General features: G+C 32.8%; 2 protein-coding genes, 1 long non-coding RNA gene and 1 pseudogene across 5 annotated transcripts; 1 reads left to right on the top strand and 3 right to left on the bottom strand.

The window, feature by feature from the left end:
* Nucleotides 1–25219: 25219 nt before the first annotated feature.
* Nucleotides 25220–111818, bottom strand: LOC123220381 (zinc finger BED domain-containing protein RICESLEEPER 1-like). 3 transcript variants are annotated; one of them, XM_044642592.1, is made up of 4 exons: nt 111677–111818; nt 111475–111600; nt 68569–68646; nt 25220–26969 (listed from the first exon to the last, which is right to left on the bottom strand). In XM_044642592.1, exons 1-4 carry the CDS (start codon nt 111719–111721, stop codon nt 25233–25235), a joined length of 1986 nt encoding a protein of 661 aa, XP_044498527.1. In that variant the 5' UTR covers nt 111722–111818; the 3' UTR covers nt 25220–25232. The 3 variants fall into 3 exon arrangements, with proteins under 3 accessions (XP_044498527.1, XP_044498526.1, XP_044498528.1); XM_044642591.1 differs by lacking the exons at nt 68569–68646; nt 111475–111600; nt 111677–111818 and adding exons at nt 27221–27298; nt 30016–30141; nt 30218–30480; XM_044642593.1 differs by lacking the exons at nt 111475–111600; nt 111677–111818 and adding an exon at nt 70168–70215.
* LOC123220383 lies at nt 42352–43855 on the bottom strand (annotated as a pseudogene).
* LOC123220387 lies at nt 62028–67054 on the top strand. The gene is made up of 2 exons (XR_006503040.1): nt 62028–62093; nt 66773–67054. It is a non-coding gene; the product is annotated as an uncharacterized LOC123220387 (long non-coding RNA).
* Nucleotides 79927–81621, bottom strand: LOC123220385 (cell division cycle 20.1, cofactor of APC complex-like). Its single transcript, XM_044642596.1, has 4 exons — nt 81146–81621; nt 80805–81074; nt 80483–80720; nt 79927–80280 (listed from the first exon to the last, which is right to left on the bottom strand). Exons 1-3 carry the CDS (start codon nt 81191–81193, stop codon nt 80568–80570), a joined length of 471 nt encoding a protein of 156 aa, XP_044498531.1. The 5' UTR covers nt 81194–81621; the 3' UTR covers nt 79927–80280; nt 80483–80567.
* Nucleotides 111819–118531: the final 6713 nt, after the last annotated feature.

Genomic DNA, 118531 nt, shown 5'->3' with positions numbered 1-118531 from the left:
ATATACACACACATATATTTATACATATATTTATTTATTAGACAAGTTAAAAAACATAAATATTTTCAATATAATAATATTTGTGCGTAATCAACATGACAGTTTAATCAAACTGACTCAATAGTTGAACCAACTCTAATGCAAAGGCTAAAATGAGCTTTAGCTTTAACCGAGATAAGAGTAACCATCGGGTCTTGGTTAGATCGGCTTAAAAAAACTATATAGGTCCCTTGATTAATTTAGGGTAAATGACTATTTCCCAGCTAAGGTTTGATGAAATACCAATTTTTCACTTTTAAGTTTGAAATGTCATTTTTTTTACCTATTTGTTAAATTTGTTGAAAAAATCTATTAATTATTTTAAAATTGTTGTAAAGCCAAAAATCCTTTAAGCTAAATAACACAATGCCCCTAATATTTTATTAAATAATCTCTTTACTCCTAATTTATATTATTTTTAATTAAAATAATAAAAAAATTACTAATACAAGTATAAATATGAGTGTCAATGATGTATAATTGTATGTTTTGGGGAAACTATAATTTTTAAAAGTGTTAGGGGTGTTAATGAAATTTTTAAAGGGGTTTAAACTTTAAAAATTCAAAAAAGTTGGGAGTGTTTTTTTAATTTTTATATTTCAATACACCCTTTGGTAGTTACAAAAATGACAATCACACACCCAAAAAATTGGACAAAATGCAACACATTTGGGGTGTAAATTTTATATTACAAACTATTAGGGCCATCGTATCTTTTAAAATGGATATGATTATTTTTTGAAATAAGACAAAGGAAAATATCTAATTTCTCCAATAAATTTTGAAAAATGACATCTACAACCCATATACTATACATAGTTTAATCTGACAATGATGTTATTGTAATATTTTAAATCTTAGGGATATAATAACAATTATTTCTTCTTATTATAATATTTAGGCAAAATAACTTAAATAGCCTTTGACTATTAAAAACTAATAGTTAACATTGACAGATAGGTAGGAAAATCATTTTTCTCAAATATAGAGGTGGGAATTGTCATTTTGTCAAACCTTGGGTGGAAAATAGTGTTCACCATTAAGTTATCATATTTACTTATATTTTCAAATCATTAAACTGAATTGATCATTTAACATAATTATGTCTCAAAAATTTCTATTTTATACTGTATCATTTGCTTTGACGCAAAAAACTTTAACTCCTAATGATTTTGTTACAAAATAGGATAAATCAAGCTTGTACATATTTTCTTTAGGGAACAATATTAGGCTTTAATACCAAATGGTAGAGATAAAATAGATTTATTAGACAATTATAAATCAAGTTCAAATTTTCTTTACAACCAAAATAATGAAAGCTAAAATATGTCATTGCAATATTATTTTAGTGTAAACATGATAAAGTAATAGGTCTCTTACCTTAATTGGATTTCTAATGTGAATTGTTGTTTCCAAGTATCAATAAATTGGAATATAAAATGACGAGTCGATGGTGAGAAATAAAAATAAAAAAGAAAAACAATATATGATTGGAAGAGATTTTCAATTTTGAAATAAAAGGAACGTAACTTGTCACTGTTTATATTGAGTTTTATATATTTTACATAAAATAATGTTATTTTGTGTCTTATAAAATGACATTGCTTTATTTTTTGTCAAAGAAAAAAATTAAAAAATATGATAACATATAATACAAATGTTTAAGAAGAGTTTAATATGATAAATATATAAAATACACATTTTATATGTTTTACGTTCAAAGGTACAACTAAATGTGTTTAAAACAATAAAATACAACAAATACATATAATACGCGAATTTACTAACTAGACTATAAGACATGATGGACACAAGTTTCTTTGTCTAGCTATTGTGTAGGGGGCTTGTTTCCCAATGAGTTGGTGGGAGATAGGGGCAACACCTTTGAACTTATAAACAGTTTGAACTTAACATATGAAGAATCAATTTAGGATTTCTCTTAAAAATAAAAATTCTAATAGAGTTTCTTTTGTCTAAACATATTATTCTCTGGTATGAATGATATAATCATTCATTATTTGACTGATTGATTACACGAACTCTCTAATTTGATCAATTTTTTATCAGTTGGCCCGGTTATGATTTGGTCTGGCACTTTCTATATAATTTGTAATGTATGCAATTTTTGTAACACAACATCAACTATTTAGTATAATACCTCTTTGGGATTAGAATGTATTAGATAATTTATGTGCTTATTTATTTTTAATTAAAAATCATTCAAATACATAATAACACATCGTATGGATATTTAATTAAATATTAAAAATTATTTACACATATTTTTATTGAATATTATTTATTAACAAAACAATAATTTTTCTTTGTGACTTAATGCTTATAGTCGAAAATAAAAAATGAAAAATTTCTGACTAATAGTTTGAAACATGGGGTCGGATATCCGGGTCTGGACACAGTTTAATTTTTCTTTTCACTTGGGTCAATTTTTGTTGATGACTTGCGATGCTTCTTCGCCAACAAGCACAGAAAGTGAGAAGCCAATTTCGGACTCCGATCGAATATCGGAACATTCGATCTGTGAGTAAGCCTCTGTCAGTTTCTTCTTCAACGTACCAACTTATCAAAAGTAGAAGAAATTAAATAAAGCCACTCTGTCTTTTATCGAATTCAATATCCGACTATTCGAATCCTCATGCTCATTTAGTCAAAAATCCTCTCTCAATTTTCCTTTCTTTCTCTCCAGCTTAACGGATATAAAATATTCGATATCCGACAATTAAGCTTTATAAATCATATGTTAACCCCAAATTCTCACACACTCCAAGAAACAATGGCCTTCTCAGAAACTATCAAAGCATTTTTCTCTTGGATTGCCAGCTTCATAATCCCCAAAATCTCCCAAATCCGTCAGAGAATGTACCCGCCTCCATCGTCACAGGCAGTTGTTGTTCCTCAACAAAATTACAACAACTTTCCGCACCAGTGGAAAACTGTTGTCATGGCATTTTGCTTCGAAGCAGCTTTTCAAATTGCTCTGCTGTCTGCCCAAACCCAACTCGCCGTTTCTTTTCATGTCCTCTCTTTCGCTATTTTGCTCATCTTCCTTTCTCTGTTTGTTTCAAGCTTCATGGGCAGCAACTTGACTTCACGAGCCCAAGTGTAAACCCATTGTAAATCCAGGTTGAATAGAATGATAGATTCCCTTTTCCTACCCACTTAGAGGAGTCACTAGACCCTACTGAAATTGTAAAATTTTAAAAATTTTACCCTCATTAAAATTTATCAACTTAAATCTTTTAATCCCACTGATTAGAATATTACAAATGGATATGTCTTAATTTGATTTTGACGATTTAAGTGTTATGTCAATACTCCTGAAATAGCTCTCTTGTCTGCAGAAATTTAATCCTAACTCCCCTAATTCTTTCATGTGCTTTATCTTACTTATATATCATTTAATGCTTCTTCCAAGCTTTATCAGCCACCTTTTTTGTTTTAAAGCTCAAGTTTTTGAGTTAGCAGCAGGCTTCCTTGTTGGTACAATCGTGGTTTCTTGGTTTGGTGAAAGCTTCATCAAATGATATTCTTTTTCTATATAACATCACAGCTCGTGGCGAAATACTGTAGGAGATGCTTAAAAAATGATGAGTTTCATGCATGTACTTGATGGGGTTGAACTGCATCCACCAGTATCTGATGTTTCCTGCAATGGTCTTGCTGCCAGGGTATACTTCTATGCTTATCCTGTTATTTCTTTGAGATCATTGTTTGTTAGATTTGACTAATTTGATAACTAATGGGAATAAATCATGGGTTTTATTGTGTCTATGCATATGCTAGTCTGATATGGCTGTTACAGCTTGAAAAGTGCAGGATGTTAATTGAAATTGCTGGAAATTACTTAGATGAAAGGGGGAATCCATTTCATGGGGTTGAGGTGTGCAATAAAGTTTTGAAAGGGCATGGTAGTGAAATTGGATCCATGCTGAGGCATGAATGTCTTTGCACAAGTGCTGCCTTGTTGCTTAAGGTTCTTTAAAAACTGTTGCTAAGATAAATGCTTGTTATCTCTTTATTTTGATTGAAATCTGTTTCTAACAAGTCATTAGCTACTTCTTTTAACATGGCAAATAAAAGTAATGATATGTGTGGACCTAGTTTTGAGTACTAAATTGGATACTCAGAAAATGATGCAGGGAGGCAGGCCAAGGAGCCCAGTAGTGGATTCAGTTAACAACAGAATTTCTGGGGACATTTTGGGAAGTGCTGCAATTGGTTTAGAGTCGGTTGAGACTATGCTTCCAGAGACCATACGCAGCAGCGTTTGAAGATGTAGGGGCCACCTATTTGTTAAGAAAACATTCAGCATATATAGGAGTGCAGTGGAGAGAAGGGAATCAGAGAAGATTTGTGATAAGTTGTTATTGTAAACAATTATCTAGCTTTTGGAGAGAAATGGCTCACGAATACCAGTGTTATTTCTTATTTTCTGTGGTTTTCCATTTTACATTACAGACTGCAACTTCTATGGCTATTGTATTGACAGTTGTTATTGAGCAATGTTGAAATGCAATATGTCATACTTCTTTCTTCTTCATAAATTTTTGTGGAGAATTTGCTCACTTTTAAACACTTCACTGTCGATTTATTCACTTATTCTTTCTCTCTGTTTATTGTGTTGCTGCCAGTTTGCTGTGACTAGAGGAGGAGTTGAGCCTGGAACCACTGAAAGGAGCTGTGTAATTGCTGCTAGAACCCATCAGAATTGGGGGTTCGATTGCTAACCTAACTAGGTTCTCATCAAAGTAACATAAGTTTCTTTTCAGCATGGTTAACCTGGTGCTATTGTGGTGGACCTTCAACTTGTAGATATGGCTGTCTCCAACGAATATAAACAGAAAATACACAAAATTACTTATCTATAGCCATCCATTTGACAGTTGCAATTCCAATTAAAGTCGAGAATAACAAGAAGAGACAAACAAAGATAAAGACATTTTCAACTACAGTGATAGAATCTCAAGTCCTCTTTTTTAATCAAACTTCATGTCTCTCAATTACAGGAAATGTTTAGGTTGTTAAACTCTCCAAACGCATCATTTATTTAAAGCACAAACAATTTGAGCTATCAGCTCATATGATTTCAACTCTACTTCGGTTAAATCTGATCCCTGGAGGCCCAATTGAGGGGATGTTTTATGCTCCTTTCTCCACCTTTGGCTTGGTTAAAGGGAGATAATAACACTGCTAGCACTTCACATGAAACCAATGTCAAGCTTTCTCCAATGAAGGAGGCTATTCTAGATGATCTTACTCTTTATAGACTACAAGTTAGAAGTTTTATCTATTGAACTACAACTTGATTAGATTTAACATATGTTGTTCATATTGTTATTCAATTCATGGTCATTCTTTATATGATTCACTTTGTGGGAGTGCTTCATATCCTTCAATATGTCAAAAGTACCTTGTTTTATTGTCTTTATTATTTTGTCAAATACTTACTTATATTATGTGTATATTTTGATGATGACTAGGTAGAGGATCCCATAGATAAACGTTCCACCATGAATTATTTATTCTTTCTAGTAGATTCTCTCATCTTTAAGCATATAAGAAACAAATAGTCATTTCTTGTATAAGTATAAAAGTAGAGTATATATAGAACACTTATAAACACTACTTTTAAGCTTTTTTGGCTTCGATGGTTGTCATAGGATATGAAAGTTTCTCAAACCAAAGTCCCAATCATATACTATGATAATAAAAAAGAATTTCTCCTCCCTCATTCATAATACTTCAAGAAATTGTTTCCTCTTCCAATTGAGAGCCATACTGCAAAAATCGCCTTGTCATGGAAAAATAGTTTTCCTCCCTCAGTATAAAGCCAAAACACACTACAAAAATAAACATTTGTGAATATCTCTTTCAACTAGAAGATTATTCCTTCCTCAAATTATTTTTACTCAAACACAAAGTTTGTTGTTCAGATGAGTCTATTTGAAATTGTTTTTTTGAATTTTTTCTTTAAGACTTCAATTAATTATACATATTGTCGATATAAGTTTGTTTGTATTAATGATAAAGTAACACATTAATCACATAATAATAAATCATTATTGATAATTAATTTGACAACATATAATATTGTCATTAAAATAAAAATTTGGTAAATATTTATTTCATAATCATCTTGTAAGTTCTAATTTTTTGGTAACAAAATTGAGATTTTTCAAAGAATTTTTTATCTTAAAAAAATGAATTTTTATGGGCTTTTTTTAAAGGCCCACTAGCCATATATAAAAGGCCACAAGACTGTGCTTAGGCTAAGTAAGGTTTGATGGATCACAGTTTAGTGAAAACTTGACAGTGTGATGGTATGATCACTTGAATTTCATTAGAATATACTTATCGTAAAACTAATATTATTTTTAATAAATATACTACACACTGGCGTAATCAAATTATACTTAGAGGGATCACTTGACCTTAAAATTTTAGAAAGATATATATTTTTTATAGTAATTAAATATTTTGAACTCATTAAACTTATAAACTTAAATCTTTTTACCCCACTGATTAGAATATTAGAAATCTTGGCTAAACCTTTGATACTAAAAATTGATATGTTGTAATTTGATTTTGATGGTTTAAGAGTTATGTCAATACTCTTGATATAGCTCTCTTGTTTGCGCAAATTCAATTCCAACTTCCCTTATCCTTTCCTATCCTTCTCTATTGCTATATTACTTTGTTTACCATTTTTTTTCCAGCTTTATAGACCGCCATTTTTCTTCTAAAGCACAAGTTTTGGAGTTAGCAGCAGCCTTCCTTGTTGCTACAATCGTGGTTTTAATCATTACAATTCCATTTCCTCCAAGTGTCAAGTGTGTACTTGAGCTCTATATGCATTTCTCTGTTAGTTATTTTGTTCTTCTGAAGTCCTTGTTGCTATAACTGCGCTCTTGTGAGTTGAAAGGAGATAGGGGCAAACACCCCTGAACCTATAAATAGTTTGGGTTTAGTTTATGAAGAATCATTTTAGGATTTGTCTTAGAAATAAAAATCCTAATAGACCTCAAACACATTATTTTCTTATATGAGTAATATAATGATTTATTAGTAAATACATTTATTACAATAAGAAAGATGAGTAAATATTAATATAATATTAACTATTGTAGACGTCAACATGTTTTGGGTGAATCATGACTATTGTTTTGGGTATCATTATTTGTTTATTGATTATACGAACTTTCTGAATTGATCATTTTTTATTAGTTGCCCTGTTACAATTTGGCATTTTCTATATAATTTGTAACGTATGCACTTCTTGTAACACAAGATCAACTAATTAAAGCAAAACCTCTTTAGCAAATAAAATGTATTGGATAATATTTGAGCAATATCATATGCACTTAGTTTTGAGTACTAAATTAAATACTTAGATTAATATTAATTTATTCTTAATCAAAACTCATTCAACTAATACATCATCTAAATATATAATTAAATATTTAAAATTGTGTATATATAGTTTTTTGATAATATTTTCACGATGAAACAATAATATTTCTTTGTGACTTAATGAATTAATGCTTATAGTCAGAAATTAAATAAAGAAATAAAAAAAAATTTGTTTTCAAATGGTCAATCTTTGTTCATTGTAAACAAGCACAGAAACTGGAAAGCTAATTTTCGGACACAGATCGAATATCCGACCATTCAATATGAAGCTCATGCGAGTTTGCCTCACTTTCCTTATATTTTAATGTGATAATGACATTTGGAGGGATCAAACCCTTTTTTTTTTTTTAAAAAAAGGAATCAAATTTTGTTTTTTTATTAAAATGATTAAATTTTTAAATTCTTTTATTGTTAAAAATATTAAATTTTTATAGTTCAATATGGTAATGGTTAAAAAATATATATATTATTGGATATCTGCAGGTGCTGGAATCCTTAATATTTTTATTTATTCATTTTCTTCTTCCACGTGTGAACTTCTCAGAAGCAGAGGAAATTGAAAGAAGCCAATTTATTTTTTATTTTCGAATTCAATATCCGACTATTGGAATCCTCATATAGTCAAACTCCTCTTTCAATTGTCTTTCTTTCTTTCTTTCCGGAACTCCAGCTTAACGGATATCAGATATCCGATATCCGGCAATGAGCTTTATAAATAAACGTTAACTTCAAATCTTCTCTCACACAACCAAACAATGGCCATTTCAGAGAATATCAAAGCATTTTTTTCTTGGATTATCAGCTTTATAATCTCCAAAATCTCCCAAATCCGTCAGAGAATGTACCCGCCTCCATCGTTACAGGCAGTTGTTGTTCCTCAAAGAAATTACAACAGCTTTCTGCACCAGTGGAAAACTGTTGTCATGGCGTTTTGCTTCGAAGCAGCTTTTCAAATTGCTCTGCTGTCTGCCCAAACCCAACTCGCCGTTTCTTTTCACATTCTCTCTTTCACTATCTTGTTAATCTTTCTTTCTCTCTTTGTTTCAAGTTTCATCAGCAGCAATTTTACTTCAGGTGCTCTAGTTTTTGAGCTAGCATTAGGCCTCCTGGTTGTCACCACTGTGGTTTTCGCCATTACAGTTCCATTTCCTCTAAGCCTTAAGTGCGTTACATGGACTCTGTTTGCAATCTCCCTCATCACTGTTTTGATATGCAGAGCCTCAAGTTTTCGTTCTGTTCCTACTCATTGATGAAATCAAACCGCCTTCTGGTTGTTTTAAAGGTTCTGTACTTGTCTAGTTTCCTTCCTTTTTTGTATTTGTAATAAGATGGTGTAACATTTCTCAGGTTTTGTGTTTTGTGTCTTATGTCCTCTGTTTTTGTTTTTGTATCAAATTTTAGTCATAATGTACAACTCGAGTTTGAGCTCATACACGTTGAAGTTGGTGCATAATGTTATTCAAGGACTTTTGACAAGATGAACAATATCATTGACAGGATAAAGTATGTCATTGTTGCTCTTGAACCAAGTTGTCAAACAGTGTCTGTCTAATTTGTTTTGTTTTTTTGTATTTGTGATAAGATGGTGCAACATTTATCTGGTTTTATGGTTGTCATAGTGTAATATTTATTTATGCACGTAACACTAATCTTGACGAAGACCTTAGCAATACTATGCGAAGACCCAACGTTTGAAGTAGAAAATAACCTAGGATTGAATCAAGATTTTGAAATTTGGATGGACCTTGACCCAATTGATGTGAAAACAATCAAACCTTGGTATAATTAAGAGATTGAATGCCACAAGAACAAATTCTTGATAAGTTCCTTGAAGATTGAATCAAGAATGATGAAATCTTGAATCAAGGCAGCAAACACACAATTTTTGGTGTAAAAACGTCATTTATCCTTCGCTATGAGAAAAATATATTTATATAGTAAGCAATCATAACTCTAAAAGGACTAACCTAACCCATTACCTAATGGACTTCTGTATTTCCAAAGCGCATTACTTATTTAATTACCCAAAAACTCTAATTAAAATTAATATAACAATTGGGCTTGTAACAAATATTAATTTAGCCTATTAAACACACATAACCAAACTAATAAGGTTTGAGTTTTAATAACAATTCTAGCCCAATACAAATTATCGTAAAATAACATAACATTAAGTCTACTTAAGCAGTCTTGTATGCCACCGGTGAAACTTCTTTGGGTCAAAATTATAAGTACTCTTGGACTTGGGCTTGAATTAGATTAACCTCTTTTTTAGATCCTTCAAGTTTTTAAACAAACTTGTCTAGACCTTCAAGTCTTCAATAAGCCCAATTAAGGCCCGTTGTATCTTCTTAGTTTTTGACCTTGTGATTGGTCCAATCAGAATGTGCAAAGGATCCCTATGGGATTTGTTCGATTCCTGATGTCTATTCCAACCTCTTGGATGTGGTAGTTGCTCCACCTTGTTGCTATCATATATATATATATATATATATATATATATATATATATATATTTATTTATTGGACAAGTTAAAAAACATAAAAATTTTCAATATAATGATATTTGTGCCTAATCAACATAACAGTTTAATCGAATTAACTCAATAGTTGAACCAGCTTTAATACAACAGCTAAAATGAGCTTCAACTTTAACCTAGATAAGAGTAACCACTAGGTCTTGGTTGGATCAACTTAAGAAACTCTACAGGTCCTTTGATTAATTTAGGCCAAATGACTATTTCCCACCCAAGGTGTGATGAAATACCAAATTTTCATTTTTTAAGTTTGGAATGTCATTTTTTTACCTATTTGTTAAATTTGTTGAAAAAATCTATTAATTATTTTTAAATTGTTGTAAAGCCAAAAATCCTTTAAGCTAAATGACACAATGCCCCTAATATTTTATTAAATAATCTCTTTACTCCTAATGTATATTAATTTTAATTAAAATAATAAAAAAATTACCAATACAAGTATAAATATGTGTCAATGATGCATAATTGTATGTTTAGGGGAAACTATAATTTTTAAAATTGTTAGGGGTGTTAATGGAATTTTAAAAGGGGTTTGCACTTTAAAAATTCAAAAAGGTTTGGAGTGTTTTTTTAGTTTTTATATTTCAATATACCCTTTGGTAGTTTCAAAAATGACAATCACACACCCAAAAAATTGGACAAAATGCAACACATTTGGGGTGTAAATTTTATATTAGAAACTACTAGGGCCATCATATATTTTAAAATTATGTGGGGCGGATATGATTATTTTTTGAAATAAGATAAAGAAAAATATCTATTTTCCCCAATAAAGTTTGAAAAATGACATTTACAACCCCACAATACTAGTACATAGTTCAATCTAACAATGATGTTATTGTAATATTTAAAATCTTAGGGATATAATAACAATTATTATAATGTTCAGATAAAATAGCTTAAATAGCCTTTGACTATTAAAAGCTAATAGCTGACATTGACAAATAGTAGGGTTGGATTCAAGCCGAGCCAGCTCAAGCTCGGCTCGGTCGAGCCTGAAACGAGCCGGCTTTAGCCGAGCTTGGTCGAGCCCAAAATGAGCCGGCCTTAGCCGTGCTCGATCGAGCTGGAGCTACTCATCAGATTTTCTAATTAAAATTTTTGATGCAAAACGACATCGTTTTGACAAATATATATTAAAACGATGTCGTTTTGATAACGAAAAATGAGTCGAGCCGAATTCTAGCCCAAAATGAGCCGGCGTTAGCTGAGCTTGGTCGAGCTTGAGCTCGAACTAGAGCCAACTATATATACACAGAGCTGAGCTCAAGTTTGGCTCGGTTCGAATCTAGCCCTAACAAATAGGTAGGAAAATGATTTTTCTCAAATATAAAGGTGGGAATATGTTGTTTTATCAAACCTTGTGTGGAATAGTATTCACCATTAAGTTATCATATTTACTTATATTTTCAAATCATTAAACTAAATTGGTCGTTTAACATAATCATATCTCAAAAAATTTTATCTTGTACTGTATCATTTGCTTTAACAGCGAAAAACTTTAACTCCCAGTGATTTTGTTACAAAATAGGACAAATTAGGATTGTATATATTTTCTTTATGGAACAATATTAGGCTCTAATAATAAATGATAGAGATAAAATAGATTTATTAGACAATTATCAATCAAATTCAAATTTTTTTTACAACCAAAATAATGAAAGCTAAAATATGTCATTGCAATATTATTTTAGTGTAAATATAACAAAGTAATAGGTCTATTACCTTAATCAAATTTCCAATGTAAATTGTTGTTTCCAAGTATCAATAAATTGGAAGATAAAATGACGAGTCAATGGTGAGAAATAAAAATAAAAAAAAACAATATATAATTGTAAGATATTTTCGATTTTGAAATAATAGGAACGCAACTTGTCACTGTTTGTGTTGGGTTTTATATATTTTACGTAAAACAATGTTATTTTGTGTCTTATAAAATAATATTATTTTATTTTTTGTCAAAGAAAAAAATTAAAAAATATGATAACGTATAATACAAATGTTTAATAAGAGTTTAATGCGGTAAATATATAAAATACGCATTTTATACATTTTATGTTCAAAGGTATGCTAAATGTGTTTAAAACAATAAAATACAACAAATATGTATAATACGTGAATTTACTAACTAGGCTATAAGACATGACGGACACAAGTTTCCTTATCTAGCTAGTGTGTAGGGGGCTTGTTTCACAATGAGTTAGTGGGAGATAGGGGCAACACCCTTGGACCTGTAAACAGTTTGAACTTAACCCATAAAGAATCGATTTAGGATTTCTCTTAAAAATAAAAATTCTAATAGAGTTTCTCTTATCTAAACATATTATTCTTTTGTATGAATGATATAATCATTTATTATTTGTTTAATTAATTACACAAACTCTCTAATTTGATCATTTTTTTATCAATTGGCCCGCTTATGATTTGGCCTAGCACTTTCTATATAATTGTAATGTATGCAATTTTTATAACACAACATCAACTATTTAGTGTAATACCTCTTTGGGATTAGAATGTATCAAATAATATATGTATTCATTTATCTTTAATTAAAAATCATTCAATCATATAATAATACATCGTATAAATTTTAACTAAATATTAAAAACTATATACACATAATTTTATTGAATATAATTTATTAACGAAACAATAATTTTTCTTTGTGACTTACTGCTTACAGTAAAAAAAAATAAAAAATAAAAAATTTCTAATTAATAGTTTGAAACATTGGGTCGGATATCCGAGCTGGACCCTGTTTAATATTTGTTTTCAATTGGTCAATTTTTGTTGATGACTTGCGATGCTTCTTCGCCAACAAGCACAGAAAGCGAGAAGCCAATTTCGGATTCCGATCGAATATCGGAACATTCAGTCTGAGTAAGCATTTTTCTCTTATCAAAAGTAGAAGAAATTAAATAAAGCCACTTTGTCTTTTATCGAATTCAATATCCGACTATTCGAATCCTCATGCTCATTTAGTCAAGAATCCTCTTTCAATTTTCCTTTCTTTCTCTCCAGCTTAACGGATATCAAATATTCGATATCCGACAGTTAAGCTTTATAAATCATGTGTTACCTCAAATCTTCACAGACTCCATAAAATAATGGCCTTTTCAGAAACTATCAAAGCATTTTTCTCTTGGATTGTCAGCTTCATCATCTCCAAAATCTCCCAAATCTGTCAGAGAATGTACCCGCCTCCATCGTCACAGCCACCGTCTTCCTCTTCTACTGACACAGAATCTCATGTAGTTGTTCCTCAACAAAATTGCAACCACTTTCTGCACCAATCGAAACATGTTGTCATGGCATTTTGCTTTGAATCAGCTTTTAAAATAGCTCTGGTATCTGCCCAAATCCAATCCCAACTCCCTGTTTCTTTTCATATCCTCTCTTTCGCTATCTTGTTCATCTTTCTTTCTCTGTTTGTTTCAAGCTTCATGGGCAGCAACTTGACTTCACGAGGTCCAGTTTTTGAGCTAGCATTAGTCCTCCTGGTTACCACCACTGTGGTTTTCGCCATTACAATTCCATTTCCTCTGAGCCTCAAGTGCGTTACATGGGCTCTGTTTGCAATCCCCCTCATCACCATTTTGATATGCAGAGCCTCAAGTTTTCGATCTGTTCCTACTCATTAGCGAAATTAAACTGCGTTCTTGCTGTTTTACATGTTCTGTACTAGTCTAATTTCCTCTGTTTTTTGTATTTGTAATAAGATGCTGTAACATTTCTCTGGTATTATGTTTGTCATGTTTCCCCTGTTTTTGTTTTTGTATTGGGCACTCTTTGTTATCTCCTCGCTCTCTATTGTCATATCTTCAAGTTCTTCACAATCAGTTGCTTGTAGCAGGAAACAGAAAGCGGACATCCGTGTCCGAATGTGAAATCAAGTGATGAGTCAAAGTTTAAGATCATGAATGGAAAATTAGATTACTTTTAAAGTCGGATATCCGTATGGAATTTTGACATTACATGTACCGAAAAAAAAAAAATAGTTAAAACAATTGTAACATGTGACAGACAAACAGAGATCTTGGAGCAAATATTATCATAAATAGGAAATTATTGTTATTGGAAAAAAAGTGCAAAATAACATTTTGAGTCCGTACTTCCTAAATTCGGATAATCTCTTACGAAATTCAGGTCATAGTATACAACACAAAACATGTAGGAAAAAGAGTGATTTGAAGTCTGCTACAATTCGGATATCCATAAATGAGTTATTTATATGACTTCTCTCCGAGGATGTATCCATGGAGTATTGTTGACGAATTTATGTGGAGGACCTGAAAATGCAAGGAAATATGTTGTAGATTATAATTGAATTTTATAGGATAGCCTATTAAGAATTGGAAAAGGAGCCCAAGTCTAAACCCATTGTAAATCCAGGTTGAATAGAACGATAGATTCCCTTTTCCTACCCACTTAGAGGGGTCACTTGACCCCACTGAAATTCTAAAATTCATAAAATTTTAAAAATTTTACCCTCATTAAAATTTATCAACTTAAATCTTTTAACCCCACTGATTAGAATATTACAAATGGATCTGTCTTAATTTGATTTTGATGATTTAAGTGTTATGTCAATACTCTTGAAATAGCTCTCTTGTCTGCAGAAATTTAATCCTAACTCCCCTAATTCTTTCATGTGCTTTATCTTACTTATATATCATTTAATGCTTCTTCCAAGCTTTATCAGCCACCATTTTTGTTTCAAAGCTCAAGTTTTTGAGTTAGCAGCAGGCTTCCTTGTTGGCACAATCGTGGTTTCTTGGTTTGGTGAAAGCTTCATCAAATGATGGTCTTTTTCTATATAACTTCACAGCTCGTGGCGAAATACTGTAGGAGATGCTTAAAAAATGATGAGTTTCATGCATGTACTTGACGGGGTTTAGCTGCATCCACCAGTATCTGATGTTTCCTGCAATGGTCTTGCTGCCAGGGTATACTTCTATGCTTATCCTGTTATTTCTTTGAGATCATTGTTTGTTGAATTTGGTAATTTGATCACTAATGGGAATAAATCATGGGTGTTATTATGTCTATGCATATGCTAGTCTGACATGGCTGTTACAGCTTGAAAAGTGCAGGATGTTAATTGAAATTGCTGGAAATTACTTAGATGAAGGGGGGAATCCTTTCCATGGGGTTGAGGCGTGCAATGAAGTTTTGGAAGGGCATGGTAGTGAAATTGGATCTATGTTGAGGCATGAATGTCTTTGCACACGTGCTGCCTTATTGATTAAGGTTCTTTAAAAACTGTTGCTAAGATAAATGCTTGTAATCTCTTTATTTTGATTGAAATCTATTTCTTACAAATCATTAGCTACTTCTTTTAACATGTCAAATAGAAGTAATGATATGTTCTTTGCACATTTGGAGATTGCTATTGTTGGAGATGATTGTGCATTGCCTCCACCTCAAGGCATAGCTGGACGACGAGGTTTGGGAGGCCCTACTCTTGTTCACAAGGTTCTCTGTCTCTTCCTTTTCCTCCTTACATATATGCATGTAGGGGCCTTTCCTGCATATGCAAACACATACTCACGCTTTAGACCTTTTCTACTATTACTTTTTCCAGTGAAAATTTATCCTCATATTGGTTGATTTAATTTTTTATGTCTTTATCCTTTCATATATGTCTGAAATGCTCTTACACTAAATTTAGTTCTGATTATGCATGTGGAGTTGAAAAGTCAGGTTGCTGGAGCTGTTACTGCTGGCCTTTCTCTTTCTGAAGTTACTTTGTTACTGCACATTAATGTGGTCAAGTATTGTTGTGGATCTTTTACAGGGCCACTGTTTATATTTAGTTCCTAGACATGTAAAAATGTGCTTCCTTGTTGACAAAATAAATTGAAGTATGATGGAGGCCTAATAACCAAAGTCTGCCATCGCAGACCCAAGAAAATAATGCAGGGAGGCAGACCAAGGAGCCCAGCAGTGGATTCAGTTAACAACAGAATTTCTGGGGACATTTTGGGAAGTGCCGCAATTTGTTTAGAGTCGGTTGAGACTATGCTTCCAGAGAGAGACCACACGCAGCAGCGTTTGAAGATATAGGGGCCACCTATTTGTTAAGAAAACATTCAGCATATATAGGAGCGCAGTGGACAGAAGGGAATCAGAGAAGATTCGTGATAAGTTGTTATTGCAAACAGTTATCTAGCTTTTGGAGAGAACCGACTCAGGAAAACCAGTGTTATTTCTCCTTTTCGGTGGTTTTCCCTTTTACATTACAGACTGCAACTTTTATGGCTATTGCATTGACAGTTGTTATTGAGCAATGTTGCTTGTAAAAATGGTTGATGATTATGAATCAAGTGATGAGTGGATTACTTCTGTCAAAGTTTAAGATCATAAATAGACAATTATATTACTTTTGCTCTCTATTTTGTAAGTGAAATGCAGAAGGCCATCAGAGGAAATGCAGTGGCCATTAATTTTTAGTCGAGATGAGAGCTTAGGTAGACAGCAAAAGCCGTTAAGCTTTGTTGATTGATATATACAAAACTTATAATGACCATATGATGCTTTCGAATATCCGACTCCGAATCAGAAATTGCAGTTGCCACGTATGTCACATCCATCAAATTCCTCTTTCAAAAACTCAAAGGAGATCTGAAATCCGAAATCCCTTTTTATTTAAGGAGAAAAATTAATTAATCTATGGCATAATTAAAATAATTATATACTTTTATTACAAATACAAAAAACAGAGAAAATTAAACAAAAACGCTGTTTAACAGTTCAGTTCGAGATCGATTATAATATTGTTTATTATGCTGATTATATTGCTTAACACTTCAATGATATTGTGCATCTCACCAACTGCCCTTCAATGAAATTATACATTTACTCAAACAAGTTGGAGTTCCCAATGCTAATGGAGAGGGAGTAGATAACAAAGAGTGCCCATTTAATAAATACAAAAACATAAACAAAGGACATACGACAAAATTTGAGTCATCAATATACAACATTGAACATGAAGAAAAAAGAGTGATTGGAAGTCTACTACAATTCGGATATCCATATATGAGTCATTTAAATAATTTGACTCCTCTCCAAGGAAGTATCCATAGCGTATTGTTGACGAATTCATTTGAAGGATCTGAAAATGCAAGGAAATATATTATAAATTATAATTGAATTTTAGAATATAGCCTACTAAGAATTGGGTCCGAATTGGGGTTGCAAAAAATAAATTCTCAACCTTTTAATTTACTGTTTGTATTAGTTTGAGTATCCTTTGTTTTATTGATTCTACGTAATTTCTAATTAGTCCAATCTTTGTTGATGACTTGCAATGCTTCTCTCTTTGTCAAAAGCACAAAAAGAGGAAACCATTTTTTCAAACTCGAATCAAATATTGGAGCTTTCAATGGTGAATAAGCCTATCATTTTCAGTAAGGTTTAGGTTTTAAAAAAATTGAGTGGATCACTCATGTCAAAGTTTATGATCATAAATATATTATTCCTAATAGATATATAGTATTTAGTTTTCAAATACAAGTTGCTTGTGAGGTCATATGACACATTTATAAGTATGAAACGTACTACTATATGAGATTTTTGTGACTAAGTATTTGACTCGAGTCTTCCATCATGTGTGAGTGGGAGATATTGGATCTGGGTCCACTTATGATTCGTTGACCCGACCCGATTTTCTTACCTACCAAAGGATAGTTATTGAGGGTTAATAATTTTCAGTTGGATTCTTATTTAAAGTTTAAACTGCCTCCCCAAAAGAGAATAACACTATTTTTATTAGAAAAAAATACTCTTATAGAAACCAATGCACAGATCTTGTTTCTCTAATAAAAATGCAATACGTGAAGCAAAATAGGTTGTGGAAATCGACTAACGTCAATACATCGCACCATATTTGAAGAGGTTTCATCAAAAATTGAATCTAGGTATGTAAATTTCTATTTATAGAATTTGATTCTAATATGTTTGATTATTCTCAATAGAAAGATAAGTAGATGTTGGAATAATATTGACTATTGTGGACATTGGCATGTAATTTTGGGTGAACCATGATAAATTGTAAGTTTTTTCTTTTTGTTGTTCACATTAGTTTGAGTATCATTGTTTGTTTTATTGATTATACAAACTTTTTGATTTGATCATTTTCTATATAATTTGTAATGTATGCACATCAACTAATTAAAGTAAACCTCTTTAGGAATACAATGTATTGGATAATATTTGAGCAATGTAATGTGGACATAGTTTTGAGTACTAAATTGAATACCTAAATAATACTATCATTAACAACCCAGATCTTATAAGCCAAAAGCAGCCTCTCAATTGTTATGCTAAAACGAGAAAGGAGCTTGTCTATATATCTACGAGATTTACACTTCTCTTGTTCGTAAACAACAAGAATATCATCCTTGATACAAACAATGAGTACAAACTTAAGTATAATTGATGATATGTTATCATGTGATTGAATAATTTTAAATTAGAAAAAAAAATAACACCCAATCATGAAGAATATTTTAATAAGAGGACAACTAAAAATAATTTTAATATATCATTACATGAAGAATATTTTAGAAAATACACAAAGAAAATGTTCTATCATAAGGCATATTAGTTTAAACCAAAAACACCCAGTAATTATATATATATTTATTAGGAAAATCTAAAATATTTAAAGTGAAAAAGAAAAAAAAATCACTGTAAAGGCTTGAAAACATGTTGAATTTAAGCAAACCAAAAAAAGAATTTTAGTCATGGATTCTACATTGGTTAACCTTAATTTCTTGAATTCAAACAATAATTTCTTGAAAAACAAAAAGAAAAGTGAAGAGTAGTAAACAAGTTAGTATGTAAGATTACCTGTAGATCTCGTTGAAGAGATTGAAGATAGTCTGTGATTGCATCTCTCATTTCTGGGATACTGTTGTTTTACTGAACAAAATCTTTCGAATACTTGATTTCATCACTGATATTTAACTTTAGCAGCTATGAAAATTACACAAATATTAGAAAGAGAAAACAGGGGATCATTGAAATTGATTTAACATAAAAGATAAAACTATTAGTGTGAATATATTTATATGTCAATTACTTATCATATATTGTCGAGATAAGTCTTAATGAATTAATAATAAAATAACATATTAATCACATAATAATAAATCATTATTAATAACTAATTTGACAGCATATAAAATTGCCATTAAAATAAAAATTTGGCAAATATTTCTTTCATAATCATCATGTAAGTTCTATAGTTGGATAACAAAATTGAGATTTAAAAAAAAAAAATTTATCATAAAAAAATGGATTTTTTTGGACTTTTCTTTAAAGCCCATTAGATCATATATAATAACAAAACATGTGCTTAGAGTAAATAAAGTTTGACGGATCAGTGTTTAGTGGAAACATAACAGTATAACAGTATAATCACTTGAGTCTCATTGAAATATACCTATTTCAAAACTAATATTATTTTTTAATAAATATACTATATTATGGCGTAGTCAAAGTATGTTTAGAAGATCACTTGACCATATATTTTTGTTTTTAAATGGTCAATCTTGTTGATGACCTGCAATGCTTCTTTCTTTGTCAACAAGCACAGAAAATTGGATGCTAATTTTCGGACTCGGATCGAATATTCGAACATTGAATCATTGTGTAAGACACTGTCATTTTCCAGGAGATGAAGGTGAGGCAGGTTTGGCTTTCTTTCATAGTATTTTTATTTATTCATTTTCTTCTTCCACGTGCCAACTTCTCAGAAGCAGAGGAAACTGAAAGAAGCCAATTTATCTATAATCAAATTCAATATCCCACTATTCCAATCCTCATGCTCATATGCTCAAAATTCCTCTTTTTCCATTGTTCTTCTTTCTTTTTTTCTGTATCTCCAGCTTAACGGATTTCAGATATCCGACAATGAACTTATATAAATAAATGTTAACGTCGACTCTTCATCTTTACTCACACCGACAAACCATGGCCTTTTCAGAGAGCATCAAAGCATTTTTCTCTTGGATTATCAGCGTCATAATCTCCAAAATATCCCAAATCCGTCGGAGAATGTACCCGCCTCCATCGTCACTACCACCGTCTTCCTCTTTACTGACACCAGTGGAAAAACGTTGTAATGGCATTTTGCTTCGAAGCTGCTCTTGAAATAGCTTTGGCGTCTGCCCAAATCCAATCGCAACTCCCTCTTTCTATTCATATCCTCTCTTTCGCTATCTTGTTCACCTTTCTTTCTCTGTTTGTTTCAAGTTTTATGGGCGACAATTTTACTTCACGAGTTCCAGTTTTTGAGCTAGCATTAGGCCTCCTGGTTACCACCACTGTGGTTTTCGCCATTGCAATTCCATATTCTCTGAGCCTCAAGTGCGTTACATGGGCTCTGCTTGCAATCTCCCTTGTCACCATTTTGATATGCAGTGCCTCAAGTTTTTGTTCTGTTCCTACTCATTTAAAAAATTAAACTGCCTTCTTGCTGTTTTACATGTTCTGTACTTGTCTAATTTCCTCTGTTTTTGGTATTTGTAATAAGATGCTGTACCATTTCTCTGGTTTTATGTTTGTCATATGTACTCAGTTTTTGTTTTTGTATTGGGCACTCTTTGTTATCTCCTCGCTTTCCATTGTCATATCTTCAAGTTCATCGCAATCGATTGTAGCAGGAAACAGAAAGCGGATATCTGGGTCCAAATATGAAATCAAGTGATGAGTGGAGATTACTCATGTCAAAGGTTGTGTACTTGTCTATTTTCCTCTGTTTTGTATTTGTAATAAGATGGTGTAACTTTTCTCTGGTTTTATGTTTGTCTTGTTTCTGGAAAAGCTCAAAACGTGCTGACATCAAATTGCCTCATACCCATTAAAAAAGACTCCCATACAGGCTATTAAGAATTGGATCCGAATTGGGGTTGCCAAAAAGGAGCCCAAGTGTAAACCCATTGCAAAGTAGATGAATTAGTTATGCTAAACCGTGGTTTCCTTGTTGCTACAACCGTGGTTTTTTTATCATTGCAATTCCATTTCCTCTAAGTCTCAAGTGTGTACCTGGGCTCTGTATGCAATCTCTCTGTTAATTATTTTGCTCTTCTAAACTTAGTTTTAATTACTTTGAACTGATTAATCTTAGTCTTGTTGTTGTAATTTCTCTGTGTCTTCTTTAAGGTTGTTATAATTAATGTCAAAGTTCCTTTTATTCTTTTCCATTTTATGTCTGTCAAAGATTCTGTCGACATTAATAAACAAAAAATTTTGGATCAACTATTTAAAGTAATACCTCTTTAGAAATAGAGTGTATTGGATCATATTTTGTTAATTTATTTTAATTCAAAAGTATTCAATTATATTATAACATGCTTTTGAGTATCTAATTAAAAACATAATTTTTATTTTATTAATGAAACAATAATTTTGAAACATTTGGTTGGATATACGGGTCTGGACACTGTTTAATTTTGTATTAAATTGGTCAATCTTCTTTAAGGTTGCTCTGCTGTCTGCCCAAATCCAAATCCAACTCCCTGTTTCTTCTCATGTCCTCTCTTTCGGTATTTTGCTCATCTTTCTTTCTCTGTTTGTTTCAAGCTTCATGGGCAGCAATTTTACTTCACGAAATCCAGTTTTTGAGTTAGCATTGGGTCTTCTGGTTACCACCACTGTGGTTTTCGCCATTACAATTCCATTTCCTCCGAGGCTCAAGTGCGTTACATGGGCTCTGTTTGCGATCTCCCTCATCACTATTTTGATATGCAGAGCCTCAAGTTCTCGTTCTGTTCCTACTCTTTAATATAATTAAACCGGCTTCTTCCTGTTATAAAGGTTCTGTACCTGTCCATTTTCCTCCGTTTTTGCTTTTCTTTGTTATCTCCTCCCTCTTCCTTAGGGGTGGGTTCAATACAATTCGAATTGAGTCTGGGGCCAGCATGAGCCCAATACAACATTGAGTTGGACCTTATTCACGTTATTACATAATGGCATTAATGGGTTGTTGATGGGAAGAACAGTTTGTCGGAGCAGTAAACAGTATCATAGGCAAGAATACAGTGTCATAGTCGATCTCGAACTAAGCTGCCGAATAGTGTTATTGTCTAATTTCCTCTGTGTTTTTATTTGTAATACGATGGTGTAACATTTCTCTGGTTTTATGTTTGCCATATTTCCTCTGTTTTTGTTTTGAATTGGGCACTCTTTGTTATCTCCTCGCTCTCCACTTTCTCTTCAAGTCCTACACAATCGATTGCTTATAAAAATGGTTGATGATTATTTTAAATGTAGCAGGAAAGAGAAAGCAGATACCTTAGTTTGCATTTGAAATCAAGTGATGAATAGGTCAATGTTTTGATATGAGGGTTGAGCTCGTTAAGAGTTTAGTTGATTTGTCTAATTAGTCGGTTGAATTGGTAATATCAACATGACATTAATGATTATTAAAATTATTGATATTAATTAAATTTCTTGAACAAATTTAAATATAAATGTTTCAAATTTAGCGATATTTGTGGCTAATTAACATGCATTTAACTGAATTGACTTGATAGTTAAACTAGCTCTAATCCAATGATTAAAACAAGTTTTACCTTTAACCAAGATAAGACTAACTACTAGGTCCCAGTTGGATTTTTAGGTTTTAAAAAATCGAGCAGATCACTCATGTCAAAGTTTATGATCATAAATAAACAATAGAATTTCTTTTGAAGTCGGACATCGGGATGGAATTTGGCATGACATATACCAAAAATAAATATATAAATAAAACAAGCTTAACATGTGACAAACTGAGATTCTGTTACTTCACATTAAGAAATAATTTCTGCTCAACAACTGTTTGAAGAGAACAGAAAATTCTTGAGATTCCTCAGATTTCATTTTACTTCATCGGAATTTTCAGTTCTTTTACTCTGTGGTCATCTCCCAACACCATGGCGAACTGTGCGGCCTTCATCGGAATTTTCAGTTCTTCCACGAGTTTCTCCGAGATGAAGTTATGAGTCGCTCTGCTGTCGATCAGAACTAACACCTTCCTACCCTTCAACTCCCCCACCATTTTCATTGTTTTTGGAGAGCCAATACCAACCACCGAACTCACTTTCAAACTCACCATCATCTCTTTATTCATTTTCTTGTTCCACGTGCCAACTTCTAAGAAGCAGAGGAAACTGAACACTTCATATACTTATTGTTTTAAGTGTTCTATACTTGTCTAATTTCCTCTGTTTTTGTATTTGTACTAAGATGGTTAACATACGTCTGGTTTTATTTTTGTCACATGTCCTCTGTTTTTGTTTTTTTATTTAATACATGGGAACTCTTTGTAATCTCCTCGCACTCCATTAACAATCAGTTGCTCGTAAAATAGTGATTGATGATGATTATTATTATACATGTTGCTGGACAAAGAAAACTGATATCTGATCCGAATGTGAAATCAAGTGATGAATATGTTAGATATATTTATTGGACAAGTTATAAAACATATATATTTTCAGTCTAATGAATTTTGAACCAGCTCCAATGTAAAGGTTTTAGCTTTAACTTATATTAGACTAACCATTGGATCTCGGTTGGATCAATTGATATGGTTTAGATTTTAAAACAATGGAATAGATTACTCATGACAAAGCTAAAGAAAGAACTAGATTTTTTGAAGTCAAATGGAATTTTGCCATTAGTTATACTAAAAATAAATAACTAAAACAAGTCCAACATGTGACAAATTGAGATCTTGAATTAATTCACTAATATTTAATTGCAACTGATGATGGCCTCAAAAATTAATTTGGCAAAACAGGTGAGTTACTTGCGGAACCTATGGGTAAACCATATAAAAACGAATATGCGAGATAAATTTTCTTTCCTTCACACAATATTTATGTGCTTAAAGAGAAAAATATTGAAAATTAAAAAATGAATACATTAAAATAATAAAAACAAAAGAGAAATAGTGAGAAATTAATATTAGTGATTAACTCATTGTTTTAGATATTCGTATATAATTTCTTATTCGTAGAGCCGGATACGAGTTTTAGATATATTTTCTTATATAACTTAACTTTTTTTCGATCCGCACTCGTATTGACTTGACTAATCTGCCCATTCGCTAGGTCTACTTAAAAACTCTACAGGTTCCTCGACTAATTTAAGCCAAATGACTATTTCTAAACCAAGGTTTAATTAAATAATATTTTCCATTCTTTAAGTTTAAAAAAGTCATTTTCCCAATTGATCAGTTAAATTTTTTATAAAATTGTTTGAAAAAGCAAAAAAAAAAACCCTCAAGCTAAATAGCACTTTACCCTTCAAATTTATATTAATTTCAATTAAAAATAATAAAAAAATTACTAATAAAAGTATAAATATGAGTGTTAATGATGTATAATAATATATTTGTGGGAAAACTATAATTTTTTAAAATGTTAGGGTTGTGAATAAATTTTTTTCAAGGGTTTTGGAAAGTTGAAAAAAGTTTGGAGTTTTTGTTTGTAATAAACTTTTTAAAACGACATTTACAACCCCACAATACTATACATTGTTCAATCAGATAGAGATATTGTTGTAATATTTTAAATCTCTAGAAAAAAATGACAATTATTACACACATATTGTAATATTTGGACAAATTGATATGAATAGTTATTTACTATTAATAACGAATAACTAACTTTGATAAAAGAGTAAAATGATATAAGCAATATTATGTGTACATATTTTTAAGTACCCAATTACATATAATATGTTATCATATGATTTGATACAACTTTATCTTTAATTTAAAGTCAGTTAATCATATGTTTTTGCAATGTGCTTTCGCAAAAGAAAATAATTAGATTAGTAATGTGCTTTTGCAAAATAGGTTTGAATAAATACACAAAGTAAAAAAAATGTCAGCCAGACTTTCATAAATAATGAAAAAAAATAGAAAGAATTATATATATATTTTTTGTGTATATTTTCGGTTAAATTATTTAAATTTTGATGTAGCATTTCGAAGGGATGTAGAAGTGAATAAAAAAAAAGAAAAAAATGAGAGACAATTTTCATTATCATGTAAAATTTTCATATTAGTTTGAGAAGATTAGATGAACAACAATCAAAATGTAAACATCACGTGGCAATTGACAATAAAGCTTGAGAAGTATAATATTTTGTCAATTTTTATACAACAAAATGTTAATTCATTATGTATTAAAAGGATAAAAAACATATCACACATTCAACAACTTAATTAATTACTTTCAAAAAAGTTCAACCAATATTTTGTATATGCCAATTTTAATACGAAGTCATCATCAAGATCATTACAAGCATAGATATCTTGAATTCCATCCTTGAAGTAAGGAGGTACATAAGGAAGTTCACTGGGCATCGATAAGAAATCACGTGCCATCTTAGCTAGTGTTGGATAAACTGGAGATTTGTCACGCCACCATTGTAGAATATCAAACATTTCATCTTGAGGAAACTCGTCTCTCAAATAGCAGTCAAGTTCTGATTTTGAAGTAATATTATAGTCATGGCTTGAAGAGGATGATGACATGCCCTTTACATATTCATTGAAAATATTTGTAACATCATCAATCGCTTTTTGAAGGTGTATCTCAGAATCATTATCATAAATCATTTTATAGATATTTTCTACCATCTTCAATTTACATCGTGGATCCAAAATGACCCCGACTTCTAAAATCGACCTAGAATTCTTCCAATATTCTGCAAGACGTTTTTTGATAAGTGATGCAATGTGGCAAATGTAATAATTATCACTTTTTCTCAACTGAACTAATTTGAAAAAAATGTCACGGATGAATTTGAAATTCACAGTTTCAGTTTTATATTCAGAATCTCTCAACTTAAGAATTTCTTTTTTGTAATCACCTAGCACTTGCCAACCACTATAGAGTAATTTTGCGTCATCCCAATCCTCTTTTGTAAAATTGATAAACTTGAAATCAGGATCTATATGCTCCAGTTCATTAAATGCTTCTTTACATCCCATTACCCACTTAAACACTCTAATGCTATTACCCCAACGAGGAGGAACACTTTGGGAAGTTACTATTTTGCCCATGGACAAAGCTTGATGTACTGCACATCCAAACTTTTGACCATTGGATGGTGTGCAAACGTAGTCCCTAAGCTTAGACGCTTTAGCAATAATATTATTTGGTGAAATTTCTTTCAAATCATTGAAAAATTCCCAATAAAATATATTATATAAAGCATAACTCGGAAAATCTGTCCCAATAAACGGAAGTGAACCTCCTTCGTTGAACCAGTTGTTCAAATTCTGGGTAACTTCCTCATATGGTTCTCCATGACAGATAAACATAGAAAACATTTTTGTGTGTATGTTCCAATCCACTAGCAAAGACTTAAAAATTTCATAGCCATCATCTTCATCCTCATCTTCACAATTTGCCACAAATATAATCATGTTTCTCAATTCCCAACTATCATCAACAAACCAGATATTCATGAACCAAAAACCATTCCAGCACCACCTATCAAATGTTACGCTAACACGAGAAGGAAGCTTATCTATATATCCATGAAATTTGCACTTCACTTGTTCATAAACAACAAGAATATCATCCTTGATGCCATTTAGCCCATACTTAATAATCCTTTGCACAAAGTCAGAGCCATTCAAATTTGTACCAATCATACTTTTCTCTTTTACTTTATCTGCAACTGCACTTGGATTTCTCAAACCAAGGCAACTTTGTAAATGATTTTTGAGATGTGTGGTTCCACTCTTACTTGATCCTACAAACTCTTTCTTACAATGTTTACACTTAGCCCATTCCTTTCCATCTTGGCCTATATACTTTGTGAAGTCCTCCCAAACCTTTGACCACCTTTTTCGTTTAGAACATGATAAACTTTGTGCATTTGGACCCATCACCACATCATTCTCTTGATTTAGAGTAGGTCCAAAATAGACATTTTGTTGAGTGATCTCCTGTTAACACACAAACAACTCTATCACCTAATAAACTACAAAAGCCAAATAAAAATTGAGCCCAAGGAAAGAAATTGAATCTCTGAAACATATTTAAGGCAACCAAGTCAATTTGTATAGTTTGCTAGCAAGCACGTAGACATTGGCTAAGAATTCTAAAGATTACTGAATATATATTTTTCTTTATTAATTGAGGAATTTCTTACTTTAATTTATTTCAAATATATAATATAAAGAGAGAGAAAAGGAACCTGTCCATGGTACTGATATATTCCATTGACGTTGAAAGATACAGGCTGTTTTCCATGTTGCATCGAAGATTCAATATCCTTCTCATTTCCAATGGAAAAAATAAAATAAGAAACAGTCATTTTGCATTGGACAAACATGCTTTTATAATCTTTTTCTTTTGGGAAAAAGGCTGTTTAATGATATTCAATTCAGTAGAACATTTTAAACTATTATTGGAATGAATTTTTTTTCCTAGTAGAATATTCCAAATTGTTTTCTATTTGAATGATGGTTGAATTTTGTCTAATTTTTTTTCTCAAATAAAAGCAAAAAAGGATATTCCATTCCCTTCTGTTAAATCTTCTGCTAAAAATTTCATATTTGTTATCATAAATTTGAAAGCTTGGCCAACAAATTTGTTATCATAAATTTGAAAGCTTGGCTAAAAGACTTTTATATTTTATCATAAATTTGAAAGCTTGGCCAACAAATTTGTTATCATAAATTTGAAAGCTTGGCTAAAAGACTTTTATATTTTCTTATTAATAAAATTTCATTACTCTTTATTAACTTTCAAATGTTAATTTACGAACCTTGAGGTAACTTGGTCACTTGTCAATTTCACTCTTTTAGTCACAAAAATCTTGATCAATTAATGAAATAAATTGAATGGTTAACAACTTGTCATCCTTCAATCTATTAATATCTTGTTTAAATTACAAAAATGTTAATAATTGAGTCTTGCATTTAAAGAATAAAAATATTAATAGCCAAATCATTTACTAAAAGACAAAGAAGGAAAATAATTTAGTAATACAATATACATCTTAAACAATATAATTTTATATTTAAGTTTTGTTTTGATTGGAAAAATGTTAATAATAGACTCTGGAGTTTAAAAAGTGAAAGTGTCAAATATTTTATTAAAAGATATAAAAAGAAATCAATATAACAATACATATCTAGACATATAATCTATATAAAATCTTCTTATTTAAATTAAAAAAATGTTAAATTAAGAAAGTATTAATAGTTAAGTTTTTTTATTACAAAACAAAAAAAGAAAATGCCATAATAATACAAATCTTAGACAATATAATCTTTTAATAATCAAATTTTTTATTACACCACATAAAAAGAAAATGATATCACAATAATAACATTAGACAATATAATCTTTTAGAGCAATGCTATGAGTAACCATTTTTGATACATAATTCATATACACAGTGATGTGTCATCATGTAATTAGGTGATTTTAAAACATGTGTCATTATATAATAAAGAAACATCAAATCACATGATAACACCTCATCTGTGTACACAAATTGTGTATCAAAAATGGGTATATATAGTTTTATTGAATCTTTTAATGGTTAAGTCTTTTACTTCTTGACAAAAAAGAAAAATAATATAACAATACAAATCTTAGAAAAATAAATAAAATGATAAGATTATACAAAAGCAAGTACTCCTTGATTAGAAAAACTATAGGTCCCAATGTTTTTCTCTTTTTTTTTTAATTTTTTCCAGGATTCCTATAAGCTGGTTTCTTTTATAGGATAATTCTATGGATTTTTATTAATTGGAAAAAAAAATCATATACTTGGATTAGAAGACAGATTTTTTTTCTTTAAATGGAAAGGAGATTCTAACTATAACAAAGTAAAAAATATAAGTAATATAAATGATACTAGAGTACCTTTTAAGTTATGTTTTATACAAGAAAAAATTATTTTGATAAAATATGAGAGAGTTTCAGATCTATATAAAAACAATTATGAATTACATTTTATAGATAAAAAATCAATAAAATTATGTATGTAAACAATGAACACAAACTTAAGTGTAACTAATAACATGTTATCATGTGATTGGATGATTTTGTATTATAAAAAAGTAACATCCAATTACATAGTAATATATTATTATTTGTACTCAAGTTTGCACCGATTATTTATAAACATAATATAGTGCTACTCTAAAAATAATTATTTTTTCCAGGTATAGATATGTGATATATAAAGAAGTATGTAAAAGAATATGATTTTGTTGATATATATTAAATTTTATATTATTAAATAATTACATAATTTTGTTCAAAATTAGTTATCTTACCTAAAGTGTAACTTGATAAAACAAAGAAAATTTATGGGGCCTTTGGTTTAGGATGGGATAATTTTGTTTAACCCTCGTAATTTGTCATTTATTTCTGTCATTACCATATTTGATTTGTCAACTATTAAATTACTCTACTAATCTTTGATTATAAATGGTGATGTGATAGATAATATAGTAGTAAATTTGATTACCATTTTTACGATATGTATTAAAAGATTACCATGATAATGTTTTACACTTATAAGATTCTTTGGTCAAATATACCCTAAATTTTCAATTAAAATAACAAATAATATAGAAAATATTTAAAAAATTTTAATAATAAGAAGACAAGTAAAAATAATTTAATTTATTTATTTTATAATTTGACAACATTAAAAAATTTTAATATATCATTACATGAAGAATATTTTAGAAAATTAACAAAGAAAAGATTCTAACATAAGGCATTTTAGAATATATAAGGCATATATATATATATATATAGGAAACACAAAAATATATTTAACTTAGGAAAATCTAAAATATTTAAAGTGAAAAAGAAAAAACAAATCACTGTAAAACCTTGAAAACACGTTGAATTCAAACAAAAAAATAAGAATTTTAGTCATCAATTCTACGTCGGTTAATCTTAATTTCTTGAAAAACAAAATGAAAAGTAAAGAGCAATAAACATGTAAGTATGTAAAATTACCTGTAGATCCTGTCGAAGAGATTGAAGATAATCCATGATGTCATCTCTCATTTCTGGGATACTGTTATACTGATGTACAAAATCTTTCAAACATTTTATTTCTTCACTGATTTTAAACTTTCGTAACTACATAAATTACATAGACATAAGAAAGAGAAAACATTGAAATTGATAAAACATGAAAAAGAAAACTATTTCTTACTTGTAAATACTCTCGAGGACTCACTTGAATGTTTCTTAGATCCATCTCTTCCTTTGCAAATGAGCCTAAATTATTTGATATATGTAAGCTTTTGAATGAGAGAAACTGATGAAGCTTGCAATGTATAAATAGAAATTAGGGTCATCATTAGTGGTGGCTTCTTTGCCCTTTCATTGTTTGTCTCTATCTTCTTTTTGTCAAAGGGAAAAACGGAGTGGTTGGCAAAGTCTTAAATTAATTCTAAAAAATTACTTTTTATATTTAATCAACAACCATCTTGCCCTTGACAATAAGACGATTGGTGGGTGGGTCTAATTCTGTCATTTTCCTTCACATTAAGAAATAATTTCTGCTCAACAACTGTTTGAACAGAACATAAAATTCTGGAAATTCCTCAAATTTCATTTTGAGTTACATGAATCTATTTATAGAAGTAATCGTTGCCATGTTGGCAATCTCCGGCAAATTACATCTCAAACCATTCAATAAAAGCAGAAGAAGCACAAAATTACTTATCTGTAGCCGTCCATTTGACAGAAGCATTTCCAGTTGACTACATCAATAAGCTAACTACTGCCGGGTGTCTTCTTCCCTCCCCACTCTCTTTTCCTGCACGTGGTATAGTATGTATGTGAGTTCTAACAGACTACTACATCAATAAGCAAATTTCATAAACTGCAATTCATAAGATTTCATCTTATTCCATCCAATTAATCATTTATCATAGAAACAAGTTGTTTAGATTTAAAAATGAATATAATAATAAACTCCATCCTGCTCTTTCATTGTTTGCCTTACTCTTCTTGCAGTCAAGAAGAAAAGAGTAGTGGTGGTTAAGTTATTGACAACCATCCTGCATTTACAACATTGTTATTGATAAATTCATTATTTGCATATATTTATGTCATGATTTGCTTAGCTTTTGTTGTGAATTTGTTAGCTTATCAGTATTATTTTCTATGGTTAATCAGAAAGCAGGTTGTAATTTGAGCAGATTTGGAGCAAAACTGAAGATATTTTGAGCAAAATCAAAGATTATGATTGGATATATCTTAAGATACTAATCAAGGCAAGAAGGTCAAATTGAAAAATCTTATCAAGTGATTACACTTTGGCCAATCAAAGAAGAGCCTACTTACAATCCAATTTGGAAAAGAAGTTCGTAGAATTAGGGAGGGAATCTGTCAAATAATTGAACTCCTATTTTTTAGCCTTGATATCCTATCATTATGATGTGCTTTACGTTAAATAGAGAGAAAAGGGGAGGCAGCTTTTATGTTATGTATTGTTTTTTTTCTCTCTACAATTTCTTAGTAGAAAATGAACGGCTAGTTTTATAGTTCGGTTCAAGGGGACGACTCTATCTCCATCATCGGTTGTGAGAAGTAAAGTTGTGATTCGTAATTCTTTTGTATTCAAGTATTTATTTCTTCCTGAATTCGATTTTATGCAATTAATTACTATTTCTCGCTTGTTGAATTGGTTTGAGCTTGCATATATTGTAACATCTCTGGTCCAATAACCCGACCCACTATCAAGATATTGTTCACTTTAGACACACAGTCCATCATGGTTTTGTTTCTAGGCTTTGCAACCCAAAACACGTCTTAACAGTTAAGGAGCTTACAGACTATTTAACCAGTCAAATTCTCCCACCATTAACCAATGTGAGATACATAGATAAACTCAGCATCTCTTTCATGCTTTGTTGATGTGGGATTCGCCTAAGGATATCACATACAACCCCCTTACGGGACTCAGCGTTTTCGCTGAGGTTTACTCTACCATTATTCAAGAGGACACGCGGAGCTGCTCTGATACCATTTGTAACATCTCTGATCCAGTAACCCGACCTACTGTCAAGATGTTATCCACTTTGGACACACAGTCCATCATGGTTTTGCTTCTGGGCTTTGCAAACCAAAACACATCTTAACAGTTAAGGAGCTCATAGTCTATTTAGCCAGTCAAATTCTCCTACCACTAACCAATGTGGGATACATAGATAGACCCAACATCTCTCTCGTGCTTTGTCGATGTGGGATTCGCCTAAGGGTATCACATATATGCTTTCTAGTTCATCTCAATCTGTAATTGTTGTTAGGAATTAGAATAAGAGGCAAAGTGAATTAACTAGATACCTTCCTTTTTCATGTTAATTTACTAGGAAGAAATGAAACAAGTTGAATCGTTTAAGCTTTTGAATGGTTGCTTGGAATAAATTTACATTCTTTGTTTTTACGACTTTTATTGAATGAATGAGAATTTTTTTTTTTCAATATTGAAATTGTTTGATAATAAGGAATTGATTGGAAGCTTTTTCCAGTTAATTTTATTATTGAATGTCTTGGTTTCTTTTAGCTTTAAAGGAAATCAAATTTATTTGCTTGAATTAAAGATGATTATTTCATTTCTATGATCAATCAAATTTATGGAATGAATGTTTAACCCTTGAACTGGATTACTTTAATTGGATTGGTTTTCTTATTTATTTATTATTTATTATTATTTTTTCAAAACTCTTAATTAGAAAAAATATATATATATATATAAAAACCTCACTCTCAATATTGGTTTTCTTTTGTAGGAAGTTTATAGTAAAATTTCCCTTGGGATTCGACTTGGTTTTCACTGTCACACTACAATAAAAATTTTGTTGATAGTAAAAATTAGTATTATTTTTGGAGGTTTCAACGGACCACCAAAAATTTGGCGTCATTGCCAGGGATCGAACCCGGGTCACCCACATGACAAACGGGAATAATCATTTATCATAGAAACAAGTTGTTTAGATTTAAAAATGAAAATAATAATAAACTCCATCCTACTATTTCATTGTTTGCCTTACTCTTCTTGCAGTCAAGAAGAAAAGAGTAGTGGTGGTTAAGTTATTGACAACCATCCTGCATTTACAACATTGTTATCATATAATATATGAACTTTAATTGTAAGTGGTATGAATAAGGGCAAACTTCCTACGCTGCTTCACCCAACCTTGAATCCACTATGGAACAAGATCGGGAATTTTCTCTTCCATGGTAATAGTTCCTATATTTAATCCTAGTTATAATAGCAAATTCCAAACATTCACTTTTGATGATATTCCTATTCATCAATACAAGAATCGTATTCATGAAATGACTAGATGGATTAATAAAGAGCTTCAGAAGCCTAGCGGTACCATTAACCAGGTGCTGACCAGTTTTGTTTCACATTTCACTGGTGATCTACGAGAATGGTGGATAGTTCTTGCTCAATACCATCAAATCCAACTCCTTAATGTTGATTAATTCATATATAACATTTATATGGAATTCTTAGGCAGCCCCACTCATCTTGAAGATTAAGTATAAGAAGAGTTCTTTAAATTAAATTGTTGCTATTTCAATTCGAAGCATTTAGAGCAATATTTTAAGAAAGTACGTGCACGATTCTATATTCTCAAAGGTGTTGATGATCCAAATCTCAAACAAGCATATTTGAATCAACTTCCCAAGCCTTTGGGAAATGAAACTCTCAAATATTTGAAGTTTCAAGATAGATCTTTAGCACAAACTATTCTTGGAGATCTATACCAGACGGTGTTAGCTTAACTCCAACTTCTTTGCAATAAGTCTAGATTCCTCTCTAATATTGAACACTTGGGAAAAACATTAGGGAAGACTTGTGACTGACTCGACTTGAAGATTAAATGTTCTCACAAAAGTGACTAGTGCTACTACAAAACTTCAAAGAAAAAGCATTATCGTAGATTTAATCCCAAGTATGGGCGTAGATACTTCCCACCAATCAAGAAGTCTCGTTGCAAATTTTTCAAAAAGAAGCACACTCGAGTCAAACATGATTGATGCTAAATATGTCATAAGTGAGGCCATTTTTCCAAAGATTGTCCAAAAAAGAAGGGGGAAAAACTTGTTTCACAAATCTCTTAGTTCATTAGTCTCCAAGATTATGATGTTGAATCTCTCTTTTCAGAAACTGCATCTGAACATTCGAACTTAGATTTTATTATTCAAGAATCAAATACAGATACTTTCAAGGATGAAATTCTTGACTCTTGTATTGTCTCTTTAATGCTAGTATAATAGTCTCCTCTTCAGCCATTGGACGAAATTCGACTCCTTCTCCACAAATATGTCAAACCCTTTAAGATAATTGCTCTTATGGACATTAGTGTTGTTTCTTCAATCCTTAAACCCAATATGTTGCCATCTTTTTTTTGGACACCCCATCAACAACATTTCAAAGTTGCTAATAGCCAAATCTTCTCAACTAATTTTATTAGCAAAACCATCATTTTGTAACCTTTCCATTCAATCAATATTTTCCATAAATTCCTCTCTTCAGACCTCCCTAATAGAGATGCTATCCTTGGTTTAGATATTATTGAAAAACTTTTTGCAAAGAAAGTTTTTATATCCACCCACGACTTACAACATTATCAATAACTTTTGCCATAGAGTACTACCACTTAATTATTTCACCATTTCACCCTTGTCTACACTTCAATAAGAAATTATTAAATTTTCATGTGCAAATAGTCACTCATAATTCTTACTCAAATGTGCACACCTTTCTTGACAGAATCCAGACTTCTTTGTTACTTTTCCTTTCAAGAACATTGAATATGTTAACTACACCAAAACTAGTCACAAGGGTATGAATCCCGATAATCTCCTCCATGCCTAAGAAAAATGCACTGAACTCTAGAAAGAAGGTCCCATTGAACCTACACAATCTCCATGGGCATGTGAAGCTTTTTATTTTAACAAAAAAACAGAACAAGTTCGAGGAAAAATGAGATTGGTAATCAATTATAAACCTCTCAATGATTTCTTCCAAGATGATAAATTCCCCATACAGAACAAATAACTTTTTTTTTTGCCAACCTTGCTACTGTAACCATTCTTTCCAAGTTTGATTTAAAAATAGATTTTTGGCAACTTGACATTCATCCTTTTGATAAATCAAAGACAACTTTCACTATCCTAGGCCAACATTTTTAATGGACAGTCATGCTTTTTGGCTTGAAAATAGCTCATTCTCTTTTCCAGAAAGTTATGACCAAGATCTTTACTCCTTTGGGCAAACAAGCTCTTGTGTATATTGATGACATTATTTTGTTCTCAAAAACTGAAGCTAAACATGTCAAGCTCCTCTAACAGTTCCACCAAATTGTCCAAAACTATGGAATTATGCTTTTAGAAAAGAAAATGTTGATTGGGAAAAAATCCATTGAATTTCTCGATACGAAGATCTCTAATGGTACTTATGTTCCACAATCTCATATCGTCATCCATTTAGCAGATTTTCTAGATTAAAATTTGACCACAAAGCAAGTTCAATAGTTTCTTGGCATAGTCAATTATGTTTCAGAATTTGTTCCAAAGCTCAGTTAGATTACAAAGCCTTTATGGTTAATGCTCAAAAAACATCCTCCCAGTTAAGCTAAGGCCAAATAAAAGCAGTCCAAACCCTCAAACAACTTATCCCAACTTTGTCATTCTTATCCATTCCCTCTAAAGGAAAAAGAATCTTACAGACTGATGCAAGTAATGAATTTTGGTCTGCCATTCTTCTTGAAGACTAAGATGGGAAAAGAAATATTTGTGGTTATAAAAATGGCCAATTTTCACCCATTGAGAGCAATTATCATTCCATATTTAAAGAGATCCTAGTCGTCAAACGAGGAATTGAAAAAATTAAATTTCATCTAGCTGGACACCACTTTACTATTGAGATTGATATGACTTCTTTTCTAGCTATGGTTATCCCAAAAACCAAACGACTTACAAATCCTCAACTAATCCAATGGAGTTAATGGTTCTCTCAATACTCTTTTGACGAAAGGTATGTCAAGGAAAAATACAACATTCTTCCCAATTTTTTTACTCTACCTTCTCACCAAAAGACCTTTATAATCTCATCCAATCCCCTTATTATTCACCCTCACTTTCTTATCCCAATTCTCTACATCATGGATCCCATTCCCATAATTGTGCAATCTTTATCTCCAGGTATCCCTAACTTACCCTTAGAATTTTTTGATCTCTTTCATCATCTACCTCCAAATGACACTAAAACCCTTCACCAAATGATGCTCACTTACTAAACCTTACCCATTCAGGAAACTGGCATTCACACTCTTGGTAATCTTGGCGTACATCTTGATTTTCCTTATTTTACCCTCTTTTCCATTTCTGATGTATCCAAAACCTTCACTTGGAACACACTTTGGTTCTTATGGTATATTTTAGCCTGTTACACAATTGCTATTGAGTTCCCTATTTCTACCATGCTAAAATGGCCCAAAGATCTCAAGCATGGCTTTTACAACTCTAAATTTACCCCTTTATAGATTTTTCTCCAATGGTTTTACCATATCCCTCGGTGGACATGTACTATCACCTAGTATCATCTTGAACATCAAAGTTTTCATAGGAGTTCACAAGATTAATACTTTATCATTTTCCTTACTCGAAAAGCCTAGATCCTCAAATACCACAAAAAAGTATTATTTGGGACCAATATACGAAAATATGCACATCTTCCGTATAGCCTTTGAAAATACCATAAACATTATACCCATGATTATTAGAATTTTGAAAGAATGATTTTTAAAGCCAACTCAATCACCCCCATCAGATATGGCCCATTCTAGAAGATGACGTACCATGGGAATAGTTTTCCATTGAGTACAACTGTTAGATCAATCATCCAAAAGAAAAGTTTTTTGAAAAGACCAATGTCTAACACAAGAACACCTAACAAACATCTTTACAGTCATTTGATCACAATGACGACATGGACATCTTCCCAATCCTATCTCCTATCAACTAGAGATATGGTCCTCCTTTTCCATACTATCTAGAAAAGGTCACATCCTTATATCCTGCAAATGATTTGATATAAAGAAGAAATTCAATGAATTTTCTTTTTAATCAGTATTCTTTTTTCTAAAAACATAATTCCATATTTTTGGACAATCAGATGGAATTGTTAGAGGAACTTGACATGTTTAACTTTAGTTTCTAAGAACAAAAGAATGTCATCAATATACACAAGAGCTTGTTTGCCTAGAAGAGCAAAGATCTTGGTCATAGCTTTCTAGAAAAGAAAATGAGTTGTTTTCAAGCCAAAAGGCACGACTGTCCATTGAAAATATTGGCTTGGGATAGTGAAAGCTATCTTCGGTCTATCAACAAGATGAATGCCAAGTTACCACAAACGTGTTTTTAAATCAAACTTGGGGAGAATTGTTGTAGAAGTAAGGTTGGCAAAAAAAAATCTGTTTGTTCGGGATGAGGAATTTATCATCTTAGAGGAAATCATTAAGAGGTTAAAATTGATTATCAATCTTATTTTTCCTTGAACTTATTCTGCTCTTTTGTTAACATAAAAAGCTTCACATACCCATTGGGACTGTGTGGGTTTAATGAGACTTTCTTTTTGGAGTTCGATAAGTTCTTTTTGGTCTTGAAGGAGATGTTCGGGATTCATACCCTTGTGATTAGCTTTGGTAGGGTTAACATGTTTAGTGTTCTTGAAGGAAAAGTAACCAAAAAGTCTAGATTCTACCAAAGAGAGTGTGCACATTTGAGCAAGAATTTTGAGTGACTATTTGCATATGAAAGGTTAATAATTTCTGTTGAAGTAAAGATAAGGATGAAATGGTGAAATAATTGGCAAAAGTTGTTGATAATATTATAGGTTGTAGATGGATATAAAAACTTTTTTTGGAAAAAGTTTTTGAATAATATCGAACCCAAGGATAACATCTTTACCAAGGAGGTCTGAAGAGAAGAATTTATGGGAATTATTGACTAAAGGGAAGGCTTGCAAAATGATGTTTTACTGATAAAATTAGTTAAGATTTAGCTATTGACAGCTCTAAAATGTTATTGATAAGATTTCCAAAAAGAGGATGGCAACACATTTGGTTTGAGGATTGAAGAAACAACACTAGTGTCCACAAGAGCAATTATCATAAACGGTTTGGCATATTTGTAAAGAAGGAGTTGAACTTCGGCTAATGGTTGAGAAGGAGACTGTTGTATTGACATCAAAGAGACTGTAAGAGTCGAGAATTTCATCCTCAAAAGTATCTGTATTTGATTATTGAATAATAAAATATAAGTCCAAATATTCAAATACAGTTTCTGAAAATAGAGATTCAACATCATGATCTTAGAGGCTAGTGACCCGAGAGATTTGTGAAACAAGCTTTTTTTCCCTTCTTTTTTGAACAATGTTTGGAAAAATGGCCTCACTTATGACATATAAAACATCGATCATGTTTGACTTGGGTGCATTTTTTTCTTGAAAAATCTGCAACGAGACTACTTGATTAGTAAAAATTGTCTATGCCTATACTTGGGATTAAATTTGCGATGATGCTTTTTCTTTGAAGTTTTGCAATAGCATTGGTCAATTTTGTGAGAACATTTAATCTTCAAGTAGGGTCAATCACAAGTTTTCCCTAATGTTTTTCCCAATTGTTCAACATTAGAGAGGAATTTAGACTTATTTTAAAGAAGTTGAAGTAGAGCTAACACCATTTGGTATAAATCTCCAAAAGTAGTTTGTGCTAAAGATCTACCCTAAAACTCCAAATATTTAAGAGTTTCATTTCCTAAAGACTCAAAAAGTTGATTCAGATATCCCTATTTGAGATTTGGATCATCAGTACCTTTGAGAATATAAAATCTTGCATATACTTTCTTAAAATGTTGCTCTAAATATTTCTGATTGAAAGAACAACATTTTAATTTAAAGAACTCTTCTTGTGCTTAATCTTCAAGATGAGTAGGGCTGCCTAAGAATTCCATATAAATGTTGTACATGAATTGATCAACATCAGTGAGTTGTAATAGTTGGATTTGATGGTATTGAGCAAGAGTTATCCATCATTCCCCTAGATCATTAGTGAAATGTGAAACAAAATTGGTCAACACTTGGTTAATAGTAGTGCCAGGTTTTTTAAGCTTTGAATTAATCCATTCAGTCATTTCACGAATACGATTCCTGTATTAATGAACAGGAATATCAACAAAAGTAAATATTTGGAATTTGCCATTATGACTAGGATTAAATACAAGGACTTGTTGTCGTGGAAGAGAAAATTCTAGATCTTGGTCCATAGTGGATTCAAGGTTGAGTGCAATAACATGGGAAGTTTGACCTTGTTCATATTCAAAAACATAAGGATTGCCACCAACTTCACTATGATAAGAAGAACTTGTATTTGAGTTGGATGAATTTGATGACAAGCTTGATTGTGTTTTAGATATCAAGTAATGCTAAATAAGATTGTTAATCATTGATTGTAGAGGTACATCTTCACTAACGAAAATGTCTATTATTACGACAAGTATGCCAGTGGTTATAATGACTTTGCCCTTATCTTTGGAAGGAGTTGAGGGTGTTGGGGCTGGAACTATTATAGATTGGTAAGTATGAATGAGTGTTGAATCTCCAACAAAACTTTTGTATTTTTTGAATCATTGTTGGTATCGATTTGTATGCACCTATTGGGACTCTTTAGGCAACAAAGAAGGTGATGTACTGCTGTAAGGTCATATTTTCCATGTGAGCAAGTTGAGCTTTTAAGGAATTCATCTCTTGTTGTTACAAATGGAAAGGAACTCGTTAGTCAATGCAAATCATGATATCAGCATGGACTTATTGAATTTTCATTCTCAATGCATCAACGGGCTTCATCATTGTATGAGTGTGAGTATCAATTTTATGTTCAATACAAAGAATGGTTTGTCAAATGTCCATTAAAACTTTGTTTTGGATAGTTGCATTTTGAGATTGCTAATTTAATACGGATTCTACAAGGCTGACTTGTTTCATACTACCATCAGGCTTGATAGTCTAGGGATTCTTGACTTTCTAGGAATAAGTAATTTGATGAGCTACATCATTGGTTTTCTCAAGAGGAGGAAAATCACTAAGTTCAAACATTTAGATTATAGGTAAAGGGTCAACTGTGGTTATAACTTTTTTGGGTTTCCACTAAAAAAGCCTTTTAGGTTTCTAGATCAAAGGATTGGAGCGTGAATGTTTGGCTGAGTGTTTATAATGGGCAACTTTGATAACTAGAATGCGTTTTTTGGGTTGTGGGATAGGATAGGGAGGAGAGGATGAAGGATTATGATCAAAATTAGTGTCTGAGTCTTTGGAGTCATCTGAGAAAGACTAGCCTATTAGTGGCAATTCATGAGTAGGAGTAAGAGGATCTCCTTTTCTATAATAAACCACATAATCAAATTTGCCAGAGGGATCACTAAGTAGATCATATTCAGGAACACCATCTTTGTATAGTTGCCAAAAAATATCCTAGAAGGAAGATTTCCTTGGTAAAACTTCTTGTGGTTGAGAATGACGCCGAGATAATTGAGCTCGATTTCGTGGATGATATGGATCAAATCATTCCACACAAGAGACATAACTACAATCTAGAAGAGTAGGATCATGAGGTTGTAATAAATAGATGGTTTGGCCCTTAAGGGTGAAACCATATACTTCAGGTTAATTATCATCCTGAATTTCTTCATAGGAAAACTAAATAGGAAAACACAAAGATACTATGCTACTATTGGCCACTTGTGACGAAGCGGAAGAGATAGACAATCATCCATTTGATAAAAGATAAAAAGTTGGATCAGTAGACGGTACAAGAGTAATTGCAGCCGCACTATAAGACTGGAGTTGTTCATATGCAGTATACCACTTTTTTGGAATAAGTTCTTCTAATTTTTCTTTTGGCATCTATTTGGGGACCAAAGTGCAATAAGGGTTTTGATCTGTATCACATTAAGAATATGACATCATGAGTGTTTTCAGGTGTAGTAATATACAGAGAATGATTTTGGATTCGATATGTCATCTAATAATGAATGGTAGCAATAAGAGTATGTCCTTAAGGAATGGCACCAGTAACTTGTACTTGAAACTCGAGAGCCAAGCAAACCAGAGGATCTTGTAATGACATGCAAAATACATGTTATGAAAATGTGGTTCTCCACTAAAGGCAATATAGGGTCAAGTACAGTATCTAGAAATATTGAAAATTATGAAATGAATATGTTAAAATAATAAAAACAAAAGAGAAATTGTGAAAAATTAATATTAGCAGGTAACCCACACAAGGTCAATTGACCCTACAAAAGTAAAGTCGTCCCAATCATTTGAACACCTTTTTTTGTTTAGAACGCTTAGGTTTTTTCATTATCACAATATTCCAAAGAAAAATAATAATTAAAAAAATTAAAAAAACAAAATAAAAACTACATCAAAAAGCAAATTTCATAAACTGCAATTCATAAGATTTTATCTTATTCCAATTAATCATTTATCATAGGAACAAGTTGTTTAGATTAAAAAATAATAATAATACTAAAAAACTCCAACTTATAAGAGTAATTAGCATATATATTAATGGCCTAAAAACCTGAATAAAAACCAAGAATGACGGTGCAGTGCAACAACCAAGAATGCATGCTCATCTTAAAAATCAGTCTCCAAGAAAAGAAATGAAAACGTAAATAGTTTTCATATTCAAAGTCAGTCAGATTTTAGAAACCAAAATGTAAAATTGATCTTTGAATAAACGGACAATGACGGTGCATGCTCATCTTAAAAGTCCTCACTTCCCTTTTTAAGCCATAGACAGTAACGTGAGCTTATGAAAGCTTTGTCTTGATCAGTCAAGCCATAGACACTAACAAAAAGGATAAGGAGTTGAACCTTTTTCCTGAGAGGAACTTTAGCGTCAAACAGTTTGGCTGCCAATGTAGCTGATTTACGATTATTTCCATTTTTCACAGGTTTTACGACCTCAGTGGAACTCAAAACCAGCTTTTCAGCAGTGGATGTCAAAACCTGCTTTTTGGCAGTAGATGTCAAGACCAGCTTCCCAGCACTAGATGTCAAAGCACCAACCAAGGAATTTGCCCTGAGAAAAACATAAAACATTCAAAAATCAACAAGACATAATATCCAGAACCCACACAAGCACAAAAGAAAAAAAAAAAGATGAATAACATCATAGACCCTCCGTCTATTTCATTATACCTAACATCTCCAACATCTTAAATATGTATATTAGTGTGAAACAAAGGTTTCTAGTTTGAATAATTTCTTCCACACATTATACCTTGGGACACAATCAGATGCATATACAATACAAATCGTCAGGGAATTTTTTTTCTGGAAATCCGTGTGAGCTAGGTAGCTCTCTCTCATTCTTGTTCCACAGCAAGGCACAAACTTGAGAGCCGGTGTCTACTGAATTCAAACGAGCACCCGTGTGAGTATTCCAGAGCTTAATGCACCTGTCCTCTTCACTTGCCCTGGAATGGGTCCCAGGCAAGGTCTGCGACTGGAGAAGCGTGCTGCTCCAGCCTGTGCAGCCACTGCAAGGGTGAATTTGAAGAAGCCATCGACCTGTCCCATATGTGGAGAAGATTATCATTGCGCCCACTTGCTAATTGCTGCCCTGATTGTGACCATTTCGGGCCACAAACCTCTTGATTGTGACCTCTATAAGTCTCAACGATGTGATCTCTAATTCTCACATCATTGTTAATAATCTGAAAATCCATTCCTCCGGTTGTCAGAATATGATCGTTCCAAGCCAATGATCCAACTCTTGATCTGTGGCCACCCCTCATTGTTCTTAGCAGTCTGTTGGAAGCAGAATCCCACAGCCGTACTTCAGAGTTTGTCAACCCAACTGCAAAATGTGGTGCCGGACACTTGTGACACGGCCATTTTCCTCATCAACTGTGACAAGTTCTGAGGTTGAACCATCCAAAGCATCCCACAAATACACAGTGCTTCCAAGAGCTATTGCAAGAACATTGCCGCTTGCCCAATCCAATAAGTTCAAGTAGTAATCATCCAAAAGATCAGGACCATACAATGTCCTCTCAGAAGTCTGTATGATCAAATCAATCAAGGTCAAAACAAAATTGAAATTTGAAAATTCAATTATCAAATAGACCCTAAAATTCAGACCCACCTGAGGGATATGCCTGCCGGGTTTAGCCAATTTAGTCTGTTGAACAGAAGCGGTGGAGTGTTCCGTAGGAATGAGTTCAACTGGCATTGGTGCCTTGTTCTTGAAGGCAAGAATTCTACTTCTATTCATGTTGAATATCTCTGCAAGCTTCTTCCTGTAAGGGGAAGGTGAACTGACAGCCGGATTCTCCTTGCCTTTTAAGCCCTCTGTGAGCATAAAATGGGCATAATCAAAGTCCATTGCCGATCGGTTGGGGAAGCATCTGTCCAACTTGCAGCAACAAAACAAGATCAGAAGATATAAAGAAGAAAAGGACGGTTCAAAAGATTGAAGATTTTTACATTTTCTTTAGATTTTCTTCTGTGAAGAAACTGTTCTTGAAGTGGCATTTGGGTCGTGCCTTCAATTGGAAGATGAATTCATTGAACCTGCATCACGTTGTGCCTTCAGTTTGGACGATGAATTCATTGAACCTGCATCCATAACCTTGACAACAAAGAAATTACAAACGAGAAAACACAAATTAAACCCGCAAAAAGAAAATAAAGGTAGAGAAATCCTGGAAACAGATAATGAAATCAAAGAAAGCAAGAACAGATGACATATGAAAGTAAATTCACAAAAAGAGAGCTAGAGAAGAAAATGTTTCTAAGAGCTTGTTGTTCTGAGGTTGAACCAGCCGAAGCATTCCAAAATACACAGTGCTTCCAATAGTCATTGCAAGAACATTGCCGCTTCCCCAATCCAATAAGTTCAAGTAGCAATCATCCACAAGATCAGGAGCATCCAATGTCCTCTCAGAAGTCTGTATAATCAAATAAATCAAGGTTGAGCGGAGATTGGAGTTGCCGAATCAAGAACCAAGATCAAGAATTGGAGAGAAAATATTCAAGAAAATTTTGAACACAAAAGAGAGACAAAAATGCACAGTGAATGTATTTTCATTACTTCAGTTCAGTTAACAACTAAACTAACTTGTAGTTGAGTTACATAAACATTCATCATTGTATTATAAGCCACGTGTTGCACATGGCAATTTACATCTTTGCCTTAACTTATTACATCTATACCGACATCCCCCTAAACATGACACAGGCCATGAAATATGTATCTCTCTCTTTCTCATACACCACATGCCATGGAAACCTTATAAAAAACACCATCATCAAGGCAACAACCTTAAGCCATCTCACCAAAACATCATCATGCAAACAAAATTCTTCAATCTGTAACCAAAACAAAAAATTAGTTTTGTTATATTCTTGAACTAATATTCAAACCGATTTTTTAAATAGTTTATTTTTTAATTTAATTTTCGGTTTATATACAAATCTGATTCAATTATTAAGTAATTTTAAACACCTTCTGCACAGGATGATGCATGCAAGTGTGTGCAATAGAGTGCGGACAATGTGAAATATTGAGCAAACACAATGACAATAAAGACAAGGATGATCTGGGTATGTCAAGAGGGTAGACTGAATTGATTATATTAGTAAAAATCATAGTCATTCTAGTGTCATGGATGAAAACAACCCAACCAAGTGTGTGGTGACTACTAAAAAACATCGAGACAATAGTAAGCAACAATCTTATCCCCATTGAGAAGATGAACAAACCCCCTGTTTGTCTAAAAACAATAAGTAATTAATTTGAATTATTTTATTCTTCTAACATTAATATTCTAAATTTTCATATTCATCTTTTTCCTCTATCTATATTTCAATTTCAATCTAAATCTACCAATTCAATCAAATTACAGATATAACCCACAAATTACCGTAATAGGTAACATTGAAGAAGACCCAAACAAGCCCTTACCCCTCTAAGGTCCTTCTTCGCCATCTTAGTCTTGTCTCAATGCAATGAATGAGAAAGAGACAGAGGATGATATCATCCATTCAATAGCAATTACTCAACCAAAAGCACAATAATAAAGGTCAAAACAGATTGTCGTTTGCTTGGGCAATTTCTTGCTGTTCTAGACATACATATATATAAAATCATAACTCTGTATTAGAACATTTATATTTATTATGCATAAATATTTGAAAAAATAATTTAAAGGACTATTTTTCTTTCTATCTCTGATGTGCCATTAATTTTTAAAGAAGAAATTTAACATACTAAAATATTCAGATAGTAAATCTAACTATAAATAACACAACTCTAATTCAAAATTTAGCCTACTTAGACTCATTGGCAGAGCCAACCCATATAGCGCATATTGTAATCACAAAGCCCATGTAACGCACTCGAGGCTCAGAGGAAATGGAACTGTAATGGCGAAAACCAGAGTGGTGGTAACCAGGAGGCCTAATGCTAGCTCAAAAACTGGAGCTTCTGAAGTAAATTGACTGCCCATAAAACTTGAAACAAACAGAGAAAGAAAGATAAACAAGGTAGCCAAAGAGAGGATATGAAAAGAAACGGGGAGTTGAGCAGATGTTAGAGCAATTTGAAATCACTACGATATATATTCAATTTGGAGACGAAATATTTAAGGATGGTTTTAATTTCTTTCCAAAATGTCACTTTTAAGAACAAAATTAAAATTTCTTCTTATAATGTTATTTTTAAGGATGAAATTTTAATTTTGTCTTAAAACAATTATTTTAAGAAACAAAATTTTAATTTTGTCCCTTAAGATTCATTTTTAGGAATGAAATTATATTTTTGTCCTAGAATGTTACTTATAGGAACGAAATTTTAATTTCATTGTAAAATAATTATTTTGAGAAACAAAATTTTAATTTCGTCCTTTAAAACTTATGATTCATTTTTAAGGACAAAATTTCACTTCCATCCCTGAATTATAATTTTATGGGATGAAATTAAAATTTCGTTCTCTAAAATTTAGGATTTCATTTTAGCAATTTTTTTAGTTTTTTCCTAGAATAATAATTTTAGGGATGATTTTATTTTTTGTCCTAAAATAATAATTTTTGGGGATGAAATTAAATAAAATTTGGCTCAATTTCGAATCAAACTTAGGTCGTCATTTTCTTGGTTTGACAAGTTCAAACTTCCATTCGAACCCATATAAAATTCCATCTAGCCAAGTTTGAGTTAAATACTACTCAATTCAATTCAACTTGATTGCACCCGTAATCATTCATAAATTTACTAGCTAAATTTACACTCTAGTTAAGGTATTCTCAAGCCGTTATATAATGATGGGTTAGATAACAAATATGAATTTATTATTTCATCCTTTTGTTTTGATTTTGGAAAGAATTTTTTTTTAATCATAAAAGAAAATGGATTTTTCTGGGCTTTTCTTTAAAGCCCATTAGACCATATATAAATACCCATAAGACATGTGCAAGTATGGTAATATGACAGTATGATCACTTGAGCTTCATTAAAATATATCTATCCCAAAACTAATATTATTTTTTTAATAAATATACTATAATGTAGTCAAAGTATACTTAGAGGGATGAGTTGACACTAAAATTTAAAAATATATATATAGATTTTTATAGTAATTAAAAACTTTGAACTCATCAAACTTATCGACTTAAATCTTTTAACCTCACTGATAAAAATATTAGAAATCTTGACTATGGCCTTGATACCACATATACAAATATTATATACAAATTCATATTCTATAATTTTATTTTGATGATTTAAGAATTATATAAATGCTCTTGATATAACTGTTTTGTCTCCACAAATTCAATCCCAACTTCCCTTATCCTTTTCTATTATTATTTTACTTCGTTTACTATTTCTTTCGAGCTTTATCGACCGTCATTTCTTTTCTAAAGCTCAAATTTTGGAGTTGTAAGCAGCAGGCCTCCTTGCTGCTACAGCAGGCCTAGCACTTGTAAAGTACTTAAAGGGGTGAATCATGACTATTGTAATGTAAAAAAATAATTTGTAATGTATGCACTTGTAAATAGAATGTATTAGACAATATTTGAGTAATGTTATATATACCTAATTTTGAATATTAAATTAGATATCTAAATTATACTTACAATTAATATTAATTTATTTTTAATTAAAAAATTACTAAATTAATATTTTTTTATAAATATATAATTAAGTATTTAAAATTATATACATATAATTTCATTGATAATATTTTATCGGTGAAACAATAATATTCCTTTGTGACTTAATGGATTAATGCTGACAGTCAGAAATTAAATAAAGAAATAAAAAAATTCTGACTCATAGTTTGAAACATTGGGTCGGATATCCGAGTCCGGACACAGCAAATTTGTTTTCAAATGGTCAATATTTGTTCATTGTCAACAAGCACTGAAACTGGAAAGCCAATTTTCAGACACGGATCGAATATCCGACCATTCAATTTGAAGCTCATGCAAGTTTGCCTCACTTTCCTTATACATTAATGTGATAATGACTTTTGCAGGGATCAAACCCCTTTTTTTTTTTTTTTCTCTTAAGGAATCAAATTTTATTTTTTTAATCGAAACAGTTGAATTTTAAATTTTTTTATTGTTGAAAATATTAAATTTTCATTATTTTTTGTAACAAAAATCAAATTAAACACCATGTTTTTTTAAAAAAAAACTTTAATTGTGTTTATTGGGTCTAGTAAAATCTGAAAGAGTAATGTTGGAATCCTTAATGGTAAAAAAAAAAATTTATTGGATATCTGCAGGTGCTGGAATCCTTAATATTTTTATTTATTCATTTTCTTCTTCCAGATGTGAACTTCTCATAAGCAGAGGAAATTGAAAGACGCCAATTTATGTTTTTTATTTTCGAATTCAATATCCGACTATTGGAATCCTCATGTAGTCAAAAGTCCTTTTTCGATTGTCTTTCTTTCTTTTTGGAACTCCAGCTTAACGGATATCACATATCCGATATCCGGCAATGAACTTTGTAAATGAACTTTATAAATATCCAATACAAATCTTCTCTTACACCACCAAACAATGGCTTTTCCAGAGACTATCAAAGCATTTTTCTCTAGCATTATCCTCTCTTTCGCATTTTGGGTAATCTCCAAAATCTCCCAAATCCGTGAGAGAATGAACTCACCTCCATCTTCACAGGCAGTTGTTGTTCCTCAACAAAATTACAACCACTTTCAGGACCAGTGGAAAACTGTTGTCATGGCGTTTTGCTTCGAAGCAGCTTTTCAAATTGCTCTGCTGTCTGCCCAAACCCAACTCGCCGTTTCCTTTCATATCCTCTCTTTCGCTATCTTGTTAATCTTTCTTGCTCTGTTTGTTTCAAGCTTCATCGGCACCAATTTTACTTCAGGGGCTCCAGTTTTTGAGCTAGCATTAGGGATCCTGGTTATCACCACTGTGGTTTTCGCCATTACAGTTCCATTTCCTCTGAGCCTCAAGTGCGTTACATGGGCTCTGTTTGCAATCTCCCTCATCACTATTTTGATATGCAGAGCCTCAAGTTTTCGTTCTGTTCGTGCTCGTTGATGAAATTAAACTGCCTTCTGGTTGTTTTAAAGGTTCTGTACTTGTCTAGTTTCCTCTGTTTTTGTATCTGTAATAAGATGCTGTAAGATTTCTCTGGTTTTATGTTTGTCATGTTTCCTCTGGTTTTTGTTTTTGTATTGGGTACTCTTTGTTATCTTCTGGCTTTCCATTGTCATATTTTCAAGTTCATCCCAATCAGTTGCTTGTAAAAATGGTTGATTATTATTATTCATGTAGCAGGAAACAGAAAGCGGATATCTGAGTCCGAATATGAAATCAAGTGATGACTGGATTACTCATGTCAAAGTTTAAGACCACAAATAGACAATTATATAACATTTAAAGTCGGATATCCGAATGGAATAAATAGATAAAACAAGTGTAACATGCGACAGACAAACTGAGATCTTGGAGCAAATGTTATTGTTATAATACAAGAACTGAAATCCCATAAATAAGAAATTATTGTTGTAAAAAAATCTGAAAATATATGAACTGACATCAACATGTTTGGGTGAATCATGACAAACTGCAAGTTTTTTTCTATTTTTTGTTCACATTGGTTTGAGTATTATTGTTCATTTTATTGATTATACGAACCCTTTGATTTGATTATTTTTACATTAGTTGACACGGTTATGGTTTGGCACAGTTATGATTTGTAATGTATTCACTTCTTTTAACACCTCTTTAGGAATAGAATGTATTGGAGAATATTTGGATAATGTAATGTGTACCCCATTTTGAGTACTAAATTAGATACCCAGATAATACTTAGTAGAGCAATACTATGTGTATCTACTTTTGATACACAAATATATATAAATTTATATATGTCATCATATGATTGAGTGTGTTTTATCTTTAATTTAAAATCATCTAATTACAAGATGAAATACACAAGTGTGTATATATTTATATATTTAAAGTAGGTATACATAGTTTTATTATACTTATTGTTAATTTTATTTTATCCTTTAATTGACAATTACTTAATCAACACATTATCTAAATATACAATTAAGTATTCAAAATTGTGTGCATATACTTTTTTGGCTTAACGGATTAATGCTTACAGTCAGAAATTAAATAAAGAAATAAAAAAATTCAGACTCATATTTCTAAACATTGGGTTGGATATCCGAGTCCGGACACACAAAATTTGTGAGTACTCAAGACATTGGGTTTGTTGATGACTTGCAATGCTTCTTTGTTCTTTGTCAACAAGCACAGAAAGTGGGAACCCAGTTTTCGAACTCGGATCGAATATCGGAACATTCAATCTGGGAGTAAGCCTCTTATCATTTTTCAGGACATGAAGCTTAAGCCTCTGTCATTTTCTTCTTCAACGTACCAACTAACTTATCAAAAGTAGTAGAAGAAATTATATAAAGCCAGTTTGTCTTTTATCGAATTCAATATCCGACTATTCGAATCCTAATGCTTATTTTGTCAAAAATCCTCTTTCAATTTTCCTTTCTTTTTTTCTTTCTGGAACTCCAGCTTAACGGATATCAAATATCCGATTCCCGACAATGAAGTTTATCTATATAAATGTTAACCTCAAATCTTCACTCACACCAACGGACAATGGCCTTTTACTTCATAATCTCCAAAATCTCCCAAATCCACCGGAGAATGTACCCGCCTCCATCGGCACAACCACCATCTTCCTCTTCTACTGACATAGAATCTCAAGCAGTTGTTGCTCCTCAACAAAATTGCAACCGCTTTCTGCACCAGTGGAAACATGTTGTCATGGCATTTTGCTTTAACTCAGCTCTGAAAATAGCTCTGGTGTCTGCCCAAATCCAATCCCAACTCCCTGTTTCTTTTCATGTCCTCTCTTTCGCTATTTTGCTCATCTTCCTTTCTCTGTTTGTTTCAAGCTTCATGGGCAGCAACTTGACTTCACGAGCTCCACTTTTTGAGCTAGCATTAGGCCTCTTGGTGACCACCACAGTGGTTTTTGCCATTACAATTCCATATCCTCTGAGCCTCAAGTGCGTTACATGGGCTCTGTTTGCAGTCTCCCTCGTCACCATTGTGATATGCAAGGCCTCAAGTTTTCGTTCTGTTCCTACTCATTAACGAAACGATACTTCCTTATTGTTGTTTCAAAGGTTGTGTACTTGTCTATTTTCCTCTGTTTTGTATTTGTAATAAGATGGTGTAACATTTCCCTGGTTTTATGTTTGTCGTGTTTCCTCTGTTTTGTTTTTTGTATTGGGCACTCTTTGTTATCTCCTGGCTTTCCATTGTCATATCTTCAAGTTCATCACAATCAGTTGCTTGTAAAGATGGTTGATGATTATGAATCAAGTGATGAGTGGATTACTTCTGTCAAAGTTTAAGATCATAAATAGACAATTATATTACTTTTGCTCTCTATTTTGTAAGTGAAATGCAGAAGGCCATTAGAAGAAATGCAGTGGCCATTAATTTTTAGTAAAGATGAGAGCTTAGGTAGACAGCAAAAGCCGTTAAGCTTTGTTCATTAATGTAAACAAATCTTATAAAGACCATATGATGCTTTCGAATATCCGACTCCGAATCAGAAATTGCAGTTGCCACGTATGTCACATCCATCAAATTCCTCTATCAAAAACTCAAAGGAGATCTGAAGTCCGAAATCCCTTTTTATTTAAGGAGAAAAATTAATTAATCTATGGCATAATTAAAATAATTATATACTTTTATTACAAATACAAAAAACAGAGAAAATTAAACAAAAACACTGTTTAACAGTTCAGTTCGAGATCGATTATAATACTGTTTATTATGCTGATGATATTGCTTAACACTTTAATGATATTGTGCATCTCACCAACCGCCCTTCAATGAAATTATACATTTACTCAAACAAGTTGGAGTTTCCAATGCTAATGGAGAGGGAGTAGATAACAAAGAGTGCCCATTTAATAAATACAAAAACAAAAACAAAGGACATACGACAAAATTTGAGTCATCAGTATACAACATTGAACATGAAGAAAAAAGAGTGATTGGAAGTCTACTACAATTCGGATATCCATATATGAGTCATTTAAATAATTTGACTCCTCTCCAAGGAAGTATCCATAGCGTATTGTTGACGAATTCATTTGAAGGATCTGAAAATGCAAGGAAATATATTATAGATTATAATTGAATTTTAGAATATAGCCTACTAAGAATTGGGTCCGAATTGGGGTTGCAAAAAATAAATTCTCAACCTTTTAATTTACTGTTTGTATTAGTTTGAGTATCCTTTGTTTTATTGATTCTACGTAATTTCTAATTTGTCCAATCTTTGTTGATGACTTGCAATGCTTCTCTCTTTGTCAAAAAGCACAAAAAGAGGGAACCAGTTTTTCAAACTCGAATCAAATATTGGAGCTTTCAATGGTGAATAAGCCTATCATTTTCAGTAAGGTCTAGGTTTTAAAAAAATTGAGTGGATCACTCATGTCAAAGTTTATGATCATAAATATATTATTCCTAACAGATGTATAGTATTTAGTTCTCAAATATAAGTTGCTCGTGAGGTCATATGACACATTTATAAGTATGAAACGTACTACTATATGAATTTTTGTGGCTAAGTATTTGACTCGGGTCTTCTATCATGTGTAAGTGAGAGATATTGGATCTGGGTCCACCTATGATTCGTTGACCCGACCCGGTTTTCTTACCTACCAAAGGACAGTTATTGGGGGTTAATAATTTTCAGTTGGACTCTTATTTAAAGTTTAAACTGCCTCCCCAAAAGAGAATAACACCATTTTTATCATAAAAAAAATACTCTTGTAGAAACCAATGCACAGATCTTGTTTCCCTAATAAAAATGCAATACGTGAAGCAAAATAGGTTGTGGAAATCGACTAACGTCAATACATCGCACCATATTCGAAGAGGTTTCGTCAAAAATTGAATCTAGGTATGTAAATTTCTATTTACAGAATTTGATTCTAATATGTTTGATTATTCTCAATAGAAAGATAAGTAGATGTTGGAATAATATTGACTATTGTGGACATTGGCATGTAATTTTGGGTGAACCATGATAAATTGCAAGTTTTTTCTTTTTGTTGTTCACATTAGTTTGAGTATCATTATTTGTTTTATTGATTATACGAACTTTTTGATTTGATCATTTTCTATATAATTTGTAATGTATGCACATCAACTAATTAAAGTAAACCTCTTTAGGAATACAATGTATTGGATAATATTCGAGCAATGTCATGTGGACATAGTTTTGAGTACTAAATTGAATACCTAAATAATACTATCATCAACAACCCAGATCTTATAAGCCAAAGGCAGCCTCTCAATTGTTATGCTAAAACGAGAAGGGAGCTTGTCTATATATCTACGAGATTTACACTTCTCTTGTTCGTAAACAACAAGAATATCATCCTTGATGCAAACAATGAGTGCAAACTTAAGTATAATTGATGATATGTTATCATGTGATTGAATAATTTTAAATTAGAAAAAAAAATAACACTCAATCATACGGTGATATATCATTCTTTGTACTCAAGTTTGTATCTATTGTTTGTACATATAGTACTACGCCAACAAAAATATTTTTTCCAAGTATAGATGTGTGATTTATAAAGAAGTATGTAAAAGAATATAATTTTGTTAATATATATTAAATTTTATATTATTTAATAATTACATAATTTTGTTCAAAATTAGTTATCTTACCTAAGTGCAACTTGATAAAACAAAGAAACTTTATGGGGCCTTTGATTTAGGTTGTGATAATTTATTTTTATCCAATAATCTATCATTTATTATTTTCATTATCATATTTAGTTTGTCAATTAATAAATTATTCTACTAATATTATAGATAATATGGTAATTGATTTGATTACTATCTTTACGATAATTAATCAAAGGTTACCAAGATTTGGACAAATATATCCTAAATTTTCAATTAAAATAATAAATAATATAAAAAATATTTAAAATTTAATAATAAGAGGACAACTAAAAATAATTTTAATATATCATTACATGAAGAATATTTTAAAAAATACACAAAGAAAATGTTCTATCATAAGGCATATTAGTTTAAACCAAAAACACCCAATAATTATACATATATTTATTAGGAAAATCTAAAATATTTAAAGTGAAAAAGAAAAAAAAATCACTGTAAAGGCTTAAAAATGTGTTGAATTCAAGCAAATATATATATATATGAATTTTAGTCACGGATTCTGCATTGGTTAACCTTAATTTCTTGAATTCAAACAATAATTTCTTAAAAAACAAAAAGAAAAGTGAAGAGTAATAAACAAGTTAGTATATAAGATTACCTATAGATCTCACTGAAGAGATTGAAGATAGTCTATGATTGCATCCCTCATTTCTGGGATACTGTTGTTTTACTGAACAAAATCTTTCAAATACTTGATTTCATCACTGATATTTATCTTTAGCAGCTACGTAAATTACACAGATATCAGAAAGAGAAAACAGGAGATCATTGAAATTGATTTAACATAAAAGATAAAACTGTTAGTGTGAATATATTTATGTCAATTACTTATCATATATTGCTAAGATAAATTTGTATGAATTAATAATAAAATAACCCATTAGACCATATATAATAGCCCACAAGACATGTGTTTAGGCCCAATAAGGTTTGTCGGATCACAATTTAGTGGAAACATGACAGTATAACAGTATGATCACTTGAGTCTCAGTGAAATATACCTATCTCAAAACTAATATTATTTTTTAATAAATATACTGTATACTGGCATGGTCAAAGTATATTTAGAAGATCTCTTGACCCTAAAATTTTAGAAAAACATATATTTTTTATAGCAATTAAAAATTTTGATCTCATTAAAATTTATCAACTCAAATCTTTTAACCCCATTTATTAGAATATTAAAAATCCTGACTATGCCTTTGATACCACATTTATATATATATTTTTAATACATATTGATATTTTTTTTTTAATTTTAACTATTTAAGAGTTATGTTAATATTCTTAAGAATTAAATATTAATGTATAACCCTCCTTAAGGTAGTGTTTAGGACCATGGATTTAAAAATTATATTGATTCGGCTGGCGAGATCGGTCCGGCCGAAATTGGGGGCAAGCCTTGTGGCTAATGACAACAAATAATTTCTGACAAGTTGAGAGACTGCTAGACACCCTGGGGAGGCCTTGAACATCTTCAAATTCAGAACTTGTTCTCTATTTGGACAAGCCTAAAATTCCTTCAGTTGAAGAATTTGGTTAATTTAGTTCAATTCAATGCGTGTAATTTTGGGTGAACCATTATAAATTAAATAATATTGCTTTGTTACTAATGGCTTAACGCTTGTAGTCAGAAATTAAATAAAGAAATAAAAAAATTTCTGACTCATAGTTTGAAAAATTGGGTTGGATATCCGAGTCCGAACCCTGTTTAATTTTTGTTTTTAAATGGTCAATCTTGTTGATGACCTGTAATGCTTCTTTCTTTGTCAACAAGCACAGAAAATGGGAAGCTAATTTTCGGACTCCGATCGAATATTCGAACATTGAATCATTGTGTAAGACACTGTCATTTTCCAGGAGATGAAGGTGAGGCAGGTTTGGCTTTCTTTTATAATAGTTTTAGTTATTCATTTTCTTCTTCCACGTGACGTGCCAACTTCTCAGAAGCAGAGGAAACTGAAAGAAGCCAATTCATCTACAATCAAATTCAATATCCCACTGTTCCAATCAACTCCTCATGCTCATATGCTCAAAATTCCTCTTTTTCCGTTGTTCTTTCTTATTTTCTGCATCTCCAGCTTAACGGATTTCAGATATCCGCTATCCCACAATGAACTTATATAAATGAACGTTAATCTTGACTCTTCATCTTCACTCACACGAACAAACCATGGCCTTTTCAGAGAGCATCAAGGCATTTTTCTCTTGGATTATCAGCTTCATAATCTCCGAAATATCCCAAATCCGTCGGAGAATGTACCCGCCTCCATCGTCACAACCACCGTCTTCCTCTTCTACTGACACCAGTGGAAAAATGTTGTAATGGCATTTTGCTTCGAAACTGCTCTTGAAATAGCTTTGGCGTCTGCCCAAATCCAATCGCAACTCCCTCTTTCTATTCATATCCTCTCTTTCGCTATCTTGTTCACCTTTCTTTCTCTGTTCGTTTCAAGTTTTGGGGCGACAATTTTACTTCACGAGTTCCAGTTTTTGAGCTAGCATTAGGCCTTCTCGTTACCACCACTGTGGTTTTCGCCATTGCAATTCCATTTCCGCTGAGCCTCAAGTGGGTTACATGGGCTCTGTTTGCAATCTCCCTCGTCACCATTTTGATATGCAGTGCCTCAAGTTTTTGTTCTGTTCCTACTCATTTAAAAAATTAAACTGCCTTCTTGCTGTTTTACATGTTATGTACTTGTCTAAGTTCCTCTGTTTTTGGTATTTGTAATAAGTTGCTGTACCATTTCTCTGGTATTACGTTTGTCATATGTACTCTGTTTTTGTTTTTGTATTGGGCACTCTTTGTTACCTCCTCGCTTTCCATTGTCATATCTTCAAGTTCGTCACAATCGGTTGTAGCAGGAAACAGAAAGCAGATATCTGAGTCCGAATATGAAATCAAGTGATGAGTGGAGATTACTCATGTCAAAGGTTGTGTATTTGTCTATTTTCCTCTGTTTTGTATTTGTAATCAGATGGTATAACTTTTCTCTGGTTTGATGTTTGTCTTGTTTCTGGAAAAGCTCAAAACGTGCTGACATCATAGAACTAGCACAGCACTGTATTTCAAGTATGTCTACACCATCAAATTGCCTCATAGCCATTAAAAAAGACTCCCATACAGCCTATTAAGAATTGGATCCGAATTGGGGTTGCAAAAAAGGAGCCCAAGTGTAAACCCATTGCAAATCAGATGAATTAGTTATGCTAAACCGTGGTTTCCTTGTTGCTACAACCGTGGTTTTTTTATCATTGCAATTCCATTTCCTCTAAAGTCTCAAGTGTGTAACTGGGCTCTGTATGCAATCTCTCTGTTAATTTATTTTTAATTTAAAAGTATTCAATTATATTATAACATGTATTTAGTATCTAATTAAAAACTCATGCGTACATAATTTGTATTTTATTAATGAAACAATAATTTTGAAACATTGGGTTGGATATACGAGTCTGACACTGTTTAATTTTGTATTAAATTGGTCAATCTTTGTCGATGACTTGCAATGCTTCTTTCTTTGTTAACAAGCACAGAAAGTGGGAAACAATTTTTCGGACTCGAATCGAATATCGGAGCATTCAATTGGTGAATAAGCCTCTCATTTTCGGTCATTTTCTACAATATTTCTAGCAACCAAACGAAGCTCTTTTAATTGTTCTTTCTTTCTGCAACTCCAGCTTAACGGATATCAAATATCCGATATCCCACAATGAACTTTATAAATAAATGGGCAGCAATTTTACTTCACGAGCTCCAGTTTTTGAGCTACCATTAGGTCTCCTGGTTACCACAACTGTAGTTTTCGCCATTACAATTCCATTTCCTCTGAGCCTCAAGTGCGTTACATGGGCTCTGTTTGCAATCTCCCTCTTCACTATTTTGATATGCAGAGGCTCAAGTTCTCGTTCTGTTCCTACTCTTTAATATACTTAAACCGGCTTCTTCCTGTTATAAAGGTTCTGTACTCGTCTATTTTCCTCTGTTTTTGCATTTCTTTGTTATCTCCTCCCTCTTCCTTAGGGGTGGGTTCAATACAACTCGAATTGTGTCTGGGGCCAGCATGAAGCCAATTTAACATTGAGTTGGACCTTATTCACGTTAGTACATAATGGCTTTAATGGGTGGTTGATGGGAAGAACAGTTTGTCGGAGCAGTAAACAGTATCATAGGCCAGAATACAGTGTCATAGTCGATCTCGAACTAAGCTGCCGAATGGTGTTATTGTCTAATTTCCTCTGTGTTTTTATTTGTAATACGACGGTGTAACATTTCTCTGGTTTTATGTTTGCCATATTTCCTCTGTTTTTGTTTTGAATTGGGCACTGTCTGTTATCTCCTCGCTCTCCACTCTCTTCAAGTCCTACACAACTGATTGCTTATAAAAATGGTTGATGATTATTATAAATGCAGCAGGAAAGAGAAAGCGGATACCTTAGTTCGCATTTGAAATCAAGTGATGAGTAGATCAATGTTTTGATCCGAGGGTTGAGCTCGTTAAGAGTTTAGTTGATTTGTTTAATTAGTTGGTTGAATTGGTGATATCAACTTGACGTTAATGATTAATAAAATTATTGATATTAATTAAATTTCTTGAACAAATTTAAATATAAATGTTTCAAATTTAGCGATATTTGTGGTTAATTAACATGCATTTAATTGAATTGACTTGATAATTGAACTAGCTCCTATCCAACGATTAAAACAAGTTTTATCTTTAACCAAGATAAGACTAACTACTAGGTCCCAGTTGGATTTTTAGGTTTTAAAAAATGGAGCGGATCACTCATGTCAAAGTTTATGATCATAAATCAACAATAGAATTTCTTTTACTCTGTGGTCATCTCCCAACACCATGGCGAACTGTGCGGCCTTCATCGGAATTTTCAGTTCTTCCACGAGTTTCTCCGAGAGGAAGTTATGAGTCGCTCTACTGTCGATCAGAACTAACACCTTCCTACCCTTCAACTCCCCCACCATTTTCATTGTTTTTGGAGAGCCAATACCAACCACCGAACTCACTTTCAAACTCACCATCATCTCTTTATTATTTTTCTTGTTCCACGTGCCAACTTCTAAGAAGCAGAGGAAATTGAACACTTCATATACTTATTGTTTTAAGTGTTCTATACTTGTCTAATTTCCTCTGTTTTTGTATTTGTAATAAGATGGTTAACATACGTCTGGTTTTATTTTTGTCACATGTCCTCTGTTTTTGTTTTTGTATTTAATACATGGGAACTCTTTGTAAGCTCCTTGCACTCCATTAACAATCAGTTGCTTGTAAAATAGTGATTGATGATGATTATTATTATACATGTTGCTGGAAAAAGAAAACTGATATCTGATCCAAATGTGAAATCAAGTGATGAATATGTTAGATATATTTAGGCCAAACGACTATTTCCCACCCAAGGTTTGATGATTTCTCAAAAGTCCCCCCTTTAACTATGGAAACACCAAACACCCACCCATGGTCGGTTAGATTTAACCAAACCCTAACGGTGATAGGGGTAAAATAGTCATTTTTGCTATAATATTAAAAATAAACTTAAATAGAATTTATTTTGCCCTCTTAAACTTTAAAAACTAAAACTTTCCCCCAGCCTAAGTTTTAAAAAATCGCAATTTCACCCTAGGGTTTCTTTTAGAAATCTTCGGTGACATTTCCGGCTCCATTGCCGACGGTCTCTCCCTCCCGAAGCATCCTCTCCTTTCGGCGATCTCTTTTGTTCCATTTGGACCCCCCATCGGAGTCGGAGAAGTTGTGGAAGACGAAGAACTTCATCGGGGAAGACGAAGTTCTTCGTCTTCCCAGTTGTCATCGTCTTTCCAGTCGTCGTCGTCGTCTTCATCTTCCAACTACGATCGGGCTTAGTCTTCGTCTTCATCTTCCAACTGCGATCGTCGTCGTCAGATAAGTTGTCTGGGAAGACGATTTCTCTTCCCAGACGACTTATCTTGGCGTCGGATGAGTAGTGCAAGAGTTTAGGGAGGCCGTCGGTGGAAGAGAAACCGTCGGGAGGGGAAGACGGCCGGTGATGGCACCGGAGAGATAAACCCTAGGGGGGAAATGTGATATTTTCAAATCCTGGGGGGGGGGGATGAGATATTTTCAAACTTAGCTTAGGGAAAAAATGTTAGTTTTTAAACTTTTAGGGGGCAAAATGAGATTAAATTTACCACCGTTAGGGTTTGGTTAAATCTAACTGGCCATGAGTGGGTGTTTGGTGTTTCTATAGTAAAGGGGGGACTTTTGAGAAATCATCAAACCTTGGGTGGGAAATAGTCGTTTGGCCATATATTTATTGGACAAGTTATAAAACATATATATTTTCAGTCTAATGAATTTTGAACCAGCTCCAATGTAAAGGTTAAAATGAGTTTTAGCTTTAATTTATATCAGACTAACCATTGGATCTTGGTTGGATCAATTGATACGGTTTAGATTTTAAAACAATGCAATGGATTACTCATGACAAAGCTAAAGAAAGAACTAGATTTTTTGAAGTCAAATGGAATTTTGCCATTAGTTACACTGAAAATAAATAAATAAAACAAGTACAACATGTGACAAATTGAGATCTTGAACTAATTCACTAATATTTAATTGCAACTGATGATGGCCTCAAAAATTAATTTGGCAAAACAGGTGAGTTACTTGTAGAATCCATGGGTAAACCATCTAAAAACGAATATGCGAGATAAATTTTCTTTCCTTCACACAATATTTATGTGCTTAAAGAGAAAATGATTGAAAATTAAAAAATAAATATATTAAAATAATAAAAAGCAAAAGAGAAATAATGAGAAATTAATATTAGTGAGTAACTCATGGGTTGACCTATATTCATAAAGCCAGATACGAGTTTTAGATATAAACTTTTATATAACTTAACGTTTTTTCGATCTGCACCTGTATTGACCTGATTAATCTGCCCATTCGCCAAGTCTATTTAAAAACTCTACAGGTTCTTTGACTAATTTAAGCCAAATGACTATTTCTAAACCAAGGTTTAATGAAATAATATTTTCCACTCTTTAAGTTTAAAAAAATCATTTTTCCAATTGATCAGTTAAATTTTTTATAAAATTGTTTGACAAAGCAAAAAAAAAAAACCCCTCAAGCTAAATAGCACTTTACCCTTCAAATTTATATTAATTTCAATTAAAAATAATAAAAAAATTACTAATAAAAGTGTAAATATGAGTGTTAATGATGTATAATAATATATTTGTGGGAAAACTATAATTTTTTAAAATGTTAGGGTTGTGAATAAATTTTTTTCAAGGGTTTTGGAAAGTTGAAAAAAGTTTGGAGTTTTTGTTTGTAATAAATTTTTTAAAATGACATTTACAACCCTACAATACTATACATAGTTCAATCAGATAGAGATATTATTGTAATATTTTAAATCTCTAGGAAAAAATGACAATTATCACACACATATTGTAATATTTGGACAAATTGACATGAATAGCTCTTTACTATTAATAACAAATAACTAACTTTGACAAAAGAGTGAAATGATATGAGCAATATTATGTGTACATATTTTTAAGTACCCAATTATATATAATATGTTATCATATGATTTGATACAACTTTATCTTTAATTTAAAGTCAGTTAAACATATGCTTTTGCAATGTGCTTTGGCAAAAGAAAATAATTAGATTAGTAATGTGCTTTTGCAAAATAGGTTTGAATAAATACACAAAGTAAAGAAAATGTCAGCCAGACTTTCATAAATAATGAAAAAAAAAGTAGAAAGAATTATATTTTTTTTTGTATATTTTCGATTAAATTATTTAAATTTTGATGTAGCATTTCGACGGGATGTAGAAGTGAATAAAAAAAAGAAAAAAATGAGAGACAATTTTCATTATCATGTAAAATTTTCATATTAGTTTGAGAAGATTAGATGAACAACAACCAAGATGTAAACATCACATGGCAATTGACGACAAAGCTTGAGAAGTATAATATTTTGTCAATTTTTATACAACAAAATGTTAATCCTTTCTGTATTAAAAGGATAAAAAACATATCACACATTCAACAACTTAATTAATTATTTTCAATAAAGTTCAACCAATATTTTGTAAATGCCAATTTTAATTCGAAGTCATCATCAAGATCATTACAATCATAAATATCTTGAATTTCATCCACAAACAAAGAAGGAAAAGAAGGAATTTCACCTGGCATTGATAAGAAATCACGTGCCATCCTAGCTACTGTTGGATAAATTGGAGATTTGTCACGCCACCATTGCAGAATATCAAATATTTCATCTTGAGGAAACTCGTCTCTCAAATAGTGGTCAAGTTCTGATCTTGAAGTAACATTGTAGTCATGGTTTGAAGAGGACGATGACATGCCCTTTACATATTCATTGAAAATATTTGTAACATCATCAGTCGCTTTTTGAAGGTGTATCTCATAATCATTATCATAAATCATTTTGTAGATATTTGCTAGCATCTCCAATTTATACCGTGGATCCAAAATGACCATGACTTCTAAAACCGACTGAGAATTCTTCCAATATTTTGCAAGATGTTTTATGATCAGTGATGCAAAGTGGCAAATGTAATAATTATCACTTTTCCTCAACTGAAACAATTGCAAAAGTGCCAAAATCTGAGAAGCAGAGTTGGTTCAATGCGGCGAACCAGAGAAGCTCAAGGAAAAAAGAGTAAAAGAATTCTGATTTTATTTCTTGTATACTAATCTTTACATGCAATGGCTTTATATATTGTAAACTACAATGTATTTTCGGTAACATAATATTATACAATCAATATAAACATGATTCTAGGGGTGTGATTGCTGGTTCTCTGGGATATGATATGCTTGATCTTCTGGATATGATTTGCATGATTTCCAGGGATATGGATTTGATTCTGACTTCCAATACTCCCCCTCAAGCTGGTGGTTTGTAGATGTCATAAACTCCAAGCTTGTGTAAGAGATAAAAATGTTGTTTTGATCCTAGAGGTTTGGTGAATATGTCAGCCAACTGTTCTGTGGTTCGAATGTGATAAGGTTTAATTAAGCCTTCCTGTATTTTGTCTCTTACAAAGTGACAGTCGATCTCTATATGCTTAGTTCTTTCATGGAAGACTGGGTTGGTAGAGATATCCTTTGCTGCCTTATTGTCACAATAGAGTTCAACTGGTTCTGAGATTATCACGCCCAGATCTTCTAATAGACCACGAATCCATATTATTTCACAAGTAGTTTTTGCCATTGCACGATATTCTGCTTCAGCTGAAGAAAGAGAGACGGTAGGTTGCTTCTTTGTTTTCCATGAGATAAGAGAATCCCCAAGTTTTACACAGAAACCTGTCAATGATTTCCTTGTCATGGGACATGTACCCCAGTCTGAGTCGCAGTAAGCCGTTAGTTTCAGGTTTTTATTGCGAGGGAATAATAACCCTAGACCTGGACATCCTTTTAGGTATTTGATCACTTTTAAGGCTGCATCCATGTGGGACTGTTTTGGTGCATGCATGAATTGGCTGAGGATCTGAACTGCATAACTAATGTCTGGTCTGGTCATTGTGAGATAGATTAGTCGTCCCACTAGTCGTTGATATTCGAGATGATCCTGTAGTGGTGAGTCATCTGCTGTTTCACGATCGTATTCTTGACTAGTGAGTTTGACATTTTGTTCTACTGGAATTATACTTGGTTTGCAAGCAGATAATCCAGTGTCTGCTATTAACTCCAAAGCATATTTCCTTTGGCTGAGGACGATTCCATCTGCAGATCGAGCAATTTCAATCCCCAAAAAATATTTTGGAGATCCCAAATCTTTAATCCTGAATGACTTATGGAGGTGACTTTTCAGCTCTTCTATGGCGATCGTATCATTTCCAGTTATGAGGATATCATCTACATAAACTACCAAACATATGAATGATTTTCCTTGTCCTTTTGTGAATAAGGCATAATCATGTTTTGACTGTTTGAAACCCAACGTGATCAATGCTTCAGTAATTTTGGTGTTCCATTGTCGAGACGCTTGTTTCAGGCCATACAGAGATTTTCGCAGTCGACATACCAGATTATCCTCCCCCTGTCTGCGAATCCCTGGTGGAACTTCCATATAGATCTCTTCATCTAAGTCCCCATGAAGAAAAGCATTGTGAACGTCCATCTGATGAATAGTCCAATCATAAGAGGCTGCGATGGCGAGAAGTGTGCGAACTGTAACATGTTTGATGACAGGCGAAAAAGTCTCTTGGTAATCAAGTCCTTCCTGTTGGGTGAACCCTTTTGCAACCAATCGAGCTTTATACCGTTCAATGGAGCCATCAGCCCGGTGCTTGATCTTGAAGACCCATTTGCAACCGATGGGTTTTCTATGAGATGGTCGTGGTACTAAGTCCCAGGTTTTATTGAGATATAGAGCTTCTAACTCTTCTGCCATTGCTTGTTGCCACTGAGGTAATTGAACTGCTTCCGAATATGAATTAGGTTCTCGATATGCAGAGATGTGACTGATGGAGACTCTATGCTCTGGAGATAACCTGTCATAGTTAATATATTGAGAGATAGCATAAGGTTCAGATGAAACAGTACAAACATAGTCAGTGCTCCAAATAGGAGGTTTGATGGTTCGTGATGATCGTCTCAAAGGAGCTTGTGCAGGATCATCAAGGGTAACGGGAACGTCCATGGATGGTGAAGTTGAATCTTGAGTAGGTGAAGATGGGACAACACCTTGTTCAGAGCCTGTTGATAGACCGCCAGTGTTGCGAGGCAATGGGATAGCTTCATATCTTTCTTCAAGGAACTCATTGTGTGTCGTCGGTGGTGAACCAATGGGTGTCGTGTCTGTGATCTCATTAACAAAAGGAAAAACATCTTCATGAAATGTGACGTCTCTACTGATGAAGAATTTATCTGCTGCCATATCATAAAGACGATATCCCTTTTGTAGTGGGGGATATCCCATGAAGACACAACGAGTGGCTCTAGTGTCAAATTTGTCTATTTGCTGAAGTTTGGTGGAGTAGCAGAGACACCCAAATACTTTTAAATTTCTGATGTCTGGTTTTTTGCCAAAGAGAAGTTCATAAGGTGTTTTATCACCCAGAACCTTGGTTGGCATTCTATTGATCAGATAGGCTGCCGTGACCACACAATCTCCCCAGAATTTAGGTGGTATTTTGGATTGGTGTTTAAGAGCACGGGCTACTTCTAATAGATGCCTATGTTTTCGTTCCACAGTACCATTTTGTTGGGGTGTGTAAGGGCAGAAACTCTCATGTAAAATTCCTTGAGAATTAAGGTAAGTAGTGGTGGTATGGTTAAAGAATTCTTTGGCATTATCTGTTCGGATTCGTTGGATTTTTGTGTGGAATTGAGTTTGGACCATGGATACGAATTTCAAGAAAAAGGTATGTGTTTGGGCTTTTGAGTTCATGAGGTATAACCATGTGGCACGTGAAAAGTCATCCACTATGGTAAGGAAGTATTTGGATCCATCATAATTAGGAGTATTATAAGGTCCCCAAATATCCAAATGTATTAATTGGAATGGTTTTGTGGTTGAAGTAATGCTTGTGGGAAAGGTAGTGCGAGTTTGCTTAGCAAGAGGGCAAATGGGACATTTTGGATATGGAATAGTACTTGAATGTCCTAATCTTTGATGGGAAATAAATGACATTTTATTAATTTGATTTGTATTACAGTAGGGAGAAGTAATACAAGTTTTATTTAATAAAGAAAATGTCTTGGGGTTCGGTGTCCAGTAGTATAGTCCATGTTGTTCTTTACCCAAGCCCATCAGATTGCCAGTCGAATGGTCCTGAAATGTGCATATAGTAGGTAGAAAGGTTACTACACATTTGTTGTCTATGCATAGTTTGGAAACGGAGATGAGGTTAAAGCGGAATGTAGGTATACAAAGGGCATTTTTAAGTGTGAGTTTACCTAATTGGACATCTCCTATTTGGGTGGCTTGAGTTGTGGTCCCATTTGGTAATTTGACGGGTGTTGGAGGAGATAGGTATTTTTTGTTGGTACAAAATTTTGGGGAACATATTATATGGTCACTAGCCCCTGAATCTATTATCCAAACATCCGAAGAAATAAAAGTATTAAAACACGAAACCGTACCTGCGTATGGAGTGGAGATGTCATTGCCTTTTGGTATCTGATTCAGAAGTTGGATCAGTTGATCATATTGTTCAGACGAAAGACTAGTTGTAGCTCCCATACTTGTTGAAGCCGTTTGATTTGCAGTGGGCCCTTCTACCTTTGTTTTGCTGAATCCAGGACGACCATGCAGCTTCCAACAAGTGTCTTTGGTGTGGTTACGTCGTTTGCAATAATCACAATATAGCTTTCCCTTTTGTTTGGGTGGCTGATTGGAATTATTAAAATTGCTTGGGACTTGACGAAAATTGTTAAAAGCTTGGGTGCCAAACTGATTTTGTGCTGTGGACGAATATGGGCCGTTGGATCTCTTGACTCCATCCTGGCCGTTGATCTTGCTATTAAAACTTTGAGCTTGCCCTATTTCACCATCTTCTCCAGACGTCTCCCTTCTTTGATAAGCAGCCAAAGCCGCCATGCCCTTTTCTTCATGGTGACCAAGACTCCTCTGGCTTTCATCTTGGACGGCAAGGTGGTACGCACGTCGGAGCGACGGTGCTTCCGCAAAAGTGAGGATATGGGTTCTGAAAGCCGCAAATCCTTCATTCAGCCCCATCAGAAAGCGCGTCAATCTCTCCCGTTCCTTCGCGCGTTGGAGCTGTCGGAGAACCTCCGGTGGTGCAACGATCGACTCCTCAACAGCATCTAATTCGTTCCAAGCGGCAGAAAGCTTGTTGAAGTAGTTCGTGACGGGCAGATTTTCTTGTCGGATCTCCGCAAGAATCTGTCGAACGCTGTAGATTTTTGCAAGGTCTAAAGCTCCATACATGTCTTTGATGAATCCCCAAAGCTCGCCTGCATCTTCTGTAGGTGGTAGACCAGCCGCGATCTCTTCAGTCAGACAATTGCTAATCCAGGCACGGACAAGAGTGTTACATCTCATCCAAAATCGGACAAGATCGGGTTCCGTCGGCATGGGAACAGTGCCATCGATGAATCCAATCTTGTCTTTTGCGATGAGGGCTCTTCTGAAATCCCTAGCCCACTGTGCATAATTATCGGCTCCGGTCAGCGTCTGTTTTATTAACACGAGTTCTGGTCCATCCGATGGTGAAGCATAAAGAACATCTCCAGGCTCCGGTTTATTTTTGTTTGAGTGAACCAGCCGAAACGCTGGCATTTGTGATGTTTCGGTGGTGCATTCGGGTGATGTTTCGGTGGTTGCTTTGATTGGTTCCATCTAATCCAATCTTTGTCTTTGTGCAGATTGATGGAATGCGAGAGTGTTGGAACTGAAGGCCAAGAAAAAAAAATTCGGAAGATCACAGGAGCAATTCGGAACGTTGCTCTGATACCATGCCAAAATCTGAGAAGCAGAGTTGGTTCAATGCGGCGAACCAGAGAAGCTCAAGGAAAAAAGAGTAAAAGAATTCTGATTTTATTTCTTGTATACTAATCTTTACATGCAATGGCTTTATATATTGTAAACTACAATGTATTTTCGGTAACATAATATTATACAATCAATATAAACATGATTCTAGGGGTGTGATTGCTGGTTCTCTGGGATATGATATGCTTGATCTTCTGGATATGATTTGCATGATTTCCAGGGATGTGGATTTGATTCTGACTTCCAATAAAAAGGATACCACGAACTACTTTAGAATCAACAATTTGATTGATAGAATATGGGAACTTGGAAACTTTTTTTTTGAAATCAAGTACCACTTGCCAACCACTATAGAGTAAAGTTGCATCATCCCAATCCTCTTTTGTAAAATTGATAAACTTAAAATCAGGATCTATATGCTCCAGCTCATTAAATGCTTCTTTACATCCCATTACCCACTCAAGCACTCTAATGTCCTTATCCCAACAAGGTGGAACACTTTGGGAAGTTACTATTTTGCCTATGGATAGAGCTTGATGTACTGCACATCCAAACTTTTGACCATTGGATGGTATGCAAACGTAGTCCCTAAGCTTAGACGCTTTAGCAATAATATTATTTAGTGAAATTTTTTTGAAATCATCAAAAAAATCCCAATAAATTATATTTACAAAAGTGCAATCCCAAACAATTGTCCCAATAAAAGGAAGTGAACCTCTTTCATTGAACCAGTTGTTGAAATTCTTGGTAACTTCCTCGCATCTTTTACCATCGTTAATAACCATAAAACATATTTTCCTGTGTAAGTTCCACTCCACAAGCAAAGACTTCAAATTTTCATAGTAATCTTTTTCACCCTCATCTTCACATTTTGCCACAAAAATAAACATGTTTCTCAATTCCCAACTACCATCAACAAATGAGATTCTAATAGGCCAAAAACCTTTCCAATGTTGCATCTCAATTATTACGCTAAAACGAGAAGGGAGTTTATCTATATATCCACGAAATTTACACTTCTCTTGTTCGTAGACAACAAGAATATCATCCTTGAAGCCGTTTAGCCCATACTTAATAATCTTTCGCACAAAATCAAAGCCATTTGAATCTGGACCAATTATACTTTTCTCTTTTACTTTATCTGCAACTGCACTTAGATTTCTTAAACCAGGGCAACTTTGTAAATGATTTTTGAGATGTGTGGTTCCACTCTTACTTGATCCTACAAACTCTTTCTTACAATGTTGACATTTAGCCCATTCCTTTCCATCTTGGCCTACATGCTTTCTGAAGTCCTCCCAAACCTTTGACCACTTTTTTCGTTTTGAACATGATAAACTTTGTGCATTTGGACCCATCACGACATCACTTTCTTGATTTAGAATAGGCCCAAAATAAACATTTTGTTGAGTGATCCCCTGTTAATACACAAACAACTCTATCATCTAATAAACCATAGAAACCGAACAAAAATTGAGTTTAAGGAGAGAAACTGAATCTTTGAAACAAATTTAAGACAACCAAGCCAATTTGTATAGTTTGCCAGCAAATACATAGACATTGGCTAAAAATTCCAAAGATGACTGAATATATATTTTTCTTTATTAATTGAGGCATTTATGACTTTAATTTCTTTCAAATATATGATATAAAGAGAGAGAAAATGAACCTGTCCATGGTGCTGATCTGTTCCATTGATGTTGGAAGATAGAGGTGGCTCTTCACATTGCACTGAAGATTCAATATCCTTCCCATTTTCAATGACAATAATAAAATAAGAAACTTTATCATTTTGGATTGGATAATCATGCTCTTGTATAAAATATAAATTTTGTTTTTGAAAAAAAGGCTATTTAATGTTATTAAACTAAATAGAAATTTTAAACTATTCTTGGTATGAATTTTTTTTCTATTAGAATGAAAGTTGAATTTTGTGTAATTTGTTTTTTCTCTGAAATACTCTAAAAGCGAAAACCAATTCATTCCCTTCTATTAAAATTTCTCCTTTTCAAATTTTCAATACTATAAATAAAATTATACAAAAGCAAGTATTCCTTGAATCGAAAAGTTATAGGACCGAATTTTTTTTTTTAAAGATTGGTTCAATAATTGGATTTTTGTTAATTGAAAAAAGAATCATATACTTCTATTACAAGACAATTTTTCCTTTACATGAAAAAGAGATTCTAGTTATAACATAGTAAAAAATATATGTAATATAAAAATGTCAGTAAAGCACCTTTCAACTTTTGTTCTATAAAAGATAAAATTATTTCAATGAAATGAGAGAGTTTTAGTGACCATTTTTCTGCCATAACTTCTTTTTCATGTCAAACTCTATGCAATCAATAAAGTTTCATGAAGTAATTATAGAAAGTGATCCATAACTGCACTCATCCTTCAGTTTTATCCTTGATGGAAGGATGTAGATAAGGATGTGCATAATTCAATTAAAACCATAAAATTAAACCGAATCACTTAAAAATTATAGTTTAATATAGTTTAGATTGTAAAATGATTTAGTTTGTGTTGAAAATTTTTGAAGCTATTTTTTTCAGCTTAGGTTATGTTTTGGGCAATTTTCAAATTAAATCAAACCATATTTTCTTTAAAATAAATATATATAACTATATTTTGACAGAATTTTCAACAAACAATCAGGTGTACAACTTTTTTTTTTATATTTATTTTGTCATTTTCTTTACATCTATATTGTATATATATATTTCATACTTATTTTACATTTTATATTATGTTCTAGAAAGCTATAGTTTGATTAAATTTATTAAATAATATGCATTTAGAAGTAAATTATTTTAATAGGTTTACACTGTAATCCAAACCATATTTTTTTAATTTGATTTAGTTTGGTGTGAAACTTAAAATGGTTTGAGTACATTTGAAAATTTTTTAAATTATTTTTTTCAATTTGGTTAGATAAATCTCTTAAACCCGACCATGCATACTCCTAGATATAGAAAATGTTTACGCGTTAAGGTCCTTAGGTAATCAATTTTTAAAAAATTAAATATACCATTGTTTTGCAAAATTGGAGCTCCTAGAAGGTTTTACATTTAACAAAGTTTTCTCATCTTGCAATGGCTGGAGATCAGTCCTAATATTACACAAATTTTATATCATATTATATTATATGTAATTTCAATTTATGCAGAGAAATATAGACACTTATTTATTTCTCTAACATTCAGATCTATAAATATATATTTATTTAAAAAACTTTTAACTTAGGAATATTATGTAAGGTTACCTGTAGATCTCCCCGAAGAAATTGAAGATAGACCATGATTTTATTCTTCATTTCTGTGACACTTTTGTATTGTTGTACAAAATCTTTCAATAGGTTGATTTCTTCACTTATTTTTTACTTTCGTAGCTACATATATTATATAGAGACATCAGAAAGATAAAACACGAAAACATTGAACTTTATTTAACATGAAAGATAAAAGTACTACTTACTAGAAAATAATCTTCAGGACTAAGTTGAGTGGTTATAAGAGCCATCTCTTTCCTTACAAATGAGCCTAAATTATTTGATATACGTAAGCTTTTGAATGAGAGAAACTGATGAAGCTTGCAATGTATAAATAGAAATTAGGGTCATCATCAGTGGTGGCTTCTTTGCCCTTTCATTGTTTGTCTCTATCTTCTTTTTGTCAAAGGGAAAAACGGAGTGGTTGGCAAAGTCTTAAATAAATTCTAAAAAATTACTTTTTATATTTAATCAACAGTCATCCTGCCCTTGACAATAAGACGATTGGTGGGTGGGTCTAATTCTGTCATTTTCCTTCACATTAAGAAATAATTTCTGCTCAACAACTGTTTGAACAGAACATAAAATTCTGGAAATTCCTCAAATTTCATTTTGAGTTACATGAATCTATTTATAGAAGTAATCATTGCCATGTTGGCAATCTCCGCCAAATTACATATCAAACCATTCAATAAAAGCAGAAGAAACACAAAATTACTTATCTGTAGCCGTCCATTTGACAGAAGCATTTCCAGTTGACTACATCAATAAGCTAACTACTGCCTGGTGTCTTCTTCCGTCCCCACTCTCTTTTCCTGCACGTGGTATAGTTCTAACAGACTACTGCATCAATAAGCAAATTTCATAAACTGCAATTCTTAAGATTTCATCTTATTCCATCCAATTAATCATTTATCATAGAAACAAGTTGTTTAGATTTTAAAATGATAATAATAATAAACTGCATCCTGCTCTTTCATTGTTTGCCTTACTCTTCGTGCAGTCAAGAAGAAAAGAGTAGTGGTGGTTAAGTTATTGACAACCATCCTGCATTTACAACATTGTTATCATATAATATATGAACTTTAATTGTAAGTGGTATGAACAAGGGCAAACTTCCCATGCTGCTTCACCCGACCTTGAATCCACTATGGACCAAGATCGGGAATTTTCTCTTCCACGGCAACAGGTCCCTGTATTTAATCCTAGTCATAATAGCAAATTCCAAACATTCACTTTTGATGATATTCTTGTTTACCAATACAGGAATCGTATTCATGAAATAACTGGATGGATTAATACAGAGCTTCAAAAGCTTGGTGCTACCATTAACCAGGTGCTGACCAATTTTGTTTCACATTTCACTAGTGATCTACGGGAATGGTGGATAGCTCTTTCTTAATACCGTCAAATCCAACTGTTACAACTCCCTAATGTTAACCAATTTATATACAACATTTATATGGAATTCTTAGGCAGCCCCACTCATCTTGAAGATCAAGCACGAGAAGAGTTCTTTAAATTAAAATGTTGTTCTTTCAATCCGAAGCATTTAGAGCAATATTTTAAGAAAGTACGTGCAAGATTCTATATTCTCAAAGGTGTTGATGATCCAAATCTCAAACAGATATATCTAAATCAACTTCCCGAGCCTTTGGGAAATGAAACTCTCAAATATTTGGAGTTTCAAGGTAGATCTTTAGCACAAACTACTCTTGGAGATCTATACCAGATGGTGTCAGCTTAACTCCAACTTCTTTGTAATAAGTATGAATTCCTTTCTAATGTTGAACAATTGGGAAAAACATTGGGGAAGACTTGTGACCGACCCGACTTGAAGATTAAATGTTCACACAAAAGTGACTAGAGCTACTACAAAACTTCAAAGAAAAAGCATCATCGCAGATTTATTCCCAAATATAGGCGTAGACACTTCCCACCAATCAAGAAGTCTCGTCGTAGATTTTTCAGAAGGAAGCACACCTGAGTCAAACATGATCAATGTTTTGTGTCATAAGTGAGGCCATTTTCCCAAAAATTGTCCAAAAAAGAAAGGGAAAAAGCCTGTTTCACAAATCTCGCAGGTCACTAGCCTCCAAGATTATGATGTTCAATCTCTCTTTTCAGAAACTGCATTTGAACATTTGAACTTAGATTTTATTATTAAAGAATCAAATATAGATACTTCCGAGGATGAAATTCTCAACTCTTGTAGTGTCTCTCTGATGCCAGTATAATAGTCTCCTTCTCAGCCATTGGCCAAAGTTCGACTCTTTTTTTACAAATATGTCAAACCCTTTAAGATAATTGCTCCTATTGACACTGGTGTTGTTTCTTCCATCCTCAAACCTAATATGTTGCCATCCTCTTTTTGGACACCCTATCAATAACATTTCAAAGCTGCCAATAGCCAAATCTTCTCAACTAATTTTATCAGCAAAACCATCATTTTGCAACCCTTCCTTTTAGTCAATATTTTCCATAAATTCCTCTCTTCAGACCTCCCTGGTAGAGATGCTATCCTTAGCTTTAGTCATGCCTTTTGGCTTGAAAACAACTCTTTCTCTTTTCCATAAAGCTATGACCAAAATCTTTACTCCTCTAGGCAAACAAGCTCTTGTGTATATTGATGACATTATTTTGTTCTCAGAAATTGAAGCTAAACACGTCAAACTCCTCCAATAGTTCCACCAGAATGTCTAAAAGTATGGAATTATGCTTTTATAAAAGAATATGTTGATTGGGAAAAAATTGATTGAATTTCTTAGTATGAAGATCGCTAATGGTACTTATGTTCCACAGTCTCACATCGTTGTCTATTTAGTAGATTTTCTGATCAAAATTTGATCACAAAGCAAGTTCAACAATTCTTTGGCATAGTAAATTATGTTTCAAAATTTGTTCCAAAGCTCATTCAGATTACAAAGCCTTTATGCTTAATGCTCAAAAAGCAGCCTTCCAATTGGGCTGAGGCCAAATAAAAATGGTCTAAACCCTCAAACAACTTATCCCCACTTTGCCACTCTTATCCATTCCCTATAAAGGAAAAAGAATCTTACAGATTGATGCAAGTAATCAATTTTGGTTTGTCATTCTTCTTGAAGACCGAGATAGGAAAAGAAATATTTATGGTTATAAAAGCGGCCAATTTTCACCCATTGAGAACAATTATCATTCCGTATTCAAAGAGATCCTAGCCGTCAAACAAGGAATTAAAAAAATTGAATTTCATCTAGTTGGACACCACTTCACTATTGAGATTTATATGACTTCTTTTCCAGCCATGGTTATCCCAAAACCTAAAAGACTTCCAAATCCCCAGCTAATTCGATGGAGTTAATGGTTCTCTCAATACTCTTTTGACGTAAGGCATGTCAAGGAAAAAGACAACATTCTTCCCAATTTTTTCACTCGACTTCTTCACCAAAAGACCTTTATAATCTCATCTAGTCCCCTTATTATTCACCCTTACCTTCCTATCCCAATTCTTTGCATCATGGATCCCATTCCCACAATTATGTAATCTTTATCTCTAGGTATCCTTGACTTACCCCTAGAATTTCCTAATCTCTTTTGTCATCTACCTCCAGATAACATTAAAACCCTTCACCAAATGATCTCACTTACCAAACCTTACCCATTCAAGAAATTGGCATTCACACTCTTGGTAATCTTGGCGTACATCCTGATTTTCCTTATTTTACCCTATTTTCCATTTCTAATGTACCTAAAACCTTCACTAAGAACGCACTTTGGTTCTTATGGTATTTTTTAGCCTGTTACACAATTGCTATTGAGTTCCCTGTTTTTACCATGCTAAAATGGCTCAAAGATCTCGAGCATGGCTCTTACAACCCTAAATTTACCCTTTCTGGATTTTTCTTCAATGGTTTTACCATATCCCTAGGTGGACATGTACTTTCACCTAGTATCATTTTGAACATCAAAGTTTTTGTAGGAGTTCACATGATCAATACTCCATCCTTTTCCTCACTTGAAAGGCCCAAATCCTCAAATACCACAAAAAGGTATTATTTGAGACCAATATACAAAAGTATGCACATCTTCCGTATAGCCTTCGAAAATACCACAAACATTATACCTATGAATATTAGAATTTTGAAAGAATAATTTTTGAAGCCAACTCAATCATCCCCCATCAGATATGACCTGTTCCAGAAAAGGACACACCATAGGAATAGTTTTGTATTGAGTACATCTATCAGATCAATCAAGCAAAAGAAATTTTTTTTGAAAAGACCAATGCCCTACTTAAGAACATTTGGCAAGCATCTTTATAGTCATTTGATCATAATGACGACATAGACATCTCCCCAATCCTATCTTTTAACAGCTGGAGATGTGGTTCCCCTTTTCCATACTATCTAGAAAAGGTCACATCCTCATATTCTGTAGATGATTCGATATAAAGAAGAAATTCAATAGATTTTTTTTTCAATCAGTATTTTCTTTTCTGAAAGCATAATTCCACATTTTTGGACAATTTGATGGAACTGTTGGAGGAGTTTGACGTGTTCAACTTTAGTTTCTGAGAACAAAAGAATGTCATTAATATACACAAGAGCTTGTTTGCCTAGAGGAGCAAAGATCTTGGTCATAGCTTTCTGGAAAAGGAAATGAGCTATTTTCAAGCCAAAAGGCATGACTGTCCATTGAAACTGTTGGCCTGGGATAGTGAAACTTGTCTTCGATCTATTAGTAGGATGAATGTCGAGTAACCTACTTTTAAATCAACTTGGAGAAAATGGTTATAGTAGCAAGGTTGGCAAAAAAAAATTTGTTTGTTCATGATGGGGAATTTATCATCTTAGAGGAAATCATTGAGAGGTTTATAATTGATTACCAGTCTTATTTTCCCTCGAACTTATTCTGCTCTTTTGTTAACATAAAATGCTTCACATGCCCATAAGGACTATATGGGTTTAATTAGACCTTCTTTTTGGAGTTCGGTGAGTTCTTTTTGGGCTTGGAGGAGATGGTCGAGATTCATACCCTTGTGATTGGCTTTGATAGGGTTAACATGTTCAATGTTCTTGAAGGAAAGAGTAACAAAAAAGTGTGGATTCTGCCAAAGAGAGTGTGCACATTTGAGCAAAAATTCCAAGTGACTATTTGCATATGAAAAGTTAATAATTTCTTGTTGAAGTGCAGATAAAGGTGAAATGGTGAAATAATTAGGGGTAGTACTCCATGGCAAAAGTTGTTGATAATGTTGTAAGTCGTAGATGGATATAAAAACTTTCTTTGCAACAAGTTCTTGAATAATATCGAACCCAAGGATAGCATCTCTACCAAAGAGGTCTGAAGAGAGGAATTTATGGGAAATATTGACTAAAAGGAAAGGTAGCAAAATGATGGTTTTGTTGATAAAATTAGTTGAGAAGATTTGGCCATTGGTAGCTCTAAAATGTTGTTGATAGGATTTTCAAAAAGAGGATGGCAACACATTGGGTTTGAGGACTGAATAAACAACACCAGTGTCCATAAGAGCAGTTATCTTAAAGGGTTTGACATATTTGTAGAGAAGGAGTTGAACTTCGGATAAGGACCGAGAAGAAGACTATTGTGCTGGCATCAAAGAGACACTACAAGAGTCAAGAATTTCATCCTCGAAAGTATTTGTATCTAATTATTGAATAATAAAATCTAAGTCTGAATATTCAAATGCAGTTTCTGAAAAGAGAGATTCAACATCATGATGTTGGAGGTTAGTGACTTTGAGAGATTTGTTAAACAAGCTTTTTCCCCTTCTTTTTTGGACAATCTTTGGAAAAATGGCCTCGCTTATGACATATAAAGCATCGATCATGTTTGACTCTGGTGCTTTTTTTTCTGAAAAATCTGTGATGAGACTATTTGATTGGTGGGAAGTGTATACGCCCATACTTGGGATTAAATTTGCAATAATGTTGTTTCTTTGAAGTTTTGCAATAGCACTGGTCACTTTTGTGAGAACATCTAATCTTCAAGTCGGGTCGGTCATAAGTTTTCCCTAATTATTCAACATTAGAGAGGAATTTAGACTTATTGCAAAGAAATCGGAGTTGAGCTAACACCGTCTGGTATAGATCCCTAAGAGTAGTCTATACTTAAGACCTACCCTAAAACTCCAAATATTTGAGAGTTTCATTTCCCAAAGACTCGAAAATTTGATTCAGATATGCCTGTTTGAGATTTAGATCATCAACACCTTTGAGAATATATAATCTTGGTCGTACTTTTTTAAAATGTTGCTCTAAATACTTCAGATTGAAAGAACAACATTTGAATTTAAAGAACTCTTCTCGCGCCTGATCTTCAAGATGAGTGGGGCTACCTAAGAATTCCATATTAATGTTATATATAAATTGATCAACATCAATGAGTTATAATAGTTGGATTTGACGGTATTGAGCAAGAGCTATCCACCATTCCGGTAGATCACTAGTGAAATGTGAAACAAAACTGGTTAGCATCTGGTTAATGGTAGCGCCAGGCTTCTAAAGCTCTATATTAATCCATCTAGTTATTTTATGAATATGATTCCTATATTAATGAACAAGAATATCATCAAAAGGTAAATGTTTGGAATTTGCCATTATGACTAGGATTAAATACAAGGACTTGTTGACGCGAACCTTGATGATTTGATGCTAGACCTAACACCCAAGAAAATAATTTCCCCAGGACTGAATCGGCTTCGTCACTGAATGACCCTTGACCCGAATCGATATAGAATTGAACGAACCTTAAAATCGAAATGGTGAACGCCATAAGACAAAGCTTGATAAGTTCAAAGGATTGATAGTTTCAACAATAAGCAAAATTGTGCAAAGGTTAGCCAAATATCTATTCATCATGAAAATTTTAGTTTATATAGTACAAGACCAACTTAACCCTAAACTACCCACGATCCAATGGACTTCCAAACTTCCCAAGCCCATTACCTAATTAGCTACCTAAAATGTTAATTAAATTAAAATAAAATATATCAACTGGACTCAATAAAGTCTAGCCCGATCACAAATGAGATCACAATCATAAAAACCGAAAATCCTAACTTTGATAAAACAAAAACTGCATAATACACATTAAAACAGTTTTTATTTGGTCTTTCAAATTGGGCACAACTATCAAAGTGGGTTTTTGTTATAGAGCTCTAAACGAGCTTCGCATTGATATATTATAAGCCTTGTAACTCCTTTCGGATCAAAAGTTATGGTTATTCAAAGTATGTTTACGTATAGGCTTAGGTCTGAATCAAGTGAGCCTTTTTGTTTGCTCCTTCAAGCATCCCATCATCCTTATGTGAGCTGGTTTTAGTCTCTAAGCCCTCCAAGACCCCAACTAAGGCTTGTTGTATCTTTTTAGTTCTACTCCTCGTAATTGGCCTAACCGAAATATGTAGTGGATCTCTTTGATGGCTCGATGCTCTTACGATGCCTCTATCACTTATTGTCGTGAAAGAGAAAATTTTGGATCTTGGTCCATAGTGGATTTAAGGTCAAGTGCAACAGCATGGGAGGTTTGAGTTTGTTCATATGCAAGAACATGAGGATTGTCACTAAGTTCACTATGACAAGAAGAACTTGTATCTGAGTTGGATCAATTTGATGACAAGCTTAATTGTGTTTGAGACATCAAATAATGCTGAATAGGATTGTCAATCATTGATTGTGGAGGTACATCTTCACTAACGGAAGTGTCTATTGTTACAACAAGTATGCCAATGGTTATAATGACTTTGCCTTTATCTTTGGAAGGAGTTGAGGGTGCTAGGGTTGGAACTGTTATAGTAAGTATGAAAGAGTGTTGAATCTCTAACAAGACTTTTGTATTTTTTGAATCCTTGTTGGTACCGATTTGTATGCACCTGTTGGGACTTTTTAGGTAACAAAGAAGGTAGTGCATTGTTGTAAGGTCATATCTTCCATGTGAGTAAGTTGAGCTTTCAAGGAATTCATCTCTTGTTGTTGCAAATGGAAAGGAACTCATTGGTCAATGCAAGTCAAGATATCAACATGGACTTGTTGAATTTTCATTCTCAAGGCATTAATGGGCTTCATCATTGTATGAGTGTGAGCATCAACTTTATGTTCAATGAGAAGAATGGTTTGTCGAATGTCTATCAAAACTTTGTTTTGGATAGTTGCATTTTGAGATTGCCAATTTAATATGGATTCTACAGGTCTGACTTGCTCCATACTACCATCAGGCTTGACAGTCTGGGGATTCTTGACTTTCTAGGAATAAGTAATTTGATGAGTTGTATCAGTGGCTTTCTCAAAAGGAGGAAAATCACTAGGTTCAAACATTTAGATTGTTGGTAAAGGGTCAATTATGGTTATAATTTTCTTAGGTTTCCATCGGAAAAGACTTTTATGTTTCCAGATCAAAGGATTGGAGTGTGAATGTTTGGATGAGTGTTTACAATGGGCAACTTTGATAACTAGAATGTGTTGTTTGGGTTGTGGGATAGGATAGAGAGGAGAGGATAGGAGATTATGATCAGAATCAGTGTCTGAGTCTTTAGAGTTGTCTGAGGAAGACTAGCCTATTGATGGCAATTCAGGAGTAAGAGCAAGAAGATCTCTTTTTCTATAATAAACCACGTAATCAAATTTGCCAAATGGATCATCGAGTAGATCATATCTAGGAACACCATTTTTGTATCGTTGCTAAAAAATATCCTGGGAGGAAGATTTCCTTGGTGAAACTTCTTGTGGTTGAGAATGACGCTGAGATAGTCGGGCTCGATTTCGTTGATGATATGGATCAAATCGTTCCACACAAGAGACATAACTACAATTTGGAAGAGTAGGATCATGAGGCTACAATAAATATATGGTTTAGTATGGTTTGGCCTTAAGGGGTGAAACCATATATTTCAAGTTGATTGTCATCCTGAATTTCTTCATAGGAAAACTAAGTAGGAAAGCACGAAGGAGTTGTGTTGCTACTGGCCTCTTATGACGAAGGGAAAGAGATAGACAATCGTCCACTTGATGAGCGATAAAAAGTTGGATCAGTAGACGATACAGGAGTAGTTACAAATGCACTATAAGACTGGAGCTGTTCATACACAGTATACCACCTTTTTGGAATAAGTTCTTCCAATTTTTCTTTTGACATCTGCTTGGGGACCAAAGTGCATTAAGGGTTTCGATCTGTATCCACATTAAAAAATATGACATCATGAGTGTTTTCTAGTGTAGTAATATCCAGAGAATGATTTTGGACTCGATATGTCATCTAATAATGAATGGTAGCCATAAGAGTATGTCCTTAAGGAATGGCACTAGTAACCTGTACTTGAAACTTGAGAGCCAAGCAAACCAGAGGATCTTCTAACGTCAATAAGCAAATTTCAAAAACTGCAATTCATAAGATTTCATCTTATTCCAATTAATCATTTATCATAGGAACAAGTTGTTTGGATTAAAAAATAATAAAAATAATAAAAAACTACAACTTATAAGAGTAATTAGCATATATATTAATGGCCTAAAAACGAAGCATGCATGCTCATCTTAAAAATCAGTCTCCTAGAAAAGAAATGAAAATGTAAATAGTTTTCATATTCAAAGTCAGTCAGATTTTAGAAACCAAAATGTAAAATTGATCTTTGAATAAACGGACAATGACAGTGCATGCTTATCTTAGGTTGCTTAGCTGAATCCCCTTTTTACTTGAACATCAGCCCCTATTGAAAGAACAGAAATTTTTTTTTTTCATTCTTGGACAATGTATTTGTTAATAATAAATAAAGAAGAATAAAAATGTAATTTTAAAAGTCCTCACTTCCCTTTTTAAGCCATAGACAGAAACGTGAGCTTATGAAAGCTTTGTCTTGATCAGTCAAGCCATAGACACTAACAAAAAGGATAAGGAGTTGAACCTTTTTCCTAAGAGGAACTTTGGCATCAAACAGTTTGCTGCCAATGTAGCTGATTTACGATTATTTCCTTTTTTCACAGGTTTTACGAACCTCAGTGGAACTCAAAACCAGCTTTTCAGCAGTGGATGTCAAAACCTGCTTTTTGGCAGTAGATGTCAAGACCAGCTTCCCAGCACTAGATGTCAAAGCACCAACTGAAGGAATTTGCCCTAAGAAAAACATAAAACATTCAAAAATCAACAAGACATATTATCCAGAACCCACACAAGCACAAAAGAAAAAAAAAAATGATGAATAACATCATAGACCCTCCGTCTATTTCATTATACCTAACATCTCCAACATCTTAGATATGTATATTAGTGTGAAACAAAGGTTTCTAGTTTGAATAGTTTCTTCCACACATTATACCTTGGGACACAATCAGATGCATATACAATACAAATCGTCAGGGAATTTTTGTTCTGGAAATCCGTGTGAGCTAAGTAGCTCTCTCTCATTCTTGTTCTGAGGTTGAGCCATCCAAAGCATCCCACAAATACACAGTGCTTCCAAGAGCTATTGCAAGAACATTGCCGCTTCCCCAATCCAATAAGTTCAAGTAGTAATCATCCACAAGATCAGGAGCAAACAATGTCCTCTCAGAAATCTGTATAATCAAATCAATCAAGGTCAAAACAAAATTGAAATTTGAAAATTCAATTATCAAATAGACCCTAAAATTCAGACCCACCTGAGGGATATGCCTGCCGGGTTTAGCCAATTTAGTCTGTTGAACAGAAGCGGTGGAGTGTTCCGTAGTAATGAGTTCAACTGGCATTGGTGCCTTGTTCTTGAAGGCAAGAATTCTACTTCTATTCATGTTGAATATCTCTGCAAGCTTCTTCCTGTAAGGGGAAGGTGAACTGACAGCCGGATTCTCCTTGCCTTTTAAGCCCTCTGTGAGCATAAAATGGGCATAATCAAAGTCCATTGCCGATCGGTCGGGGATGCATCTGTCCAACTGGCAGCAACAAAACAAGATCAGAAGATATAAAGAAGAAAAGGACGGTTCAAAAGATTGAAGATTTTTACATTTTCTTTAGATTTTCTTCTGTGAAGAAACTGTTCTTGAAGTGGCATTTGGGTCGTGCCTTCAATTGGAAGATGAATTCATTGAACCTGCATCAGGTTGTGCCTTCAGTTTGGACGATGAATTCATTGAACCTGCATCCTTAACTTTGACAACAAAGAAATTACAAACGAGAAAACACAAATTAAACCCGCAAAAAGAAAACAAAGTTAGAGAAATCCTGGAAACAGATAATGAAATCAAAGAAAGCAAGAGCAGATGAAATATGAAAGTAAATTCACAAAAAGAGAGCTAGAGAAGAAAATGTTGCTAAGAGATTGTTGTTCTGAGGTTGAACCAGCCGAAGCAGTCCACAAATACACAGTGCTTCCAATAGCTATTGCAAGAACATTGCCGCTTCCCCAATCCAATAAGTTCAAGTAGTAATCATCCACAATATCAGCAGCATCCAATGTTGGAGTTGCCGAATCAAGAACCAAGATCAAGAATTGGAGAGAAAATATTCAAGAAAATTTTGAAAACATATAAAATTCCATCCAGCCAAGTTTGAGTTAAATACTACTCAATTCAATTCAACTTGATTGCACCCGTAATCATTCATAAATTTACTAGCTAAATTTACACTCTAGTCAAGGTATTCTCAAGCCATTATATAATGATGGGTTAGATAACAAATATAAATTTATTATTTCATCCTTTTGTTTTGACTTTGGAAAGAATTTTTTTTAATCAAAAAAGAAAATGGATTTTTCTGGGCTTTTCTTTAAAGCCCATTAGACCATATATAAATGCCCACAAGACATGTGCAAGTATGGTAATATGACAATTTGATCACTTGAGCTTCATTAGAATACATCTATCCTAAAACTAATATTATTTTTTTAATAAATATACTACACACTAATGTTGTCAAAGTATACTTAGAGGGATGAGTTGACACTAAAATTTAAAAAATATATATATAGATTTTTATAGTAATTAAAAACTTTGAACTCATCAAACTTATCGACTTAAATCTTTTAACCTCACTGATAAAAATATTAGAAATCTTGACTATGACCTTGATACTACATATACAAATATTTTATACAAATTCATATGCTGTAATTTTATTTTGACGATTTAAGAATTATATAAATGCTCTTGATATAACTGTTTTGTCTCCACAAATTCAATCTCAACTTCCCTTATCCTTTTCTATTATTATTTTACTTCGTTTACTATTTCTTTCGAGCTTTATCGACCGTCATTTCTCTTCTAAAGCTCAAATTTTGGAGTTGTAAGCAGCAGGCCTCCTTGCTGCTACAGCAGGCCTAGCACTTGTAAAGTACTTACAGGGGTGAATCATGACTATTGTAATGTAAAAAAATAATTTGTAATGTATGCACTTGTAAATAGAATGTATTAGACAATATTTGAGTAATGTTATATATACCTAATTTTAAATATAAATTAGATATCTAAATTATACTTACGATTAATATTAATTTATTTTTAATTAAAAAATTGCTAAATTAATATTTTTTTATAAATATATAATTAAGTATTTAAAATTATATACATATAATTTCATTGATAATATTTTATCGGTGAAACAATAATATTCCTTTGTGACTTAATGGATTAATGCTGACAGTCAGAAATTAAATAAAGAAATAAAAAAAATTCTGACTCATAGTTTGAAACATTGGGTCGGATATCCGAGTCCGGACACAGCAAATTTGTTTTCAAATGGTCAATATTTGTTCATTGTCAACAAGCACTGAAACTGGAAAGCCAATTTTCAGACACGGATCGAATATCCGACCATTCAATTTGAAGCTCATGCAAGTTTGCCTCACTTTCCTTATACTTTAATGTGATAATGACTTTTGCAGGGATCAAACCCCTTTTTTTTTTTTTTTTCTTAAGGAATCAAATTTTATTTTTTTATCGAAACAGTTGAATTTTAAATTTTTTTATTGTTGAAAATATTAAATTTTCATTTTTTTTGTAACAAAAATCAAATTAAACACCATTTTTTTTTGTTATACTCTGTTTTATATAAAGTCTCTTTTTTTGTTACTCAAACTATTATTTTGGAGTTAGAAGACATATGTTATTACCAATGTTTTCAGACATTAGATTTTGATCTGATCAAGTGGGCGACTTGGGTCTTGATCAAATTGATAAATTGTGTAAATAAATATTAGATAATATTTATTCGAACAAAGATATAGTTTGGTGACATATGTTACTCAAGTTTAGTCACATAATATGGTATGATGATTATACGAGTGATATAATAATTTATTAGTAAACACATTTATGAAAGATGAGTAGATATTAATATAATATTGACTATTGTGAACATCTACGTGTTTTGGGTGAATCGTAACTATTGGTTCGAGTATCATTTTTGTTTTATTAATTATACGGACTTTTTGATTTGATCATTTTTATATCAATTGGCATGGTTACAATTTGGCCTAGTACTTTCTATATAATTAGTAATGTATTCACTTCTTGCAACACAAGATCAACTAATTAAATTAAAATCTCTTTAGCAAATAGAATGTATTAAATAATATTTAAGCAATATTATATCACCCTAATTTTGAGTATTAAATTGAATATCTAGATTATATTTACGATTAATATTAATTTATTTTTAATTAAAAATCATTGAATTAATACATTTCTAAATATATAATTAAATATTTAAAATTATGTAGATATAGATAGATGACACAATAATATTCCTTTGTGACTTAATGGATGGATGCTTATAGTCAGAAATTAAATAAAGAAATAAAAAAAATTCTGACTCATGGTTTGAAACATTGGGTCGGATATCCGAGTCCGGACACAGCAAATTTGTTTTCAAATGGTCAATCTTTGTTCATTGTCAACAAGCACAGAAACTGGAAAGCCAATTTTCGGACACGGATCGAATATCCAACCATTCAATATGAAGCTCATGCAAGTTAATGTGACAATGACATTTAGAGGGATCAAACCTTTTTTTTTTTAAAGGAATTAAATTTTATTTTTTTATTGAAACGATTGAATTTTTAAATTCTTTTCTTGTTGAAAATATTAAATTTTTATTATTTTTTATACCAAAAATCAAATTAAACACCTTGTTTAAAAAAAAAAAAAAAACTTTAAATGTGTTTACTCGTTACATTCTAAAAGTTCGGTCTAGTAAAATCCCAAAGTTAGGTTAATAAAAAATATCTAAGAGTTCAATATGGTAATGGTAAAAAAAAAAAAAAAAATTATTGGATATCTGCCAGATGTGAACTTCTCAGAAGCAGAGGAAATGGAAAGAAGCCAATTTATTTTTTATTTTCGAATTCAATATCCGACTATTGGAATCCTCATATGGTCAAAACTCCTCTTTCAATTGTCTTTCTTTTTGGAACTCCAGCTTAACGAATATCCGGCAATGAACTTTATAAATAAACGTTAACCTCAAATCTTCTCTTACACCACCAAAAAATGGCTTTTCCAGAGACTATCAAAGCATTTTTCTTTAGCATTATCTGCTTCATAATCTCCCAAATCCGTGAGAGAATGAACTCACCTCCCTCTTCACAGGCATTTGTTGTTCCTCAACAAAATTACAACCACTTTCTGCACCAGTGGAAAACTGTTGTCATGGCGTTTTGCTTCGAAGCAGCTTTTCAAATTGCTCTGCTGTCTGCCCAAACCCAACTCGCCGTTTCCTTTCATATCCTCTCTTTCGCTATCTTGTTAATCTTTCTTGCTCTGTTTGTTTCAAGCTTCATCGGCACCAATTTTACTTCAGGGGCTCCAGTTTTTGAGCTGGCATTAGGGCTCCTGGTTATCACCACTGTGGTTTTCGCCATTACAGTTCCATTTCCTCTAAGCCTCAAGTGCGTTACATGGGCTCTGTTTGCAATCTCCCTCATCACTATTTTGATATGCAGAGCCTCAAGTTTTCGTTCTGTTCCTGCTCGTTGATGAAATTAAACTGCCTTCTGGTTGTTTTAAAGGTTCTGTACTTGTCTAGTTTCCTCTGTTTTTGTATTTGTAGTAAGATGCTGTAAGATTTCTCTGGTTTTATGTTTGTCATGTTTCCTCTGTTTTTGTTTTTGTATTGGGTACTCTTTGTTATCTCCTGGCTTTCCATTGTCATATTTTCAAGTTCATCCCAATCAGTTGCTTGTAAAAATGGTTGATTATTATTATAAATGTAGCAGGAAACAGAAAGCGGATATCTGAGTCCGAATATGAAATCAAGTGATGATTGGATTACTTTATATGTCAAAGTTTAAGATCATAAATAGACAATTATATTACTTTTAAAGTCGGATATCCGGATGGAATAAATAGATAACAACAAGTGTAACATGCGACAGACAAACTGAGATCTTGGAGCAAATGTTATTGTTATAATACAAGAACTGAAATCCCATAAATAAGAAATTATTGTTGTAAAAAAATCTGAAAATATATGAACTGACATCAACATGTTTTGGGTGAATCATGACAAACTGCAAGTTTTTTCTATTTTCTGTTCACATTGGTTTGAGTATCATTGTTCATTTTATTGATTATACGAACCCTTTGATTTGATTATTTTTACATCAGTTGACATGGTTATGGTTTGACACAGTTATGATTTGTAATGTATTCACTTCTTTTAACACCTCTTTAGGAATAGAATGTATTGGAGAATATTTGGGTAATGTAATGTGTACCCAATTTTGATTACTAAATTAGAAACCCAAATAATACTTAATAGAGTAATATTATGTGTATCAATTTTAAATACACAAATATATACAAATTTATACATGTCATCACATGATTAAATATTATTTTATCTTTAATTTAAAATTACCTAATTACATGATGACATATACAAATGTGTATATATTTGTAATATGTACCTAGTTTTGAGTACTAAATTAGATACCTAGATAATACTTAGTAGAGCCATTTTTAATACACAAATATATATAAACTTATATTTATCATTACATATACCTTTGTGGCTTAATGGATTAATGCTTACAGTCGGAAATTAAATAAAGAAATAAAAAAATTCTGACTCATAATTCGAAACATTGGGTTGGATATCCGAGTCCGGACACAAAAAATTTGTGAGTAGTCAAAACATTGGGTTTGTTGATGACTTGCAATGCTTCTTTGTTCTTTGTCAACAAGCACAGAAAGTGGGAACCCAGTTTTCGAACTCGGATCGAATATCGGAACATTCAATCTGGGAGTAAGCCTCTTATCATTTTCCACGACATGAAGCTTAAGCCTCTGTCATTTTCTTCTGCAACGTACCAACTTATCAAAAGTAGTAGAAGAAATTATATAAGGCCAGTTTGTCTTTTATCGAATTCAATATCCAACTATTCGAATCCTAATGCTCATTTAGTCAAAAATCCTCTTTCAATTTTCCTTTCTTTCTTTCTTTCTTTCTGGAACTCCAGCATAACGAATATCAAATATCCGATTCCCGACAATGAAGTTTATATATATAAATGTTAACCTCAAATCTTCACTCACCAACAAACAATGGCCTTTTTAGAAACTATCAGAGAATTTTTCTCTTGGATTGTCAGCTGCATAATCTCCCAAATCCGCCAGAGAATGTACCCTCCTCAATCGTCACAACCACCGTCTTCCTCTTCTACTGACATAGAATCTCAAGCAGTTGTTGTTCCTCAACAAAATTGCAACCGCTTTCTGCACCAGTGGAAACATGTTGCAATGGCATTTTGCTTCGAAGCTGCTCTTGAAATAGCTTTGGCGTCTGCCCAAATCCAATCGCAACTCCCTGTTTCTTTTCATATCCTCTCTTTGGCTATCTTGTTCATCTTTCTTTCACTGTTTGTTTCAAGCTTCATAGGGAGCAATTTTACTTCACGAGGTCGAGTTTTGGAGATAGCATTAGGTCTCCTGGTTACCACCACTGTGGTTTTCACCACAACAATTCCATTTCCTCGGAGCCTCAAGTGCGTTACATGGGCTCTGTTTGCAATCTCCCTCGTCACCATTGTGATATGCAAAGCCCTAAGTTTTCGTTCTGTTCCTACTCATTAACGAGACTACACTGCCTTATTGTTGTTTCAAAGTTTCTGTTCTTGTCTATTTTCCCCTGTTTTGTATTTGTGATAAGATGTGTAGCATTTCTCTGGTTTTATGTTTGTCATGTTTCCTCTGTTTTTGTTTTTGTGTTGGGCACTCTTTGTAACCTCCTGGCTTTCCATTGTCATATATTCAAGTTCATCACAATCAGTTGCTTGTAAAGATGGTTGATGATTATGAATCAAGGGATGAGTGGATTACTTCTGTCAAAGTTTAAGATCATAAATAGACAATTACATTACTTTTGCTCTCTATTTTGTAAGTGAAATGCAGAAGGGCATCAGAAGAAACGCAGTGGCCACTAATTTTTAGTCAAGATGAGAGCTTAGGTAGACAGCAAAAGCCGTTAAGCTTTGTTGATTAATATATACAAATCTTATAAAGACCATATGATGCTTTCGAATATCCGACTCCGAATCAGAAATTGCAGTTGCCACGTATGCCACATCCATCAAATTCCTCAATCAAAACCTCAAAGGAGATCTACAAATACAAAAAACAGAGAAAATTAAACAAAAACACTGTTTAACAGTTCGGTTTGAGATAGATTATAATACTGTTTATCGTGCTGATGATATTGCTTAATGCTCCAATGATATTGTGCATCTAACCAACCGCCCTTAAATGAAATTATACATTTACTCAAACAAGTTGGAGTTCCCAATGCTAATGCAGAGGGAGTAGATAACAAAGAGTGCCCATTTAATAAATACAAAAACAAAAACAGAGGACATATGACAAAATTTGAGTCATTAGTATGCAACATTGAACATGAAGGAAAAAGAGTGATTGGAAGTCTACTACAATTCGGATATCCATGTTTGAGTTATTTAAATAATTTGACTTCTTTCCAAGGAAGTATCCATAGCATATTGTTGACGAATTCATTTGAAGGATCTGAAAATGCAAGGAAATATATTATAGATTATAGTTGAATTTTAGAAGATAGCCTATTAAGAATTGGGGTTGCAAAAAATAAATTCACAGCCTTTTAATTTACTGTTTATATTAGTTTGAGTATCCTTTGTTTTATTGATTCTACGTAATTTCTAATTTGTCCAATCTTTGTTGATGACTTGCAATGCTTCTCTCTTTGTCGAAAAGCACAGAAAGAGGGAAGCAGTTTTTCAAACTCGAATCAAATATCAGAGCTTTCAATGGTGAATAAGCCTATTGTTTTCAGTAAGGTTTAGGTTTTAGGTTCTAAAAAAATTGAGTGGATCACTCATGTCAAAGTTTGTGATCATAAATATACTATTCCTAACAAATGTGTAGTATTTAGTTCTCAAATGTAGGTTGCTCGTTATGTCACAGGACACATTTGCAAGTATAAAACATACTACTGTATGAGATTTTTGCGGCTAAGTATTTGGCTTGAGTCTTCCATCATGTGTGAGTGGAAGATATTGGGTCCAAGTCCACTTATGATTGGTCGACCTGACCTGGTTTTCTTACCTGCCAAAGGAATTGCTAGTTGAATTCTTATTTAAAGTTCAAACTGCCTCCCCAAAAGAGAAGAACACCATTTTTATTAGAAAAAAAAAACTCCTGTAGAAACCAATGCACAGATCCTATTTCCCTAATAAAAATGCAATACGTGAAGCAAAATAGGTCGCGGAAATCGACTAATGTCAATACATCGCACCATATTCAAAGAGGCTTCGTCGAAAATTGAATCTGGATAAATAGATTTATGTTTACAGAATATGATCCTAGTATGTTTGATTATTCTCAATAGAAAGATAAGTAGATGTTGGAATAATATTTACTATTGTGGACATTGGCATGTAATTTTGGGTGAACCATGATAAATTGCAAGTTTTTTCTTTTTGTTGTTCACATTAGTTTGAGTATCATTGTTTGTTTTATTGATTATAAGAACTTTTTGATTTGATCATTTTCTATATAATTTGTAATGTATGCACATCAACTAATTAAAGTAAACCTCTTTAGGAATATAATGTATTGGATAATATTTTAGCAATGTCATGTGAACATAGTTTTGAGTACTAAATTGATACCTAAATAATACTATCATCAACAAACCAGATTCTTATAAGCCAAAGGCAACAAATGAGAAGAGAGCTTATCTATATATCCATGAGATTTACACTTCTCTTGTTCGTAAACAACAAGAATATCATCTTTGATGCAAATAATGAGTACAAACTTTAGTATAATTGATGATATGTTATTATGTGATTGAATAATTTTAAATTAGAAAAAAAACAACACCCAATCATATGGTGATATATCATTCTTTGTACTCAAGTTTGTATCCATTGTTTGTACACATAGTACTATGCCAACAAAATTATTTTTTCGAAGTTTAGATGTGTGATTTATAAAGAAGTATGCAAAAGAATATAATTTTATTAATATATATTAAATTTTATATTATTTAATAATTACATAATTTTGTTCAATATTAGTTATCTTACCTAAGTGTAATTTGATAAAACAAAGAAAATTTATGGGGCCTTTGATTTAGGTTGGGATAATTTATTTTTATCCGATAATCTATTATTTATTACTTTTATTATCATATTTAGTTTGTTAACTAATAAATTATTTTACTAATATTATAGATAATATAATAGTTAATTTGATTACTGTCTTTATAATAGTTAATCAAAGGTTACCAAGATTTGGACAAATATATCTTAAATTTTTAATTAAAATAACAAATAATATAGAAAATATTTAAAATTTAATAATAAGAGGACAACTAAAAATAATTTTAATATATCATTACGTGAAGAATATTTTAGAAAATACACAAAGAAAATGTTCTAACATAAGGCATATTAGTTTAAACCAAAAACACCCAATAATTATACATATATTTTTTAGGAAAATCTAAAATATTTAAAGTGAAAAAGAAAAAAATCACTGTAAAGGCTTGAAAATATGTTGAATTCAAGCAATATATATATGAATTTTAGTCATGGATTCTGCATTGGTTAAGTGAAAAGTAGTAAACTAGTATGTAAAATTACTTGTAGATCTCGTTGAAGAAATTGAAGATAGTCTATGATTGCATCCCTTATTTATGGGATACTGTTGTTTTATTGAACAAAATCTTTCAAATACTTGATTTATAGTGTGAATATATTTATATGTCAATTACTTATCATATATTGTCGAGATAAGTCTTAATGAATTAATAATAAAATAACATATTAATTACATAATAATAAATCATTATTAATAACTAATTTGATAACATATAAAAATGCCATTAGAATAAAAATTTGGCAAATATTTATTTCATAATCATCATGCAAGTTCCATTGTTGGATAACAAAATTTAGATTTTTGAAAGAATTTTTTAGCATAAAAAATGGATATTTTTGGGCTTTTCTTTAAAGCCCATTAGACCATACATAATAGCCCACAAGATTTGTGCTTCGGCCCAATAAGGTTTAACGGATCACAGTTTAGTAGAAACATGACAATATAACAGTATGATCACTTGAGTCTCACTGGAATATACTTATCTTAAAACTAATATTATTTTTAATGAAGATACTATATACTGGCGTGGTCAAAGTATATTTGAAGATCACTTGACCCTAAAATTTTAGAAAAACATATAATTTTTACCGCAGTTAAAATTTTTGACCTCATTAAAATTATCAACTTAAATCTTTTAACCCCACTTATTAGAATATTAGAAATCCTGACTATGCCCTTGATACAACATATATAATTTTTTTTTATACATATTGGTATGTTTTTTTTTTAAATTTTAATGACTTAAGAGTTATGTTAATATTCATAAAAATTAAATATTAATGTATAACCCTCCTTGAGGTAGTGTTTAGGACCATTCAAATCCTCATGCTCATATGCTCATATGCCACTATTCAAATCCAATTTATCTATAATCAAATTCAATATCCCACTATTCAAATCCTCATGCTCATATGCTCAAAATTCCTCTTTTTCCGTTGTTCTTTCTTTTTTTCTGCGTCTCCAGCTTAACGGATTTCAGATATCCGATATCCGACAATGAACTTAAATAAATAAATGTTAACCCCGACTCTTCATCTTCACTCACACCAACAAACCATGGCCTTTTCAGAGAGCATCAAAGCATTTTTCTCTTGGATTATCAGCTTCATAATCTCCAAAATATCCCAAATCCGTCGGAGAATGTACCCGCCTCCATCGTCACTACCACCGTCTTCCTCTTTACTGACACCAGTGGAAAAACGTCGTAACGGCATTTTGCTTTGAAGCTGCTCTTGAAATAGCTTTGGCGTCTGCTCAAATCCAATCGCAACTCCATCTTTCTATTCATATCCTCTCTTTCGCTATCTTGTTCACCTTTCTTTCTCTGTTTGTTTCAAGTTTTATGGGCGACAATTTTACTTCACGAGTTCCAGTTTTTGAGCTAGCATTAGGCCTCCTGGTTACCACCACTGTGGTTTTCGCCATTGCAATTCCATATTCTCTGAGCCTCAAGTGCGTTACATGGGCTCTGCTTGCAATCTCCCTTGTCACCATTTTGATATGCAGTGCCTCAAGTTTTTGTTCTGTTCCTACTCATTTAAAAAATTAAACTGCCTTCTTGCTGTTTTACATGTTCTGTACTTGTCTAATTTCCTCTGTTTTTGGTATTTGTAATAAGATGCTGTACCATTTCTCTGGTTTTATGTTTGTCATATGTACTCAGTTTTTGTTTTTGTATTGGGCACTCTTTGTTATCTCCTCGCTTTCCATTGTCATATCTTCAAGTTCATCGCAATCGATTGTAGCAGGAAACAGAAAGCGGATATCTGGGTCCAAATATGAAATCAAGTGATGAGTGGAGATTACTCATGTCAAAGGTTGTGTACTTGTCTATTTTCCTCTGTTTTGTATTTGTAATAAGATGGTGTAACGTTTCTCTGGTTTTATGTTTGTCTTGTTTCTGGAAAAGCTCAAAACGTGCTGACATCAAATTGCCTCATACCCATTAAAAAAGCTCTCTTTCTCCCTTTCTTCCTGGTATAAACTTTGGCCCAAACATTGCCCTGCCCATCCAGAGGCACCTTGTCCTCAAGGTGCAATCGAGGGAAAAGTCTTTTGATGTTCTCATATAATTCCCAAGAGCATTCAAAGTCAGGAAGCTGCTTCCATTTTATTAGCAGCTCGAGATCTCCTAGAGCGGAATACCTGTATTTCAAGACTGCTTCGGGCTGCACAATTAGGTCTTCTTCTTCACTTAAGCCTTCTAGTGAGGGTTGGCTCTTCGCTGCTGGACCTATCTGTTTTTTTAACTGTGAAACACGAAACACCGGGTGTATTTTAGCTGACATGGGAAGCTTCGACTTATATACGACCTCCCCTATCTTCTCTCTGATGGCAAAGGGACCATAAAACAAAGGACTTAATTTGTCATTAAGGTGCGATGCCAACGAACGGAGACGATATGGTTGAAGCTTGAGATAAACCTAGTCCCCTACATTTAATATTACCTCCCTGCATTGTTTATTCGCTGACTTCGTCATTTGTTCTTGTGCCCTCTGCAGGTTAGACTTAAGTGCATCCAACATCAGATTTCTTTCTTTGATAGTAGTGTTCACCTCTTCTATTTTTTATTCTTTTTCAACCCATCTAAAAATTGGCAGTGGATCTCTCTCATATACCACCTTGAAAGGTGTCATCCCGGTAGAGCTATTGAACAATGTGTTAGACCAATACTCTGCCCAAATTAAACACCTTGGCCAACTCTTAGGTTGTTCACTGCAAAAATTCCAAAGATATGTTTCAATGCTTCGGTTTACTACCTCTGTTTGACCATCCATTTGGGGGTGATTTATCGAGCTAAATTTGAGAGAGGTGTCAACAGCTCTAAATAATTCCCTCCTCCAAAACCCACTCATGAAAACTCGTTCCCCGTCAGTAACTATAGTTTTAGGGAAGCTGTGGAGGTGCACAACCTCCTTAATGAAAATTTCGGCTACCTCCTTGGCTGTGAAAAGATGCCGAAGTGTCATAAAGTGTTCGTACTTCGAAAGTCAATCAATCACCACAAGGACCATGTCCACTCCTCTTATATTTGGTAGCTCCAAAATAAAGTTCATTGATAAATCTTTCCAAACCTTCTCTAGTATTGGTAACAACTATAGTAGCCCAGTGGGCGACATCGCCTCCTATTTCATGTGTTGGCACATGTCGCATTTGGCCACAAAACTTTTAATATTGTTTTTCATTCCCTCCCAGTATAGAGTGGTAGCAATCCGCTTGCGTGTTCTGTTAAAACCAGAAAGCCCCCCATATGAAGAAGAAAGAAATTCAATTATAAGAGATGGAATGAACCTGGATCCCTTGGGTATCACCAGTCTACCTTGGTATAACAAAATGTTTCCCCTCATTGAATACCTTTCGTGTGTCATGCGCTTGCATAACAGCTCGTATTTAATTTTGTTCAGTTTCTCATCTTCATCAGTTTCTCTCTGTAAACCCTCATCTCCTACCATTTGTGTTACCGAATAAGCATGTAATTCTTCTATAAATTTGGGATTATAGGATAGTGTGTCGATAACTTTGTTCTCACCATGGATGATACACAATTTCAAAATCGACCCCCATCATCTTAACTAACTATTTATGTTGCCTATGGCTTAGCATTCTTTGTTCTGTCAAGAATTTTAGGCTCCATTGATCGGTTCGTACCTTGAAATACCTCCTAAATAGATAATGTCACCACTTTAGAAATGCCAACACGATCGCAATTAGCTCACGTTCGTATACTGACTTACTTCAATCCTGTATTGAGAGTGCCTTACTGAGGAAAGCGATCGACCTCCCTTATTGCATTAGCACTGCCTCCTCTTCCAGTCCTAATGCATCAGTTTCTACTATAAACTCTCTAGTGAAGTTCGACATCACTAGCACTGACACTGTTATCATGGCAGATTTCAAAGCATCAAATGCCCGCTGAGTGTCCAACCCCCACTTGAACGAGTTCTTCTTGCATAGATTGGTTAGAGGCTTGGCCATTTTTCCATACCCCTTTACAAAATTCCAGTAGTATCCCATTGACCCGGGGAATCCTCGAAGATCTCTGATGTCTCTCAGCTTTGGCCAATTTTTCATTTCATGGATCTTGCGAGGATCAGCCTCCACACCACGTTTCATTGTCTCTTCCAGTGGTTCATGCAATTGAGTATTGACACGTGTCCAAGCTAGCTATTGCCATGTGTCTTCTTCCCTCCCCACTCTTTTTTCCTTGTGTAGTACATATGTGAGTTCTAAAAGACTAAGTGAATAAGCAAATTTCATAAACTGCAATTCATAAGATTTCATCTTATTCCATCCAATTAATCATTTGTCATAGAAACAAGTTGTTTAGATTAAAAAAAAACAAAAATACTACTTATAAGAGTAACTAGCATATATATTAATTATAAGAGGATTAACCATATAGTAATAGCAGAGGTTTGAGATAGGGGTAATTACATACAGACATAGACCTGGGATTTTCTAGCATTCTTCTGCACATTCTTCCTGTCCCCTGTCTCTGTTGTGATCTTCTGCTGTTTCTGCATTCTGCACATGTTGATCTGTTGTACCCTCCAAGTCAACTGTCCCTCCCTCAGCTTGCATTTCGCCATCTGTTTCATGTAATTTTCTGCCAAGTGTCACTCTTTTAGCTCTCTTTCTCCCTTTCTTCCTGGTATAAACTTTGGCCCTAACATTGCCCTACCCATCCAGAGGCACCTTGTCCTCAGGGTGCAATTGAGGGAAAAGTCTTCTGATGTTCTCATATAATTCCCAAGAGCATTCAAAGTCGGGAAGCTGCATCCATTTTATAAGCAGCTCGAGATCTCCTTGAGGGGGATACCTGTATTTCAAGACTGCTTCGGCCTGCACAATTAGCGCTTCTTCTTCGCTTAGCCCTTCTAGTAAGGGTTGGCTCTTTGCTGCTGGACCTATCTGGTTTTTTTAACTGTGAAACACCGGGTGTATTTTAGCTGACATGGGAAGCTTCGACTTATATATGACAACCCCCCCCCCCCCAACACCACCCCCCCCACCCATCTTCTCTCTGATGGCAAAGGGACCATAAAACAAAGGACTTAATTTGTCATTAAGGTGCGATGCCAGCGAACGGAGACGATATGGTTGAAGCTTGAGATAAACCTAGTCCCCTGCATTTAATGTTACATCCCTGCGATGTTTATTTGCTGACTTCGTCACTCGTCCTTGTGCCCTGTGTAGGTTAGACTTAAGTGCATGCAACATTAGATTTCTTTCTTTGATTGCAGTGTTCACCTCTTCTATTTTTTATTCTTTTTCAACCCATCTAAAAATTGGCAGTGGATCTCTCCCATATACCACCTTGAAAGGTGTCATCCGAGTTGAGCTATTGAAAGATGTGTTGTACCAATATTGTGCCCAAACTAACCACCTCAGCCAACTCTTGGTTGTTCACTGCAAAAACACCAAAGATATGTTTCAATGCTCTGGTTTTCTATCTCTGTTTGACCATCCATTTGGGGGTGATATGCTGAGCTGAATTTGAGAGAGGTGTCAACAGTGTTAGAATCATGTATATGGTCTTTATCTAAGCATATATATATACTGAATATGCAAGATAGAAACCAAAACTAAATTGCGGAATATTAAACACTAACCTCCAGCCATTGCTTGACGATTTGATGCAGAATAATCCTCTGGAAATTGTTCTGAACTTTCGTCTTCCCGGTGATATCTTTTTCTCATAGAATGGTGTATGTTTTCTGTGTAGAAAAAGCTCACCCAGAGACCCTATTTATAGCCTGAAGAAGCATTCTACCATCAAGAATGCTACGCAACTTGTGGAGTTATGGCATGGGAGTTACAGACCATTACACCATGAAGAAGTAACTGCATGAAGCAGTTCCCATGCATGAAGCCATGAAGAAAGCAGTTACCATGCATGAAGCCATGAAGAAAGAAAAACTAACATTCTCCCACTTGGTCTGTAACCCATCAATCCACATACTGAAGTAAAGAAATAAAATACACGAATCATGGCGATAAGTCCTCTAAGAACGAGTATTATCTTCCATGTATCACAATGTATTTATTCCTCTATAACTTAATGAATAAACCTTATGTTTATTCTGGGTCCAAATTTGATTATTTTCTCAACCAAAATGTGCACATAAAATGAGAAAACTTAATCAATTGAAAAACTGAATAATTTTATTATAGAATATGTATATACATCAAATCACATGATGGAACCAACTCTCATCACTATTATAACATGAGACTAACTCTCATTCGCTCTATATGATCCTTAAAACTTTTTGGTGGCATGCCTTTTGTCAAAGGATCGACAATCATCAATTCAGTGCTGACGTGTTCAATGACCACTTTATTTTCTTTTACACGTTCCGTAATGGCTAAATACTTAATGTCGATATGTTTACTTCGACTACTACTTTTATTATTTTTAGCCAAGAAAACAGCAGCTGAATTGTCACAATAAATTTTTAACGGCTTAGAAATAGAATCCACAATCCTAAGCCTATATATGAAACTTTTCAACTATACACCATGTGATATAGCCTTAAAACAAGAAACGAACTCAGCCTCCATGGTAGATGTAGCAATCAATGACTGCTTCGCACTCCTCCAAGATATGGCTCCGCCGGCAAACAAGAAAATATATCCAGATGTTGATTTTCTTGAATCAACACAGCCGGCAAAATCCGAATCAGAGTAACCAACTACCTCTAAATTATCAGTCCGTTTATATATAAGCATGTATTCTTTGGTCCCTTGAAGGTACCTCATCACTTTCTTTGCAGCTCTCCAGTGGTCTATACCTGGGTTACTCTGATATCTTTCTAACATCCCAATAGCAAATGCAATGTTAGGTCTTGTGCAAACCTGAGCATACATAAGGCTTCCAACAGCTAAAGCATAGGGAATGCTCTGCATTTGTTCCTTTTCAAGTTCATTTTTAGGGCATTGGTTCAAATTGAACTTATCACCCTTCACAATTGGTGCTATACTTGGTGAACAATCTTTCATCCGAAATCTCTCTAAAACTTTGTTGATATAGGTTTCTTGAGATAGACCTAGTATGCCTTGAGGTCTGTTCCTATGAATCTTAATGCCAATGACATAAGACGCCTCACCCATATCTTTCATATCAAAGTTTTTAGAGAGAAATTGTTTCACCTCATAAAGCAATCCTTTATCATTAGTTGCAAGTAATATATCATCCACATATAGAACAAGGAAACAAATTTTACTCCTACTGACCTTCTGGTATATACATTGATCCATGATATTCTCTTCAAAACCGAATGAAGAGATAACCTCATGGAATTTCAAATACCATTGACGGGATGCTTGTTTCAATCTATATATGGACTTCCTAAGCTTGCACACCAATTGCTCACCATCACTAGAGGAGAATCCTTCAGGTTGTTTCATATATACCTCTTCCTCTAAATCTCCATTGAGGAATGCCGTTTTCACATCCATTTGATGCAGTTCTAAGTCAAAATGGGCTACTAATGCCATTATAATACGAAAAGAATCTTTCTTAGATACAGGAGAAAAGGTCTCCGTATAATCGATTCCCTCATTTTGAGTGAAACCATTAGCAACGAGTCTTGCTTTATATCTCTCTATGTTACCTAATGAGTCTTTCTTTGTTTTATAGACCCATTTACACCCAATGGCCTTTGTCTCATTAGGTAACTTGACAAGATCCCAGACTCCATTACTCTTCATAGATTCCATCTCATCTTTCATAGCATTGTACCACAAAATAGATTTACTGCAATCCATTGCTTGTGAAAACGTAACAGGATCATCTTCGGCTCCTAAATTATGGTCAATTTCTTGTAAATACATTATATATTCACTAGAAATAGCTGATTTCTTCATTCTAGTTGATCTTCTTAATGTTGTAACACTATCCTCTTGTGGAGTAGAGTGTACAACTGGTGGTTCAACAATATCTGAAGGTTGTTGAACAGTTTGATCTACTAGAGTATTATCAGCAACTTGTGGAACTTCATTGATTGGTTGTTCAACATCCATTTAAACTTGAGGGGTGTTATGAATAACAACCAATCTATTACTCGAAATGGGTGGTTGAGTACTTGAATGATCTTTCTCAAAAATTAAATCTTGAGATTGATCGCTCCCACTGATTAAGTCATTTTCAAGAAATTTTGCATTTCGAGATTCCACTATTCTAGTGCTATGTGATGGACAATAAAATCTATAACCCTTAGACTTTTCGGCATATCCAATGAAATAACCACTTATAGTCCTTGGGTCTAATTTCTTTTCATGTGGATTATAGACTCTTACTTCAGACGGGCATCCCCAAACGTGTATATGTCGCAAACTCGGTTTCCAACCTTTAAATAACTCAAATGATGTTTTAGAAACAGCCTTGGTTGGAACTCGGTTCAATATATACACTACCGTTTTAAGAGTTTCTATCCACAGTGATTTAGGAAGATTGGAGCTGCTAAGCATACTCCGCACCATGTCCAATAGAGTTCGGTTTCTTCTTTCTGCTACACCATTTTGGTCCGGAGAACCAGGCATAGTGTATTGGGCAACAATCCCATTTTCTTCAAGAAACCTTGCAAATGGACCAGGTGCTTGTCCATCATGAGTGTATTTACCATAATATTCTCCACCTCTATCTGATCTCACGATTTTAATTTGTTTTCCAGATTGTTTCTCTACTTCTGCCTTGAAAACCTTAAAGGCATCTAATGCTTCATTCTTGTTATGAAGCATATAGAGATACATGTATCGTGAATAATCATCAATAAATGAGATGAAGTATTTTTGACCATAAGCGTCCATATCAGGACAACAAATATCTGTATGTATGATTTCTAATATGTCTGAACTCCTTTTGGCACCTTTCTTTGACTTGTTGGTTTGTTTTCCCTTTATACAATCCATACAAGTATCAAAGTCAGTAAATTCTAGAGTATGTAGTACTCTATCATTCACTAACCTTTTAATACTTTCTATGGAGATATGTCCCAATCTCCGATGCCACAATATAGACGAATTTTCATTCATAACACTTCTTTTAATACCAACATTATCTTGAACATGCATCAAATTAAATGAAACATTATTTTGTAAATGAATTCGGAACAAACCATCAGACAATGTACCATTTCCCACAACTGCAGATTTATAAATCAAACTAAATGCAGTTTCATTAAATGTAAAGGAAAATCCAAAGGGTACAAGTCTTGAAACAGAAATCAAGTTTCTAGAGAAACTTGGAATATAAAAGGTTCGTTCTAAATCCAAAACAAAACCAGAATCTAAAACTAATCTGCACGTTCCGACTGCTTCCACATGTGAACGCATCTTATTTCCTGAATAGATGCTTTGTTCACTGGCCATCGGCTTCCTTTGGTTTAGAAAGCCCTGCAAGGTATTTGAAACATGGATTGTAGAACCAGAATCAATCCACCAAGTGTTATGACAAACATCAACCATATTAGATTCATAACATACAAGTGAGATTGGATTACCTTTCTTTTCAAGCCAAGCTTTAAACTTAATGCAATCCTTTTTGACATGTCATTTCTTTTTACAGAAAAAACATTTGGATTCCTTCTTAAATTCGGGCTGATTAAATATTTTATCCTTTCCCTTATACTTAGCTTGGTTTTTCGTCTTCTTCCCTTGTGTAACCATATGTGCACTTTCATTCATTTCAATCAACAACCTTTCTTCCTCTTGAACACATATGGTCAGAAGTTCATTGATTGACCATTTTTCCTTATGTGTGTTATAAGAGATTTTGAAAGGTCCGTATTGTTGTGGAAGAGAATTTAGAATGAAATGCACCAGGAAAGATTCAGACATCTCAATCTCAAGAGCCTTAAGTTGAGCCGCAAGATCCCTCATTTGCATGATGTGCTCACGCACACCTTTAACACTAATGAGCTTCATTGATGTAAACTTTGTTATTAGAGTGCTGGCAAGTGCTTTATCTGAAGACTCAAACTGTTCATCAATAGCCTTCAGTAATTGCCTGACATTATTACACTCAGGGATTGAACCACGAATACTAGCAGATATGCGTGTCCTGATGAACATCATACTCAAGCGATTAGATCGTTCCCAACGTTCATACAGGGCAATTTCATTCTGAGTGCTAGTTTCTGTAGCTGTAGGTGGTTCATCCTTCCTAATAGCATAATCAATGTCCATACACCCTAATTGGAGAAGAATTCTCTCCTTCCAAATTTTATAATTGTCACCACTCAAAATAAGAACATCACATACATTATCAGAGAAATTCACAGGTTGAATAACTGCAAATAAATATTAACATACACGCTTAAGTCACTAAATTTGAAGCTATCAAAATTAATATCATGTTCTACCAATGTATAAACATGCTTTAAATATATAAACCATATAACATAAAAACTGTCTGTGGGCTAAGTTTTTAATTTAAATAGGTTTATCTACAAATATATAAACCGTATGATAAAACTACCAAATTATATTCATTTTCTTAATTCCTGTGGGTAGATTAAGAAAAATAATTTGTTATTTCATCCTAATTAATCACATAAATATAATAAAAATTCCTGTGGGATAAGATTTATCATACTTATATAATTAATTACAATTGATGTCATATAACTAAATGTGATCTCAGGATATTTAATGTATAACTTTGATATAATCAAAGATGCTATGGCTACTCTATGATCAAATATTATACTAATCACATGACATCTAATTTTATGCATATAATCCTTAAGAAATTATTTAAAGTATAATTTCAATTAAACTAAAATTATGCATAAAATTAATCAAATAAATAATATTTAATAAACACTAAAAATTGGATAAATGAAACTTAAATTATCCAATTAATTATAATAATTTTGGCAATTACATGTTATAAAATATATTTTATTAAGGCCAAAAATATATTCAAACTGAACCCTTCATGAAAACTAAAACTAAAGCATATAAGATTGTACGATGTCCTAAATTCTCAACGAAAATGAAATTGGCCGGCAAGTGTCTCACTCAGAACCTTGTGCCTCATGGCCTGGGTTCAAGACACGAGACTGAAGGAAATTTTTACATTTTAATAGAGTAGATGAACGACATGTCATCCGCTGGAGATGAATGCAGATATCATGTCGTCTGCAGAAACCAAAAGCAAATGACATGTCATCTGAAGATCGTCCCTGACCTCTAGCCGGGTCAAGATACGGGTCGATAGACCCGATTTCAGACCCGTATACATTTTGCACTCTAAATCAGCCTACAAAACTCTGATTTTGACGTTCCATATATCAAAATTTTCAGTTTTTGATGTAGAATTCATCTAAATAAAAATTTTATTTAAAAAATGCCAACAGCCAACTTTCTCTCTCTAAAGAAATTCGGGATTTGATAAAATTATGCATGTTTAACACATCAAAGCAAGACAGAGGCATAAAATAGCTCTGATACCAAATGTTAGAATCATGTATATGGTCTCTATCTAAGCATATATATATACTGAATATGCAAGATAGAAACCAAAACTAAATTGCGGAATATTAAACACTAACCTCCAGCCATTGCTTGATGATTTGATGCAGAATAATCCTCTGGAAATTGTTCTGAACTTTCATCTTCCAGGTGATCTCTTTTTCTCATAGAATGGTGTATGTTTTCTGTGTAGAAAAAGCTCACCCAGGGACCCTATTTATAGCCTGAAGAAGCATTCTACCATCAAGAATGCTACGCAACTTGTGGAGTTATGGCATGGGAGTTACAGACCATTACACCATGAAGAAGTAACTGCATGAAGCAGTTACCATTATCCCATGAAGAAGTAACTGCTGCAGTTACCATGCATGAAGCCATGAAGAAAGAAAAACTAACAAACATCTCTAAATAATTCCCTCCTCCAAAACCCACTCATGAAAACTCAGTCCCTATCGGTAACTATAGTTTTAGGGAAGCTCTGGAGGCGCACGACCTCCTTAATGAAAATTTCAGCTACCTCCTTGGCTGTGAAAGGATGTCGAAGTGTCATAAAGTATTTGTACTTTGAAAGTCGATCAATCACCACAAGGATCGTGTCTACTCTTATTTTTGGTAGCCCCAAAATAAAGTTCATGGATAAATCTTCCCAAACCTTCTCTAGTATTGGTAACAACTATAGTAGCCCAGCAGGTGACATCACCTCCTATTTCATGCATTGGCACATGTCGCATTTGGCCACAAAATTTTTAATATTGCTTTTCATTCCCTCCCAGTATAGAGTGGTAGCAATGTGCTTACATTTTCTGTAAAAACCAGAAAACCCCCCCATATGAAGAAGAAAGAAATTCAGTTATAAGAGATGGAATGAACCTGGATCCCTTGGGTATCACTAGTCTACCTTGGTATAACAAAATGTTTCCCCTCATTGAATACCCTTGGTGTATCATGCGCTTGCATCACAACTCGTATTTAATTTTGTTCAGTTTCTCATCTTCATCAATTTCTCTCTGTAAACCCTCATCTCCTACCATTTGTGTTACCGAATAAGCATGTAATTCTTCTATAAATTTGGGATTACAGGATAGTGTGTCAATAACTTTGTTCTCACCATGGATGATACACAATTTCAAAATCGAACCCCATCATCTTAACTATCTATTTCTGTTGCCTATGGCTTAGCACTCTTTGTTCTGTCAAGAATTTTAGGCTCCATTGATCGGTTCGTACCTTGAAATACCTCCTAAATAGATAATGTCACCACTTTTGAAATGCCAACATGATTGCCATTAGCTCACGTTCGTATACTGACTTACTTCAATCCCGTATTGAGAGTGCCTTGCTGAGGAAAGCGATCGACCTCCCTTATTGCATTAGCACTGCCTCTTCTCCCACTCCTAATGCATCAGTTTCTACTATAAACTCTTTAGTGAAGTTCGACATCACTAGCACTGACACTGTTATCATGGCAGATTTCAAAGCATCAAATGCCCGCTGAGTGTCCAACCCCCACTTGAACGAGTTCTTCTTGCATAGATTGGTTAGAGGCTCGGCCATTTTTCCATACCCCTTTACAAACTTTCGGTAGTATCCCATGACCCGGGGAATCCTTGAAGATCTCTGATGTCTCTCAGCTTTGGCCAATTTTTCATTTCATGGATCTTGCGAGGATCAGCCTCCACACCACTTCTGGAGATGATATGGCCTAAATACTTTATTCTATTTTGCCCGAAGGAGCACTTCTTTTGGTTCACCACAGGATTAATTGTCCTTCAGCAAGCTCAGCACCACTCGAAGATGCTACAAACGGTCCTTGAATTCTCTGTTGTAAACCATGATGTCATCAAAAAATACCAGCATGAATTTCCGCAGATAAGTCCTAAACATGGTGTTAATTAAATTCTAAAACATGACAAGAGCATTAGAGAGGCCAAAGAGCAGTATTAAAAATTCGTAATGGCCCACGTGCATCCGAAAGGCAGTCTTCTCTGCATCTTCTCGTACGTGGATTTGATGGTATTCGGATTTAAAGTCCAATTTACTGAATATGACAACCCCAACCAACTCGTATAAGAGTTCATTGATGGTCAGCATGGGAAACTTATTAGGGATTGTCACACGGTTCAAGACTCGGTAATTGACACAAAACCTCCACCCACTGTCTCTCTTCTTGACTAAAATGACAGGGCTCGCAAATGGGCTCACACTTGTGTGTACTACTCCGATTGTCATCATCTCCTACAAAATCCTTTCAATCTCATTTTTTTTTTTTTTTGTAGTAGGGGTACCTATAGGGTCACAGGTTTGGGGTTGTGTTCCATTCATGAGGGTGATGGCATGGTGCAAAGCTCTCTTTGGCAGAAGTCCTCTGGGTTCCCCAAATAATCCTTCAAATTCAATCAGCATCTCAACAACTTCAGGAGGGATTTCATCTGTTCCTTGATCCTCTAAAAGGTCCCGTAGTTCCATCTCTAGCCAATACCCCTCCTTTTCTTCCGTGGCTTTCACCAATGCCATAAAAGATGATTCCAGCAATGATAATGACAAATCCCCCTTCAGCTCTATTTTCATAGACTCCCAAGTAAACCTCAAAATCTGTCTCTTCCAACTGGTTTTTATGTCTCCCAATCTATGTAACCATTTAATTCCTATTATCACATCCACTCCTCCCAAGCGGAATGGAAGGAAGTTCTGTGTTATCTTGATGCCCTGCAGTGTGATCGTTACTTCCTCACATTTACCCACCCCCTTTACTCTGTGGTCATCTTCCAACACCATGCCGAACTCTGCGGCCTTCATCAGAATTTTCAGTTCTTCCACAAGTTTCTCTGAGAGGAAGTTATGAGTCACTCCGCTGCCGATCAGAACTAATACCTTCCTACCCCTCAACTCCCCCACCATTTTCATTGCTATTGGACAGCCAATACCAACCACCAAACTCATATTCAAACTCACCATCATCTCTTTATTCATTTTCTTCTTCCACGTGCCAACTTCCAAGAAGAAGAGGAAACTGAACACTTTATATACTTATTGTTTTAAGCGTTCTATACTTGTCTAATTTCCTCTGTTTTTGTATTTGTAATAAGATGGTTAACAAACGTCTGGTTTTATTTTTGTCACATGTCCTCTGTTTTTGTTTTTTTATTTAATAAATGGGAACTCTGTTTTTGTTTTATATTTTATTTAATAAATGTGAAATCAAGTGATGAGTGGATCAATGATTTGGACCAAGCGTTGAGTTGGTTAAGAGTTTGGTCCAGGTTTGACCGATCTGACTAACTGTTTGGATTAGTTTTATTAGCTATTATATATATTAGACATTTTTTGAACAAGTTATAAAACATATATATTTTCAGTCTAATGAATTTTGAACCAGCTCCAATGTAAAAGTTAAAACGAGTTTTATCTTTAATTTAAATCAGACTAATAATTGAATCTCGGTTGGATCAATTGATACGGTATAGATTTTAAAAACCATTGAATCTCAGTTAGATCAATTGATACAGTTTAGATTTTAAAACAATGGAATGGATTACTCATGACAAAGTTGAAGAAAGAATTAGATTTTTTGAAGTCAAATGGAATTTTGGCATTACGTGCACTAAAAATAAATAAGTAAAACAAGTACAATATATTAACATGTGGCAAATTGAGATCTTGAATAATTCACTAATATTTAATTGCAACTCATGACAGCCTTAAAAATTGATTTGACAAAACGGGTTAGTTACTCGCAAAACCCATGGGTAAACCATCTAAAAACGAATATGCAAGATAAATTTTCTTTCCTTCACACAATATTTACATACTTAAAGAGAAAAATATTGAAAATTAAAAAATGAATATATTAAAATAATAAAAAGAAAAAGAAAAAGAAAAATAGTAAGAAATTAATATTAGTGAGTAACCCAAGGATTGACTTGTACTCGTAGAGCTGGATACGAGTTTTAGATATCATTTCTTATATAAATTGACTCTTTTTCAACCCACACCTGTATTGACCTAACTAATCTGTCCATTCGTCAGGTCTACTTAAAAACTCTATAGGTTCCTTGACTAATTTAGGCCAAATGACTAATTTTAAAATAAGATTTGATGAAATAATATTTTCTACTTTTTAAGTTTAAACAAGTCGTTTTCCGAATTGATCTATTAAATTTTTTATAAAATTGTTGAAAAAGCAAAAAAGAAAAAAACCCTCAAACTAAATAGCACTTTAACCCTTAAAATTTATATTAATTTCAATTAGAAATAATAAAAAATTACTAATAAAAGTATAAATATAAGTTTTAATGATGTATAACAATATATTTGTGGGAAAACTATAATTTTTTAAAATGTTAGGGCTGTGAAAAATTTTTTCAAGGGTTTTGGAAAGTTGAAAAAAGTTTGGAGTTTTTGTTTGTAATAAATTTTTTAAAATGACATTTACAACCCTACAATACTATAAATAGTTCAATCAGATAGAGGTATTATTGTAATATTTTAAATCTCTAGGATAAAATGACAATTATTACATAGTTATTGTAATATTTGGACAAATTGACATGAATAGTTATTACTATTAATAACAAATAACTAACTTTGACAAAAGAGTAAAATGATATAAGCAATGTTATGTGTACATATTTTTGAATACCCAATTACATATAATATATTATCATATGATTTGATACAATTTTATCTTTAATTCAAAGTCAGTTAATCATATGCTTTTGCAAAAGAAAATAATTAGATTAGTAACGTGCTTTTGAAAAATGAGTTTGAATAAATACACAAAGTAAAGAAAACGTCAACCAGACTTTCATAAATAATGAAAAAAATATAGAAAGAGTTATATATTTTTTTTTCAGTTAAAATATTTAAATTTTGATGTAGCATTTCGAAGGGATGTGGAAGTGATTAAAAAAATAAAAAAAAAGCAGACAATTTTCTTTATCCTGTAAAATTTTCATATTAGTTTGAGAAGATTAGATGAACAACAATCAAGATGTGAACATCATGTGGCAATTGACGATAAAGCTTGAGAAGTATAATATTTTGTCAATTTTTACACAACAAAATGTTAATCCTTTCTGTATTAAAAGGATAAAAAACATATAACACATTCAACAACTTAATTAATTATTTTCAAAAAAGTTCAACCAATATTTTGTACATGCCAATTTGAATTCGAAGTCATCATCAAGATCATTATAAGTATAAATATCTTGAATTCCATCCACAACGGAAGAAGGCAAAGAAGGAATTTCACCTAGCATTGATAAGAAATCACGTGCCATCCGAGATAGTGTTGGATAAATTGGAGATTTGTGACGCCACCATTGCAGAACATCAAACATTTCATCTTGAGGAAACACCTCTCTCAAATAGCAGTCAAGTTCTGATTTTGAAGTAACATTATAGTCATAGCTTGAAGAGGATGATGACATGCCCTTTACATATTCATTGAAAATATTTGTAACATCATCAATCGCTTTTTGAAGGTGTATCTCAAAATCATTATCATAAATCATTTTGTAGATATTTTCTACCATCTCCAATTTACACCGTGGATCTAAAATGACCCCGACTTCTAAAATCGACCTAGAATTCTTCCAATATTCTGCAAGACGTTTTTTGATAAGTGATGCAACGTGGCAAATGTAATAATTATCACTTCTCCTCGACTGAACCAATTTGAAAAAGATGTCACGAACTGTTTTGAAATTCACAGTTACGGTTTTATACTTACGATGTACCAACTCAAAAATTTCATTTTTGTAATCACATAGCACTTGCCAACCACTACAGAGTATAGTTACATCATCCCAATCCTCTTTTGTAAAATTGATAACCTTGAAATAAGGATCTATATGCTCTAGTTCATTAAATGCTTCTTTACATCCCATTACCCACTCCAACACTCTAATGTCGTTATACCAATCAGAAGGAACACTTTGGGAAATTACTATTTTGCCCATGGATAGAGCTTGATTTACTGCACATTCAAACTTTTGATTTTTGGATGGTGTGCATACGTAGTCCCTAAGCTCAGACGCTTTAGCAATAATGTTATTTGGCAAAATTTCTTTCAAATCACCAAAAAATCCCCAATCAAATATATTAAATAAAGCAAAACTCGAAACACTTGTCCCAATAAACGAAAGTGAACCTCCTTCGTTGAACCAATTCAAATTCTTGGTAACTTCCTCATATACTTTTCCATCGCAGATAAACATAGAACACATTTTTGTGTGTATGTTCCAATCCACAAGCAAAGACTTTAGAATTTCAAAGTAATCATCTTTGTCCTTATCTTCACAGTTTGCCACAAAAATAATCATGTTTCTTAATTCCCAACTATCATCAACAAACCAGATTCTCATGAGCCAAAAACCCTCGCAATACGACCTCTCAATTGTTACAGTAAAATGAGAAGGAAGCTTATCTATATATCCACTAGATTTACATTTCACTTGTTCGTAAAGAACAAGAATATCATCTTTGATGTTGTTTAGCCCATACTTAACAATCTTTTGCACAAAGTCAGAGCCATTCGAATTTGGACTAATCATACTTTTCTCTTTTACTTTATCTGCAATTGCACTTGGATTTTTCAAACCAAGGCAACTTTGTAAATGATTTTTGAGATGTGTGGTTCTACTCTTACTTGATCCTATAAACTCTTTTTTACAATGTTTACACTTAGCCCATTCCTTTCCATCTTCGCCTACATACTTTGTGAAGTCCTCCCAAACCTTTGACCACCTCTTTCGTTTAGAACATGATAAACTTTGTGCATTTGGACCGATCACCACTTCACTCTCTTGATTTAGAGTAAGTCCAAAATAGACATTTTGTTGAGGGATCTTCTGTTAACACACAAACAACTCTATCACCTAATAAACCATAGAAGTCTTAATAAAAATTGAGCTAAAGGAGAGAAATTGAATCTCTGAAATATATTTAAGGCAACCAAGTCAATCTGTATAGTTTGCTAGAAAGTACGCAGACATTGGCTAAGAATTCCAAAGATTACTGAATATATATTTTTCTTTATTAATTAAGGCATTTATGAATTTAATTTCTTTCAAATATATAATATAAAGAGAGAGAAAATGAACTTGTACATGGTGTTGATCTATTCCATTGATGTTGGAAGATATAGGTGCTTTTCCACATTGTACTGAAGATTCAATATCTTTCTCATTTTCAGTGGAAAAAATAAAATAAGAAACTTCATCATTTTGGATTGGACAAACATCTTTATACAAAATATAATTTTTTTCTGAAAAAAGGTTATTTAATGTTATTCAATGAAATAGAACAATTTAAACTATTCTTAGAAATGAATTTTTTTTTTCCTAGTAGAATATTCTAAATTGTTGTCTATCTTTTTGAATGATAGTTGAATGTTGTCTCTTTTCTTTTTTGTTTTTCTCTCTCAAATGCTCTAAAAGGAAAAAGGATATTCCATTCCCTTCTGCTAAAATTTCTCCTAAATTTTTCAATACTATAGATAAGATTATAAAAAGCAAGTATTCTTGATTAGAAAAACTATAGGACCCAATGTTCTTTTTTTTTTTAAGGATTCCTATAAGCTGGCTCCTTTTATAGGGTAATTCTATCGATTTTTATTAATTGGGAAAAAAAATCATATACTTCATTTAGAAGACAGATTTTTTTTCTTTATATGGAAAAGAGATTCTAATTATAACGAAGTAAAAAATATATGTAATATAATATAAATGATATTAGAGCACCTTTTAAGTTATGTTTTATACAAGATAAAATTATTTTGATGAAATATGAGAGAGTTTCAAATCTATATAAAAACAATTATGAATTACATTTTAATGAAAAAAAAATCGATAAAACTATGTATACAAAGAACGGGCACAAACTTGAGTATAACTGATGATATATTATCATGTAATTTAATGATTTTTAATTAGAGAAAAAATAATATTCAATCACATGATAATATATCATCCTTTGTACTCAAATTTGTATCCATTATTTGTGCACATAGTACTGTTCTAAAAAATATATTTTTTCCAAGTATAGATGTGTGATATATAAAGAAGTATGTAAAAGAATATGATTTTGTTAATACATACTAAATTTTATATTATTAAATAATTACATAATTTTGTTCAAAATTAGTTATCTTACCTAAAGTGTAACTTGATAAAACAAAGAAATTTTATGGGCCTTTGGTTTAGGTTGGGATAATATTTTTTTATCTGATAATTTATTTTATTACTGTCATTACTATATTTTGTTTGTCAACTAATAAATTATTATGATAGTTTTTTATTATGAATAGTGATATGATAGGTAATATAGTAGTTAATTTGATTACGAACTTCACAATAAGTTCTAAAAGATTACCAAGATAATGTTTTACACTTATAAAATTCTTTGGACAAATATACCCTAAATTTTCAATTAAAATATCAAATAATATAGAATATATTCAAAAAATTTTAATAATAAGAGGACAACTAAAAATAATTTAATTTATTTATTTTATAATTTGACAACATTAAAAAATTTTAATATATTATTACATGAATAATATTTTAGAAAGGCCAAAGGACTATTTCCCACCCAAGTTTTAGCTCATTCTCAAAAACACATCCATGATATTTCAAAACCTCAAACACCCACCCATAGGCTTACTTTTTTTAGAATTTTCTGTTAGAAACAAAGGTAAAATCGTTATTTTATCACTAAATCCTAAAAATCTATATCTCCCCCCCCCCCCCCCCCCCCACCCGCGTTTGGCCCTTTTCTTGCCTTCTTTCAAATTCCTTACCCCTTAGTTTAAAAAACTAATAATTTTCCTCTAGGATTAAGTTTTAAAAAGTTACATTTTCCCCCAAGGGTTTGAAAATCGTTTTCGGCCAACTAATTTGATGAACGAATGGTGGTCGAACAATGAAAGGATGACAAAGTGTAGTCTGTCATTTTGACTATAAAGGCTCATCCAAATCTGGATGACGCTTCTCGATGAAGTTTCATCAATCTAGACAACACTTCTCAACGATGAAGCGTCATTGATCTAGATGATGCTTCTCGATGAAGCATTGTCTGGATGATGGGTGACTCTTTGTCATCCATATGCCTTCCTTTCATTGTCTGCCACAGTATGTTCGCTAGATTAGTTGGCTGGAAACAATTTTAAAACCCTATGGTGAAAATGGTGAGTTTTTAAAACTTAAATCTTGGGGAAAAATTGTTAGTTTTTAAAATTAAAAGGGTGAATGATATAGATTTTTAACATTTAGTGTAAAATGATGATTTTATCCTTGTCTCTAACAAAATTTAGTTTATGGGTGGATGTTTAGGTTTTTAAAATATCACAAGTGTATTTTTGAGAATGGGCTAAAACTTGGGTGGGAAATAGTCCTTTGGCCTTTTAGAAAATACACAAAGAACATATTCTAACACAAGGCATATTAGCTTAAACGAAAAGCACCCAACAATTATATATATATATATATATATACATACACACACACACCCACACACAAAAATATACTTAGGAAAATCTAAAATATTTAAAATGAAAAAGAAAAAAAGTCACTACAAAAGCCTCAAAACATGTTGAATCCAAACAAAAAAAAAGAATTTTAGCCATCGATTCTGCATTGGTTAGCCTTAATTTATTGAATTCAAACCTTAATTTCTTGAAAAACAAAATGAAAAGTGAAGAATACTAAGCATGTAAGACTACCTGTAGATCTCGTCGAAGAGATTGAAGATAGTCCATGATTTCAACTCTCATTTCTGGGATACTGTTGTACTGTTGTACAAAATCTTTCAAACATTTCATTTCTTCACTGATTTTAAACTTTCGTAGCTACATAAATTACACAGACATCAGAAAGAGAAAACATTGAAATTGATTTAACATGAAAATGAAAACTATTACTTACTTGTAAATACTCTTGAGGACTCACTTGGATGTTTCTAAAATCCATCTCTTCCTTTGCAAATGAGCCTAAATTATTTGACAAGTAAGCTTTTGAATGAGAGAAACTGATGAAGCTTGCACTGTATAAACAGAAATTAGGGTCAACAGTGGTGGCTTCTTTGCTTTTTCATTGGTAGCCTTACTCTTTTTGCAGTCAAAAAGAAAAGAGTAGTGTTGGTTAAGTCATTGACAACCATCCTGCCTTTACAACACTGTTATCATATAATATATGAACTTTAATTGTAAGTGGTCATGCTTTTGCTTACAATAATGTTATACATGTTATGAAAAGAATAATGTTTTTTCTCCGCCGAAAGCAATACATGAAATGGGCGGTGGATTAAGTTTAATTGGCATTCCATCTTGGCTTCATCGTATCGAAGAAACTTCACATCTTCTATCTTTCTTCCATCTTTCCCTTTTGAATTATTTACGTTTACAATATGTTATCAACACAATTTGCTGAGATATTTTTTAATACTATTAATACCATGATTTGCTCACATCCACTCTCAATTAAAGAATTTATTGTCTTAAAAACAAATTTAAAAAATGCGAGCAATTACACTTTGTTATATTATTCCATGTACAATACTAAAATTTTTCAAATCTATAGATAACATTTTTATAATTTAAGTTAAATTTTCGTTCCTCTACAAAATATTTATATATTAAAAAAGAAAAATATTGAAAATTGTGAAATGAATACATTAAAATAATAAAAACAAAAGAGTAATTATGAGAAATTAATATAAACGGGTAATCCAAAAGGTTAGGTACGGCATCTAACAATAATTACCCATATAACTTGACCGTTTTTTATTTATACGTATTTTACCTACACCCGTTTCAACCCACCAGACACCAAGCCTTACCCGACCATTTGCTAGGTCTACTGTCTAGGGCTAGTAGCCTTTGGGTTTAAATTTTTTTATTTTATTTTTTTATAAATCCCTTCCCCCACTCTCTGACCACACACTCTCCCTACATTCTCTTCTTTCAATCCCTTTCTACATTTTTTCATTTAATATTTCAATTTCAATCTCAATTTCTCTCTACATTTTCTTGCATCAATTTCTGTATTTATTTTTTTGTGTTTGATTTTAAAAAAATCATTATTAAAATTTACTAATATAATTTTCCTTTCAAATTAATATAGCCGAGGATTGTAAATTGCGAGTAGATCATTCAAATCACATTTTAAAATAATGTAAAATCAATTTCTATTATTAATTATCATATCTAATTTAAGGAATTCTTTATTTTATTGGTGATGCCGCGATGAACTTATTTTCTTTAACTATGTTTTCTTGGCTTACTTAACACTTGAGCCAGAACAACTATTGATTATATTGTTAATAAATATTAAAAGAATGTTAGTAGTAACAAGCACAAAAAAAATGCGAGAGTCATTGTCGAATGACTATGCATATGAGTTACTCGGTTCTTCTTATTGACAAAGTATATAAACAACAGTTGTCCCAACTTAAACGTCGAGTAAATCAAGAAGACATAGGTAGAGAAAACAAATTTATTATAGTGACTAATAAAATAAAGAGTTTTCTTTAATTAAATACAATAATTAGTAGTAAAAAATGATTTTATATCATTTTAAAATATAAACAAAATGTATTTTAAAAGAGCGATATGTAATTTACAATTCTTGATTGTATTAATTTGAAAAAAAAATTATATTAGTAAATTCTTTTTTTTCTCGCAAAGCTTTTGAAAGAGAGAACTTGATGAAGCTCGCAGTGTATAGATAGAAATTAGGGTCATCAAAAGTGGTGGCTTCTTTGCTCTTTCATTGTTAGTCTTTATCTTCTATTTGTCAAAGAGAAGAATCAAGTGGTTGGCAAAGTCTTAAATTAATTCTAAAAAACTACTTTTTTAGTCAACAATCATCCTGCCTTTGGCAATAAGACAATTGGTGGGTGGGTCTAATTCTGTCATTTTCCTTCACATTAAGAAATAATTTCTGCTCAACAACTGCTTGAAGAGAACATAAAATTCCAGAGATTCCTCAAATTTCGTTTTGAGTTTCATGAATCTATTTATAGAAGTAATCGTTGAGATGTTGGCAATCTCCGCTAAATTACATCTCAAACCATTCAATAAAAGCAAAAGAAACACAAAATTACTCATCTGTAGCCGTCCATTTGACAGAAGCATTTCCAGTTGAAGTGAAGACTACCCAAAAGAAGTAGACGAATAGACAAAGATGAGGACTTCTTTAACTACAGCGACAGAGTCTTCATAGACCATAGTCCCTCCTTTTTTAAGAGTTGTCCTATTTACATTTTTTCAGTTAACGTATTTTAATTCTGATGTAGCATTTCTTGGGATGAATAATATTTTTCGGCTGTTTTTCTTTTCTACGGGGAGAGGAGAGAAAAAGAGTTGCCAAAAGGAAACCGTAAAGCTACTCCTTACCGGCGACTGAACCTACCAGTGTTCGACGGCGAGGATGCCATCAAGTGGAAAATGCCCATTACCCAAGGCTTTCGAGAGGCCTACACTCTCCCGTCATTTCCCTGATTTTTCTCACAATTCTCCGCTGCCTCCTCTGCTGTAATTCCTTTCTTTTATCTGTCATATCATAATCAACTTACTCTCCTTGATTGTGCCACGTTTCATTGTCTCCTCTGGTGGTCCATGCAATTGAGTATTGACACGTGTCCAAGTTGCTACTGCCAGGTGTCTTCTTCCCTCCCCCACTCTCTTTTCCTGCATGTAGTATATATGTGAGTTCTAACAGACTGCAATTATTTGTACACAGGTGATTTCATCTTATTCCAATTAATCATTTATCATAAAAACAAGTTTTTTAGATTAAAAAATAATAATAAATTTCAACTCATAACAGTAATTAGCATGCTCATCTTAAAAATCAGTCTCCAAGAAAAGAAATGAAAATGTAAAGAACAATACTATGTGTGTCTATTTTGGATACATAATTATACACACACTTATATGTGTCATCATATAATTATATTATCGTTAATTTAAAATAAATCAACCATGTGATGACACATATAAATGTGTACACATTTGTATACTCAAAATAAGTGCACATAGTACACATAGTTTTATTGAAATGTAAATAATTGTCATATTCAAAGTCAATAAGATTTTAGAAATGAAAATGTAAAATTGACATTTGAGCTTTATCACTGCTATCGTAACCAATGCTCAAAATTGCGTACAATAGTTGCCAAATTCTTTTATATATATATATATATATATATATATATATATATATATATATATATACAATGAACTAAAATTATAAAAACATAAGAAGAATAACTGTAATATATTAAATAAAAAATTATTCATAAATGAATGTTAATAGTGTAAATGAAAGCCATAATGAAGGCCAATTCCTTGTTGACTCCACAACTGTTAAGTATAAAAGTTCTTAATATTACAAAACTTTCCGCAGATTCTCTCCAATTTTCTCAATGTCCAATCAATTTAATTATGTAAAAAAACTAAGGCAATCCATGAATTGATCTGAAAATTTTCATTTGACTAAAAATCTTGTTTCTTAGGTGCTTAGCTGAATCCTCTTTGTCTTGAAAGAAGAGAAGTTTCAGCGTTTCATGGTTGGATTATGTATTTGTTAATAATAAATAAAGAAGAATGAAAATGTAATTTTAAAAGTCGTCACTTGCCTTTTTAAGCCGTAGACCAATAACGTGTGCTTATGAAAGCTTTAACGAAGGCAGGATCTTGGTCAGTCAAGGCTTGATATATCTTGAGAACTTCATTGAATATGCGTTTCGACTCAGCGGCCGATATAGGTATTGCTGAGAAATCACGAGCCATCTTTGCCTGTGTCAGATACATCTGCGAAACAACACGCCACCAATCTAGTATATCAAACTCTTTAACTTGGGACGTTTAAAGTCTTCCAGATAACTTTCAAGTTCTAATTTTTCTTAAGTGAAATTGGATGTGCAAGGCATTCCCAGAGAGTCTAGCATGTCATAATGTTCCAGAATATTTCCACCTTCATATTCCTTGTAAACCTTCAAAAGAGACTCATAAATTCTTTTACATTCTTGTTCAGCATCTTGCCCGTTTATTTTCTTGCACCAGATCTCCACAATATCAAATTTAAATCTTGGATCTACAACTACAGCTATGACTAAACTCTCAATACTTTGGTCTCAAAAGTTTTTCAATGTCACCTTCATTTCATGAGCCACCGCTTAAAGTACTTCTGAATCAGCATTGTCTTCCCATATGCCCTGCAATTTACTATATGTGTTGCAAATTAACTTGAGGAAAACCTTGAACATTCCTATCATTTCCCCGCCCCCTTAATTTAAAAAACTTACAATTTCCCCCCTAAATTGAACTTTTAAAAACAACATTTTCCCCCTAGGCCGATGTTCTCACCATCTTTTTCTCCAGCAGTCAACATTCACCAGACCAATTTTATCGAATGAAGATGGAACGAAGACGAACCGTCTTCGTCCAATGAAGAGACGAAAACCAATCACCTTCATCCAGTCAATGGATTGACATAATAAATTTTTAGGATGTTAGGGTTAGGGATAAAATGACGATTTTACTTTTACCTCTAACGGAAAATTATAATAGAAGTTAGTCCATGAGTAGGTGTTTGAGTTTTTCATCTGCCGTTGGTGTATTTTTGAGATATGGATAAATTTTGCATGGAAAATAGTCCTTCGGCCAAAAAAAAAGATTTTTAAGATTAATTTTTTTTCATTTATGCAGTTTGCTTTTGCAAAATAGGAATGAATAAATACACAAAATAAACAAAAATATCAGCCCGACATTTATAAATAATGAAAAAAATATCTATAGCGAGAGTTATTTTTTTATATATTTTTTCATTAAACTTATTTTAACAGATGAAACTTTGTTAATTGACTAAACCTTGGGTGGAAAAAAGTCTTTTGGCCCATTACTGGTGTCAATCACAACTACGATTCTTGTCAACATAGTTGGTTTACCTTTCTTGTATGCAATCAGTATATGAACAGAAATAGATAGATATTGAAATAACAACGAAGTTTTTAAGATTTTCTCCTGATTATATAATATAATTATAATATTGATATCCACAAATCGAATAATGAAACACTAGCTTTATTATGCTTGAAAGTAACCGTTATGAATATATATATCCTTTTTCCTATGCGTTGTAATCAATGGTTTTTACAATTAGTTGACACGATGAAAACTCTTGAATTGAATTTTGTAAAGAAATTGTTTTGATAGAGATTTGTGCTACAAAAAAAGAAGATAATAAATGACTTGTGCTCTTGTATGTTCATCATAGGGACGACAATGTCAGCCTAAATTTAGTGGCCCCAACTTTTTTTGAGTCCAATAGGGAGGGGATTTCCCGATAAAAACGAAGAAAAAGATGGGGATGGGGATAGAGACTAAAAAAACTCCACAATTTGGGATGAGATATATGTGTCCTCTCTCTACCCTGCCCCCATCCATATCTCCATCTTCATCTCTTTATATTAATATATTTACTTAAAATACTAACATATCTTTATAGTTTTAGATTATTTATATTTTTCAAATTTATTTAGGTTTTTACTGTATATATTAAAGTGGTTAATGTATGATATTTGTGATATTTGAAATAGTGGGTATGTTTTAATTTTACTTAATTTTATTATTTAATATATTTATATTGTATTTAGAGGGTATAAGAAGGAGATTTTTCCCTGCGAGAACGGATAGAGGATGGGGAGGGAGAATTCTTGTCATCCCTGTAACAGAGACGGGACTGATATCCCCTCCTTACCCCTCCCTATTTCCATCCCTAGTTCATGGATCGAGTAGTGCTATTGCAATGGTATTTGATTTTGAAGGGATTTGGAAGTGAATCAAAAGTGGAAAAAAAAAATGAGAGACACTTTTCTTTACTATGTGTAATTTTGATATTAGTGTGAATATATTTTTATAACTGAATAATATGTATGCGGGGTTTAGCCAATTTAGTCTGTTGAACAGAAGCGGTGGAGTGTTCCTTAGGAAGGAGTTCAACTGGTGATTGAACTCTTTTAGAAGAGGTTGTTGTTGATTGCAAGAGGAGAGGAGAGGACAGGAGAGAAAAGATTTGAGTGATTATATGAGAGTTAGAGAGAATAGGCAATCATATTTGTTTTTGTTAATGTTTGATTTTACCGAGTTTGAATATTAATCAGAGTTTCGGATCAATTTTCAGTCAAGAATTTGCATAAGAATCATATAATAAACCATACACAAGTCAACACACCAATATTTACTTGGTTCGGGTTCAAAAGATTAGAACCCTACATCCAAGGCAGAGGAATCCTCTAGCAAATCCACTAATTTGTAAGTAAAATAATACAACTTACAGATTCAGAAGCCAATCTAGCATTACAGACATAAACGGAAACGAATCCAACCTTTCGACTCGAATCCTTCCTAAACTCGAGCACCACAACGACCTTGTACACTGACTCAAGTGTTTAGACAACTAGATCTAAGCAAAAAATAGTGGACTGATGCAGTTCTTGTAAACCTAGCAGAGAAGAATGAAATAATCCAAAAGAGAAAAATATTTCACAAAGGCTGCCTTTTTCCTTTTCAAAGAAATAGCCACGTAAAGCCTTTTTTTCTCTTCACTTTTCTTTTCTCTAAAACCAACTAATGGTTATAAACCATTAGTTAAAGCATTAAACCCAGCAAGGACAAAACTACCCCTGGATAATAACTATAGCCCAAACTTTGCTCAAACTTTGCTCCTTATTTACAAGACTGCCATTAGTTTATGTCACAGACTTAACAAAACTCC

The sequence above is a fragment of the Mangifera indica genome, chromosome 7 (assembly GCF_011075055.1).
Source record: "Mangifera indica cultivar Alphonso chromosome 7, CATAS_Mindica_2.1, whole genome shotgun sequence".
Classification (NCBI taxonomy): Eukaryota; Viridiplantae; Streptophyta; class Magnoliopsida; order Sapindales; family Anacardiaceae; genus Mangifera; species Mangifera indica.
The sequence above is the reverse complement of the archived record's forward strand: the minus strand, read 5'-3'. Positions and strand labels throughout refer to the sequence as shown.

What these genes read in the sequence shown, in the direction of transcription:
- LOC123220381 (XM_044642592.1), bottom strand. Translation starts at nt 111,721, where the DNA reads ATGGATTTTAGAAACATCCAAGTGAGTCCTCAAGAGTATTTACAA. An exon ending in GTCCTCAAGAGTATTTACAA is followed by an intron (nt 111,601 to 111,676) that starts GTAAGTAATAGT and finishes TAATTTATGTAG; the next exon opens with CTACGAAAGTTTAAAATCAG. An exon ending in CTCTTCGACGAGATCTACAG is followed by an intron (nt 68,647 to 111,474) that starts GTAGTCTTACAT and finishes GAAAATGGGAAG; the next exon opens with GATATTGAATCTTCAGTGCA.
- LOC123220385 (XM_044642596.1), bottom strand. Translation starts at nt 81,193, where the DNA reads ATGCCACTTCAAGAACAGTTTCTTCACAGAAGAAAATCTAAAGAAAAT. An exon ending in GAAGAAAATCTAAAGAAAAT is followed by an intron (nt 81,075 to 81,145) that starts GTAAAAATCTTC and finishes TGTTGCTGCCAG; the next exon opens with TTGGACAGATGCATCCCCGA. An exon ending in CCGGCAGGCATATCCCTCAG is followed by an intron (nt 80,721 to 80,804) that starts GTGGGTCTGAAT and finishes TTGATTATACAG; the next exon opens with ATTTCTGAGAGGACATTGTT.